Source organism: Mauremys reevesii, linkage group 13 (assembly GCF_016161935.1).
Source record: "Mauremys reevesii isolate NIE-2019 linkage group 13, ASM1616193v1, whole genome shotgun sequence".
NCBI classification, from domain to species: domain Eukaryota; kingdom Metazoa; phylum Chordata; order Testudines; family Geoemydidae; genus Mauremys; species Mauremys reevesii.
Window position 1 is genome coordinate 16,618,739 of NC_052635.1, and position 143,851 is coordinate 16,762,589.

At 46.1% G+C, this 143,851-nt stretch overlaps 6 protein-coding genes across 7 annotated transcripts in view; all 6 read left to right on the plus strand.

The window, feature by feature from the left end:
- The first annotated feature begins 9,247 nt into the window (after positions 1–9,247).
- Positions 9,248–10,207, plus strand: LOC120380148 (olfactory receptor 1020-like). The gene has a single exon (XM_039497641.1). It carries the CDS (start codon positions 9,248–9,250, stop codon positions 10,205–10,207), a length of 960 nt encoding a protein of 319 aa, XP_039353575.1.
- Positions 10,208–36,971: 26,764 nt separating this feature from the next.
- On the plus strand, positions 36,972–63,672 carry LOC120381294 (olfactory receptor 11A1-like). 2 transcript variants are annotated; one of them, XM_039499490.1, is made up of 4 exons: positions 36,972–37,005; positions 37,596–37,740; positions 57,496–57,810; positions 62,662–63,672. In XM_039499490.1, the coding sequence occupies exons 3-4, from the start codon at positions 57,722–57,724 to the stop codon at positions 63,626–63,628; spliced, it is 1,056 nt and encodes a 351-aa protein (XP_039355424.1). In that variant the 5' UTR covers positions 36,972–37,005; positions 37,596–37,740; positions 57,496–57,721; the 3' UTR covers positions 63,629–63,672. The 2 variants fall into 2 exon arrangements, with proteins under 2 accessions (XP_039355424.1, XP_039355423.1); XM_039499489.1 differs by lacking the exon at positions 36,972–37,005 and having other exon boundaries at positions 37,300–37,715.
- A 15,308-nt stretch (positions 63,673–78,980) lies between these two features.
- Positions 78,981–87,923, plus strand: LOC120380150 (olfactory receptor 6N1-like). Its single transcript, XM_039497642.1, has 4 exons — positions 78,981–79,038; positions 83,432–83,577; positions 86,376–87,319; positions 87,842–87,923. The coding sequence occupies exons 2-4, from the start codon at positions 83,521–83,523 to the stop codon at positions 87,921–87,923; spliced, it is 1,083 nt and encodes a 360-aa protein (XP_039353576.1). The 5' UTR covers positions 78,981–79,038; positions 83,432–83,520.
- A 10,139-nt stretch (positions 87,924–98,062) lies between these two features.
- Positions 98,063–99,013, plus strand: LOC120380151 (olfactory receptor 11A1-like). The gene has a single exon (XM_039497643.1). It carries the CDS (start codon positions 98,063–98,065, stop codon positions 99,011–99,013), a length of 951 nt encoding a protein of 316 aa, XP_039353577.1.
- A 30,489-nt stretch (positions 99,014–129,502) lies between these two features.
- The window catches only part of LOC120380153 (olfactory receptor 11A1-like), a 14,731-nt gene continuing 382 nt past the window's right edge, over positions 129,503–143,851 (plus strand). The window contains exons 1-2 of the mRNA XM_039497645.1: positions 129,503–129,540; positions 143,267–143,851. The exon at positions 143,267–143,851 is cut by the window's right edge and continues 382 nt beyond it. Of these exons, the coding sequence (XP_039353579.1) occupies positions 143,283–143,851 (569 nt within the window). The 5' untranslated portion in view covers positions 129,503–129,540; positions 143,267–143,282. The remainder of the gene's footprint in view (positions 129,541–143,266) is intronic.
- On the plus strand, positions 137,018–137,968 carry LOC120380152 (olfactory receptor 1020-like). The gene has a single exon (XM_039497644.1). The coding sequence runs from the start codon at positions 137,018–137,020 to the stop codon at positions 137,966–137,968; it is 951 nt and encodes a 316-aa protein (XP_039353578.1).

Consider the following 143,851-nt stretch of genomic DNA (forward strand, 5'->3'; position numbering starts at 1 on the left):
CACACATATGCAGCACACACATATACACTCACATATACATGCATACATACATGCACACATGCATAGGTACATTCACACATATGCACAGGCACACTTACCCAGACACACGTACGCATGTGCACACACACACACACACACGCATATGCGTGGACAAGATACGCATACCAACTCGCACCCATATGCAAAAAAAGCACACACGCACACATATATGCATGCACATGCACACACACACACACATGATGCACACATACTTACGTGCATGCATGCACACATGCACACATATGCACACATATGCACATGCATGCATATGCTTGCACACACACATACGCATGCACACACACATGCACACATGGATAAATTGGATTTAGATCTTACTGTGGAATTTAGATTTAGGATTTAGATTGTGCTTGCAGAGCCATCGGCCATTATCTTTGAAAACTCATGGCGATCGGGGGAGGTCCCAGACTATTGGAAAAAGGCTAATGTAGTGCCCATCTTTTAAAAAGTGTAACCCCTTTGGGGTTTAGAGAGCATGGCCCCTTTAAATCTTTTTCCTTGGGGGAGGGGGAGCAGTGAGAGAAAGGAGGGAAACTCGGGGGTGTGGCTCTGGAGCTCCCCGGGAGAGAGGGGCAGCAGCCCGCAGGCCCTTGCAAAGTGAAGCAGCAGAGAACCTGCCTGAAGCCTGGGAAGGACAGGGTGGCCAATCGGGTACACCCCAGGACAGGAGCCAGGAGCAGCACTGTGCCAGGGAGGAATCGCCCGAGAAGGACAGGCTGGAGCTGGACCCAGTATCACGCTGCCCAGAGCTGCATGGAGCTGTGATGTGAGTACTGGGGCTCGTGACTCTGCACTGGGAATAAGGAGGGAGGCTGCTAGCTAGTTAAGTTGGGAGGTAGTCACCCTGTGTGGCTGTGCACAGAGCGGCAGAAGAGGGCACCGGAGGGGTTTGTTGGGGAAAGTTCACTGGCACCGAAGATGACCAAGAGCACCCAAGACTCACCACAGGACTGGAACTTGGCTCAGGACTCCCGAACTCTATGCGCAGACACACTGCTCAATGTCTGCCCTTCCAGACTGTGCTACCACTGGGCCTGTGGGGCCTTGGTTTGGATGAAACCCTGTTTTACTGCTCCCCCTATATTTCCCCTTGTTTTTCTCCTCTCATCCCTCTGTAAATAAATATTTCCCTTTCTTATATCCACTATACTTTTCCTGTGGGGGTGTGTGTTCACTCTGGGGGAGTTGGAACAGATGCCCATGGGGTGGAAGGGATTTTCCCTGCTGCATTCCTGCACTTGCTGTCTCTTGGCCAGAGCTGCCTGCAGAGCAGACTCCATCTTGGTCACGAGGGTGCTAAAGTTAGAAAAGGGAAGAAAGAGAACCCGGGGACCGGTCAGCCTCACCTCAGTCCCCGGCAAAATCATGGAGCGGGTCCTCAAGTAATCCATTTTGAAGCACTTGGAGGAGAAGAAGTTGATCAGGTTCCGTCAACATGGATTCACCAAGGGCAAGTCTTGCCTGACCGACCTGATTGCCTTCTATGATAAGATAACTGGCTCTGTGGATATAGGGAAAGTGGTGGACATGATATACCTTGACTTTAGCAAAGCTTTTGATACAGTCTCACAGTATTCTTGCCAGCAAGTTAAAAAAGTATGGTCTGGATGAATGGACTATAAGGTGGATAGAAAGCTGGCTAGATCATCAGGCTCAATGGGTAGTGATCAATGGCTCCGTATCTAGTTGCAGGCAGTATGAAGCGGAGTGCCCCAGGGGTCGGTTTTGTTCAACATCTTTATTAATGATCTGGATGATGGGATGGATTGCACCCTCAGCAAGTTCGTGGATGACACTAAGCTGGGAGAGATAGATACGCTGAGGGTAGGGATAGGGTCCAGATGACCTAGACAAATTGGAGGATTGGGCCAAAAGAAATCTGATGAGGTTCAACAAGGACAAGTGCAGAGTCCTGCAATTAGGAAGGAAGAATCCCATGCACTGCTACAGGCTGGGGACCGACTGGCTAAGCAGCAGTTCTGTAGAAAAGAAGCTGGGGCTTACAGTGGATGGGAAATGAGTTAACAGTGTGCCCTTGTTGTCAAGAAGGCTAAAAGCATATTGGGCTGCATTAGCAGGAGCATTGCCAGCAGATGGAGGGAAGTGATTATTCCCCTGTATTTGTCACTGGTGAGGCTATATCTGGAGTACTGTGTCCAGTTTTGGGCTCCCCACTACAGAAAGGATGTGGACAAATAGGAGAAAGTCCAGCAGAGAGCAACGAAAATGATCAGGGGACTGGGGCACATGACTTACGAGGAGAGGCTGAGGGAACTGGGCTTGTTTAGTCTGCAGAAGAGAAGAGTGAGGGGGGATTTGATAGCAGCCTTCAACTACCTGAAGGGGGGTTCCAAAGAGGATGGAGCTCAGCTGTTCTCAGTGATGGCAGATGACAGAACAAGGAGCAATGGTCTCAAGTGGCAGTGTGGATGGTCTAGGTTGGATACTAGGAAACACTATTTCACTAGGAGGGTGGTGAAGCACTGGAATAGGTTACCTAGGGACCTTCTTTAGAAGTTTTTAAGGCCCGGCTTGACAAAGCTCTGGCTGGGATGATTTAGTTGGTGTTGGTCCTGCTTTGAGCAGGGGGTTGTACTAGATGACCTCCTGAGGTGTCTTCCAACCCTAATCTTCTATGATTCTATGATCTAGTCCAGTCCTCTGAACTCAAGGCAGGACTATGCCATTACCAAACCGTTCCTCACAGGTGTTTGAACTGTTCTTTAAAACCTCCAATGGTGCAGATCCCACAGTCTTTTCCTAATGTCCAATCTACAGTGCCCTTGCTGCACTTTAAGCCCATTGCATTTTGTCCTATCCTAAGAGGTTACGGAGAATAACTTTTCCCCATGCTTCTTGTAACGAGTTTTTATGTACTTGAAAACACTTGTCATGTCCCCTCAGTCTTCTGTTCTCCAGACTAAACAAACCCAATCTTCCCTCATAGGTCATGTTTTCTGGACTTTTAATCATTTTTGTTGCTCTTCTCTGGACTTTTTCCAATTTGTCCCCATCTTTCCTGAACAGGACACAATACTTCAGTTGAGGCCTTATCAGCATGGTATCAAGTGAAAGAATTGCTTCTCTTACCTTGCTTACAACACTCCTGCTAATACATCCCAGAATGGTGTTTGGGGTTGTTTTTTTTGTTTCCACCAGTGTACTGTTGTATGTACTGCTCTGTTTTTGTACAGTGCCAGCTGCACATGCAAGAATATACCTGGGGCAAAGGGGCATTGGGGACAGCAGAGGGTGAGGAATGGGAAAGGGGCAGCTCTGCTCTAGCATGGGGGCACTAGGGATAGCAGAGGAGGAAGGCTGGGAAAGGGGTGGCTATACTGTGCACTGGGCATTAGGGGAAGCAAAGGTTAATTTGGCCGATGTTCTATGTCTCCTTCCTAATGATCGCTACACGGCAGCTGATCACAGGGAATGGCAAATAAAATAATTATTTTTATCTGAAATCACAGGTTTTATATTCCTTAAAGTGATGAAGAGTCAGTCAACTTGGAATTAAAAATTTAAGCTGCAGTGTGAGAAGATTCAGCTCTCGCCTTGTATTCCAGCCAATATGCAGATTAGACGTGTTTCCCTTGAAGAGTTAAGCAATGGGATTTCATCCCTGTCGGCATGGGTGATGCGTGAGAGGCTCCTGGGTGAGCCAAGCCCTCAGCCCCGTCCCATCTGCCTGAGGCCCTGGCCACCTCCGCCCCTTCCTCCACCCCTTCTGCCCCCCTACCCTGCTGGAGCCCTGAGCCCCTTTCTTCTCCCTGCATCTGCTGGTCCCACCGCCCCAGCCCCAGGCTGCCCCATTCCAGTGCCCTCAGCCCTCCCGAACACTGGGTGGCGTGACCCCACCGCCCAGGGGCCCGAAGCGCTAGGCAGCCCCACCTGCCTCAAATCCCAGCCACAGGCTCTAAACCTAGCCCAACCCTGGTGCACTTCCCAGAAGAGGAGCAGCCTGCCAGGGCTGGAGGAGTCAAGGGGAAAGCAGCAACCAGGAGGGGCCCTCGGGGTGGAGCATGGGTGGGGCCATACTGGAGTGTTTGGGGGGGGTAGCTTCCCCCAGCCTACAATATGCACCACCTAGGCCTGACAGCAATGTTTTGTCCCAGAGATCAATTAAAAAAACAAAGAAAGAAACAAACCCCTTTTTCCAAAATACAATTATGCGAGCCACAAATGTTCACCATTTGGACATGTTAAACAGCAAAGCTTTACACAAAATTTTTCACACAGGGGATGAATTGGAATGAGACCTTGCTGCATGGATAGGGGGCAAATTATGGAAGGAGAGAACTGGAAATCATAACAATCTAGTTGGTTTTCCTTTCAGAAATAAGTGAATATTTGTATCCTTTGCAATACACACAACTCAAATGATTATATTGACTGTACCCAAACTGGCCCATGAACTGGCTAGTGCAAATGTAGAACACTCTCCTTTACGGGATGGAATCAGTGCTATTCCTTGGTTCTCAAACTCTAACAAACCAATTAGAGACCTACAGTTCTGGAACAAGATTATATTTTTGTATTATGTGCTATGGCACTGAAGATGCTTGTGACCCTGAAACTTTTTTGGGAATGGGAAGAAATTATTTCTATTTTATAATCTCAGGTCTCTGACTTCCATGCTTCCATGGTATGGGCCTTTCCAAAAAGCCTAAGGGAGTTAGGTGCCAAATTCTCATAGTAATGTCATAGGAGTTTGGTCTTTACTGTGTACATTACCCACTACTGCCATGGGTACCCACATGGCCCCACAGTATGCCAACATTTTTATGGCTGACTTAGAACAACGCTTCCTCAGCTCTCGTCCCCTAGCGCCCCTACTATACTTGTGCTACATTGATGATATCTTCATCATCTGGACCCATGGAAAAGAAGCACTTGAGGAATTCCACCATGATTTCAACAATTTCAATCCCACCATCAACCTCAGCCTGGACCAGTCCACACAAGAGATCCACTTCCAGTGCTAATAAGCGATGGTCACATAAACACCACCCTATACCGGAAACCTACTGACAGCTATACTTACCTACATGCCTTCAGCTTTCATCCAGACCACACCACACGATCCATTGTCTACAGCCAAGCTCTGAAATACAACCACATTTGCTCCAGCCCTTCAGACAGAGACAAACATCTACTGAAGTGAAGAAACAGATTGACAGAGCCAGAAGAGTACCCAGAAGTCACGTACTACAGGACAGGCCCAACAAAGAAAGCAACAGAACGCCACTAGCCGTCACCTTCAGCCCCCAACTAAAACCTCTCCAGTGTATCATCAAGGATCTACAACCGATCCTGAAGGACAATCCCTCACTCTCACAGATCTTGGGAGACAGGCCAGTCCTCACTTACAGACAGCGCCCTAACCTGAAGCAAATACTCACCAGCAACCACACACCAAAAACACTAACCCAGGAACCTATCCTTGCTACAAAGACCATTGCCAACTCTGTCCACTTATCTATTTAGGGGACACCATCATAGGACCTAATCACATCAGCCACACTATCAGAGGCCCGTTCACCTGCACATCTACCAATGTGATATATGCCATCATGTGCCAGCAATGCCCCTTTGCCTTGTACACTGGCCAAACCGGACAGTCTCTACGCAAAAGAATAAATGGACACAAAACAGCTGTCAAGAATTATAACAATCAAAAACCGGTCAGAGAACACTTCAGCCTCCCTGGTCACTCAATTACAGACCGCAAAGTCACAATACTCCAACAAAAAAACTTCAAAGACAGACTCCAACGAGAAACTTCAGAATTAGAATTAATTTTCAAACTGCACACCATTAAATTAGGCTTGAATAAAGACTGGGAGTGGATGGGTCATTACACAAAGTAAAAACTATTTCCCCATGCTAATTTTTCCCCTACTGTTACTCACACCTTCTTGTCAATTGTTGGAAATGGGCCATCCTGATTATCACTACAAAAGGTTTTTTTTCTCCTACTGTTAATAGCCCATCTTAATTGACTACTATCGTTATAGTTAGTATGGCAATACCCATTTTTTCATGTCCTCTGTGTATATATATCTTCCTAATGTATTTCCACGGCTTGCATCCTATGAAGTGAGTTTTAGCCCATGAAAGCTTATGCTCACATACATTTGTAAGTCTCTAAGGTGCCACAAGTACTCCTGTTCTTTTTGCCGATACAGACTAACACGGCTACCACTCTGAAACCTAAATATGTGAAGCACCCTCTTGCAGCTGGATTTTACCTGAGCAGCAGCCTGCACTTCCTTGTTTCAGAAATGTCTGACCAGGAGGCATTGAGCTACGGTTCACATTTTCAAAAACACTTAAGCAAACTTCACAAGTGACATTGGAGGCTAAGTCCCATTGCCTTTCAGTGAGATTTAGGTTGCTAAGATTTAGCAACTGAGAAACTTTTGAAAATGGGATGTAGGCTTCTATATCACTTAGACTCTTTTTAAAAAATTACCTGAATTAATTGAATGAGCTCATTGGATGGGGACTGGGTACATGTTTGCTGGCTATAGAGGGCAACAGGGGGGCGTAGTTGGAGAAAATGTAAGATCAGCTAACGCTGCTGACAGTCTCAAACCTTTCTAAGGGAATTGGATGGAAAATCAGCGTCTAAATCACTGAGGCAGCTGTAAAATCTAGAATTAGTGTGTTATTTCTTAACAGTCACCATAGCATTCATGCAATAGAGAGATTTGTTTCAGGAGTAGAAGTTTCTTCCCTCTCCAGGACTCTCCCTTTCAAATTAGAAGTTTGATGCTGGTTTAGTTTTAGAAAATGTCAGTAAATACCAACTTACCCTTGCCTGTTGCTTTCCCCACAGCATACGGGCCTCAGGAGACTGCCTCTCCCCGCAGAAGGATATATAATGAATCAGAAAAGACCTTCTCCATTTGACAGAGGGTATGAGGCACAGGGTCACATTACCAGACTTGGAACGGAGCCTCAGTAGCTTTACTAGGTTGTCATTCTAGACACTGGAAATGCGGAAGTAGGTGAATGCAGTGGGGAGAGAAAATGAGCTGAATAAACTGGATCCTGGTCCCTGAAATGCTGCGTGAGGAGGTGACAATCGAGACTCCAGCTGCTGACAGACCCACCTTAGAGGTAAATCAACCCTTTCCTCCCTGATCCATGAATCTTAAGCAGTTTGAAGCAATGTTGGTTTGTTCGGTAACTAATTCCACTGAAATCCAAGGTGAACTGGGCACTGATCTCTCTTAAACTCCCAACCCAAAGCAAAATTACAGAATTTGGAAAAAGGAAAGACTTGTCAGATCACGTCTATCCTAGCTCCTTACCTGGCCTCCATCACCCTGGTATCTTGGCACCTCAATGCCCTGAATGCATCTATCCTCCCATGATCCCTATGTGATGCAATTACCCCTGCTTTACAGACAAGGCCTAACACCCAGAGGGGTAGATTTATGGAGGTTTCTTGGCACCTCAAGACACAGACCCCCCAGTGGGATTGGAAATCGATGGGTGTTAGGTATGGTCCCTACTCAGGCACCCTTGTACATTGTTAGGTATGTACCGGCCTTTGAAAATCTGGCCTGAAAGTCACACAAAGAGCTGGTGAAGAAGCAGGGAACTGAACCAACATCTGCCAAGTCCAAGGCTTCAAACAGGGGAGCAGCCTTCATTCCTCTCTGACCTCCCCTCCTGACCCCAACAGAGTTGTGCCCTCCATGGCAGCTCCCTCCTCACGGGACGTTGAGAGATCTGCCGTGGTGAAAGCAGAGCTGCTTTTGGCCTGCTGTGCTCGGTGCTCAGGGGGCAGACGCCGGCTATAAGTAGACTAGGCACAAATTGCTTTTGTTTCTCCCGTTAGAGGGTTAATATTGGGATTATTTTATCTTTTTCCCCCAATTTTTAACTATTAATTTTTACAGTCACGGGAAGCTCAGTGAGGGCTATGGTGCGTGTCAGGGTGAGGGCAGCACTGCCAGCGGGGAAGTGGGGGGTTCCTAACCCACCAAGAGGTCCAAGAGACCAGGGAGCAAGGGGCAGGGAAGGCGGCTGCTCTGGCCCAGTGGAGCAGAGATCCATGACCAGGGCTGGGAGCAGGAGGAGGATGGCGGGGAGCCCCCGGCCATGGGAGTGGTCACCTCATTGTTGAACTGCTCCATCGATGGGCAGAAACCATTCAGCAGCGGGGTGGCCTCCCCCACAGCCAAGGACTCACCCTCCTTCTCACAGCCCAGGCCTGCCAGCCTTCCCCGCACCCTGTGCCTGCAGGAATGGGTGTCGCCAGCCGTGGGGCTGTGCAGGGAGCCTTCTGCAGCTCAGCTGTCCCAGTCCCACTCATTCACTCCTGGGACAGATGGGTGCAGAGGGGTCCCTGCCCGGCCATGGGGCCGGTCACACCGTCCCTGCAGCTGCAAGGTGCAGGGAGAGGCTGCACTAACGCCCATTCTTCCTGATAGTTTCTGTTGTTGATTTGGTTGTATCAGCTGATATCGACCTTTACCAATGTCTGTCAATGGGAATCAAATCCAGACGAGCTGTACATTTAAAGAAAGCTCAAGGCGTTCACTGTCCAAATCCCACTGAAATCAAAGAGGCCCCATCCATTAAGTCAGTAGAACTTTTATCGTAAATGTCAGCGGAAAAGTCTCAAATGGAACAGAATTATTCCCGGTGTGTAAAATTAACCTTGTGCATCACTCTGTGCAGGATCAGGGCCTTACTGAGCAGTTAATAAAGATTAGTAAATCAGTCTGGGAAAAGATATGATCTCACCCAACTTGTCTCTCTAGGATCAGTAATGGGGAAAGAGACAGTAATGGCAGACGAGAGAGAGAGAGAAAGAGAGAGAGGTTTAATACTACTTTTAACCAAAGATAGATATGAAAATGCAAAGCTGATAAAAAATTCTGATAGGCATTTCTTATGGAAAAATGTTTTGTTGATAGAGATCAAAATGTTCTAGGGGAAAAGATCAATTTCTATACAGTTCTGTTTAGGAAAAGAATTATTGTATAGAGCTTTATGAAATAAAATAATATACAGATGAATAGAAATAAATGTAAATAACTATAATATGCAATGTAATGTAAAATAAAAATATCCTAGAAATAAAATTAAAAATAGATAAATACATTTTAAAAAAGGAAAATTGGAATGAATGTTCTTCATTTATGTCACAGAGTTCATTTGTTTCGCAAAGATGTACCCCATGGCAAACCCAGAACAGGGAAACCAAACGTCCATCCAAGAATTCATCCTCCTAGGATTCGGGGACCTCCCAGAACTGCAGATTCTTCTCTTCCTGCTGTTCCTAGTGATCTACATCGCGACTGTGACCGGGAACATCCTCATCATGGCACTAGTTGTGGCTGATCGACACCTTCACACCCCCATGTACTTCTTCCTGGGGAATTTGTCCTGCTTGGAGACCTGCTACAGCTCCACCATCCTGCCCAGGATGCTGGCCGGTCCCCTGACTGGGGAAAGGACTATTTCATTCAATGGGTGTGTCACACAATATTATTTATTTGGTTCGCTTCTTGCTACAGAATGCCTTCTCCTCTCGGTGATGTCTTACGATCGGTATTTAGCCATATGCAATCCACTGCACTATGCAGCCTGTATGAGTGGCAGGGCCTGCCTCCAGCTTGCAGGTGGCTCTTGGCTAGGTGGCTTCCTAGGTAATAGCATAACAACATTGTCGATATCACAGTTAACGTTCTGTGGCCCCAATGGTATTGACCATTTTTTTAGTGATTTCATCCCCCTTGTAAAGCTTTCCTGCAATGACCCTCACCTGATGGAAACGTTGGCTTTCATACTCAGCTTCCTTTTCTCTCTTGTCCCGTTCCTGCTTACCTTGATGTCCTACATCTACATTATCACCACAATCCTGAGAATCCCATCCATCACTGGGAGGCAGAAGGCCTTTTCCACCTGCTCCTCCCACCTCATTGTAGTAAGCATTTATTATGCAACTCTGCTGATTGTCTACATGTTCCCAACCACAGACATCTTGAATGACTTCAAGAAAATTCTCTCTGTCGTCTACGCTGTCCTGACTCCCCTGGTCAATCCCCTCATCTACAGCCTGAGAAACAAAGAGGTCCAGGAGGCCCTGAGGAAAGCTTGCAGGAAATTCATGCTTGGACTTCGCTAACCGGTCAATTTCCTTATGTTAAAATAGATATAACATGGGCTGGGGTAGGGCCTGAAGCGAAGCCTGGTGTACTCCCAGGTCGTGTTTCCCTGAGCTTCATTGGGCTTCGTGTCCTGCTCTTACACAGTGTCTCTCATCCTTTCCAGACTACTGTACCCCTCTCAGGAGTCTGATTTGTCTTGCGTATCCCCAAGCTTCACCTCACTTAAAAACTACTTGCTTACAAAATCAGACATAAAAATACAAAACTGTCACAGTGCACTGCTACTGAAAAACTGCAGATTTTCTCATTTTTACCATATAATTATGAAATAAATCAGTTGATATATAAAGATTGTACTTACATTTCAGTGTATAGTCTATAGAGCAGTATACACAAGTCTGTATGAAATTTTAGTTTGTACAGACTTTGATAGTGCTTTTTATGCAGCTTGCTATAAAACTAGGCAAATCTCTAGACCTCTGTGTACCCCTAGGCTGCACGTACCCCTGGTTGAGTACCACTGCTCTTACAGCCCTGGGAGAAAGTGGAGCTGGAGAGACCTCTCAAAACCTTGGACCACAGTCTTTTAGGGACTTTAAAAAAATTTCACATGTGGGTATCACTGGGCTGCTGGGAGACTTGAACGCGTGGCTGCTCAGAGTTCAGACAAAGACCCGTGATTGTGCTCAGTGAGATGGTGCAGGCGAAATGGACTCAGTCGGAATGCTGAGTATGCGTTCATTGTAGGATGGGAGACTTCTAGATACACAGACACTAACACACACAAATGTATGATACCTACATTATAAAAACATAGGCTTGCAATGTCCACTGGAACTCCAGTGTTAGGGGATTGTACAATTAATGTTTGTTTCCTAGTGTGTATTTCATCCCCTAGCTGCTTTCCAAAGGTAGAAAAAAGCCAAAGGAAATCCTCTGGCCTAGGCCACAAGACACAGGCACAGATTTCTGTATGTGCACATTTTTCAGCAATGATTTAGGGTCAGTTGTTTCCAGATACTTGAAGGCCCAGTGGGATTTTCCAAAGCCTCTGGGCCTTGCAGGTGAATCAGGCAGCGGATCACCTACCTTCCCCAGGTTTGTGCATCGTTCAGGAGCCTCGGCGTCCAGATGTCTGGTGTGGGGCTGCAGAGGGTATGTCCAGAGGCACCTATGGCCCATTTACTGCTAACACTTCGGTGCCTGCAGCGTTAGCCAGCAGCCGAGCTGGGTTTGTGAATCCTGGGGGGGGGGGCATATTCTGGGATTTGGGTGCCTAAAGTGGGAGCTTTATGTTCTAGCCCTAGCTCCACACCCTTTTCCTCACATTATAGCTGGGGAAAGTCAGGCAGAACAAGGTGATGTTACCTGCCCAGAGTCACTCAGCAGGCTCATGGCAGGCAACCAACTCAGCGGGATAGTAGGCCAGAGTCCCAGTCTGGTGCCCTGTCTGCTCTACCACGTCCAGTTGTAATTGACAATGGCACCTAAGGGTGTGAGGTGCCCAACTCCCATTCACTGCCCACAGGATTTGGGTGCATAACATCGGCTTCTAATGGGAAAACCCAGCCTGTACATTTACAGACAAACCAGTATCCTGAGAAATCCTTCCACTCCCAGGGGATGTTTTCCATCAGTTCTTTCTCCTGTTTTACCATTTTCTATGAGCCCCTAATTATTGTGGATCTCACACCAAAATCATCATGCAATAAAAAAACTAAACTAAGTCTTCTCTTTCTGTTGTCTTTGTTGTCAGATCTCCTGTTATCAGTCCCCTTCGTGTCCAGTGTCTGGAATAAATGTGCCAGGCTTGTCTACAAATCGCTGTTACACCACTTTACCTATATCTGCTTATCACTGCCTGTGACAGGGCTGCATGCCCAGGCACTAGAGAGCCGGGGGCCAGCCAGCCCTGGTTAGAGACAGGTCCCCACCTGAGGGGAATCAAGCCATTTCCAATAAAGGGCAGAAGGAGGGCTAGGGAATGAGGCAAACCAGGGAGGCTGTAGTGAGATTTCAGAGAGTGAGAGAGGCTCCTGCAGGGAAAACCCTGAGACCAGGGAAATTCCTCCATTATATGGGGAACAAAGAAGGGAAACTGAGGTGAAGGGCTGTATTCTGGGATGCCCTGAGTCCTCCATGGGGCATCGTGAGGTGTCCACTCATCTACACCGAGTAGATGCAATGATACTTCTGGCGGGATAGTTCATTGCCACATGGGAAGGGGAATAAGCAAATTATTGGTACACTCTGTGCACACTAGAGGTTGTAGTGGTATAACTATTTCCATAACACATGCACATCACTAACCAAAATAGTTATCCTGGTGCAAAATCTGGATGGGGACCTCTTGTGAGTCCCTGTGAAAATATGTCCGTATGTTCCTGCCTTTGAAACAAACTCTGATAATCCAAGGGAAATGTCTTTTCCATTAACAGAATCATAGAAGAGTAGAACCGAAAGGGACCTCAGCTGGACATCTCATCCAGTCCCCTGCACTCAAGGCAGGAGTCATTATGGGGTCATTCCTGGCAGGTGTTTGTCTGACCTGTTCTCAAAAATCTCCAATAATGGAGATTCCACAATCTTGCGAAGCAATTTATTCCAGTGCTTAACCACACTAGGTGTTAGGAAGTATTTCCTAATGTCCAGCCTAAACCGCTCTTGCTACAATTTAACCCCATTGCTACTTGTCCTATCCTATGAGGTAAAAAAGAAAAACTTTTCACCCTCCTTCTTTAAACAATCTTTTATGTACTTGAAAACTGTTATCATGTCCCCTCTCAGTCTTCTCTTCTCCAGACTAAACAAACCCATTTTTTTTCAATCCTCCATCATAGGTCCTGTTTTCTAGACCCTTAATCATTTTTGTTGCTCTTCTCTGGACTTTCTCCAATTTGCCCATTTTCAGCAACAATTTAGAGCCAGTTGTTTCCAGATACTTAGGGACTGATTGGGATTTTTCAAAGCCTCTGGCCACCTGACCTGCTGGAAGGGGCCCTGGAGGAGAATCAGGCTGAGAAACATGCAACTTCCCCAGGTTTGTGTGTCGCTGTGGGGCCTCGGTGTCCAGATGCCTGGTGTGGGGCCTCACAGGGCACGTCCAGGAGCATCAACGACCCATTTACTGCAAACACTTGGGTGCCTACAGGGTTTGCCAGCAGCCAAATTGAGTTTGTGAATCCCAGAGGCTGGAATCACTCAGTGTGCTCGTGGCAGGAAACCAATTAGCCAGAGTCCCAGTCCAGTGCCCTATCTGCTCCACCATGTCCAACTGTATTTTGCAATGGGACTGAAGTGTGTGAGGTGCCCAACTCCCATTCACTGCCCACAGGATTTGGGTGCCTAACATCAGCCTTTTATGGGAAAATCCAGCGTGTATATTTACAGCCAAACCTCTGTTCTGAGAATACCTTCACTCCCAGGGGATGTTTTTCACCAGTTACTTCTTGTGTTTTTCCATTTTCTCAGTGACCCTAATAACTGTGTCTCTGTCACGAAAAGCATTGTGCAATAGAAGAACTAAACTGCGTCTTCTCTTTCTGTCGTCTCTCTTGTCAGACCTCCCCTTATCTCTCCCCTTCGTGTCCGGTGTGAGGAATAAATGCTTCAAGGCTTGTCCACACATAGAAATGGCACCACTTAAACTATATTGGCCTATCCCTGCCTGTGACAGGGCCGTGGGCTGGAGAGCTGGGGCCAAGCCAGCCCTGGTTAGAGAAGGGTCCCCACCTGAGGGGAATCAGGCCATTTCCAATAAAGGGCAGAAGGGGGGTGGGGGAAGAGGGAAACTCAGGAGGCTGAAGTGAAAGTTCGGAGAGTGAATGAGGGAAAACCCTGTGATTGGGGGAATTGCTCCAGCTAGGTAGAGGTAGGAGCGGCCTGCTAAAGTGGGCAGGACTCAGACCAGACCGGGGGAGTTTGGGGTGCAGGCAACGGGGGGGAGACGGTTGGGAGAGGTCCTAGTGCTCTCCACGCCAAATTTTCACATTGGGAGTGAGGACAACAAGATAACAACAGATATAGCCAGAGGGGGGCGGTTACGTGTAAGGAAGAGGGGGGGGACAGATACTAGATCTACAAGTCATACTGGAAGTACTGTGTCCCTACCGAGTTGGGTGAAAAGAGTGAGAGGAGCCCAACAGGAAAAATTAGGATGTTTGTTCACCAATGCGAGAAGCTTAGGTAACAAAATGGAGGAACTGGAGCTCCTGGTCCGGGAATTGAAACCGGATATCGTAGGAATAACAGAAACATGGTGGAACGGTAGCCATGACTGGAGTACAGGTATGGAAGGTTATGTGCTGTTTAGGAAAGACCGATGCAAAGGTAAAGGTGGGGGAGTAGCACTGTATATCAATAATGAGGTGAAATGTAATGAGATAACTAGCACTGCAATGGACAATACAGAGTCTGTTTGGGCAATGGTCACATTGGGGAAGAAAACTACCAGAGCCTCACCCGGGATAGTGATTGGGGTGTGCTATAGACCGCCAGGATCTAGCTTAGAGATGGATAGAGAGCTCTTTAATGTTTTTAAGGAGGTAAACACTAATAGGAACTGCTTGATCATGGGGGACTTTAACTTCCCGGATATAGATTGGGAAACAAATGCCAGTAATAATAATAGGGCTCAGCTTTTCCTAGACGTGATAGCTAATGAATTCCTTCATCAAGTGGTTGCTGAACCGACGAGGGGGGATGCCATTTTAGATTTGATTTTGGTGAGTAACGAGGACCTTGTTGAGGACATTGTTGTAGGGGACAACCTTGGCTCGAGTGATCATGAGCTAATTCGTTTCCAAATAAATGGGAGGATAATCAATAGTGCATCTGAGACTAGGGTGTATGATTTCAAAAGGGCTAATTTTACTAAATTAAGGCGACTAGTTAGGAAGTGGACTGGGCTAACATATTTAGGGATCTAAGGGCAGATGACGCCTGGGGTTACTTCAGGTTGAAGTTGCAGGAGTTGTCAGAGGCATGTATCCGAGAAGGGGAAACGGCTCATAGGTAGCAGTTTTAGACCGAGCTGGATGAGCAAGCATCTTAGAGGGTCATTAAGAAAAACAGAAAGCGTACCAGGAGTGGAAAATGGGAGGGATCAGCAAAGAAACCTACCTTATTGAGGTCAGAGGGTGCAGGAAGCTGTGAGAAAGGCAAAGCGACGAGTGGAGATGGACCTAGCGAAGGGATTAAAACCAATAGCAAACGGTTTTTAGCCATATAAATAGGAAGAAAACCAAGAAAGAAGAAGTGGGACCGCTTAAAACTTTAAACGGAGTGGAGATTAGGATAATCTTGGAATGGCACAATATCTGAACGAATACTTTGCCTCGGTCTTTAATGAGGCTAATGAAGGGCTAAGGAATAGTGATAGGGACCGATGGGAATGAAGATATGGGGGTAGACATTACGGTATCTGAGGTAGAAGCCAAACTTGAACAGCTTAACGGAAGTAATTCGGGGCCCGGATAATCTTCATCCTAGAATATTAAGGAATTGGCGAGGGATATTGCTAGCCCGTTAGCGATAATCTTTAATAAATCCCTAAATTCGGGGATTGTACCGACTGACTGGAGATTAGCTAATGTAGTTCCTATATTCAAGAAGGGGAAAAAAAGTGACCCGGGGAATTATAGGCCTGTTAGTCTAACATCTGTAGTATGCAAAGTCATGGAAAAATCTTAATAGAGAGTGGTTCCGGAGCATGAGGCCGATGGCAACTGGGATAGATTACAGCATGGATTTACGAAAGGTAGATCGTGCCAAACCAACTTGATCTCCTTCTTTGAGAAAGTAACAGATTTTTTAGACAAGGGAAATGCGGTGGATCTAATATATCTGGATTTCAGTAAGGCGTTTGATACGGTACCGCATGAAGAATTACTGGTTAAATTGGAAAAGATGGGGATCGAAATGAAAATCCAGAGGTGGATAAGGAGCTGGTTAAAGGGAGACTGCAGAGGGTAGTATTGAAGGGGAACTGTCCGGTTGGAGGGTTACCAGTGGAGTTCCTCAAGGCTCGGTTTTGGGTCCGATTTTATTCAATCTATTTATTGCTGACCTGGGAACCAAGAGTAGGAGTGGGCTGATAAAGTTTGCGGATGACACCAAGTTGGGGTATTGCCAATTCGGAAGAGGATCGGGATATTCTCCAGGGAGATTTAGATGACCTTGTAAACTGGAGTATTAGTAACAGGATGAAATTCAATAGTGAGAAGTGTAAGGTTATGCATTTAGGGATGTCTAACAAGAACTTTAGTTATAAGCTGGGGACGCACCAGTTGGAAGTAACGGAGGAGGAGAAGGACCTAGGAGTCCTGGTTGATCGCAGGATGACTATGAGTAGGCAATGTGATGTGGCCGTTAAAAAGCTAATGCGGTCTTGGGTTGCATTAGGCGAGGTATTTCTAGTAGGGATAAGGAGGTGCTAGTCCCGTTATATAAGGCGTTGGTGAGACCTCATTTGGAGTATTGTGTGCAGTTTTGGTCTCCCATGTTTAAGAAGGATGAATTCAAACTAGAACGGGTACAAAGAAGGGCCACTAGAATGATCCGAGGAATGGAAGGCCTTTCGTATGAAAGGAGACTTGAGGAGCTCGGTTTGTTTTCCTTAACCAAAAGAAGGATAAGAGGAGATATGATTACACTCTTTAAATATATCAGAGGATAAATACCAGGAAGGAGAAGAATTATTTCAGCTCAGTGCTAATGTGGACACGAGGACAAACTGATATAAACTGTCAGTCAGGAAATTAAGGCTTTAAATTAGACGAATGTTTAAAACCATCAGTCGAGTGCAATACTGGAACAGCCTACCGAGGAAACAGTGGGGCGAAGGACCTCCATGACTTTAAGATTAAGCTAGATAAGTTTATGGAGGATGGTATGATAGGATAACGGGCTTAGTCAATAGGTCAATTAAGTGCCACACTGGTAAATAGTACAATGGGTCAATGGTATGATATAACCTTTTCCAGAGGGTTTGGCTGGAGAGTCTTGCCCGCATGCTCGGGGTTCAGCTGACCGCCATATTTGGGGTCGGGAAGGAATTTTCCTCCAGGGAAGATTGGCAATGGCCCTGGAGGTTTTTCGCCTTCCTCCGAAGCATGGGGCAGGGGTCGCTTGCTAAGGAGTGGGTGGATCGGCTTATGTGGCCTGCATCTTGCAGGAGGTCAGACTAGATGATCATAATGGTCCCTTCTGATCTTGAATTCTATGATTCTATGATTCTATGAACTGGAGGGAAGGTGTCATCTGCATTTTAGTTTTGAACATTAAGTTAATAAATGAAACCTAAATTTGGGGCTGTTGTGATGGGACTAGAAAAAAACTTGTGTGGAGTTTCGGGAAACTGAGGTGAGGGGCTGCATTCTGTGCTCCCCTGAGGCCTCCAAGTGGGCGCCATGAGGGGGCCACTCAACTAATCTTACGGGATGCAATTACATAGAATCATAGAATCATAGAATATCAGGGTTGGAAGGGACCTCAGGAATCATCTAGTCCGACCCCCTGCTCAAAGCAGGACCAATCCCCAACTAAATCATCCCAGCCAGGGCTTTGTCAAGCCTGACCTTAAAAATCTCCCGCTGCTGGGTGAGGAAAGTGGCCCGTGGAAGCATGTGACTATGAGAACCAGGTGGAGGACAAGATCTGTGGATGAGGGGAAAGCAGTGGACATGTTATTCCTTGACTTTAGCAAAGCTTTTGATACAGTCTCCCACAGTATTCTTGCCAGCAAGTTAAAGAAGTATGGGCTGGATGAATGGACTATAAGGTGGCTAGAAAGCTGGCTAGATTGTCGGGCTCAACACGTAGTGATCAATGTCTCCATGTCTAGTTGGCAGCTGGTATCAAGCGGAGTGCCCCAAGGGTCGGTCCTGCGGCCGGTTTTGTTCAAGAAGCTGGATATGAGTCAACAGTGTGAACCTTGTAGCCAAGACTAATGGCATTTTGGGCTGTATAAGCAGGGGCATTGCCAGCATATCGAGGGACGTGAAAAAATTTGAAAGAGTCCAGCGGAGGGAAACAAAAATGATTAGGGGCCTGGAGCACATGACTTATGAGGAGAGGCTGAGGGAACTGGGATTGTATAGTCTGCAGAAGAGAAGAATGAGGGGTCCCTGCTGTGCTCAGTGGGGTTTGGGCTGGGGTACGGTGCTGTGTTCCTTCGCAAAGGGCAGGTGTTTGCTACTTTACTCAGTAAGGCCTAGGTGATAACAAGATGAAAAATTCCAGCTCTTTTTCTTGGATATTGTTTCTCTTCTTCTTGCACATTCAGGGTTATAGCTGAGAACGTTCACTGACCCTGAAGTTGCATAAAATGTGTTTTGTCTTAATACAGTTTAATTTCATTCCTTTCAATTCTCTGATCAGCACAGCCCTGAGTGGTAAAAGTGGGGTTTTCACAAAGATAACCATGTCAATAAAATATAGACTGAACCAACGCATGAGTAAGAGCTTCACAGTTTAACAGCTTGTAGAGGTGCGGACTCACCCCCATGGCACCTCCTGCTGGTGACTTCTGGGAATCAGCTCGTTCCAGCTCTGGAGCGCCCTTTGCAGGCCGGTGATCCGCCTGGCCCCTGGCCCCCGTGCCCCTCCCTGGACCCGGTGCCCCTTTAGCTGAGGTGCTGCCCCCTGGCAGTAACCCCTTTCTCTCAGGGTCTACTCTGCCCAGGGAACCCCCCACCCACTATCCCCACCTCACCTCAGTATACGGCTACTGCCACTCATCGTCTCACCCCCGTGCCCTGGGGCAGACTGCAGTATCAGCCATTCAGCACTGGCAAGGAGGGTTTCGACCTGCTGCCTTGGCCTACCCCTGGGCTGCCCTCTGCAACTCCCAGGACCTCTTGGCCTTCTGCTAGGCCCTGCTCCAGTCAGGTACCCTGTCTCTAGCTCCCTGCAGCCAGGCCCATCTCCCGCTACAAACAGAGAGAGACTGATTCTTCTGGCTTCCCTGGCCTTCTTAGAAGACCCTGTTGCTCAGTTTCGGGCGTGGCCCCAGCTGCAGCCACTTCCTCCAATCAGCCAGGGTTTTACTTTGCCCAGCCCCAGCCCTCCGCAGGGCTTTTCCAACCCCTTCCAGGCTGGAGCGGGGCGGTCACCCCGTTGCACAGCACAGAGATAAAAAATGTTCTTTCTATTACAAAAAAACCAACGGAAATTAACAAACAAAAACCCTTCATTTAACCTTACTTACGTTTGCTTTCATCAATAAAATCATTAGGAAATACGTCAAGGTTTCTAAACAGGATGGAAAGGTTACAAAGTGAAGCATTCTCAGGTTAGCAAATGTCCAAAGAAGTGTTGCCCTGGCACCCTCAATTCAGTCCTCTTCTGCATTTGCAGGATGATGCTCACTTTTATGACATGATCCCATAGTATTTTTTTCCCAAGGGACCCCTTCCTCATTCAGTGCACAGGGTTTTCTGCTCTGGGGCTGTGTATTGAAGGAGTTTGTTGCCTGTAGCGTCCCTGCCTCATTTCTTGCAGAGTTAACATTGCACAGGCAATGCTCATTCTGGTATTTCCTAACTTGAGAGTGCTTCACTTTGCAGCCTTTTAGTCCTCTGTGCATTTCCTAATGTTTATAGCTTGCTTTACTGAGGAGAACAGTCTTTATGACAAAGGGTTGGGGGTTTTTTTTGGTAATGTCTCCATTATTTATCCGGTCAGTGTCAATAGTGTGCGCTTTACAAGACAGAGAAAGTAAGGACACGCCCTGATACAAAGCCCCTCTGATCTAAGGGAGACTGACACATACAAAGAAAGCAGGAGATTTAAGAACTAGGACGTTCTTTCTTTCTTTTGATGAATAGTCATTTGTTTATTATGAATTATGATTATGATTAAAGAAAGGGTTGTGGATTGGAGAACTTGTGCGGTGAGGATGTTCTATGCAGAAGTTTCCATTGTTTGGCACATGCAGCTGATCTGAAGTGCCACGCAGTGCTAGGTTTTGAGTAGCAAGCCCTCTCACAATGGCAAAGAGCCTTTTCAGAACTCTGATGCAATCTTCTCTTCATGCTGATCATCTATGGTGACCTTTAATCTTAGGCTCCTCTCAAGTTCTTTCCACCTATGGAATGCTCTCTGGTGATTTGCTGCCCTCTCATGGCATGCCACATTTCTAGCCAGATTTTTCCAGTCCTTTGTTCCTGTAGAACACAATGTGGCTGGAACATTAGACTGGAGGAGGTTGCAACAAAACCAGTATGCAGCATTCTGGGGTTTTGAGTACCTAAGCCATGGCCTCTCCACTTTGTCACCATTGGGGATTTCACACCAGGAATGTGTTGGATGGAAACTTCTATTTTCATTGTCTTTGGGGAACGTGAAGTTTTTCACCTGCTGTGGCCTATGCAGTACAAGGAAGTCCTTCAGGCTATTGCTCAAGTGGGTCCACAGTCCTGGATCATGTAGATTTAAGGAACTAAACTCAGCAGCAGCTGTTTCTTGTGCCTCCACCACACTCTTCTCTGAGCTACACTTTTCTTCAGGAATGTGCATGGTTACATCCATTTGAGATGGAGATATGGATGCTGCAGTAGCTTTCAGGTCACCTGCACTCTGACTAACTGGAAGATCAGGCATTTCCTCACCACTCACATCCTCATTGGGTCCGTAAGGCTCAGCGTGAACATGTGTGTCTCTGTATCTCAGGAGAGCGCCTTCCTGTTTAGATAGAAAAGCTTCCTTTGCTTTCTTTCATTTTCTGAATGTTGCCCCAGGGGGGCGTTTTCTTCTTTCACTCATGACTGCTGTTCTGTGCCAGCTAGAGTGGCTCTCAACACTCACTTGAAGGGGACAAATAAGCAGGCTGGTAGCAGGGCCTGAGTGAGGGAAGATCTCAGCCTCTTAAGGGCCTAACCGGCTCCTACTACTTCAGTTGACTGTCTGTTCTCCTCAAGTGGGTTCAGGGAAGCAGCAGGAAATAGGAAACTCCCTGATAAGCTGGTGTTAATCAGTCCAGGCACCAGCGGCTGCTCGGGAGGTACATAAGAGGCTCCTCCTCTCTCTCGTGGACCATTGAGTAGCCTCATGAAAACATCCCAGCTGTCGACATAGGCACCAGCAACCGATTCCCCAAGCTAAAGTCCCCTTTGCAATCCAGGGAAACAGCCTGGGATGTCTGGAGTGCAGGGTTTGGCCCATGGTGACTGCAGACCCTGCCCCTGCTGCACAGTGACTCCTGGGACCCCTCTAGCCCATCAGCACTCGACTCTCCCGCATTCTGCTGAGCGGTTGAGATCTGGGGGAACAGAAACCCTTTGTTAGAGATGGAAAATCTCCTCCCAGGAACACTCTGTCAATGGCTGCCAGACACCGTCCCTGTGAAACCCCAAATGTGCAGCCCCTCGGATTCCCACAGGGGAGATCTCAGCTCATTCACTTGTCACCCGTGGCCGCAGTCTCTCACAGGGGGAATGTAGAGGGTTTTTTTGCCAATGGTCCCTTCTACAGAGCCCAGAATGGGAGGAGGTTTGGCCTTGTGATGTGAGGCCTGGGTCTGAGAATCAGGGCTCCTGGGGTCTGGGGCTCTGCAATGGGGTGTGGTCTCGTGAGTGGAGCTGGATTTGTTGACAGTGAGTGAGAGGGGCTTGTGGTGAAAGACCCTGGGTCAATCCCCACCAATTCCTGGGATGTCTACATGTGGCCACGATTTTACTTACCTCTCAATGTAGGTTATTTAGCCCATTCCTGGACACACGTGTTACATCTGCTGCTGGCCATCCCTGAGATGGAGATCTTTCATCCACACAAGGACATGGAACATCAAGGTCAATCCAGCAGCTCTCCTCCGGTCTTCACCTCCGCAATGGACGGTGAGCTCTAACCTGACCAGAGAAAGACAGGGTGGTATTCTTCAGGGGAATCTGCTGGTGCTCCTGCATCCCCTGCTCCACCTCACACCCCGACACGCTAAGGGTTTTCCAAAGATACCACTAATCTCGGATAAACAAAGCAGCTGAGATGAGGTCAGTGTGGGTGGATTTACTGAGCAGACTGGTTCTAATGGAAGAACAGATTTCTCCCCTGCTCTAGGGAGATTCCCATAGCAAAAGTCTCTGATGGTTGGGGTGGGGACAATGCAAACCCTCAGCCCTTTGAATGGCAGGAAATCAGGACTCGGGGAGTTAAGGGGTGTCTCTGTCTTGCTGGAGGGAGCAGACCTGGAGAGCAGGAAGAGCACTAGTGGCATTGTAAGAAAGCCAGTGACTTCTACCTGTGAAGGTGGCTGAAGCTTCTGGCAGACACTGGAGTCCCGGATCCTTACACCTCCTTTGGGGATCCTTTTCCTAGGAATAAAATAAGGACACCACACAGAGAATGACATTTGAATCCCAGGGAAAAGGGATGATCTCAGCCAGGCTACATACCAGGAACCCAATTTTTGTCCCAAGAGCCACAATTACCCAGATGAGATTTTCTTCCCCATTTGCTTTCAGGTTAGTTACTCACAGGATTCATTTGTTTGCTTTGCCGGGTCTCCACTCTCTGCAGCTCTTCATTGGTTTTAGTAACAATCTTTCAGTTTTTGATTCTGTTGCCTCTTCTTACAGTGTAGCATCTGCTTAGCACTATTTTTAAAAAAAATCAATTCAAACCAAAATCCTGATCCTACATTGAAGATCTAACCCCGTCCTGTCCCGGCCCCAGCTGAGGGTCCCCAGCTTTGGCCCCACGGCTCCAGCCTGGCCCCCGCAACGCTAGTGCTGGTCCCGGCCCCGGCCCCGCACCTCTGGCCCAGCCCCCGCGGCGCCGGTGCTGGTCCCGGCCTGTCCCCACGGCTCCGGCTCCACCACACCTGTGCCGTCCCGGGGCCACAGTTGTGGCTCCGCGGCACCGGCGCCGTTCCCAGCCCCGGTCCGCAGTTGCGGCTGCGGCTCTGGCACCGGTGCCGGCCAAGTCCCGCGGTCGCGACGCCGGTGCCGGGCCCGCAGTTGTGGCGAAGGCGCTGGTGCCGCGGTTGCGGCACTGGCGCCACAGCACCAGTGCCAGCCCAGGCCCGTCCCTGCGCTTGCGGCTCCGGCCCTGCAGTTGCAGCTCCAGCCCTGCAGCACTGGTGTCGGTGCCGGTCCCAGTTCCAGTCCCGTTCCCGGCCCCGACCCCACGGTTGTATCATTTCAGTTCACTAACCACACATCAAATTGCCTTTGTTTAAGAAATCAGTTTGTTTGAAATGCAAAACATTTTGATATAACTTGTTTCTTATGCTTCTCTTTCTAGCTCTGGCATGACCTTGCTGTGTGACCAAAGAGAGGTCACTTCTTTTCTCTTTCCCTTGGTATCATGGGGGAGGGAGAAAATTCTCTCAGTCCTAGCAGAAGACAGATTTGAGCGAGTCAGGCGTGTTAGGGACATCGTGCTCTAAAGGACAATGGGTGATTGTTGTTTGGGGTAAGAATCCCAACATATTTGTTACTTGTCCCCCAACCAAAGCCAATAACACCTCTCTGTATTTTCAGTCATGAGTTAGACAGTCTCAGCACCCCTCTGTCTCCCGCAGCCCTCAGGTGTTCCTTGGATTAGGGAGGCTTGGATGCTAAGAGAACTGGAATTATTTTACTGGCTTCCTGCGTGTTACAAGCCCATGAGGGTCTCAGTCTGGTCCCCGAGGCCCACACTCCCAGACACGAAAGATCAGGACGGATTGATTTCACTCAAAGTTTTTTGTATTTGTATTTTTGAATTATTGTCCTCATGAAAGATTGTCATGAAATCTTAGAGCTGGTAGATGACAGAACAAGGAGCAATGATCTCAAGTTGCAGTGTGGAAGGCTTTGATATTAGCAAAAACTTTTTCACTAGGAGGTTGGTGATGCCTTTGAATCTCCTAGGATAGAGTCCCCTATCTTGTACTTAGAGCCTATATTTTTTCTTACCTTCTACACAGATGACAATATCTTTGATACAAATCCACATCGAAATGAAAAACACACGCACAGAATCTCCTCTACAGCAACTGTCTCTTGGTCCTCAGCGAGAGACCGCAAGATGGAGGCTTGCTGCAGCAAGGCTACAGGGCTCTCCTAGGTTCCCCCTGCCCCGCATCCCTGTCCTGCCCGGCTGTTGGCAAGGGAGCTCTGTGAGGTCACAGACGCCTCATCATCTTTGCCCAGTAGGCTGAGTTCCTGCCAAAGGCCTTTGTGAAGTCACTGCCACACCCACCTTTCCCTGGCAGGCCTGATGTCTGCCCCTGGCCAGCTCAGCTGGTTGTTTAAGCTGCAGCCCGGATCACCCCACTTGCTCATTATTGATTCTGGGGAGCAAGCAGGCCACCCAGTAAAACAGCAGAGTCTGTTCCGCACCCCACACTGAGCTTTTCATAGAGGTTATGAAACTATTCCATCTCCTAATCTGGCCTCTATTTCACAGGCTATGAAATTTCACACACTTTGCACCATGTGAAGCCCAATTGCTTGTAAGTCACTAAAAGGCACCTTCCAGAATGACAGGCAGTTGTGACATGAGGACACCAGGAAACAGAGACTCCACCTCTCCCCTGGGTAATTTGTTCCAGTGGCTAGTTTCCCTCACTGTCAAAAATGTGTGCCTACGTCTCATTTGAATTTCTCTGGCTTCAGCTGGTAGCTCTTGGTTCTTGTTGTGCCTTTTTTGGCTAGATCGAATTAGCCCTGCCCCGTGAAATCCGATCTCCCCATCCTGCTGGACCCCCCAGCCAGGAGAACCCAGTAGGGGCCTCCTCGCTGTTTCTCTGCCCGGCTGGGGACAGGACTTCCACTCCGTGGGGATATCAGACGCACCTGCAGAGGCAATGCAGAAGTGAGTGTGCTGCATCAGCTCAGTGTTGGGCTCAGAGCTTTGGCCTTGGCCTGCTCCAGTCACGTCTCTGGGTGCCCGGACTCAGAGCTTCTGGCTCCCTGTGGCTGCAGCCAGTGCTGGGGCACTGGGCTCAGGACTTTCATGCCCCTCCCAACTCCTGCCGGCACTCTGGGTGCCTGGGCTCGGGGCTTCTGCCTGGCATCTGAAGTGAGAGCTCTGGGCTTCCCTTGCAGTTCCTTCTGGGGCTCAGGGGTCCATTTCTCTGGATGTCCCAAAAATGGTTGGAGCCGAGGTGTTCCCAAGTAATAGGTAGGAGCTGAGGTGCTCCCAACATCAGGGACCCACCTGCACACCTGGGAACCTCCTCTAGCTTCAGAAAGGTTGCTGGCTGCTGCCCTTGGAGCCCAGGTCTGAAGGCAGCACACAAGTGAGGTGTGGGAATTTGGCAGATGGGTATGTTAGAAGCTGAGTTGTTTAGGCTTCAAGGATGCTGACCTTGGGCTGGTTCTCATCTGCCAAGTAGGCAGTAAACAGGATAATAAATCAGAAAGTTGTACAGGATGATAATTACCCTATGAAGTTATAGCTGTGCCTGTGTGTATTTTATTAACCAATTAGCAATTGCCGGCCTTAATTGTATATAAGAGCATGCTGGAGAGAAATAAAGAACTTTGCTACCAATCACATTGATTGTTGGGCTCTGTCTGTGCCCGCCTGAGAGGTACTGCGACGCAACAAATGGTGACCCCGACGTGATTCGAATCGAATGATGATAGTGTCGGTGGCATAGAGTCGGTGGCCTGTTCCAGGCGGAGGAGCTGCGGTGGGGAGAGCTGGAGAAGCCCCCGGGCGTCCGAAAAGAGAGGCGCACCTGAGCCCAGAGGAGAGCGGCTATAAGTCACGGAGGAGAAGGGCGGCTATAAGTCACGGAGAAAAGCGGCGGCTATAAGTCACGGTGGAGAAGGGCAGAGCGGCTAACATGGGAACCGCTGCATCAGCGGAAGAAAAGATAACACAGAAGCCTTTATTGCACATTATGAAGCGGCAGGGAGAAAAGCTCCCCTCTGATACGTTATCCCGCCTGCTGCGGTGGGGATAGAGAAGGGAACTTTTTGTTAAGCCGAGTACAATTTTTAATAAAACTGTGTGGGAGCGGCTAGGCTCCAAGCTTTGGAAGTCGGTGGCTCAGGGCGATGAGGAAGCCTTTTCCCTGAGTCCAGTATGGAATAAGACAAAGAAGATAGTAAAAACTCTCACGGCCGAGGCAGGAGTGCAGGCGGCCCTTTCTAAGCTTTTCCGCCCAATGCCCGAAATGCCTTCTGTGTTGCCGGTTGGAGCCAGGGAGTTTTTTGGTGGCGAGGACACGGTGATACCTTTGGCTTCCGACCTGGATAATGTTGCCCCTGTTATGGTTCCATTACCCTCCAATGTGGCCCTCGGCCCCGATATAACTATCCTGCTACGGTCCCGCTACCCCCCGATACGCCCGAGCCTATGAAAACAGCTTTGCCGTACGCACCCCCTCCCAAGCCATGCTGTGTCCACGGGACCTGGGGGTGTTACGAATGCAGGGAAACAAAGGAGGCTCGGGTAAGACACATGCCATCACAGGTCTATCCCAATTTGACTACGCCTATTCAGTTTACCCAGTTTAATGCCTTTTATAAGAAAATGGAGCGCCGGGGTCAACAGCTGCAGGCCATTTATAATAAGTTAAATCAAATGCAAGGTCTTCCAGCTGGATCATCGTGGAAAGAGGGGGAGCTGGAGAGGCTCCGGACCGCCCTTCGGGCACACGACGAGGAGGTGCTCCGCTGGAAGCGAGCCCTGGACGGGAAAACTTTGGAGTGCACGGCGCAGGCAGAGGCTCGTGAGGAGGTGCTCCGCTGGAAGCGAGCCCTGGACGGGAAGACTTTGGAGTGCACGGCGCAGGCAGAGGCTCGTGCCGTGGCCCCGGAGGTCGTTCGGACCTACAAGCAAGTAAGTTGTTTTGGCAGGAGCCTGGAGAAGGCGTCCTACGCTGGCTGGTCTAAGCCTGGGACAATGCCGGGAAAACCGTTATGCTTCTCCGGTATGAGCAGCAACAGCTGGGTGTTCTGACACAGGATTCACAGATTAAAAGAAGCCAAGCAGGGAAGGAAAAAAGAACAGAATGAGTTAGCCGAAGACAGCTCATTCTTTTCTGGCCCCAGTCAAGGACGCGGCACAGCTAAGACTTGGCGGACAGCCTAGACAAAGGGGCTTGACTGGGCCCAAAAAAGCTAATGAGAGCTGCAAAACCCTGCCAGGCACTAACGGAATGTGTTAGCTGTCCCTCCTCCAGGTAATGGAAGAGCTGCCCAAAGATCCTAGCAGCCCTGGAACCAGGAGTCTTGGAACCAGGAGACTGACTGCTTGGACCCATGATTTTTACTGCAAAAAGACCCCTTTACATCAGGAGGATTCTACTACTGATGATTGGCCTATTTTTTCTTATTTAGCTCCATTGTGCTTCTAAACAGCAGGAAAAAAGGACAAGGTGATGTACTGGCTAACCTCTCCCTTGTCCGCTGCAGCCCCCATTGTGTTATTGGATTTTTTTTTTTGAAAGAAGCAAAACCAACTCCAAGAAGCAAAACCACTACAGAATAATGTTTTGGTAATTTTCCCCGTAGAAGCTGAACCACGACGGTGGTGGAAAAGAAGAAAAAACGCTCACATTATTGATATTACCAAAGTCCAGAAATTCCTGACTAAAAGGACATTGAGAACTGACCCTGGTAAAGAAATAAAGAATTGTACACTGGCAGGAAGAAATTTGGGACTCCTGCTGAGGAATGTGGTATTACTTGGATTTTAGGGTTTATTTTACAGGCTGCACCCTGTGTTGTGGAATTTTTTTTTTAGCATATATTGCCCTCCCTAATTGGATTGTAAATGATATTACCCCCCCCCCATTACTAACCCCGATTTTCTAGAGCTTAATTGTTTTTGTTTTTAAAGTTTGAGAAAACTCAGCCAAAAGGTTTGTTGAGTATTCTCACAGGGGGGGAGTTGATGGTGTTATTGGGTATAAATTTAGGTAATTTAGGAGGATGGCTTTGGGCCTATGTGACCCAAAGTACCTTTTGTAAAGTGCTTTGGTTAGCCTTATTAGATTTTTGTAAATTTTGTATTATGTGCTGATTATTGGCAGTTGTACGATTGTTTGATACTAGATGTAGCCAATATTATATAGATAGGCTGAATGCAGATGTTGTAATTAAAGTTATATGCATGATAATGTAGCCCCCACGGTGGGAAAGTACAGATAATTGTTCATAGAAGAGACCAGAAGGGTAGGGGCTAGTTAAGAAGTACACCCTCCTAGCTAAATTGATAGTGGGATAAGTTAGTGTTCATGAAAGGAACGGTTTAGCAAGAGGAAATACGGATCGGGCCCAGGCAGGCAGGCAATAGACAGAGAACTTGGAAAGGAAAAAAGGATCGGGCCCAGACGGGCAGGCAATAAATATAAAGAGATTGGAAAGCTGGTTGGAAACCTTTAAGGGTATAGTGGATAGAAAAGGTAATTGAGCATGAACATGGGGATTTCAAATATTCAGGAGCATATTTGGAATGGTGATTTGGATTAGTAAGTGGCTGTTGGAAGACTAGCTAGTAATTTTTAAGGAGAGTAAAAAGTTAATTCTGTGGTTGCTAGAGGGAACAGCAGTTGAATTTTGGCAGTTGAATAAGATGCTAAAGAGTAAAGCTTTCGTGTTTTTGAAATGTTTGTAAATAAATTTAGGCAAAGAAATTAGTTTGCAATTGTCTGGTTATGAACAATTTTGTTGTATTAGCTAAAGAATGTATATAGTGCTATGTAATTGAAATTGTATTAGGCTTAAGGGCACATAAGTGGTGATGGTTTTTTTTTTTAGTGTTTAATAGCAGAATTTAAAAGTCAGAAATTTTAAGCTGTCAATAGCTTTGAATTTAGAAGCAAGTCAAGATGCAATTGTATTATTGTAAATGATTTAATTGATGAAGTAATTCCCCTGTTTTGCCTGAAATTGATAAGGGTATTTGTGTATTTTAAGTAATGATTGATTGCCCAGTAGGGGTATATTTTGTTTTTGTTTTTTAGCTATTACAGATAATTGATGTTAGTTGTATAGCACTTAATGTACCATGCATTTACTAATAGAGTTAAGATTTATGTTTTGTGTTTTCTGTTCTGTCTTGTGGTGTTTGTTTTCTGGCCAGAATTGTTGTGTTGTTTTATGGAAGATTTTATGTGGTTATATGGTGTGTTTTTTCTAGGACCCCCCCCCCCCCCCCAGTGTCAGTTTGATCACCTGACATATGAGGGATGATTTGGTAACGGAAATTTGTCACAATTTGGTGTGCAATAGAGACTGGGGGAACCCTGCAGAATTTACACCATTTCTTTGTTTTATTCTTGTTAATTTATGTTTGTTTTGTTTGATGTTGTTGGTGTTGTATGTTATGAATTGCATGGTTATAGATGAGCTCTATAGATTAGGAAGCATTATTTGGTTTTGGTTTTGTTTTGTTTAACCCCTTTTTTGTGTGTGTTTTGGAATAGAGGGGGAGATGTGGATGTGGGGTTGCATTTTCCCTATGCTGCTTTGGTGGAAAGTTACAGTTGCGTGGTCACGAGAACAGAGGGATGAGATAAAGTTGTTATGAGAAAGTAGGGAACTGCCAGAGCGAGGCAAATGCCAGGTGGCCTAACTGGGATCAGATAAGTTGCATGGGAAATGGGAAATTAGTAAGCAAGGTGGATTCCGGCGCAGTGGGTCCGGCCTTGGCTGCGTCCTCGGGCGCGACAGCAGGCAGATACGGAAGAGCCCACGAGACGCGCCCAGACGCCGCGGAACCCGAGCCCCTGGAGAACAACTGCTCGGTGGCTGCGCCAGGACCTTTGGCTGCTTTGTTTGATTTTGTGTGATTGCATATTAAGTGTGTTGCCCCCGCCCCCTCTTTTTTTTGTTACCCATAGGTTTGGAGACGCGCGCTCCAGGCAGTGCAGCATGGCCAGTTCCCCAATGTGCTCCACAAGCCTCCGTGACTTTGGGCTGGGCTCCTATTCCGTTGGACACGAAGATTTATCCTCGCCTGGTTTTGCCTTTTTGCTTGCTGTGGCGCTCCTTGTGAGGGGAGGTGCCACGTATGATCTTATACCCCCAGTAAATGCTTGGCTGATTTTGGCGCAGAGTGCCATAAATACTACGGCCTTTTGCTTGCCCCATGTTCCTGCAGTGGGAGCCCTTATGGAAACCTGCTTTGTGGGTGTTTGTACCGAATTGGAGGTGTTGCAGCGGCACACCTGGCTGTTTCACTGGCTGTTTCGTATTTCCAAGGATATACCTTATGAAGAGTTGTATGCTTTGGGGCCTGGAGCCTTTTCATATAAGCTAGATGCCAGTATGTTTTCCTTTCGTTTGGCTAATGTGACAGTTGCCGTTACCTGTCTGAATTTTGTTAATACTAAGCATGTAGCTATAAATCATAATAATGTGGAACTTACTTGTCGCCATAAGAGGAATGTGACCTTTGCTTATGCACATATGAAGTTGCCCCTGGGGTGGTTTCTGTTATGCGGCCGCACAGCCTTTACCTACATTCCAGCTAATAGTTCAGGTGGCCCCTGTGCTATTGGCCATGTGGCCCCTTTGTTGTTTCCCCATCCCATAGTGAAGGGGCATCACCAGCGGCGGGAGAGCATTTCCTTAAGCCCTACCTGCAAGGCAGATGTTACCTTGTTTTCAGAACAAGAGGCAGCAGCCCTTGCCTTTACCCTGGTGGGCCTCCCCGGTCTGGTGGTGCATAACTACCATGCCGTAGCACATCTTGCCTGTACTGTGGCGAAGGCTTTGAATTTAACCTCTACTGTTCTTGCCTTGTTAACTCAAGAGATGGGAGAAGTTCGCCGAGGAGTTTTGCAGAATCGCTTGGCCATTGATTATTTATTGCTGCGACATGGTCATCCCTGTTCTGATTTTGTGGGTATGTGCTGCTTTAATATTACAGATGCGAGTGCGGCTATTGACGCTGATTTGGATCGTTTGCGCCATCTAGCGGAGGGCATCCGCCAGCAACAGGGAGATTTCTGGCTGTGGTCATGGATGTCGTCGCTACGTGGCTGGGCTGCACATTTACTGCAAGGTTTTATGCTAGGGATGCTGTGTATTTTTGCTGCTTGCCTTTTGTATTTTTGTTATTTGTGTGGCCGCCGTTGCTGTTGTGTGGCACGCACATTGGCAGAACCCTCCTGGCCCCTTGGGCCACTTCCATTACCTGGAGGAGGGATGTATTAGGTCAAAGCAGGGCATTGCGGAAGATATTGTTACGGTTTAGTTAGGCAGTTGGTGTTTTTATTTGCCTTTTAGCTTTGGTTTGTGTAGATTGTAGTATTGATTTTATAAGCTGGGAATGTACTGCTAATGCCTTCTCTCCTTTTCTTTTTTATTTTAAGAAAAGGGGGGAATTGTGGGAATTTGGCAGATGGGTATGTTAGAAGCTGAGTTGTTTAGGCTTCAAGGACGCTGACCTTGGGCTGGTTCTCATCTGCCAAGTAGGCAGTAAACAGGATAATAAATCAGAAAGTTGTACAGGATGATAATTACCCTATGAAGTTATAGCTGTGCCTGTGTGTATTTTATTAACCAATTAGCAATTGCCGGCCTTAATTGTATATAAGAGCATGCTGGAGAGAAATAAAGAACTTTGCTACCAATCACATTGATTGTTGGGCTCTGTCTGTGCCCGCCTGAGAGGCACTGCGACGCAACAGTGAGGGTGACAATGCTGTGACCCCCCCACAACAACCTCTGAACTCCCCCATTCTCCCAGTGTGGTCGGGACCCCCATGGTTACAATACCAGGAAATATCAGGTGGAAACATCTGAAATGGTGACATTGGTCAATTTCAAGGCCAGAGGGTTTGTAAATTAGTCAAAGTGAGACCTGAATTTGGTAGGGACCTGGCTATTATGGAGGCCCGAGCAGGTTTGCACTCCCAGTTCTCCTGAAAGACCATGGAGAATTCCTGCTGCCTGAGAAACTTTCCAGAATAAGCTACCAGGACTGGGGGAGAAATGAAGGAAACCAACCAAAGCCTGAGCTAGGATGGAGAGCATTGATCCAAGCGGTGTTTGAACCCCTCCACCCCCACCTGCCTGCCTGTGGTGAAAAGGACAGAGGGGCACTGATTTCTAGTTTTGAACTTGATAAAGACCGTGGGCTTCAGCACAAGCCCTACAGCCCATACTCTGAACTCTTGGATAAACAGCAAAGCTGGCTTTTCCCAAACCTTTCCTCCCAGTGCTCTGCATCCACTTGGGATTGTGCCCAGCAGAGGCTGGTGGAGGGGAGGGAAAGGGAGAGGAGGCCATGAAAATGTTGTGGCGTCTGCACTACCCCACAGACACACACACACACAGCAATGCAGGGCATAATATCCAGGACAGTAAATTATTTGGCCATAACCTTCAAAATCCTACAAAAAGTGTTGAAAGGACAATTTTTCTAGAAAACAATGGGAGGGAGGGGTTAGAGAGTTGCAGTAACCACCTGGACTTCCAGAGTCTGGCCAGGCACATCCCCCTCTCCAGAGTTTTCACTGCTATCATCTCCAAACTGGTCCTCCTGATCTGATGTGAGGTCACATCCTGGCATTTAGGGACATTGGCAGGATCTTCCCTGTTCCCAGCTGCAGCATCACCCTCGTTCTCCTGCCTGATAAGGATCCCACCAGGGCTCAGCTAAATGGCATGTGGCATGACAGGCTCTTTGCTGAGGGCCCTTGACAGCACCCAATCGAGATCTGAATCGGACAGGCACGTGCAGGTGCATTTCCTGACTTTTTACTGGACTCCTGGACCCTCTCATGCTTCTGCTGCAAATGTTCCTTCTCGCTCAGCGCTGAGCAGCAGAATGCTCATTGCCCTTTGGCTGTGCGACATCCAGACGTCTAGTCCTGCTGCTCTGAAAGAAACCGTCTTCAGAGCTCTAATCCTGGCAGATATTGATTAAAATCTTCCCGTGCTCCTCTAAGTGTATTTGTGATTGGACGTGCTTCTTGCTAGGGGGGATTCTCAGATTCATGAACTGCATAAAACAGAGGGAAAGACAAAGAGAAGCATCAACATGTCTAAGAACTTGAACAATATTTGAAGACCATATGCTGCCGGGAGACGCAACTGGTATTTTAACGACACACTCACTCCGCTTGTGCCTGACCTGAGATTCAGGAGGGCTAGCTCAGTGGTTTGAGCATTGGCCTGCTAAACCTAGTATTGTGAGTTCAATCTTTGAAGAGGCTATCTAGGGAATGGAGGTCAAATTCTGTCTGGGGATGGGTCCTGCTTTGAGCAGGAGGTTGGACTAGAGCCCTCCTGAGTTCCCTTCCAACTCTGCTATTCTATGAATTCTGTCCTCTCGTGTTGGCAGAACAAAGAAACCTCACCTCCAATTACCCCTTACACAATCCATTTGAGTTCAAGAACGAGAGATCTGTCTTGCAACAAGTTTTATCATTACGGGGCAAAGACTAAGGTGAGTGGTCTCTTTTTCTTTCAGTTCTAATACCTGAGGAAAGCTTCAAAATCCATTCTGTCTACCAAGAGAAGTGATTGCTTTGCTGTCCTCAAAGTGCTGATGCATTTGACCCCAAAATGTTGTCTTCATTTTTTCCTCACAAAATAACTTGCAGTAAAATGGGACCAACTGCCTAAACTATCCTGAACGCTGCATGTCAGAGTTTGGGAATATCATGATAGATCATCACCTGGCGTCAGTTGTCACAGATCCATCAGCATCAGCAGAGCTACGGTGATGTATACCAACCAAGTGTCTGGTCCATTGTGCTGTACTGAGTTAAAAGGTGTCATATGCTGTGCAAATCAAGAGGAAAATAGTCGGTTTAAAATTACCCCTTGGTTTCACAGAATCTTATTTAATGGAGGGTTTTTTTCTTTTTTTTCTAAAAATGTGTTTCATTTCTTTGAATATCAAACATTTTCATTTAAAATGTCCCAGAGTAAGTTTTGTGCTGGTGAAATATTCCCATTCGACAGCCCTGGAGAGAGGAGAGTGTTAATAAAGAGAGTACAGTATGGAATGAGCTTCCTCAGGGCACCATTCTCTGCCCCCATGTAAGGTCTCATGGGTTCAGGGTGGATACACACCAATAAGGGAATGAAATCTCTTTTGCATAGTTGAGTTTTCTTCTTAGTTTGAGGCGGGAGAAGGAACAGGAACATCTGGACTCACCTAGCTTCCAAGGGAACCATCTTTCTTGATGCTGTTTGACCTGCAAGTCATTGTGGCCCTTTAGATGGAGATCAGTGGGTATTCTCTAGGAAGCTGCTTTATGACTCTGCTAACGAACTATCTTCTGAGAAGGACAGGCTGGTCCTCCCACTCTCTCCATTCACTCGTGGTAAATTAGAGAGATTTGTAGCCGTAGGTCGTACAGGATGAGAAGATACTGCGTGTGAGCACGGCAAAGAGAGGGAGATGTTTTACTTTGTATTCATTAGGGTCCTTTCTTTTGGAGAGGGAAGCTTTTGCAAACTCACTTGTTGCCTCTGCTTCCCCACTGCAGAACTCCAGTTTTAGGCTGTGCAAGAAGCCAGAGCAGGCATGAGGGTTTCACCCATAGTTTTAATTCAGCTCCCGCTGCTTAACTTTGCTCTTCATTCATATCTCCTCAGTTAATATACAGTGAACCAGTGTGAACATAATCTTACTGATTTCAACAAGAATGCTGGTTCTTGAACGTAATCAGAGTTTATTCCTAGTTTGTGGTTTTAATTGACTTCTTATAAATACCCTAGCTCCTGGCTTAGTTATGGAAAAGTAGGTAGACAGGTAGACACTAGACAGACAGATGTTTTTCTATGTGGCTAGCTAGACAGAGACATGGTTATGTCTGGGGTTAGATAGACAGAAGCACGTCATTAGACAGACACAGGAGAAAGGAAGGATGGTGCAGAGGTTATCGCACTTGACTAAGACGTGAGGGGTCTGAGTTTAAGTTCTGCCTTCACTGCAGACTTCCTTTGCGACCTTGAGCAAATCACTTAGGGCCAGATTTTTTAAAGGGATTTCAGTTCCTAATTCCCATTGAAATCAATGGGATTTATGTGGCCTAAATACCTTTAAAAAACCTGGGTTTAGTCTCCCTTTGCCTCAGTTTGTCACTTGTAATATGGAGATAAGAGAAGGAGTGTTGTAAGCAAGAGACAAGAAGTGATTCGTCTGCCCTACTCCGCGCTGATTAGGCCTCAACTGGAGTCCAGTTCTGGGCACCACTTTTCAGGAAAGATGTGGACCAATTGCAGAGAGTCCAGATAAGAGCGACAAAAACGCGAGTGCCATGTCTCCATGTGGCTCCCAGAAGCAGCAGCACATCCCCTATCTGCCTTCTATTCATAGGGAAAGCAAGGAGGCTCCACACGCTCTCCTTGCCCCAAGCACCGCCCCTGCAGCTCCCATTGGCTGGGAACCACAGCAAATGGGAGCTTCAGAGGCAGTGTCTGCAGATGGGGCAGTTTGCCCACCCCTGGGCTAAGGGCACACAGTGTTCGCAGTTACATGGTCCATGATGCTAACCACCATCACTCCCTTGTTAAATCTTCAAACAAGCCTCTTCGTGCTTTCTGCCATTCTTCCCCCCACACTCAGGAGGAGCTCCCTGTAAACATCAGCAAAACAACCTCCTCATCCCAGGGACTGTTTGACTCTTTCATTATTCCCTGTCCAGCAGGCTTGTCATCTCCATATGAACTTGCTGCCGCAATGTACCAGTTCTGTGGGATGCTTTGCTGGGTGCAGGTTGTGATCCCACACTGTTCATCTTAGGCAACTTTTGTGAGTCAGGCCTGGCGTGCTTGATAATACCTGCCAGTGACTTTGCAGCACAGCCATGACCACTGTCTTTTCAGTTAAATTCTTCACACATCTCAATGCTCTCGAGTGGGATATCCCTATGGCATTCAGGCCTCAGATCAGGAACAGGGGCTGTCTTACAGTCCTCTGCACAGAATAGCATCTTGACAACGGCTTCACTGTTGTGATGCACTTTTAACCTGTTTCTATGCACAGTCCGAGGTGCGTCCCTGCTGTGGGGCCTGTGTACATTGCAGGTAACAGCGTGACCCCTCCCTACCACCTCAGAAGGCCCCTCCCATCAGTTTTGCAATTTGTACTTTTCCACAAGGAATAACACCAGCAGAAGATCCCCTGCATCAAACGATCGCTCACAAGGAGAGCGGAACCGCCTTTTTCCCATCAAATTGGGACCAGGGCCAGATTGGTTAACCAAAATGTCGGATCATCACATGAATGGGAAAGCGCCAGGCTGCATTGCCATCTAGTGACCATAGGAGAGATTGCCCACATCTGGACCTGTGTGCGCTGGTTGTAGGGTTAATACGGAGAACCAGATAATTCCGGAATGTGTTTGCCACAAAAGAAGCTATTGTGTCATACAGGAGGCCTGTGATATGCAGGGAGTCAGATTAGATGCTCTAATGATCTCTTCTGGCCATCAAGATGACTAATTTCTGAAAAACTGAGTGGCGCATTGGGAGCAGCGTCTGATGTTTTACTGTCTAGCTGGCTTGCTTCCTAGAATGAACACTCCTTGAGTGGGGTGATCCACAGGAAGTAGCTCAAACCTCCAAAGTGCCTGGCCAGGGGCAGGACATTAGCACAGCAAGGGAGGGGTGTGGCAGTGACATCACAAAGACCTTTTGCAGGACCTCAGGCTATTGGTCAAAGGTGGTGGGGAGGTGGTGACCTCACAGAGAGATGCTGACATCAGCCAGGCAGGACAGGGGCGAGGGGCCAGGGAAACCTCAGAGACTCCCGTGGCTTTGCTTCAGCAAGTCTCCTTCTCAAGGTGTTTCTTTGAGGACTAAGAGAGTATTCGGGTTCACGTACGGGAGCGCCAGGAGGAACCTCTTTCGAGTTTTCTCCTTCCTTTTAGTGATTTTACTAGAAAACAGATGTCCCTGTTTAGAAGGTAAGAGCCTCCTCGAGGTTTGAAACCTGTTCAGTCTGATCCATCTGGTGACAGTTGAATTCTAGGCAAGGAAAACATGAGATGAAGGAGGCAGAATTTTATTCCGCACCTGAGATTTTGTCCCTTAGTATCACTGGGGACATTAAGGTTTGTCCTTTTTGTTTCACCTTTTCCTCCGTCCATCCCTCCCTCCCCCCCTCCCTTCTTTCTCTTCGTCTCTTGCTTCGTTTGTCCTTTCTCCTGTTACCCTCCCAACACCAGGAGAGTGGTGTGTGTGTGTGTGTGTGTGTGTGTGTGTGTGTGTGTGTGTGTGTGTGTGTGTGTGTGTGTGTGTGTGTGTTAGTTTGCAGGGACTGGTAGGGGCCAGTGTGCTCTGAGAATAGCCATGCCTTTGATGACAGCAGAGCCCTGATTATGGGGCCTATAAAGGCAGACGAGGAGTCAGCCAGCAGGACAGCAGTCCAGGAGTCACAAACATAGGTGGGCACCGGGGAGTTTGAGTGGGAGTTTGTCAGGGGAGTGTGGGGAAGGGAGTATGTGGTGTTCTGGTTTTGTTTTGTGTGTGTGTTTTCCCTTTTTCTCCTTGACAGGCATTTAGGTGGGAGGCTGTGACAGCTACAGAGGCAGCAGTGGTAGAGACCCCAGGAAGGAAAGCGACAACGAAGCTGATTGGATGTGGAAGCTGTGGAATGTACCTTATCCTGGAACAGGTACCTGAAACGAGCTTCAAAGCAAGTGAGAAAGGCCAAAAGCTGGGTAGAGATGTACCTTGCGAAGGGAATTAAAACCAATAGTAAAAGGTTTTTTAGCCATATAAATAGGAAGAAAACCAAGAAAGAAGAAGTGGGACCGCTTAAAACTGTAAACGGAGTGGAGATTAAGGATAAGCTAGGCATGGCACAAAATCTAAACGAATATTTTGCCTCGGTCTTTAATGAGGCTAATGAAGGGCTTAGGAATAGTGGCAGAGTGACTGATGGGAATGAAGGTGCGGGGTTGGAAATTACAGTATACAAGGTAGAAGCCAAACTTGAACAGCTTAACGGTAGTAAATCCGGCGGCCCGGATAATCTTCATCCTAGAATATTAAAGGAATTGGCGAGTGAAATTGCAAGCCCGTTAGCAATAATTTTTAATGAATCTCTAAACTCGGGGGTTGTACCGTTTGACTGGAGATTAGCTAATATAGTTCCTATTTTCAAGAAGGGGAAAAAAAGTGACCCGCTTAATTACAGGCCTGTTAGTTTAACATCTGTAGTATGTAAAGTCATGGAAAAAATATTAAAGGAGAGAGTAGTTACGGACCTTGAGGTCAATGGCAATTGGGACAAATTACAACATGGATTTACGAAAGGTAGATCATGCCAAACCAACCTGATCTCCTTTTTTGAGAAAGTAACAGATTTTTTGGACAAGGGAAATGCGGTGGATCGAATATATCTTGATTTCAGTAAGGCGTTTGATACGGTACCGCATGAAGAATTACTGGTTAAATTGGAAAAGATGGGGATCGAAATGAAAATCCAGAGGTGGATAAGGAACTGGTTAAAGGGGAGACTGCAGCGGGTCGTATTGAAAGGTGATCTGTCGGGTTGGAGGGAGGTTACCAGTGGAGTTCCTCAAGGTTCGGTTTTGGGTCCGATCTTATTCAATCTATTTATCACTGACCTCAGAACCAAAAGTAGGAGTGGGCTGATAAAGTTTGCGGATGACACGAAGTTGGGAGGTATTGCCATTTCGGAGAAGGATCGGGATATCCTCCAGGGAGATTTGGATGACCTTGTAAACTGGAGTATTAGTAATAGGATGAAATTCAACAGTGAGAAGTGTACGGTTATGCATTTAGGGATGACTAACAGGAATTTTAGTTATAAGCTGGGGACGCACCAGTTGGAAGTAATGGAAGAGGAGAAGAACCTCGGAGTCCTGGTTGATCGCAGGATGACTATGAGTCGGCAATGTGATGTGGCCGTTAAAAAAGCTAATGCGGTCTTGGGATGCATTAGGCGAGGTATTTCTAGTAGAGATAAGGAGGTGCTAGTCCCGTTATACAAGGTGTTGGTGAGACCTCATTTGGAGTACTGTGTGCAGTTTTGGTCTCCCATGTTTAAGAAGGACGAATTCAAACCGGAACGGGTACAAAGAAGGGCCACTAGAATGATCCGAGGAATGGAAAGCCTGTCGTATGAAAGGAGACTTGAGGAGCTCGGTTTGTTTTCCTTAACCAAAAGAAGGTTGAGAGGAGATATGATTGCTCTCTTTAAATATATCACAGGGATAAATACCAGGGAGGGAGAGGAATTATTTCAGCTCAGTACTAACGTGGACACAAGAACAAATGGATATAAATTGGCAGTCAGGAAGTTTAGGCTTGAAATTAGACGAAGGTTTCTAACCATCAGGGGAGTGAAATTCTGGAACAGCCTACCGAGGAAAACAGTGGGGGCAAAGGACCTCTCTGGCTTTAAGATTAAGCTTGATAAATTTATGGAGGGAATTGTTTGATAGGATAACGTGATTTAGTCAATAGGTCAATAACGTGCGACCACAGGTAATTAGTACCGAGGGTCAATGTTGGGATATTGAAAGTCTTTTTCCTGAGTGTCTGGCTGGAGAGTCTTGCCCGCATGCTCGGGGTTCAGCTGATCGCCATATTTGGGGTCGGGAAAGAATTTTCCTCCAGGGTAGATTGGCAGTGGCCCTGGAGGTTTTTCGCCTTCCTCCGCAGCATGGGGCAGGGGTCGCTTGCTGGAGGATTATCTGCTACTTGAAGTCTTTAAATCAGAATTTGGGGACTTCAACAGCTGAGTCAAGGGAGACAATTATTTCAGGAGTGGGTGGGTCAGTTTTTGTGGCCTGCATCTTGCGGGAGGTCAGACTAGATGATCATAATGGTCCCTTCTGATCTTAAGTTCTATGATTCTATGTATAAAGTGCCAACTGATAAGGCTGATGGAAGATCCAAGGTTTGGAGATGCAGGTGGAAACTATGGTTGAGGTTTGAAGGGGATTTGACCAGATGGCTCGGGGGAAGGAGAGAGGAGGCTGAAGGGAAAAGTGAAGAGTCGCAGATACAAGCCGGACTGGAGAACTCTGAGGGGAGGCTGCTGGGTGAGGAAAGTGGCCCGTGGAAGCATGTGACTATGAGAACCAGGTGGAGGACAAGATCTGTGGATGAGGGGAAAGCAGTGGACATGTTATTCCTTGACTTTAGCAAAGCTTTTGATACAGTCTCCCACAGTATTCTTGCCAGCAAGTTAAAGAAGTATGGGCTGGATGAATGGACTATAAGGTGTCTAGAAAGCTGGCTAGATTGTCTTGCTCAACACGTAGTGATCAATGTCTCCATGTCTAGTTGGCAGCTGGTATCAAGCGGAGTGCCCCAAGGGTCGGTCCTGGGGCTGGTTTTGTTCAATATCTTCATTAATGATCTGGAGGTTGGCGTGGATTGCACCCTCAGCAAGTTTGAAGATGACACTAAACTAGGAGGAGTGGTATATACACTGGAGGGTAGGGGTAGGATACAGAGTGACCTAGACAAATTGGAGGATTGGGCCAAAAGAAATCTGATGAGCTTCAACAAGGACAAGTGCAGAGTCCTGCACTTAGGACAGAATAATGCCATGCATTGATACAGACTAGGGACCGAATGGCTAGACAGCAGTTCTGCAGAAAAGCACCTAGGGGTTACAGTGGACAAGAAGTTAGATATGAGTCAAGAGTGTGAACCTTGTTGCCAAGGCTAATGGCATTTTGGGCTGTATAAGCAGGGGCATTGCCAGCAGATCGAGGGACGTGAAAAAATTGGAAAGAGTCCAGCGGAGGGCAACAAAAATGATTAGGGGGCTGGAGCACATGACTTATGAGGAGAGGCTGAGGGAACTGGGATTGTTTAGTCTGCAGAAGAGAAGAATGAGGGGGGATTTGATAGCTGCTTTCAACTACCTGAAAGGGGGTTCCAAAGAGGATGGATCTAGACTGTTCTCAGTGGTAGCAGATGAGAGAACAAGGAGCAATGGTCTCAAGTTGCAGTGGGGGAGGTTTAGGTTGGATATTAGGAAAGACTATTTCACTAGGAGGATAGTGAAGCACTGGAATGGGTTACCTAGGGAGGTGGTGGAATCTCCATCCTTAGAGGTTTTTAAGGCCCAGCTTGACAAAGCCCTGGCTGGGATGATTTAGTTGGGGTTGGTCCTACCTGAGCAGGGAGTTGGACTAGATACCTCCTGAGGACTCTTCCAACCCTAATCTTCTATGGTTCTAAGTAGAAATTACCACATCCAATGCAGAAGTCAAACTCAAGCAGCTTAAAGGGACTAAATCAGGGGGCCCAGATAATCTTCATCCAAGAATATTAAAGGAACTTGCATATGAAATTGCAAGCCCAATAGCACAGAATTTTTAATGAATCCGTAAACTCGGGGGTAGCACCCTATGACTGGAGAATTGCTAATATAGTTCCTATTTTTAAGAAATGGGGGGAAAGGTGATGCAGGAAACTGCAGGCCCATTAGTTTGATCACAGTCTATGCAAGGCCTTGGAACAAATTTGGAAAGAGAAAGTAGTTAAGGACACAGAGGTTAATGATAATTGGGATAAAATACAATATGGTTTTACAAAAGGTAGATTGCGCCAGACCAACCTGATCTCTTTCTTTGAGAAGATAATTGATTTTTTAGACATAGGAAATGCAGCAGATCTAATTTACCTGGATTTCAGTAAAGCATTTTATACAGTTCCACATGGGAAATTATTAGTTAAATTCAGTGATGAGCTTCCAAAATCTTAACAACCGGTTCCCTACTGGGTCTTGGGCAGCACTTCGGCGGCGGGTCCTTCACTCTCTCCGGGTCTTTGGAGGCACTTCGGCAACAGGTCCTTCAGTGCCAGCGAAGACCCGGAGCAAGTGAAGGACCCACCGCCGAAGTGCTGCCGAAGACTCAGAGCGCCGCCCGGTGAGTGCAAGCCCCATGTGGTTTTTTTACGTGTTTTTTTTTTAGTCATCCCTGCCAGGGCCCCGTCGAAACTGTTCGAATTGGGCCCCGCACTTCCTAAAGCCGGCCATGCCTGTACCATCACTCCCTGCAGCTCCACTGGTGCTGTATCTGGCCGTGGCAAGCAGTACAGCTCACTGGACATGTACCCACGATTCGTAGCGCCACCACTCGCTGCGTTGCTCAATGCTTGGTAGCAGACATTGTTCTGCTGCTTCAAACCCTACAGGTGGCTGAAGTGGGCGAAACTGCAAACAGGACACTGAGCAGACTCCTTAGTGGGCCATCAAGCAGGCTAGACAGAACTGACACCAACTTGTCTGGGGTGTTCCCTGGAAGCATAACACAAGTTTGAAATACAGACAGTAAAGCCAATATTCATAACATCAACGACAAAAATGAGACACATAAACAGATAGCATAATTCTAATCAGCCAATCATAACCTCTCCATAGACCCCTTACACGACAACCTTTATACAATATTGGCTGCAAATCTAGAATAGTGGTCGCAACAGTGATCTATACAGTTACAGTTTATGTCAATAACATCACAGGAGGTAACACGGCATCAGTGAGCCTGATATTGGAATACAGCCTCCAGTTTTGGTGTCCTCGTTTGAAAAAGATGTTGTGAAATTGGAGCTGGGGCAGCAAGAGCCACCAAATCTTCTGAGGGCTGGAGAAAAATGCTTTCTAGTGAGCTATTGAAAGAGCTCAACCTGTTTAAATTATCAAAAGAGGAATGAAAGGTGACTTCATTGAAGTGTTGAAGTGCCTTAATGGAGAGAACATATGGGGTATTAAAGGGCTCTTTAATGTAGCAGAGAAAGGCATAACAAGACCCAATGGCTGGAAGGTGAAAAGAGAAAAATTCATATTACAAAGAAGGCACAAATATTCAACAGCGAGGATGATTCAGCACAGGAACAAGCTACCAAGGAAATTGGTGGATTCACCATCTCCTGATATCATTTCATGAAGACTAGATGCCTTTCTGGAATGTGTTTGCCCCAAAAGAAGCTATTGTGTCATACAGGAGGCCTGTGATATGCAGGGGGTCAGATTAGATGCTCTAATGATCTCTTCTGGCCATCAAGTTGACCAATTTCTGAAAAAGTGAGTGGCGCATTGGGAGCAGCGTCTGATGTTTTACTGTCTAGCTGGCTTGCTTCCTAGAATGAACACTCCTTGAGTGGGGTGATCCACAGGAAGTAGCTCAAACCTCCAAAGTGCCTGGCCAGGGGCAGGACATTAGCACAGCAAGGGAGGGGTGTGGCAGTGACATCACAAAAACCTTTTGCAGGACCTCAGGCTATTGGTCAAAGGTGGTGGGGAGGTGGTGACCTCACAGAGAGATGCTGACATCAGCCAGGCAGGACAGGGGCGAGGGGCCAGGGAAACCTCAGAGACTCCCGTGGCTTTGCTTCAGCAAGTCTCCTTCTCAAGGTGTTTCTTTGAGGACTAAGAGAGTATTCGGGTTCACGTACGGGAGCGCCAGGAGGAACCTCTTTCGAGTTTTCTCCTTCCTTTTAGTGATTTTACTAGAAAACAGATGTCCCTGTTTAGAAGGTAAGAGCCTCCTCGAGGTTTGAAACCTGTTCAGTCTGATCCATCTGGTGACAGTTGAATTCTAGGCAAGGAAAACATGAGATGAAGGAGGCAGAATTTTATTCCGCACCTGAGATTTTGTCCCTTAGAATCACTGGGGACATTAAGGTTTGTCCTTTTTGTTTCACCTTTTCCTCGGTCCATCCCTCCCTCCCTTCTTTCTCTTCATCTCTTGCTTCGTTTGTCCTTTCTCCTGTTCCCCTCCCAACACCAGGAGAGTGGTGGGTGTGTGTGTGTGTGTGTGTGTGTGTGTGTGTGTGTGTGTGTGTGAGTTTGCAGGGACTGGTAGGGGGCAGTGTGCTCTGAGAATAGCCAAGCCTTTCATGACGCCAGAGCCCTGATTATGGGGCCTATAAAGGCAGACGAGGAGTCAGCCAGCAGGACAGCAGTCCAGGAGTCACAAACATAGGTGGGCACCGGGGAGTTTGAGTGGGAGTTTGTCAGGGGAGTGTGGGGAAGGGAGTATGTGGTGTTCTGGTTTTGTTTTGTGTGTGTGTTTTCCCTTTTTCTCCTTGACAGGCATTTAGGTGGGAGGCTGTGACAGCGACAGAGGCAGCAGTGGTAGAGACCCCAGGAAGGTAAGCGACAATGAAGCTGATTGGATGTGGAAGCTGTGGAGTGTACCTTATCCTGGTACCTGAAAAGAGCTTCATTTGTATGAAGTGCCACCTGATAAGGCTGATGGAAGATCCAAGGTTTGGAGATGCAGGTGGCAACTATGGTTGATGTTTGAAGGGGATTTGAGCAGATGGCTCGGGGGAAGGAGAGAGGAGGCTGAAGGGAAAAGTGAAGAGTCGCAGATACAAGCCGGACTGGAGAACTCAGAGGGGAGGCTGCTGGGTGAGGAAAATGGCCCGTGGAAGCATGTGACTATGAGAACCAGGTGGAGGACAAGATCTGTGGATGAGGGGAAAGCAGTGGACATGTTATTCCTTGACTTTAGCAAAGCTTTTGATACAGTCTCCCACAGTATTCTTGCCAGCAAGTTAAAGAAGTATGGGCTGGATGAATGGAATATAAGGTGGCTAGAAAGCTGGCTAGATTGTCTTGCTCAACACGTAGTGATCAATGTCTCCATGTCTAGTTGGCAGCTGGTATCAAGCGGAGTGCCCCAAGGGTCGGTCCTGGGGCCGATTTTGTTCAATATCTTCATTAATGATCTGGAGGATGGCGTGGATTGCACCCTCAGCAAGTTTGAAGATGACACTAAACTAGGAGGAGTGGTATATACACTGGAGGGTAGATACAGAGTGACCTAGACAAATTGGAGGATTGGGCCAAAAGAAATCTGATGAGCTTCAACAAGGACAAGTGCAGAATCCTGCACTTAGGACAGAATAATGCCATGCATTGATACAGACTAGGGACTGTATGGCTGGACAGCAGTTCTGCAGAAAAGCACCTAGGGGTTACAGTGGACAAGAAGCTGGATATGAGTCAACAGTGTGAACCTTGTTGCCAAGGCTAATGGCATTTTGGACTGTATAAGCAGGGGAATTGCCAGCAGATCGAGGGACGTGAAAAAATTGGAAAGAGTCCAGCGGAGGGCAACAAAAATGATTAGTGGGCTGGAGCACATGACTTATGAGGAGAAGCTGAGGGAACTGGGATTGTTTAGTCTGCAGAAGAGAAGAATGAGGGGTCCCTGCTGTGCTCAGTGGGGTTTGGGCTGGGGTACGGTGCTGTGTTCCTTCGCAAAGGGCAGGTGTTTGCTACTTTACTCAGTAAGGCCTAGGTGATAACAAGATGAAAAATTCCAGCTCTTTTTCTTGGATATTGTTTCTCTTCTTCTTGCACATTCAGGGTTATAGCTGAGAACGTTCACTGACCCTGAAGTTGCATAAAATGTGTTTTGTCTTCATACAGTTTAATTTCATTCCTTTCAATTCTCTGATCAACACAGCTCTGAGTGGTAAAAGTGGGGTTTTCACAAAGATAACCCTGGCAATAAAATATAGACTGAACCAACGCATGAGTAAGAGCTTCACTGTTTAACAGCTTGTAGAGGTGCGGACTCACCCCCACGGCACCTCCTGTTGGTGACTTCTGGGAATCAGCTCGTTCCAGCTCCAGAGCGCCCTTTGCAGGCCGGTGATCCGCCTGGCCCCTGGCCCCCGTGCCCCTCCCTGGACCCGGTGCCCCTTTAGCTGAGGTTCTGCCCCCTGGCAGTAACCCCTTTCTCTCAGGGTCTACCCTGCCCAGGGAACCCCCCACCTACTATCCCCACCTCACCTCAGTATACAGCTACTGCCAGTCATTGTCTCACCTTCGTGCCCTGGGGCAGACTGCAATATCAGCCATTCAGCACTGGCAAGGAGGGTTTCGACCTGCTGCCTTGGCCTACCCCTGGGCTGCCCTCTGCAACTCCCAGGACCTCTTGGCCTTCTGCTAGGCCCTGCTCCAGTCAGGTACCCTGTCTCTAGCTCCCTGCAGCCAGGCCCATCTCCCGCTACAAACAGAGAGAGACTGATCCTTCTGGCTTCCCTGGCCTTCTAAGAAGGCCCTGTTGCTCAGGTTGGGGCGTGGCCCCAGCTGCAGCCACTTCCTGCAATCAGCCAGGGTTTTACCTTGCCCAGCCCCAGCCCTCTGCAGGGCTTTTCCAACCCCTTTAAGGCTGGAGCAGGGGGTCACCCCGTTACACAGCACAGAGTTAAAAGATTTTCTTTCTATTACAAAAAAACCAACGGAAATTAACAAACAAAAACCCTTCATTTAACCTTACTTATGTTTGCTTTCATCAATAAAATCATTAGGAAATACAAAGTCAAGGTTTTTAAACAGGATGGAAAGGTTACAAAGTGAAGCATTCTCAGGTTAGCAAATGTCCAAAGAAGTGTTGCCCTGGCACCCTCAATTCAGTCCTCTTCTGCATTTGCAGGATGATGCAGTCTTTGATGACATGATCCCATAGTATTTTTTCCCACGGGACCCCTTCCTCATTCAGTGCACAGGGTTTTCTGCTGTGGGGCTGTGTATTGAAGGAGTCTGTTGCCTGTAGGGTCCCTGCCTCATTTCTTGCGGAGTTAACGTTGCACAGGCAATGCTCATTCTGGTATTTCCTAACCTGAGAGTGCTTCACTTTGCAGCCTTTTAGTCCTCTGTGCATTTCCTAATGTTTATAGCTTGCTTTACTGAGGAGAACAGTCTTTATGACAAAGGGTTGGGGGTTTTTTTTGGTAATGTCTCCATTATTTATCCGGTCAGTGTCAATAGTGTGCGCTTTACAAGACAGAGAAAGTAAGGACACGCCCTGATACAAAGCCCCTCTGCTCTAAGGGAGACTGACACATACAAAGAAAGCAGGAGATTTAAGAACTAGGACGTTCTTTCTTTCTTTTGATGAATAGTCATTTGTTTATTATGAATTATGATTATGATTAAAGAAAGGGTTGTGGATTGGAGAACTTGTGCGGTGAGGATGTTCTATGCAGAAGTTTCCATTGTTTGGCACATGCAGCTGATCTGAAGTGCCACGCAGTGCTAGGTTTTGAGTAGCAAGCCCTCTCACAATGGCAAAGAGCCTTTTCAGAACTCTGATGCAATCTTCTCTTCATGCTGATCATCTATGGTGACCTTTAATCTTAGGCTCCTCTCAAGTTCTTTCCACCTATGGAATGCTCTCTGGTGATTTGCTGCCCTCTCATGGCATGCCACATTTCTAGCCAGATTTTTCCAGTCCTTTGTTCCTGTAGAACACAATGTGGCTGGAACATTAGACTGGAGGAGGTTGCAACAAAACCAGTATGCAGCATTCTGGGGTTTTGAGTACCTAAGCCATGGCCTCTCCACTTTGTCACCATTGGGGATTTCACACCAGGAATGTGTTGGATGGAAACTTCTATTTTCATTGTCTTTGGGGAACGTGAAGTTTTTCACCTGCTGTGGCCCATGCAGTACAAGGAAGTCCTTCAGGCTATTGCTCAAGTGGGTCCACAGTCCTGGATCATGTAGATTTAAGGAACTAAACTCAGCAGCAGCTGTTTCTTGTGCCTCCACCACACTCTTCTCTGAGCTACACTTTTCTTCAGGAATGTGCATGGTTACATCCATTTGAGATGGAGATATGGATGCTGCAGTAGCTGCCAGGTCACCTGCACTCTGACTAACTGGAAGATCAGGCATCTCCTCACCACTCACATCCTCATTGGGTCCGTAAGGCTCAGTGTGAACATGTGTGTCTCTGTATCTCAGGAGAGCTCCTTCCTGCTTAGATAGAAAAGCTTCCTTTGCTTTCTTTCATTTTCTGAATGTTGCCCCAGGGGGGCGTTTTCTTCTTTCACTCATGACTGCTGTTCTGTGCCAGCTATAGTGGCTCTCAACACTCACTTGAAGGGGACAAATAAGCAGGCTGGTAGCAGGGCCTGAGTGAGGGAAGATCTCAGCCTCTTAAGGGCCTAACCGGCTCCTACTACTTCAGTTGATTGTCTGTTCTCCTCAAGTGGGTTCAGGGAAGCAGCAGGAAATAGGAAGCTCCCTGATAAGCTGGTGTTAATCAGTCCAGGCACCAGCGGGTGCTCTGGAGGTACATAAGAGGCTCCTCCTCTCTCTCGTGGACCATTGAGTAGCCTCATGAAAACATCCCAGCTGTCGACATAGGCACCAGCAACCGATTCCCCAAGCTAAAGTCCCCTTTGCAATCCAGGGAAACAGCCTGGGTTGTCTGGAGTGCAGGGTTTGGCCCATGGTGACTGCAGACCCTGCCCCTGCTGCACAGTGACTCCTGGGACCCCTCTAGCCCATCAGCACTCGGCTCTCCCGCATTCTGCTGAGCGGCTGAGATCTGGGGGAACAGAAACCCTTTGTTAGAGACGGAAAATCTCCTCCCAGGAACACTCTGTCAATGGCTGCCATACGCTGTCCCTGTGAAACCCCAAATGTGCAGCTCCTCGGATTCCCACAGGGGAGATCTCAGCTCATTCACTTGTCACCCGTGGCCACAGTCTCTGACAGGGGGAATGTAGAGGGTTTTTTTGCCAATGGTCCCTTCTACAGCGCCCAGAATGGGAGTAGGTTTGGCCTTGTGATGTGAGGCCTGGGTCTGAGAATCAGGGCTCCTGGGATCTGGGGCTCTGCAATGGGGTGTGGTCTAGTGAGTGGAGCTGGATTTGTTGACAGTGAGTGAGAGGGGCTTGTGCTGAAGGACCCTGGGTCAATCCCCATCAATTCTTGGGATGTCTACATGTGGCCACGATTTTACTTACCTCTCAATGTAGGTTATTTAGCCCATTCCTGGACACACATGTTACATCTGCTGCTGGCCATCCCTGAGATGGAGGTCCTTCATCCACACAAGGACATGGCACATCAAGGTCAATCCAGCAGCTCTCATCCGGTCTTCACCTCCACAATGGAGGGCGAGCTCTAACCTGACCAGAGAAAGACAGGGTGGTATTCTTCAGGGGAATCTGCTGGTGCTCCTGCATCCCCTGCTCCACCTCACACCCCGACACGCTAAGGGTTTTCCAAAGATACCACTAGTGGCATTGTAGGAAAGCCAGTGACTTCTACCTGTGAAGGTGGCTGAAGCTTCTGGCAGACACTGGAGTCCTGGATCCTTACACCTCCTTTGGGGATCCTTTTCCTAGGAATAAAATAAGGATACCACACAGAGAATGACATTTGAATCCCAGGGAAAAGGGATGATCTCAGCGAGGCTACGTACCAGGAACCCAATTTTTGTCCCAAGAGCCACAATTACCCAGATGAGATTTTCTTCCTGTAAATGGGCTACTCACCGCCGCGGCGCCTCCTGCTGTTTTTTCTGGGGAATTCGCTTTCTTTCAGCCCGGAGCGCCCTCTGCAGGCCGGTGATCCCCCCTTTTTCCTATCAGCCCCGTGTCCCTCCCAGGACCCAGTGCCCCTTTCACTATAATTGGGTCTCTCCCTCCCAGGGGAACCCCCACACTACTGTCCCCATTTTGCCTCAGTAGTGGCCACTGACAGTCATGGTCTAGCCCCACACCCTGGGGCAGACTGCAGTATCAGCCCACTCATCACAGGCAAAAGGGGTTTGGACCTGCTGCTTTGTCCTACCCCTGGGCTGCCCTCTGCAACTCCCAGTACCTTTGGCCCTTTGCTAGGCCGCAGCCTCGGGCTTTCCAGGCTGGAGCTTCCCTAGCTCCTCAGCCTGTTCCCAGCCCTGCTTCACCCAGGTACTTTACCTCTGGTCATAAGCAGCCAGGCCCATCCCTCTCTGAAACCAGAGAGAGACTGTCTGGGCTCTGGCTTCCCTGCCCTCTTATAAGCCCCAGGGCTTCAGTTTGGGGCGTGGCCCCAGCTGTGGCCACTTTGCAGAGCCACGCCTCTCAAGCCCTGGCAGGCAGCATTTCAAGCCCCTCCGGGCAGGAGCCAGGTCCACCCTGCTACACACCCTCCCCCTCAAGAACCCCTCCGGGGGGAGGCAGGCGGGGTGTTCTATCGGCCCAGCATTCTTCTCAGCTGGGCCCGCAGGGAATCTCTTTCCTGTCGCAGGCCCTCCATTGCGTGGAGCAGCCTGCTGACTTCCCCCTGGCTCCGGGTCCCCACCATACACCTCCCTGGTCCTCTGTGGGTTCTCCCCTCAGTTTGGGTTCCCTGGTTACAGCGAGGCCATTTTGCCCCAGCCCCTTTCTGTTTAGGGGCCTCGGTCCGGACTACCCCTTCCTGGCGGGGGGTCCCAGACCGAGCCTCAGTTACAGGCACGCCCCCTTTCTGCCCTAGGGGGTATTGTCTCATGATGTGGCCCTCGGGGAGGCAGTGGAAGCACGCTCGAGGCCTCCCCCCTGCCTCGGCCCCATTTTTGTGGGCCTCAGCCCTTCTTTCTGGGCTTGGCTGGGCCCTGCGAGTTCCGTGGGGGCACTCCCGCTTCAAGTGCCCCGGTTTCCCACAGGCCCAACAGTTCCTTGGCCTGGGCACCGTCCTCCTCTGCTGCCGCTGAAACAGCCCCGCTTGCTGCTTGGCGAGCCGGGCTCGACAGGCCCTCCAATAGTAGTCTCTGTCCCGTCTCTCCCCCATTTTGGGATCCGCTAGTCTCTGAGTGCCCGGTCCCGGACTCGGGGCCCGGGCGGCCGGTCCTATAGGGGCCTCGGCCTCGAGAAAGTCCTCCATAAGCCTAACGGCCGTGCTCAGCGTTTGCAGGTGGTGCCGCAACACCCACGCCCTCCCGGGAGTCGGGAGGATGTGCACAAACTGTTCGAGGACTATTTGCTCCGTGATGTCAGCGGAGGCTCTCTGCTCTGGCTGTAGCCATCGGGTCGCTGCATCCCTTAACTCCTGGGCCACAGCCCGGGGCCGGACGCCCGGAGGGTAAAACTTTCCCTGAAACCGCCGTCGAAAGGTCTCCGGGGTGACCTCGAAGGCATCCAATATGGCCGCCTTCACTCGGGCGTAAACCCGGTCCTCATCGTCGGGGAGGCCCCGATAGGCCCTCTGAGTGGCCCCCGTCAGATAGGGGGCAAGAAGGATCACCCACTGGTCTGGTGCCCACCCGGCTACTGCCACCACCCTTTCGAAAGTTACGAGATACGCCTCGGGGTCATCCTCGGGCCCCATCTTGGCCAGACGCACGGGTGGCGCAGGGGGTGCAGGTGAAGCAGCCCCCCCTGGTGCGACGCCACCAGGGCTCGGCCACAGGGTGGCGAGCTGCTGGAGACATTGGGTCTGTTGCTCCCGATGCTGGACCGCCAAGAACTGAAGTAGCTGCTGCTGGTGGGCCCCCAGCTGCTCCACGAGCTGCTGCTGCTGCTGCTGCTGCTGCTGGCTTTTGGCCAGGAGTTTAATAAGAGTCTCTGTCTCCATTCTTTATCTAAGGCCGTCGTCCTCTGGGCAACTGTCCCACAGTTCTTGCCCAGGCCTCTTGTATCAGGGGCGGACCGCTATGCCCGCATTCTCCACCACGTGTAAACGGGTCACTCACCGCCGCGGCGCCTCCTGCTGGTTTTTCTGGGGAATTCGCTTTCTTTCAGCCCAGAGCGCCCTCTGCAGGCCGGTGATCCCCCCTTTTTCCTATCGGCCCCGTGTCCCTCCCAGGACCCGGTGCCCCTTTCACTATAATTGGGTCTCCCCCTCCCAGGGGAACCCCCACACTACTGTCCCCACTTTGCCTCAGTAGTGGCCACTGACAGTCATGGTCTAGCCCCACACCCTGGGGCAGACTGCAGTATCAGCCCACTCATCACAGGCAAAAGGGGTTTGGACCTGCTGCTTTGTCCTACCCCTGGGCTGCCCTCTGCAATTCCCAGTACCTTTGGCCCTTTGCTAGGCCGCAGCCTGGGGCTTTCCAGGCTGGAGCTTCCCTAGCTCCTCAGCCTGTTCCCAGCCCTGCTTCACCCAGGTACTTTACCTCTGGTCATAAGCAGCCAGGCCCATCCCTCTCTGAAACCAGAGAGAGACTGTCTGGGTTCTGGCTTCCCTGCCCTCTTATAAACCCCAGGGCTTCAGTTTGGGGCGTGGCCCCAGCTGTGGCCACTTTGCAGAGCCACGCCTCTCAAGCCCTGGCAGGCAGCATTTCAAGCCCCTCCGGGCAGGAGCCAGGTCCACCCTGCTACACTTCCCCATTTGCTTTCAGCTTATTTACTCACAGGATTCATTTGTTTGCTTTGCTGGGTCTCCGCTCTCTGCAGCTCTTCATTGGTTTTAGTAACAACCTTTCAGTTTTTGATTCTGTTGCCTCTTCTTACAGTGTAGCATCTGCTTAGCACTTTTAAAAAAAAATCAATTCAAACCAAAATCCTGATCCTACATTGAAGATCTAGCCCCGTCCTGTCCCGGCCCCAGCTGAGGGTCCCCAGCTTTGGCCCCACGGCTCCAGCCTGGGCCCCGCAACGCTAGTGCTGGTCCCGGCCCCGGCCCCGCACCTCTGGCCCAGCCCCCGCGGCGCCGGTGCTGGTCCCGGCCTGTCCCCACGGCTCAGGCTCCACCACGCTTGTGCCGGCCCGGGGCCACAGTTGTGGCTCCGCGGCACCGGCGCCGTTCCCAGCCCGGGTCCGCAGTTGCGGCTGCGGCTCTGGCTCTGGTGCCGGCCAAGTCCCATGGTCTCGACGCCGGTGCCGGGCCTGCGGTTGTGGTGACGGCGCTGGTGCCGCGGTTGCGGCTCCGGCGCCAGTCCCACGGTTGTGGCACCGGCGCCGCGGCACCAGTGCCAGTCCAAGCCCGGCACCGCGCTTGCGGCTCCAGCCTTGCGGTTGCAGCTCCGGCCCTGCAGCACTGGTGTCGGTGCTGGTCCCAGTCCCAGTCCCGGTCCCGGCCCCAGCCCCGACCCCACAGTTGTATCATTTCAGTTCACTAACCACACATCAAATTGCCTTTGTTTAAGAAATCAGTTCGTTTGAAATGCAAAACATTTTGATACAACTTGTTTCTTATGCTTCTCTTTCTAGCTCTGGCATGACCTTGCTGTGTGACCAAAGAGAGGTCACTTCTTTTCTCTTTCCCTCGGTATCATGGGAGATGGAGAAAATTCTCTCAGTCCTAGCAGAAGACAGATTTGAGCGAGTCAGGCGTGTTAGGGACATCGTGCTCTAAAGGAGAATGGGCGATTGTTGTTTGGGGTAAGAATCCCAACAGATTTGTTACTTGTCCCCCAACCAAAGCCAATATCACCTTTCTGTATTTTCAGTCATGAGTTAGACAGTCTCAGCACCCCTCTGTCTCCCGCAGCCCTCACGTGTTCCTTGGATTAGGGAGGCTTGGATGCTAAGAGAACTGGAATAATTTTACTGGCTTCCTGGGTGTTACTAGCCCATGAGGGTCTCAGTCTGGTCCCCGAGGCCCACACTCCCAGACACAAAAGATCAGGACGGATTGATTTCACTCAAAGTTTTTTGTATTTGTATTTTTGAATTATTGTCCTCATGAAAGATTGTCATGAAATCTTAGAGCTGGTAGATGACAGAACAAGGAGCAATGATCTCAAGTTGCAGTGTGGAAGGCTTTGATATTAGCAAAAACTTTTTCACTAGGAGGGTGGTGATGTCTTTGAATCTCCTAGGATAGAGTCTCCTATCTTGTACTTACAGCCTATTTTTTCCTTACCTTCAACACAGATGACAATATCTTTGAAACAAATCCACATCAAAATGAAAAACACACGCACAGAATCTCCTCTACAGCAACTGTCTCTTGGTCCTCAGCGAGAGACCGCGAGGTGGAGGCTTGCTGCAGCAAGGCTACAGGGCACTCCGAGGTTCCCCCTGCCCGCATCCCTGTCCTGCCCGGCTGTTGGCAAGGGAGCTCTGTGAGGTCACAGACGCCTCATCATCTTTGCCCAATAGGTTGAGTTCCTGCCAAAGGCCTTTGTGAAGTCACTGCCACACCCACCTTTCCCTGGCAGGCCTGATGTCTGCCCCTGGCCAGCTCAGCTGGATGTTTAAGCTGCAGCCCGGATCACCCCACTTGCTCATTATTGATTCTGGGGAGCAAGCAGGCCACCCAGTAAAACAGCAGAGTCTGTTCCGCACCCCACACTGAGCTTTTCATAGAGGTTATGAAACAATTCCATCTCCTAATCTGGCCTCTATTTCACAGGCTATGAAATTTCACACACTTTGCACCATATGAAGCCCAATTGCTTGTAAGTCACTAAAAGGCACCTTCCAGAATGACAGGCAGTTGTGATATGAGGACACCAGGAAACAAAGACTCCACCTCTCCCCTGGGTAATTTGTTCCAGTGGCTAGTTTCCCTCACCGTCAAAAATGTGTGCCTACGTCTCATTTGAATTTCCCTGGCTTCAGCTGGCAGCTCTTGGTTCTTGTTGTGCCTTTTTTGGCTAGATCGAATTAGCCCTGCCCCGTGAAATCCGATCTCCCCGTACTGCTGGACCCCCCAGCCAGGAGAACCCAGTAGGGGCCTCCTAGCTTTTTCTCTGCCCGGCTGGGGACAGGACTTCCTCTCCGTGGGGATATCAGACGCACCTGCAGAGGCAATACAGAAGTGAGTGTGCTGCATCAGGTCGGTGTTGGGCTCAGGGCTTTGGCCTTGGCAGCTTCTGCTCCAGTCACGTCTCTGGGTACCCGGACTGAGAGCTTCTGGCTCCCTGTGGCTGCAGCCAGTGCTGGGGCACTGGGCCCAGGACTTTCATGCCCCTCCCAACTCCTGCCGGCACTCTGGGTGCCTGGGCTCGGGGCTTCTGCCTGGCATCTGAAGTGAGAGCTCTGGGCTTCCGTTGCAGTGTTCTGTCATTGGGTACCACTGAGAACACTGCTGTAAAGCTGCCTGATTTGGGATAGCTCATTCCAAAGGGGAAGAAGGTATACCAGTCCAAGGGAGCTTGATATTGGTTCGCTGTGAACACGTTAGAGGTTGTACTGGTAGAACGATTTCCATGTGTAGCAAGGTCAAGATTCACCTGTGCAGCGCCTCCTGCTGGTCATCTTGGGACTTAGCTCTTCTCCAGCCCAGAGCGCCCTCTGCAGGCCGGGGTCTCGCCTACCTCTGGCCCCCATATCCCTCCCGGATGCCGGTTTCCCTTTACTTCGGGGTTCTGCCCCCAGCAGTAATCCACAGCCTGGGTCTCCCCTCCCAGGGGAACCCTCAGCCCTATATCCCCACTTTGCCTCAGTGGTTATCATCTAGCCCCGCTCACTGCGGGAGACTGAAGTCTGTACTGGCCACGCATCATTGGCAAGGGGGTAGGACCTGCTGCCTTTGCCTATCCCTGGGCTGCCCCTCTGCAGCCACAGTACCTTTCCGAGGCCTTCAGCAAGGCCTGCAGCCTGGGGGATTACCAGGCTGGAGTTCCCCAGCTCCCTTTGCCCTTTCCCAGCACTGCTCCACCTCTGGTATCCTGCTTCCAGGCCACTAGGTCCTTCTCTCTCCACTGCTAGAGAAAGACTGACCCAGTTCCTCTCTGAGCCCTTATAACAGCGCCGGCTGCACAAGCAAAAATGTACCCAGGGCCAAGGGCCATTGTGGGCTGCAGAGATGGGAAAGGGGCAATCGTACTGTATCATGTAGACTAGGGAAAGCAGAGGGTAAAGTTTGGTAAAGGCGTGGCCATTTTGTACAATGAGCATTAGGAGGAAGCCAAGGGTGATATGGACAATGTTTTCTGTATCCTTCCTATTGATCTCTACATGGCGGCAGATCACAGTGAATCGTAAAGAGCCAGTAATAATGATTAAACCCCTGATTTCAGTTACAAAATATTCCTTATGTTATGGAGTCAATCAACTTGGAATTTAAAATTTAAGACATGGTCCAAGAAGATTTTGGTCTGTCTCTGTATTCTAGCCAGTTTTAGATTATATGTGCATCCTTCGAAGAGTTAAGCTATGGGATTTCATCCCTGACTGCAATATGAAATGAAAATTCTGATCCTGCATAGCTCTAATAATGAGAAAATCACCACCACATTTCTTAGAAATTTCACACAGAATTTATTTCCGCCTAACGGAGTAAATTTCCAGCTAAAATAATATTTGCAGCTTTTTTGGTTTGTGTTTTGAATGAAGGTGGGATAATTGTGTGACCAGTAATACTCTTTCTACCCCTGGGAGCTAACCACAGGGATTTTCAAACTTTTTTACTTTTGGTGTAAGATGCTCCCCTGGCTGGGTCTCTTTATGTAGTGAGGCCTACTGTGGAGTAAGGAAACCTGGTTAAAGAGAAGGACAGAAGTGTTTATGTAGTGCCGTACCCACTTCTCTGTGGTTATGCCATGAGCGCTTGGAGGAAACTGGACAACAAATTATTTTAGGCATCAGTTCTGCTGTACCCAAAAGCTCCTGCCCATCGAGCTCAGTTCTGGGATCTACTTCTGGCACAATTTTGTCCAAAGTGTTGGTGCCAGGGACCTGGACCTAATGGGGAATCCTGCACTTGATCAATGAGTTATTTCAAAGGTTATTTCAAGGGCACTTACAGACAGATTATGCCAAGTGGGTTTTTCCAAAGCACCGAGGCTCCTCAAACTCACTGATTGCAAAAGGTGTTCGCAACTTCAATGCTTTTTAAAGTCCCACCCAGGGCTGGATTCACAAAGGGTCTGTGATAATTGGCCTACAAACTTACCCTCAGTGTGAGTTCAACTGGGAGAAGTGAGTGACAGTTCATACAGCATCATGGTGACCAAGAACAACAACTGGGGATGGAAAAAAGATGCAAAGAAGAGACAAAAGACTGAATTAGTCCAGACAAAAGCTTTTGCTAGAACTAAAGGACGGTGTTATGGTTGTGCCTAGTAAATGAGAGCAGCGTGAGAGCACAAGTCAATGAACCAAAACTGGTGCGTGGGAAATTTGAGCTAATTGACAGACAAGATAGTAAGGGGATGGGCTATTGCCCCATCGCTCCCTTTGGGGTTCTCAGAGAAAGAGACTTTGGAAGGAAAGTTGGTCATTGCCACACTGGTTGACCAAAGGACAAGAGAAGGGGAAGGTGCAAACTTCACCAGCCTGGACTCCCACCCCCACTGTCTCCTGGCATCCTGGACTTTCTTCCTAATGAGGAGGTGCTGGGTAAAGCTACATGCCAGTGCTACCAAAACTCTGCGCTCCTTGAGCAAGGACCCGACCTGCCATAACCCACATGCTCACTCTGCCTTGGCAGCGCACTCAGGCACTAGGGCACAGGACAGCTTTAGGGCACAGACGTATTTCACACCCACCTTCAACAGGACGGAGTGAGAGAGGCCTGGGGCAGGGACCATCTCTTTCTTCTGTGTTTGTACAGCACCAAGCAGAGTGGGGCCGTGGTCCGTGTCTCGGACTTCATATAATAAAGACTTTTTAGTTCTGAAGCTTTTCCTTCTCTGGTCCATTCCCTGAGTGGCCAAAAGAAGTTTGAGTCTATTAACACACTGTCTACCTCAAGAATCTAAACAACATGTTATTCACTTTTTCTTCCCTGTAATTTAATGTGCCCACTAGCAAAGTCTCAAGGGAAAATTCACCTGTTGTGTTTGCAGGGTAAACAATGACTCAGGAGAGACATTTATTTTCTGGTGAGAGATACAAGGCAAAGCAAACCAAGGGTCTCAGCACAACTACGGTGTCCAGCCAGGAACATGCAGGTTTCGTTACTGCGCTTCACTGCGCTTGTACCTATTCGGACCCTACAAGCCTCTGCCAATACTGCGCAGGGTAGATGTACCTTGAGACAACTAAAATAGGTGAAGAGGGTGCAGATCAGAGATGGGTGGCAGAACCAGTATTCTGCTCTCTGAAATTCCAAGTGAAGAGGTCAAGTTACAGATTCCAGCTTCTTCTATGCCAACTTTAAGGTAAACAAACCTTTCACACTCATCTTTGTTAAAAATAGATCATTGAGGACAGGGAAAAAAATGTCACAGCATCCATCACCTGCACAAAGGTATCATTTCCTTTTGGATGACACCAAGTCTTTTCCCCGGGCCATGGACACAATTAATGGGTTCATGCTGTAAAGAATTTTGGTGATGGAAAACTCTCAGTGATAAGAATGAGAACATTTCTGAGGACTTTCCATCTTCAATACTGAATAATGTTACCAATACTTTACCACATGCAATTCTGGGTTTGTACAGCTCCGAGTGCAATGGGTCTTGGTCCATGAGTAGGTCTCCTAGGGACCATTGCAATATTAATAATCAATAATAATCTCTATCAAGAATTGACTCATAATAATTCCCATAATCATTAATATAGTGTTGTGACTGATACTGTTGAGGAAAATAGTTGTCTGTGCAAAAAAGTGCTTTGTATGTGAATGAAGTTTCTGAATGTCTGGCTAATGGCTCAGAAGTGAATCTGGAATTAGATAAAATACAGAGAGAAGTCTTAATCAGGAGCATGTTTCTGTAGAGCAGATTAAAGGTGATAGTCAGATTAAAGCTTTAATTGAGGAAGAAAAGGGTAGGTTTTTGATAGGTAGCGGATTGTTGGCAAGTGAAGCTTGTGAAAATGAGCCTGAATAAGGTAGAAGTAATTTGCTTAAAGCAGCTCAGTGCAATGAGACACTATCTGTGGAGAGTAGCAATTTATCTGTTGGGAGTGACAACTTGCCTGTTAAGAAAGCTGTCGCCCACTTTCCAAGTATATGTCTGAAATCAGCCATGGATGCTGGGACAAAGGAAAGGATACCTCCAATTGTTTGTTAAGAATGGCAGTGTGTCTGCTGCAAAAGTGTGTGTGTGTGTAGCTCTTTGTCTGTGGAGCAGATGTAAAGTGCTTCTCAGTTTATGCTACCTGAAAGTTTATCAGGCCTGGTCTACACTAAGCGTTTAAACCGGTTTTAGGAGCGTAAAACCGATTTAATGCCACACCCGTCCACACTGAGAGGCCCTTTATATCGATATAAAGGGCTCTTTAAACCGGTTTCTGTACTCCTCCCTAACGAGAGCAGTAGCGCTAGTATCGGAATTACCATATCGGATTAGGGTTAGTGTGGCCGCAGATCGACGGTATTGGCCTCCGGGAGCTATCCCACAGTGCACCACTGACCGCTCTGGACAGCAATCTGAACTCGGATGCAGTGGCCAGGTAGACAGGAAAAGCCCCGCGAACTTTTGAATATTTCCTGTTTGCCCAGCATGGAGCTCCGATCAGCACGTGTGGCGATGCAATTAAAAATCAAAATAAAGAAAGAGCTCCAGCATGGACCATGCGGATGTGATCGCAGTAAGGGCAGGCAAATCTGTTCTATCAGCGCTCCGTTACAGAAGACGAAATTCAATATCATTTTTTTAAAATCTCCAGACAGACGCCATAGCAGGGACTCAGCGCACTGCTGCGTGACAAGTGTAACGGAAAGCCAAAGAATCAAATGGACGCTCATGGACTGGAGGACTCAAGCTATCCCACAGTTCCTGCAGTCTCCGAAAAGCATTTGCATTCTTGGCGGAGTTCCAAATGCTTCTAGGGTCAAACACAGTGTCCGCGGTGGGTCAGGGCATAGCTCGGCAATTTACGCACCCCCCCACCCACCCCCAGAAGTGAAAGGGAAAACAATCCTCTCTTGACTCTTTTACATGTCACCCTATCTTTACTGAATGCTGCAGATAGACGTGATGCTGCAGCACTCAACACCAACATCCTTGCTCCCCCCCCCCGCCATGGGTGGCTGATGGTGCAATATGGCTGATATCCATCGTCATCATCAGCCTATTGGCACATGGGGCAGTGCAAAAGGACTGGTAACCATGCCGACTAACATCAGTGAGGTCAATCAAGGGTGCCTGCTCCTAATTTTTCCTGGTAGATGGTGCAGTATGGCTGGTAACTGTCTTCATCATAGCAACAGGGGGCTGAGCTCCATCAGCCCCCACCCTTCGTGTGTAAAGAAAAGATTCAATTGCCTCTGGACTAGCAGCGGGATGCTGGGCTCCTCTCCTCCACACTGCTTAATGTCCTGTCTGGACTATCATAGCAGCTGGAGGCTGCCTTCCACTCATTTCTCACTAACAAGTCACTGTGTCTTATTCCTGCATTCTTTATTACTTCATCACACAAGTGGGGGGACAACGCTACGGTAGCCCAGGAAGGCTGGGGGAAGAACGGAATCAACAGGTGGGGTTGTTGCAGGAGCACCCCCTGTGAATAGAATACAGCTCATAATTTCTGCGGGATCTGACACAGAGCAGCTGTGCTCTCTGGTTCTATGATACAGTGGTTCTCTAGTACACTTGCCAGTATTCTAGGCAGGACTGATTCTATTTTTAGATACCAAAAAGGAGGGATTGACTCAGGGAGTCATTCCCATTTTTGGCTTTTGCGCCCCTGGCTGATCTCAGCCAGGGGCACTTATGACAGCAGCAAATGGTGCAGTGCAAAAGGACTGGTAACTATGATCATCTTATTACCAATTTATGGTATGGTAGATGGTACAGTATGGCTGATAACCATCTCTGCTGTCATGCAAAAGCAAAAGCATGCTGCTGTGTAGCGCTGCTGAATCGCCTCTGTCAGCGGCATCTAGTACACATACAGTGACAGTCACAAAAGGCAAAACAGGCGCCATGATTGCCATGCTATGGCATCTGCCAGGGCAATCCAGGGGAAAAAGGCGCGAAATGCTTGTCTGCCGTTGCTTTCCCAGAGGAAGGAGTGACTGACAACATTTACCCAGAACCACCCGCGACAATGATTTTTGCCCCATCAGGCACTGGGATCTCAACCCGGAAATTCCAAGGGGCGGGGGAGGCTGCGGGAACTATGGGATAGCTATGGAATAGCTACCCACAGTGCAACGCTCCAGAAATCGACGCTAGCATCGGACCGTGGACGCACACCACCGATTTAATGTGTTTAGTGTGGCCGTGCGCACTCAATTTTATACAATCTGTTTTGCTAAACCGGTTTATGTAAATTTGGAATAATCCCGTAGTGTAGACGTACCCTCAGTTGTACCAGAGTTGGTTCTGGATTTAACAAAAGCCCAGGAAGGAAAAGTCCCTAAGTTTGCGTCTGCTAGGGACACTGGCATTGTAACTAGGTTGCATTCAGTTACTGTCATAGCAAAGTTCCAAGAACCTCTGGTGCTTCTATTTTGCCTGTTGCTAGTGTGTTGCTGAGTAAGGTTATGACAACTCTGTTTAACCTGGTTGATAGCATGACCAGGCACAAGGAGAGCATGAAGGTGATTTAACTCTGTTACCCACTGACAGTGTGGAAACTTGTAACAAGGACGGAATGGTCCCTAAATCTGTGTGTGTGGAGCCTGGTAACCTGCATGTTGTTTTCTGTGTTAATCAGCGTGAACCTGAAAAAAATTACATGCCTTCTGAGAAAAAAGAATCAGTCCACACTTACTGGAAAAAAAAATTCCTTCCAACTGGTGTTCAGAAGAGTGCTACACGACACATACATAACCTCATGAGCAGAGGGCGGCGAGGATACCCTCCCACATTATGACCAGCAAATAATAATAATAATAACTTTTCCTTCCTGGGCTTTTGTTAACCTGAATGTGTGCCAGCCAGGATGCCCTCACTGACTAAAGGTAACTGCTTTTTACCTTTCAGAAGGGATCTGCCTCCTTGAGCTGTTGGGAAATGTAGTGCTAGATAGATGTTAACAATGGTTATCTGTATAGGCTGAGCTTTGCATAGCGTCTTTACTGTGCACACCACTCCCCAAGGCACTTTCGGAAATCTCAGCCTGAAGAATATAGTTTGGAACCATAGGGATGGCTAGATCAGATGAGATCATTGATCTACCCAGTGCAGTATCCTATCTCCAACTATTATATGCACACGCTGCTTTCTTTTAACCCACTCATTTAATTAGCTATTAAATTGTCCTATACGCTAAGGCGGGGTAATTTTCCTTTTCAAACCTCTGAATTTTTATCTTTGGTTTGTTTTTGAGTTCTTGATAATGTAACTCTGGCCATTCCAGTTCACCATGTAAATGCTCGGTCCTTTAAAATCACGGTTTGCTGCTCGTGGCTTGCCTTCCGCAGACCAGGGCAGCATGGGGTGGGATCAAACAAAACGCCCTTGCAGAGAATACATTGAATGGACTTTCCAAACATTTTAATGTTCTGGTTCTCAAATGTTTGTATTGGTGAGCCCTTTCACACAGCAAGCCTCTGAGTGCAATCCCCCTTATAAATTAAAATCATATTTAAAAAAAAATTAACACTATTATAAATGTTGGAGGCAAAGCAGAGTTTGGGGGTGGAGGCTGACAGCTCGCAATCGCTGACATAATACCCTTGTGACCCCTTCAGGGGCCACGACCCCCAGTTTGAGGACCCTTGTTCTAGAACATGACAAATTCATGCAACTTTATGCAGCTCCAATTTTTTTTAAGCCAACACAAAAATAAAATAAAAGATTGTTGTTGTGCATTGCACAGGACTTCCAGTGCTTTCCATGCAGTTCTCAACACTGATATAACCTGTACGTCTATACCGTATGAATACCTAGCCTGATATTTCATGTCATAAATTCAGTGTCCATATAGAACAACAGTGTCTTTACACTGCTGTTAGTGGAGATCAAAAATCTGTTACAGAGATTGACTTGTCTGCCAGTTTACAGCTCAGGTTGCATTCCTCTAGTGACAAGCAGAAGACACTAAAAAAAGAAACTTATGGCATTATTTGCTGATGGTGTATTAATCTTGAAATATATTGTTATGTTCTCTTTCAGGAGAGAGCCACTACCTATGGCCAGTGCAGACTGGCGCAATAAAACAGCTACAGATTTCATCCTCCTGGGATTTGGGGATCTCCCTGAGCTGCAAATTCTTCTCTTTCTTCTTTTTTCAGTGATCTACATTGTGACCATGGTAGGGAACATCCTAATCATTACACTCATTGTAACTGATCAGCACCTGCACACCCCCATGTACTTCTTCCTGGGGAACTTGTCCTGCTTGGAGACCTGCTACACCTGCACCATCCTGCCCAGGCTGCTGGCCAGTCTCCTAACAGGGGACAGAACCATTTCTGTGCAGGGCTGCCTTACACAGTATTATTTGTTTGGTTTATTTGGAGCCACAGAATGTTATCTCTTAGCTGCAATGTCTTATGATCGGTATTTAGCAATATGCAAACCACTGTACTATGGAGCCCGTATGAATGGCAGATTCTGTGTCCTGCTGGCAGCTGGGTCTTGGATAAATGGGTTTTTGCCTACTACCATAACAACATCTTTGATGTCACAACTGCCTTTCTGTGGCCCTGGCAAGATTGATCACTTCTTTTGTGACTTCACCCCAGTGATAGACCTCTCCTGCAGCGACATCCGCTTGTTAGAACTTTTGGGTGTTGTCCTGTCAGGTGTATGTTCACTGCCCCCATCTCTATTAACTGTAACATCTTATATTTGTATCATCACCTCCATCCTGAGAATGCCTTCCACCACCGGGCGGCAAAAGGCCTTTTCCACCTGCTCCTCTCACCTCATAGTGGTTACAACTTTCTATGGGACCCTGATCATTGTTTATCTCCTCCCCAAAACTAAGATACTGCGAGACCTGAACAAAGTGTTCTCCATCTTCTACACCATCCTGACACCCCTTGTCAATCCACTCATCTACAGCCTGAGGAACAAAGAGGTAAAAAAGGCCCTAAAAAAAGCAGTCAGTAAATTTACAGCTTTCACAAGAATTTAGAGACAGTTAGGTCACTGTTTTAGCTGTCAATGAAATGGCAATAAACTGAGGAGATTTACTGAATATGGGAAACAGATCTTTCTGTTTGGTGTTGTGTGGTTATTTCTTCACAATAGCTAGTGATGACTTGTGGCAAAGAAGAATGAAGTTACTAACTAAATAATCAAGACTTCTCCAGGGTCAAAAAAAATGGGTGATATCCTGACCCTGCTGAAATGAATGGCAAAACTTCCTTTGATTTTAATGGAGCAGGGTTTCACCTAGTAAAATAACACACCTGTGATGCTGTACCCCATAATGCAACACCATTCAAATGTAATTTACCCATTGTACCCACTTTATATAACAATTGTTATGCACAGTACAAATAGGCTTGAAAGCATTAGATTTTAATCTGTAAATATCAGTACATGTTGATTTCACCGTGCACACTCAAACTGTCGAAAAAATATTTCCATAGAAAATTATAGAAAGCTATAGACCGGCAAAGAAAGAAAAATGCAGCTTGAGAACATAGTAGAGTTTGATTTAAGGCTATTTACTTTGTGTGTTTTTCCATGTGCTGGAGACAATTTGTGTTTTAGCAGTTATGAAGCTTTAACTTTTTCAGTCTCATTTTTTAGAGTCATTCAATAATTATTGTCTGGTTTTGTTCAGGCTAAAACTCGTCATGAATATGAAGTGAATTCACTGAGTAGTTTCAGCCCCAGATGTGTTTGTTTTTTTGTTTTTGTTTTCTCCAGTCTGGATTCAAAAAGGGACTTAGGCACCATTCACAAAACAGCTGAAGGAGCCGGTGTTCTCTCTAACATTTATCCTGTTGGTTAGATCAGTGGCTCTCAACCTGTCCAGACTATTGTACCCCTTTCAAGAGTCTGATTTGTCTCACAAACCCCCTATTTTAACCTCACTCAAAAAATACTTGCTTGCAAAAATCAGACATAAAAATACAAAAGTGTGACAGCACTCTTACTAAAAAAATCTTTACTTTCTGATTTCACTGGTCTACAATATTTGAGAAGTCATCTGCTTCAGAGATAAAATGTGCTATTTATTATGTATTTTGATGTGCTGAATTCAAATATGACAATTAAAACAACTGATTGGCTACTGTTTCTAAGTTATTTAAGTTTTTACATTTTATGTCTATGTATATTGTGTAGATAGTAGAGTTTTAATCATAAATTGTAAACCTAGGTCTTTTCATGTGTTTATGGTTGCTTTACATGATAATATTTCACCTGTCCTGTTTATGTAACACTTTAAAAATCAGCAAAAGGGTTATCTAACTAAAATTTATTATGAAACAAAAGGCAAAAAATTATTATGTACATAGTTTAGTCCTATTCAGTGTCTACTCGGCGCTTCTTGGCTTGTCTCTTGTTTTCATTAAATGGAGCATCTCTTGTCACTGTCCAGCAATAGTCTGCAAGCATTGATGGGCTCCATTTGCCCTGATAGTGTTTCTCCATTGTTGCAATGTCCTGGTGAAATCGCTCGCCGTGCTCGTCGCTCACTGCTCCACAGTTCGGTGGAAAAAAATCTAGATGAGAGTGCAAAAAATGTATCTTTAGTGACATGTTGCAACCAAGGCTTTTGTATGCCTTGAGGAGGTTTTCCACCAACAACCTGTAGTTGTCTGCCTTGTTGTTTCCGAGAAAATTTATTGCCACTAACTGGAAGGCTTTCCGTGCCGTCTTTTCCTTGCCACGTACTGCATGGTCAAATGCATCATCTCGAAGAAGTTCACGAATCTGAGGACCAACAAAGACACCTTCCTTTATCTTAGCTTCACTTAACCTTGGAAATTTTCCACGGAGGTACTTGAAAGTTGCTTGTGTTTTGTCAATGGCCTTGACAAAGTTCTTCATCAGACCCAGCTTGATGTGTAAGGGTGGTAACAAAATCTTCTTTGATTCAAGAAGTGGTGGATGCTGAACACTTTTCTCCCCAGGCTTCAATGACTGTCGGAGTGGCCAATCTTTCTTGATGTAGTGGGAATCTGTTGCACGACTATCCCATTCGCAGAGAAAACAGCAGTACTTTGTGTATCCAGTCTGCAGACCAAGCAAGAGAGCAACGACCTTCAAATTGCCACAAAGCTGCCACTGATGTTGGTCATCATTTATGTACCTCAAAAGTTGTTTCATGTTGTCATAGGTTTCCTTCATATGGACTGCATGACCAACTGGAATTGATGGCAAAACATTGCCATTATGCAGTAAAACAGCTTTAAGACTCGTCTTCGATGAATCAATGAACAGTCTCCACTCATCTGGATCGTGAACGATGTTGAGGGCTGTCATCACACCATCGATGTTGTTGCAGGCTACAAGATCACCTTCCACGAAGAAGAATGGGACAAGATCCTTTTGACGGTCACGGAACATGGAAACCCTAACATCACCTGCAAGGAGATTCCACTGCTGTAGTCTGGAGCCCAACAGCTCTGCCTTACTCTTGGGTAGTTCCAAATCCCTGACAAGGTCATTCAGTTCACCTTGTGTTATGAGGTGTGGTTCAGAGGAGGAAGATGGGAGAAAATGTGGGTCCTGTGACATTGATGTTTCAGGACCAGAAGTTTCATCCTCTTCCTCTTCCTTGTCTGACTCAAGTGAGAATGATTCTGGTGCATCAGGAACCTGCAGTCCTTCTCCGTGGGGTTCTGGGGGTATAGCTGATGGAATGTTTGGATAATGCACAGTCCACTTTTTCTTCTTTGACACACCTTTCCCAACTGGAGGCACCATGCAGAATTGTTACAATTGCTGGTATGATCTGTTGGCTCTCTCCAAATCATTGGCACTGCAAAAGGCATAGATTTCCTTTTCCTGTTCAACCACTGGCGAAGATTTGTTGCACAAGTGTTGCAGCATATGTGTGGGGCCCACCTCTTGTCCTGATCTCCAATTTTGCAGCCAAAATAAAGGTGATAGGCTTTCTTAACCATAGTGGTCATACTGCGCTTTTGTGATGCAAAAGTCACTTCACCACAAACATAGCAGAAGTTATCTGCACTGCTCACACAAGTGCGAGGCATCTCTGCTCATTTTGGCTAAACAGAAATGTGTCCCTTTGCAAAATCAAACACTGACAAATAAGAGAGCACGACACTGTATGATTTCTAGAGCTGATATAGGGCAATTTGTTCAGCAGAGTGATGTAAGCTTCGTTATGATTGCATCATCCATGACTTCTAGGAATAACATGATGCAATTCATATCATGTATGACGCAATACCAGCTTCAGATTGCATCTTTCATTGTTTTGCCTAAAAAGCAAGTACTGTCCAAACCCAGTCATAGATTTATTCATAGATCCAGTCAAAGATGTATTTTAGTCATTTCTGGTTTAAATTGAGATCCCTTCCCTTTATAACTCACTTATCCTCCACCATTCCCAAGTGAAGGTTCGTATCTACTGACCCAATAGCATATCTTGAAAACTAGAGCCAATCAACAATTTTAAGCATCATTTTCGTTCTCAATGACCCAGAATTAGTAAAGTTTGACTGCATTTATTTCAGAAGCATTTTGGCTGTAGAGCAGTGTAATGGATTGTTGGCAAGTGAAGCTTGTGAAAGTGAGCCTGAACAAGGTAGAAGTGATTTGCTTAAAGCAGCTCAGTGAGATGAGACACTATCTGTGGAGAGTAGCAATTTATCTGTTGGGAGTGACAACTTGCCTGTTAAGAAAGCTGCCGCCCACTTTCCAAGTATATGTCTGAAATCAGCCATGGGTGCTGGGACAAAGGAAAGGATACCTCCAATTGTTTGTTAAGAACAGCAGTGTGTCTGCTGCAAAAGTGTTTGTGTGTGTGTGTAGCTCTTTGTCTGTGGAGCAGGCATAAAGTGCTTCTCAGTTTATGCTACTTGAAAGTTTATCAGTTGTACCAGAGTTGGTTCTGGATTTAACAAAAGCCCAGGAAGGAAAAGTCCCTAAGTTTGTGTCTGCTAGGGACACTGGCATTGTAACTAGGTTGCATCCAGTTACTGTCATCGCAAAGTTCCAAGAACCTCTGGTGCTTCTATTTTGCCTGTTGCTAGTGTGTTGCTGAGTAAGGTTATGACAACTCTGTTTAACGAGGTTGATAGCATGACCAGGCACAAGGAGAGCATGAAGGTGGTTTAACTCTGTTACCCACTGACAGTGTGGAAACTTGTAACAAGGAGGGAATGGTCCCTAAACCTGTGTATGTTGAGCCTGGTAACCTGCATGTTGTTTTCTGTGTTAATCAGTGTGAACCTGAAAAAAATTACATGCCTTCTGAGAAAAAAGAATCAGTCCACACTTACTGGAAAAAAAAATTCCTTCTAACTAGTGTTCAGAAGAGTGCTACACGACACATACATAACCTCATGAGCAGAGGGCGGCAAGGATACTCTCCCACATTATGACCAGCAAATAATAATAATAATAATTAATTAATTTTTAAAAATCTCAGAGAGAGAGAGGTTCACAGATTTGCAAACCTAAAAACCTGTGTTATGCTTTAAACCACCTCAGCACATACCAGGTTTATGAACAGTAAAAAGTTAACTGCAAGGGAACACTGAAGCCCGTTATCCTGAATGTGTGTCAGCCAGGATACCCTCACTGACTAAAGGTGCAGTCACACCTGCACAGCTGAAAGTTAACCTGGCCCTTTTAGGATAAACGGAGTCATGTCACTGGCTCCATCTCTGTTATTACATAACAAATAACAAAAACTCCAGTGGGGCATGGTGCTGACACAAGGGCTCAGTTATGTGGTATGTGATTTTTCTGAATCTCTTTTGGGAATAGTCATGTGTGCGAAATAGCTGGTACATATGATTCGGCTATTTCTATGCATGGATCATCTTGGTCTCTCAGGTTATGAATATAAGCTCTGCTCACTACACGTTTTCTCCCTCGGTAACGTTCACAAAGTATTTAGCCAGCACATGAAGGGACAAGTCAAGTTGAGTGGCCCATTAAGAAACACTTAGCTCACAATGGCAGAAGTTAAAGGACCCTGGTCTGGAAACATCTCCATTTTGCCTCTTTCCTGCTCCAGCCCTGGACTATGAACATACACTAATGGGAGCATTCTAACCAATTGACTGAGGACTTTAAGGAAATCTGGAACCTTCATATTGCCTTGATCCTTTGCAGATGGAGTTATGAGTTGGATATGGTACAGAGACTGTTCTAGCCTCATTGGTTGCTGAGTTTTCCCTTGCAATGGACAAAGATCAGATGTCTGCTGACTTTCTCACATGAGCCAGCAGCCTTTCATACCTGTGGTATAAGCAACATAGCCCTTGCTTGAGTGGTTTTGTTCTTTCCTCTCCAATTGTCAAAGCCTGATCCCATTGAACTCAATAGCAAAATTCCTTTTGATCTCAATGGGAACAGGATTTGCCCCAAGAGATCAGAGAATGTGATTTTGATCAATTGGTTATCTGTCCAGAGACTGATTTTCATTGCCCCTCCTGTATGTCATGCTGGGGAAAATAATAAAACAATTTGGGCTGCAGTTCTATCAAGATGGACCTGGCACACACAGTTCTATGCCTCTTTTCCATCAAACCCAGGTGATGCAGCATCTTTGCTTTCCTAGTGCCTGGCGAGAGCAATACCTAGATAAAGGCAAGCTGGCAGAAGCTTAGTTTGGCCATAAGGGAGGCACTAATAGTGTGTTAAGAGAAAGTGGGACGATTGTCCTTCCTATTCTTCTTTCATTTAAGAAGTTTTCAGTTTGGGGTGCTGCTGGATCCTCAATGACACCTGGAAGTACAGGTGGCACCAGGGACCCAAAGCATCATTTTACAATTGCAATTGCATCTGTTTAACAGTGCAGTACTAGCTGTAGACTGATCTAGGGTGTATTAAAATAATATTGATTTAATTTACCAATTTAAGCTTATCTTAATTAATTGTAATGAATTAATAATATTAATAATGATTAATTATTCATATTAATTAGTATGGGGTTTAGATTCGCCAGTCTGTTTGATCAGAAGATAAAAGTTCTTCTCCCAAATCAGGCTTCACAGAATTTACAAAGGACCCTCGGGGGGATGTCAGGAAACTCACACTGAGACAGATATAGTCATAAACACTTTTTATTCAAATCAATGAAACAGTAAGTAAATGGTAAAATAGTCAGAGTTACAAAGTTACAGTTGTATTATGGTTATTCAAAAAATACATATGGTAATACAATACTATGTGCTGCAAAACTTTGGTTAATATACTCACCCCCTGTCTTGATAACCTGGTGTTGAAAGGCAAAGGACCTCGCCTCTGGCGGTTCCAGTTTCTTACCTCTTACAGAGGTGTGCCGAGGAAACTAATGGAAAGAGCTGGCAAAGCTGCCTTAGAGTTTACTTATGTGACTTAACTTAAAATTAAAACCTAATAAACAAAACTAAGAACAAAAGTTTAGGGAAACCAAGCTTAGCCTAGTCCCCTTGGAACTTAAAGTTTGAAAAGAAAATAAATACGGCTTATTAATAGTTAATAGCCATCATGGATGGATAGCATCGATAGTTAGTTGAATATGAAGATAAGATAGTGTTGGGTGGGTTACCTCTTTTATAGGGCACAAGTGCCAAAAATCCTTCCTCTTATGCCCAAATTTCATTCCTCACCCACAGAAATGTTAGGGTACACTTACCCCATAGGCTAGTATGTACATATTCATGACATGTACATACGCACATAAATTTATTGTGGTGTACTTGTTAAGTCTGTGGGAACAACTTTGAAAAAACCCCTATGCCATTCTCCATTGCCTATTGGTCTAGGTAAAAGGTATTAGACATAGGTGTGGGTACTTATCTATTTAGGTAACAAGATGAAATTCAACTTTACTTTCTGGGTAAAAGGTGTTAATATAGATATACTAACATTGCCTTAGCTTAACATGCAGGTTTTGGGCCTGTAGGTCTCTTGCATTACAGCCAAACTGATTTTTAATATAAATCTATAAACTATTACAATACATCAAATACTTAAACTTATAAGAAAAGATATATCTATGCAAGCAAGCAGATTAATCCTTTAGGCTACACGGCAAGAAATGATTTCTACTTGCCCCACTGGTTGTGTCTCTTTAAGGCGTGGTGTCCATGCAAACTAGCTAGCTGGCAAGGGAGGAACAAAGTTGCCCATAGCTGCTAGCAATAAGAACATAGCCAGACCCTAACCCTAACCCTAATCCTAACTAAAAGCCTATGTTAAGGAAAACCCTGAGGTAAAGAAAAAGCTACAAAGGTTCTAAAGGGATATTGAACAAGCTAACTAAAAATGGTCTATCTAAACAAGAGGCTTGGCATGATCGAAATGTCCGTAAATGTACAATTGTCATCAATGTGATGTTAATATTCATGTTAATGTTAACTCTTGTGACTGGTTTGTTGCTAATACCAAAATCTGTAAAAATGTACAGTATGCATGAGCTTTTGGAAAAACCCTTGAACATGTTGGGAGTGAGACATAAGAACTCACTATTGTGCTAGAAGCCTTTAGGATTATACTGTTTCATTTCATGACCACACACTTCACATTAAAAGGCCTTGTGATACTGATGTTACACAGTTAGTGCCTGTAACCAGTGTTACCACTGGAGAAAAGACATTACCCAGCTAATGTGCTGTATGGAAAAGGGAAACTGAGGCACACTACCATCTTGCTTTCATGGCTAAATGCCAAAATTCCTACATTATAAAGAACATTAATATCTACATTGACTTGATGTTAATTGGGTTCCAAACATTTGTCAGTGCTTGGATGGATAAAACAGCTATTTTCATTAGCTCATGGCAAGTTTGCATGAGAGCTACAGGAATTATGCTGCAATAGGAAATCCAATCCACCATTGGTCTAACCAAGTTTGACCTTGGGTTTATAAAGGGATTAAATGATATTATTACTTCCATAATGAACCTTACAAAGATAAAGCCTCTTTCGATCAAACATAATTTTGATAAACCATTTCTGTTATACACTGATACTTCTAATATTGTTTTTGAAGCTGTAGTAATACAGAAACAAGAATGGGAAGTTCCTATGATGCATTCAGCAATGTCTGGGACACCCCTTCCAGCGTTAATTTTGCGTGGGCGATGTGACATTACCTGATTAAAATATGACCATGTAGATTATTGTTGCTGCAGGGATGGGTGCCACTAGCCCCATGGCCGTGCAGGGAGCCCTCAGCAGCTCACTCCCAGGACAGCTGGGTGCAGAAGGCTCCGTGCCCGACCACTGGGCTGGTGACACCATCTCTGCAGGCACAAGGTGCGGGGAAGGCTGCACTAACGCCGACTGTTGCTGATATAGTTTCTTGTTGGTTTCAGGGTGTCGGCTGATATCGGCGTTTACCAACGTCCATCAGTGGAAATCAAATCCTGCTGAGCTGAGCTATAAGTTTCAAAGAAGGTTAAAGGCATTAGCTGTCCAAATCCCATTGCAATCAAAGGGCTCCATCCTTGAAGTCAGTGGAAATTTGATCTCTGACTTCAATGGGAGAAGGCTTGGACAGAATAGAATTATTCCCAGGGTGTCAAAATAACCTTGTGCATATCTCTGTGCAGGATCAGGGCCTTACTGAGCAGTTAATAAGGATTAGTAAATCATTCTAATAAAAGATATGACCTCACCCACCTATTCTCTCTAAGGATCAGCAATGACAAGAGAGAAGGCCATGGCAGCCAAGACAGCCACAAACAGAGAAAGAATTAATTTTGTTTTAACCAAAGATAAAGGAGAAAATGTAGAGTTGATAAAAACTTCTGATGGAAAATGTGTCAATCAAGATCAAACTGTTTCCCGGGAACATGTCAATTTCTAGAAAACATTGTTCAGGAAGTTATTGTACAGAGCCTTATGAAATAATATAAAAATGACATGATATAAATAAATTTAAATAACTATAAAATACAATGTAATATAAAATAAAAAATAACCCAGAAATGCAATTAAAAATAGATAAATAAATTTTTAAAAAGTGAAAACTGGAATGAAAACCAACATTTGAAATCACAGAATTGACAATGAAATGGAAGTTTGGGTTCTACATCCCTGTGACAATAAGAAAATAGCACATTTCTTATAAATTTCAAATTTTATCCAGAATTTTTTTCTTGCAAGAGAGAATCCATTTCTAGCTAACATGGTGTTGTTGTTTTGTTTGTTTGTTTTTAATGAAGATCGCGTCTCTATCTGTAGAGTGTCCGACTGCAGGACAATGAAATCTTGGCCCAGGGAAGGAGAAGCATTTGTCTGAGGATGAAAACTTTCAAATGGCTCTAATACAGTTAGACGGTCCATTTCCACTGCAATTCACTTGGAGTTGGCTGCCCACAAACTGCAAATCCAACCCATAGTTGCTTGGTTTGTTTCTTTGTTACGGCTTGCTCTAAAATGTCAAATCTTGACCTGTTTGGCCCATGGATCTCCAATCTATATTGAACATTGTTCTGCTTTCATACACCATGTGTGACTTTTCAAGCAATGACAGGTTTCAGAATAGCAGCTGTGTTAGTCTGTATCCACAAAAAGAACAGGAGTACTTGTGTCACCTTAGAGACTAACAAATTTATTTCAGCATAAGCTTTCATGAGCTACAGCTCACTTCTTCGGATGCATAGAATGGAATACACAGACAGGAGATATTTATACATACAGAGAACATGAAAAGGTGAAAAGGTGGAAATATGCATACCAACAGGAGGAGTCTAATCAATTGAGATCAGCTGTCATCAGCAGGAGAAAAAAAATTCGAGTTCAGCAGTCTCTCTTTGGAGTCTGTTTTTGAAGTTTCTTTGTTGCAAAATTGCCACTTTCAAGTGGTTAGAGAGGTTGATGTGCAGGTGAACGAGCCCCTGATGGCGTGGCTGATGTGATTAGGTCCTATGATGGTGTCACTTGAATAGATATGTGGACAGAGCTGGCATTGGGCTTCGTTGCAAGGATAGGTTCCTGGGTTACTGTTTATGTTGTATGGTGTGCGGTTGCTGGTGAGTATTTGCTTCACAAATCCCGATGCCAGCTCTGTGCACATATCTATTCAAGTGACACCATCATAGGACCTAATCACATCAGCCACGCCATCAGGGGCTCATTCACCTGCACATCTACCAACGTGATATATGCCATCATGTGCCAGCAATGCCCTTCTGCCATGTACATTGGTCAAACCGGACAATCTCTACGCAAAAGAATAAATGGACAAAAAACCAGTGGGAGAACACTTCAACCTTTCTAACCACTCAGTGACAGACTTGAAGGTGGCAATTTTGCAACAAAAAAACTTCAAAAACAGACTCCAAAGAGAGACTGCTGAACTGGAATTAATATGCAAATTAGATACAATTAACTTAGGTTTAAACAGAGACTGGGAATGGTTGGGTCATTACACTAATTGAATCTATTTCCCTATGTTAAGTTCTCCTCATACCTTCTATGGGTCATCTCAATTCTCATTTCAAAAGTTTTTTTTCTCCTGCTGATGATAGCTCATCTCAATTGATTAGACTCTTCCTGTTGGTATGCATACTTCCACCTTTTCATGTTCTCTGCATGTATAAATATCTCCTGTCTATGTGTTCCATTCTATGCATCCGAAGAAGTGAGCTGTAGCTTACAAAAGGTGCCACAAATACTCCTGTTCTTTTTTCAAGCAATATGTTTTTGTACTGTCGTAGCTAAGCCCCATCACCATAGTGTGAGAGTGGTTGGTGCCACCGGTCAAGTTACTACATGAGTTTCGAGAGATTAAAGTTTTGTTGAACCTGCAGGATGCTCAGATATGAAACCTGCCCCAGGGATCACGAGATGGCATTTCCCCTCCCCTGCCTCCATTCTCCACTCAACCATCGTTCAAGTAGCCAGCAGAGGGGGACAATGAAAACAGTGCTGATGATTTATTGAGTGAACATTGCTTTTCATTTATGTTGCAGTTAATTTCTTTCTCATACACAAACCCAATGGCAAATCCAGAAAAGGGAATCAAACATCTAACACAGAATTCATCCTCCTGGGATTCGGGGATCTCCCTGAACTGCAGCTCCTTCTCTTCCTGCTGTTCCTAGTGATCTACATTGCGACCGTGACCGGGAACATCCTCATCATGGTGCTAATTGTGACTGATCAGCACCATCACACCCCCATGTACTTCTTCCTGGGGAACTTGTCCTGCTTGGAGACCTGCTACAGCTCCACCATCCTGCCCAGGGTTCTGTCTGGTCTCCTGACTGAACAGGACTATTTCATTTCATGGGTGTATTACACAATATTATTTCTTTGCTTCTATGCTTGCTACAGAACGTCTTCTCCTGTCGATGATGTCTTATGATCAGTATTTAGCGATATGCAATCCACTGCACTATGCAGCCCGTATGAGTGACAGGTCTTGCCTACAGCTTGCAGGTAGCTCTTGGATAGGTGGCTTCCTTCTTAGTAGCATAACAACATTGTTTAACATTCTGTGGCCCCAATGGTATTGACCATTTTTTTTGTGATTTCATCCCCCTTGTAAAACTCTCCTGCAACGACCCTCTCCTGATGGAAACGTTAGCTTTCACAGTGAGCTTCCTTTTCTCACTGGCCCCATTGCTCCTTACCTTGATGTCCTACATCTGCATCATCATCACCATCCTGAGAATCCCGTCCACCACCGGGAGGCAAAAGGCCTTTTCCACCTGCTCCTCCCACCTCATTGTGGTGAGCATTTATTATGCTACTCTGCTGATTGTCTATATGTTCCCTACCACCGACGTGCTGAGCGACTTCAAGAATGTTCTCTCTGTCATCTACACAGTCCTGACTCCACTGATCAATCCCCTCATCTACAGCCTGAGAAACAAAGAGGTCCAGGAGGCCCTGAGGAAAGCTTGCAGGAAATTCATGTTTGGACCATGCTAACTGGTCAATTTCCTTGGGTTTAAAAAAAAAAGTAGACCTAACATGGTCTGCTTAGGTCCTGAAGCGAAGCCTGCTGTAGTCCCAGGTCGTATTTCCCTGAGCATCATTGGTCTTCGAGTCCTGCTCTAACAGATTCACAACTGGGATAAAGTGGAGATGGAAAGACCCCTTAAAACCTGTGACCCCCATCTTTTTAGGACCTATATAAGAATTCACAAGTGGGAGACTTGAACTTGTGGCAGCTCAAAGTTCAGAGAATGAGTGGAGATTGTGCTCAGCGAGAGAGTGCAGGCAAAATGAGCTCAGCTGAAACGCTGGGCATCTATTCCAGGTAGGGTGAGACAATTACAGATATACACACACCCTAAAAAATATAAGATGCCTGCATTCTAATAATATAGGGTTACAATGTCAGCATGGAACTCCAACATTAGAAAATTAAATAATTAACTTTTGTTTCTTAGAGTGTATTTCATCCACAGGGTCCCTTCAAAGGAAGAGAAAAGCCAAAGGAAACCCCAGAACACAGGACACCAGCACAGGCCTCGTATTTGCCCATTATTCTGCAATGATTTTTGGCCAGTTGTTTCCAGATAATTGGGGGCCCAGTGGGATTCTCCAATGCTTCTGAGCACCTGGCCTCCGCGATGGGGCCCTGCAGGTGAGTCAGGCAGGGGATCGCCCACCTTGCGCATATTTGTAAATCACTCCAGAGCCTCAGCCTCTGGATACCTCCATGGTCACCCACAACCCGTTTGCTGCAAACACTTGGGTGCCTGCAGAGTTTGCCAGCAGCTGAGCTGGGTTTGTGAATCCCCGGGGCCAGATTCTGGGATTCGGGTGCCTAAATTGAGAGATTTGTGATTGTAGCCCTAGCTCCACACCCTTGTCCTCATGTTATAGCTGGGGAAACTCAGGCAGAATGAGGCGACGTTACCTGCCCAGAGTCACTCAGTGGGCTCATGGCAGGAAACCAACTCTCCAGAGTCCCAGTCCAGTGCTCTGTCTGCTCCACCATGGCCAGTTGTAATTGACATTGAGACCGAAAGGTGTTAGGTGCCCAACCTCTGTTCACTTTCCACAGGATCTTAGTGCCTAACATTGGCCTCTTATCAGAAAACCCAGACTGTACTTTTACAGCCAAACCAATTTGCTTCTCATGTTTTACCTTTTCTAGGAGCCCCTAATTGTTGTGGGTCTTACACCAAAAGCACTGTGCAATAAACTAAGTCTTCTCTTTCTGTCGTCTCTGCTGTCAGAACTCTCATTATCTGTCCCCTTCTTGTCTGATGTGTGGAATAAATGTGCAAGGCTTGTCTACCCGTAGAAGGTGCACCATGTTACCTATATCTGCCCATCCCTGCCTGTGACAGGGCTGTGTGCCCTGGGGCTGGAGAGCCAAGGCCACGCCAGCCCTGGTTAGAGAAGGGTCCACACCTGAGGGGAATCAGGCCATTTCCAATAAAGAGCAGAAGGGGGCTAGGGAAAAGGGCAAACTCAGGAGGCTGGAGTGAGACTTCAGAGAGTGAGAGAGGCTGCTGCAGGGAAAACCCTGAGACCAGCAAAATTCCGCCATTATATGGCAAATGAAGAAGGGGAACTGAGATGAGGGGCTGTGTTGTTGGCTTCCCTGAGTCCTCCGGGGAGCAACATGGGGTGTCCACTCGTCTACACCAAGTAGTTGCAATGATATTGATTTGATGATGCTTCTGGCGGGATAGTTCCTTCCCACATGGGAAGGGAAGTAAGTGATCAACTGGTAAACTGTCCTCATGAGAGGGTGTAGCGGTATAACTATTTCCATAACACATTCGCACCACTAACCAGAATAGTTATCCTAGTGCAAAATCTCTGTGGAGACCACATGTGAGTCCCAGTGAAAATACATCCGTACGTTCCTGGCTTTGAAACAAACTCAGATAATCCACAGAAGCTGGATATAAGTCAGCAGTGTGTCCTTGTTGTCAAGAAGGCTAACGACATATTGGGCTGTATTAGTAGGAACATTGCCAGCAGATCGAGGGAAGTGATTATTCCCCTCTATTCGACACTGGTGAGGCCACATATAGAGTATTGTGTCCAGGTTTGCGTCCACTACAGAAAGAATGTGGACACATTGGAGACAGTCCAATGGAAGGGAATGAAAATGATTAGGAGGCTGGAGCACATGACTTGCGAGGAGAAGCTGAGGGAACTAGGCTTGTTTGGTCTGCGGAAGAAAAGAGTGAGGAGGGATTTGATAGCTACCTGAAGGGGGGTTCCAAAGAGGATGGAGCTAGACTGTTCTCAGAGGTGGCGGATGACAGAACAAGAAGCAATGGTCTCAAGTTGTAGTGAGGGAGGTCTATGTTGGATATTAGGAAATGCTATTTCCTAATGAAGTACTGGAATTGGTTACCTAGGGAGGTGGTGCAATCTCCATCATTAGAGATTTTTTAAGCCCGGCTTGACAAAGCACTGGCTGGAACAATTTTGTCAGTGTTGGCCCTGCTTTGAGCAGAGGTTGAATTAGATGACCTCCTGAGGTATCTTCCAACCCTAATGTTCTATGATTGTATGATCTAGTCCAGTCCTCTGAACTCAAGGCAGAACTATGTCATTACCAGACCATTCCTCACAGGTGTTTGAACTGTTCTTAAAAACTTTCAATGGTGGAGGTCCCAGAATTTTTTTCCTAATGTCCAATCTACAGAACCCTTGCTGCACTGTAAGCCCATTGCATTTTGTCCTGTCCTAAGAGGTTAAGGGGAATAACTTTTCTCCCTGCTTTTGTAACAACCTTTTATGTACTTGAAAACTCTTATCATTTCCCCTCTCAGTCTTCTCTTCTCCAGATTAAACAAACCCATTTTTTTCAATCTTCCCTCATAGATCATGTTTTCTGGACCTTTAATCATTTTTGTTGCTCTTCTCTGGACTTTTTCTAATTTGTCCCCATCTTTCCTGAACAGGACACAATACTTCAATTGAGGCCTTATCAGTATGTATCGAGTGAAAGAATTGCATCTCTATATTGCTTACAACACTCCTGCTAATACATCGCAGAACGGTGTTCAGGGTTGGTTGGTTTGTTTCCAACAGTGAACTGTTGTACATCCTGTTTTTGTACAGTGCCAGGTGCACATGCAAAATGTATCTGGGGCAAAGGGGTGCTGGGGGAGCAAATGGGGAGGAATGGGAAAGGGGCAGCTCGACTATATCATGGGGGCACTAGGGATAGCAGAGGAGGAAGTCTGGGAAAGGGGCAGCTATACTGTGCCTTGGGCATCAGGGGAAGCAAAGGTTAATGTGGCCAGTGTTTTATGTAACCTTCCTAATGATCTCTACATGGCAGCTGATCACAGTGAATGACCAAATAAAATAATTATTTTTAACTGAAATCACAGGTTTAATATTTCTTAAAGTGATGAAGAGTCAATCAACTTGGAATTAAAAATTTAAGCCGCAATGTTGGAAGATTCAGCTCTCTCCTTGTATTCCAGCCAACGTGCAGATTAGACGTGTTTCCCTTGAAGAGTTAAGCAACGGGATTTCATCCCTGTCAGCATGGGTGATGCGTGAGACGCTCCTTGTGGGACCCAAGCCCTCAGCCCTGTCCCATCTGCCTGAGGCCCTGGCTACCTCTGCCCCTTCCTCCACTCTTTCTTCCCCCCTACCCTGCTGGATCCCTGAGCCCCTCTCTTCTCCCCGCAGCTGCTGACCCCACCGCCCCAGCCAGGCCTGCCCAGCTCCAGTGCTCTAAGCCCTCCCAAGCACTCTGGGTGGCGTGGCCCACTGCCCGGGGGCCCCAGCACTAGGTAGCCCCAGCTGTCTCGAGTCCCGGAAGCAGGCTATAAACCTAGCCCAACCCTGGCACACTTCCCGGAAGAGGCGCAGTCTGCCAGGGCTCAGGGAGCCAAGGGAAAGTGGCAAGCAGGAGGGGGCTTGGGGAGGAGTACGGGCAGGGCCATGCTGGGCTGTTTGGGGAGGTTTAGCCTCCCCCAGCCTATGATACCCCCGCATCCCAGGCCTGACAGCAAGGTTTTTGCCAGAGATCAATTAAAAAAACAAAGAAAGGAAGAAACCCCTTTTGCAAAAATACAATTATGCTAAACACAAATATTCAGTGTTTGAACATTATGAACAACAAAGTTTAGACACAAAATTATTCACACTGGGCATGAATTGGATTAAGACCTTACTGCATGGATGGGGGAAATTATGGTAGGAGGGGACCGGGAATTATAATTACCTCCTAGTTGGTTTTGCATTCAGAAATAAGTGGATATTTGTATCCTTCTGTAAATGCTGGAAGAAACTTTCCCTTCAGGGGAAGAAGTGACAGTAGGTCAAAAACTTCATGCTGAAAAATGACAGTGTTGGAGTAAAGTTGTAGAATATATTGCAATACACACACCTAACATGATTGTATTGACTGTACCCAGACTTTTCCACGAACTGGATAGTGTGAATGTAAAACACTCTTCTTTACGGGATGGACTCAGTGCTATCCTTTGGTTCTCAAACTCTAACAGACCAATTTCAGACCTACAGTTCTGCACAAGGCTGGATTAATGCAGGGGCTTTAGGGGAGGCAACCCAGTGGCTCGGGCTAAGGGGAACCCCACAAAAATAAATCCATAATTATATACAATTCAGTGGTCACCAACCCATTGATTGCGATTGACTGGTTGATCCTGCAGCCTCTGCCACTCGATCATGATCTCTGGGCCACTAAAAGTGCAGCGGCACAGCAGGGCTCAGGCAGGCTGCCTGCATGCCGTGGTGCCACGTTGCTTCCGGAAGCGTCCGGCTGCTGGCACATCTCTGCAGCTCCTGGCGGGGAGTGCAAGACAAATCCCCATGCGCTGATCGCGCTCCCAGCACCGTACTTGCAGGTCCCATTGGCTGGGAACCGCCCCAGGCCAGAATCCCCTCCTGTACCCAAACTCCCTAACGTACCCCGCACCTCCTCCTGCACCCCAATGCCCTGCCCCAGATCAGAATCCCCTTCTGCATCAAACTCTCTCCCAGAGTCTGCACCCTTCACCCTCTCCTACACCCCAACACTCTCCCCCAGCCTGGAGCCCCCTCCTGCACCCAAACTCCCTCCCAGAAAGAAACTTATATAACAGCAGTTCCAAGGCAAGAACTAGGCTATTTTGAATTAACTTAACCATATTCTACATGTTTTAAGACAGAAATGTAACCACAGAACGGCTTTATGTTAATTAAAAAGTAAGTTTAGTGTAGTGTTAATAGCCTCGATGCCATAATTGTGATCCTTTTCCTTTTCAGTCATGATTTTATAGACCTCAATCATATCTACCCTTAGCCATCTCTTTTCCAAGCTGAAAAATCCCAGTTTATTAATCTCTCCTCATATGGCATACCCCTAATCATTTTTGTTGCCCTTTTCTGAACCTTATCAAATTCCAATATATCTTTTTTGAGATGGGGCAACCACATGTACACACAGTATTCAAGATGTGGGTGTACCATGAATTTATATAGAGGCAATATGATGTTTTCTGTCCTATTATCTATCCCTTTTGTAATTATTCCCAGCATTCTGTTTGGTTTTTGACTGCCCCTGCACATTGAGTGGATGTTTTCAGAGAACTATCCACAATGACTCCAAGATCTCTTTCTTGAGTGGTAATAGCTAATTTAGACCCTATCATTTTATATTTATAGTTGGGAGTATGCTTTCCAATGTGTATTACTTTGCATTTATCAATAATAAATTTCATCTGCCATTTTCTTGCCCAGTCACCTAATTTTGAGAGACCCTTTTTTTAGCTCTTCGCAGTTTACCTGGGACTTAACTAGCTTTAGTAATTTTGTATCATTTGCAAATTTGCCACCTCACTGTTTACCCATTTTTCCAGATCATTTATGAATATGATGAATAGGATTCCTCCCAGATCAGACCCCTGGGGGACATCACTGTTTGCCTCTCTCCATTCTGAAAACTTACCATTTATACATACCCTTTGTTTCCTATCTTTTAACCAGTTACCAATCCATGAGAGCACTTTCCCTCTTATCCTATGGCAGCTTACTTTGTGTAAGAGCCTTTAGTTGGGGACCTTGTCAAAGGCTTTCTGAAAATCTAAGTATATTATATCCACTGGATCTCCCATGTCCACATGCTTGTTGAACTCTTCAAAGAATTCGAATAGATTGGTGAGGCATGATTTCCCTTTACAAAAACCATGTTGACTCTTCCTCAACAAATTATGTTCATCTATGTGTCTGACAATATAATTCTGTATTCTAGTTTCAACTAGTTTGTCCGGTACTGAAGTCAGGCTTACAGGCCTGTAGTTGTAGTTGTAGTTGGAGCCCTTTTTAAAAATTGGCATCACATTAGTTATCCACCCTGTTGTACCTGCCTTTTATCTGAGCAGCAGGCTGCACTTCCTCATTTCGGAAAAGACTGGCCAGGTGGCATTGAGCTAAGGGTAACATTTTCAAAAACACTTAAGCAAACTTCAAAAGTGACATAGGAGGCTAAGCCCCATTGCCTTTCAGTTAGACTTAGGTTGCTAAGCCTCAGTGTCATAGGTTTATGCCCCACTTTGAAGTTTAGCGTCCACAAGATGGGGACCTGCATGAACTCCTCTAAACTAAAATCCTAGTTTAGATCTGGTAAAGCTGCCACCAACTAGAGATTCCAGTGTCTAGTACACTCCCTTTTCCCCCAAAACTTTCCCAGGGAACACAGATCCAAACTCCTTGAATCACAACACAAACGGAATTAAACCATTCCCCCACCTTCCTCCCCCTCCTGTAGTCGTTGGGAGAGATACCTTGATTCAAACTTCTTGAATCAAAACAAAGAGGGATTCACTTTTCCCCCCTCCCCTTCCCCTGAAAATCCAAACAAGGGAAGAAATCAATCAGTTTCTAAAAAGCAAAGGATTTTATTAAAAGAAAGAAAGAAAGTACACTAGCTCTGTAACACCAGGATGAAAAATATACAGGGTCTAGCTTATAAACCTGGAGAGGCTTTCCCCCCCTCCTTTCTCAGAATAATCAAAGTAACAGCAAACAGAAATAAAGATATTTCTCCAGCAAATTCACAATTGCAAATGTAGAAATTAATTATAAAACTAATCCGCCTTTCTAATACTCACTATACTGGATAGAAGAAAATACTTCAGGAAACTTGGATAGCCTGGAAATGTGTCTGGCCTCTCTTAGATCCAAAGAGAGAACAAAGACCCAACAAAGAACACAGACAAAGACTTCCCTCCCATAGATTTGAAATTATCTTGTCCCTTGATTGGTCCTCTGGTCAGGTGTTCGTCAGGTTACTGAGCTTGTTAACCCTTTACAGGTAAAAGAGACCTTAACCCTTAACTATCTGTTTATGACACTCAGTAAGTGAGAAACTTTTGAAAATGGGACTTAGGCTTCTAAATCACTTAGACTCTTTTAAGTATTTTACCTGAACTAATTGAGTGAGCTCATTGTATGGTGACTGGGTACATGTGCACTTGCTACAAAGGACAACAGAGGGGTTAATTGGAGAAAATGTAAGATCAGCTAACTGCTGATATTATCAAATCTTTCTAAGGGAATTGGATGGGAACTCAGTGTCTAAATCACTGAGGCAGCGGTAAAATCAAGAATTAGTGCATTATTTCTTGACAGTTACCATAGTGTTCATGCAATAGAGAGATTTGTTTCAGGATTAGAAGTTTCTTCCCTCTCCAGGACTCTCCCTTTGAGATTAGAAAATTGACGCTGGTTTAGTTTTCGAGAATGTCAGTAAATACCAACTTGCCCTTGCCTGTTGCTTTCCCCACAGCAGATGGGCTCTCCCCGCAGAAGGATATATAATGAGTTAGACAAGATGTTCCCCATTTGACAGAGGGTATGAGGCACGGGGTCATGTTACCAGCCTCGGTAGCTTTTCTAGGTTGTCGTTCTAGTTACTGGGCATGTGGAAGTAGGTGAATGCAGTGAGGAGAGAAAATGGACTGAACAACCTGGATCCTGGTCCCTGAAATGTTGTGTGAGGAGGTGACAACAGAGACTCCAGCTGCTCACAGATCCGGCTTAGAGGTAAATCACCCTTTTCCTCCCTACTCCTTGAATCTTGAAGAGTTTGAAGCAATGTAGGTTTCCTAGGTTACTAACCCCACAGGAATCTTTGGGGAACTGGGCACTGATCTCTCTCAAACTCCCAACCAAAATGACTGAATTTGGAAAAAGGAAAGATCTGTCAGGTCACGTCTATCATAGGTCCATACCTGGCCTCCATCACCCTGGTATCTGGGCACCTCACTGTCTTGAATAAGTCTATCCTCCCAGCACCCCTATATTGTGCTATTACCCCTGCTTTACAGATGGGACCTGGTGCACAGAGGGATGGATTTATGGAGGTTTATTGGCGCCTCAAGACCCAGACCCCACAGTGGGATTGGAAATCGATGGGCGTTAGGTATGGCCCCTACTCAGGCACCAGTGGGCATTGTTTGATACCTAGCAGCCTTTGGAAATCTGCCCTGAAAGTCACACAAAGAGCTGGTGAAGAAGCAGGGAAACAAACCAACATCTGCCGAGTCCAAGGTAGGCACTTCATACATAGGAGCAGCCTTCGTTCCTCCCTAACCTCCCATCCTGACCCCTTCCATGGCAACTTCCCCATCATGGGGCACGGAGTGAACTGCCGGGGGGGGGGGGGAGGGGAGAGCAGAACTGCTGTTCAGACATTGGCTATAAGTAGACTTGTCACAAATCGGTTTTCTTTCTCCCCTAAAAGGGTTAATATTGAGATTATTTTTCCTTTATGATTCCCCCCCCACCCGCCCAATTTTAGCTATTTATTTTTACAGTCACAGGAATCTCAGTGGTGGTTAAGGTGCAGGTCAGGGCGAGGTCAGCGCTGCCAGTGGAGTGGGGGGGGCTTCTGACCGGCTGAGGGATCCAGGGTGTAAATAGCAGGGAAGGCGGCTGCTCTGGCCCAGTGGAACAAAGATCCATGGCCAGGGCTGAGAGCAGGAAGAGGATGGCAGGGAGTCCCCGGCCCCTGGAGTGGCCACCTCATAGTTGAACTGCACCGTAGGTGGGCAGAAACCATTCGGCAGCGGGGTGGCCTCCCCCACTGCCAGGGACTCACCCTCTTCCTCACAGCACAGGCCCACCATGGCTGCAGCCTTCCCCGCACCTTGCGCCTGCAGGGATGGGTGTCTCCAGCCATGCGACCATGCAAAGAGCCCTCTGCAGCTCTGCTGTCCCAGCCCCGCTCATTAACTTCTGTGACAGCTGGGTGCAGAGGGCTCCCTGCACAGCCGCAGGGCCGGTGACACCATCCCTGGAGGTGCAGGCGCAAGGTGAGGCCGCACTAACGCCCACTCTTCCTGCTATTTTCTGTTGTTGGTTTGGATGTACCAGCTGATATTGACCTTTACCAATGTCTGTCGATGGAAATTTAATCCAGTTGAGCTGTACATTTAAACAAAGCTCAAGGCATTCACTGGCCAAATCCCACTCAAATCAAAGGAGCCCATCCTTGAATTCAGTAGAACTTTTATCTTAGCTGTCAGAGGCGAAGTCTTGGATGGAACAGAATTATACCCTGGGTGTAAAATTAACCTTCTGCATCACTCTATGCAGGATCAGGGCCTTACTGAGCAGTTAATAAATATTAGTAAATCGGTCTGGGAAAAGATATGACCTCACCCACCCTCTCTCTTTAAGGATCAGTAATGGGGAGAGAGAGAGAAGTAGCAGACAATAGAGAGCGCGAGAGAGAGAGAGAGGGTTACTATTACTTTTAACCAAACATAAAGAAGAAAACGTACAGGTGACAAAAATTTCTGATTGGCATTTCTGATGAAAAAAATTTTTCTTGATAGACCTCAAAATGTTTCTGGGGAACATATCAATTTCTATGCAATTTTGTTTAGGAAAAGAGTTACTGTAGAGAGCATGATGAAATAAAATTATATAAAAATAAATAGAAATAAATGTAAATAAGTATAAAACTCAGTGTAATATAAAATAAAAATATCATAGAAATTAAATTTAAAATGGGTAAATACATTTTTAAAAATAAAGTGGAATGAAATTCAACATTTGAAATCATGGATTTGCAGATGAAATGGAAATTCGGATTCTATACAACTCTCATCATACGAAAACTGCAAATTTCTTATAAATTTTATCCAGAAATTTTTCTTGCAAGAGAGGATCAATTTCTAGCTACCGCAGTCATTTCTAGCAGGATTTTTTTGTTTCTTTGTTTTGGTTTTTAATGAAGGTCCCATCTCTATATGTAGTGTCCGACAGCAGGACAATGACATATTGTCCTAGGGAAGGAGAGGCATTTGTCTGATGATAAAAACTTTCAAATGGCTCTGGTAGAGTTAGACAGCCCATTTCCACTGCAATTCACTTGGAGTTGGCTGCCCACACACTGCAAATCCAACCCTTAGTTGCTTAGTTTGTTTCTTTGTTACAGCTTCCGCTAAAATATCAAATTGTGGCCTGTTTGGCCCATGGATCTCCAATCTAGAAAGGACATTGTTCTGCTTTCATACACCAGGCAGTGAAATGTGTGACTATTTCAAGCGGTATGTTTTTGAACTGTTGTACCATCACCATAGTGTTAGAGTGGTTGGTGCCACCAGTCTACATGAGTTTCAAGAGATTAAAGATTAAAGTTTTGTTGGACCTGCAGGATGCTCAGACATGAAACCTGCCCAGGGATCACGAGATGGCATTTCCCTTCCCCTGAACTCCATTCTCCACTCACCCATCGTTCCAGTAGCCAGCAGAGGGAGACAATGAAATAAAAGGTTATGTTTTATTGAGTGAATGTTCTTCATTTATGTGGCAGTTTCATTTCTTTCCCACAGACAAACCCCATGGCGAACCCAGAGAAGGGAAACCAAACGTCCATCACAGAATTCATCCTCCTGGGATTTGGAGCTCTCCAGGAACTGCAGCTCCTTCTCTTCCTGCTGTTCCTAGTGATCTACATCATGACCGTGGCAGGGAACATCCTCATCATAGCGCTAGTTGTGACTGATCAGCACCTTCACACCCCCATGTACTTCTTCCTGGGGAACTTGTCCTGTTTGGAGACCTGCTACACCTCGACCATCCTGCCCAGGATGCTGGTCGGTCTCCTGACAGGGGACAGGACTATTTCATTCAATGAATGTGTCACACAATTTTATTTTGTTGGTTCTCTGGTTGCTACAGAATGTCTTCTCTTATCGGTGATGTCTTATGATCGGTATTTAGCTATATGCAATCCACTGCACTATGCAACCCGTATGAGTCACAGGTCTTACCTGAAGCTCGCAGGTGGCTGTTGGATAGGTGGCTTCCTAGGTAATACCATAAATATGTTCTCAATATCACAGTTAACGTTCTGTGGCCCCAATGGTATTGACCTTTTTTTTTGTGATCTCATCCCCCTTGTAAAACTCTCCTGCAATGACTCTCACCTCATGGAAATGGTGACTTTTACACTCACCTTGCTTTTCTCACTGGTCCCATTCATGCTTACCTTGATGTCCTACATCTGCATCATCACCACAATCCTGAGAATCCCGTCCACCATCGGAAGGCAAAAGGCCTTTTCCACCTGCTCCTCCCACCTCATTGTGGTGAGCATTTATTATGCAACTCTGCTGATTGTCTACATGTTCCCTACCACCGACATCCTGAGGAACTTCAAGAAAGTTCTCTCTGTCGTCTACACAGTCCTGACTCCCCTGGTCAATCCCCTCATCTACAGCCTGAGAAACAAAGTGGTCCAGGAGGCCCTGAGGAAAGCTTGCAGGAAATTGATGTTTGGACCATGCTACCCGGTCAGTTTCCTTTGGTTAAAATAGATATAACATTGCCTGAGTTAGGGCCTGAACCAAAGCCTGCTGTAGTCCCAGGTCGTGTTTCCCTGAACTCCACTGGGCTTCGTGTCCTGCTCTTACACAGTGTCACTCAACCTTTCCAGACTTTTGTACCCCTCTCAGGAGTCTGATTTGTCTTGCGTATCCCAAAGTTTCACCTCACTTAAAAACGATTTGCTCACAAAATCAGCCATGAAAAGACAAAACTAGCACAGCGCCCTACTACTGAAAAATTGCTGACTTTCTCATTTTTAGCATATAATTATGAAAGAAATAAATTAGAATACAAATATTGTTCTTATGTTTCAGTGTATAGTCTATAGAGTAGTGTACACAAGTCATTGTCTGTATGAAATTTTAGTTTGTACAGACTTTGCTTGTGTTTTTTATGTAACCTGTTGTAAAACTAGGCAAATCTCTAGATGAGTTGATGTGCCCCCGGGAAAACCTATGTGTACCCCCAGGCTACACGTGCCCCTGGCTGAGAGCCACTGCTCTGACAGCTCGCTGATTGATGCCCATACTCCACCTCAGCAGGAGGAGTAAGCGGAGTGGGCGGGGGAGCCGCGGCGGTCGACTCATCGCCATGAGGACGGCCAGGTAAGTCGAACTAAGATACTTCAACTTCAGTTGTGTATCTTAGTTCAACCCCCACCCGCTAGTGTAGCCCAGGCCGGAGAGACCTCTCAAAACCTGGGACCACAGTCTTGTTAGGGCCGGTATCAGATTCCACAGGTGGGTTTTACTGGGCTGGTGGGAGATTTGAACTAGTGGCGGCTCAGAGTTCAGACAATGACGGGCGATTGTGCTCAGTGAGAGGGTGCAGGCAAAATGGACTCAACTGGAACGCTGAGTATACATTCATTGTAGGGTGAGAGACTTCTAGATACACACACACACATACGCAGGCATGCACACATACATGCACCCATATATACACACACACATATGTGCACACATGCATACACACAAACGCTTATGCACATGCACACTTACACAGACACACCCATACACACGCACGCATGTATGAACATACGCAGGCATATGCACAGGCAGATATTCGCACACCCACACGCACACATACACAAATGCAAGCACATATACACATATGCACGCACACACATGCACAACCATGCAGATGTACACACACACACACACAAAAACATATATACGCACACGTATATGCAAACACACAGAGACGCAAATATGCATGCGCACACACAAGCTCACATGGACACACACACACACAAAACACACTCATATGCACACACATACACACATACAGGCACACACACACATACACGCATGCACACACATATATACGCACAGGCATATATAGGCACAAGCACACATACGCACATGCACACATAGCCACACACACATGCACAAGCACATGTACGCGCACACATACGTACCCACACACACATATGCATATGCACCCTTACACAAAAATATATGATACCTGCTGTCAAAGGTTTCTCCCACACTTGGAGCTTTTGGGTTCACAAGATGGGGACCTGCATGGACTCCCCTAAACTAAAATCCTAGTTTAGATCTGATACGCTGCCACCAGTCAGTTTTCTAAGTGTCTGACACACTGCCTGTTCCCCCAACTTTCCCTGGGGAACACAGATTCAATCTCCCTGACTCTCTACACACAGGGAAGCAGCCCACTTCCCCCCTCCCTCTCTCCTAGCCACTCTAGAGAGATACACACCATTTCAACTCTGTGAATCAACCTCAGGAGGAACTCACTCTTCCCCCCTCCCCTTCCCTTGAATCTCCACAAGAGAAGGAATTAACCAAGTCCAAAGAAAAGAAAAGAATTTATTAAAAAGAACAACAAAAGAAAGTACACTATCTCTGTCATACCAGGATGGAACAATACACAGAGTCTAATCTATAAACCTGGAGAGAACTCCCCCTCCCCCTTTCTTTCTCAGTAAAAGCAAAGTACAGCAATAGAAATAAAGAGATTACTTCAGCAAAACACACAATTGCCAATGCAGAAATAAAAGTAAAAAAAATACTAGTTCGCCTTTCTAATACTCACTAGATTGAATAGAAGAACAATACTGCAGAAACCTGGGAGGACTTGATTAAGATGTCTGGACTCCCTTAACTCCCAAGAGAGACTCAACTCAAAACAAAGAACACAGAAAAAAACTTCCCTCCACAGAGATTTGAAAATATCTTGTCCCTGATTGGTCCTCTAGTCAGGTGGTCATCAGGTACTGCTTGTTAACCCAGTACAGGTAAAAGAGACCTTAACCCTTAACTAACTGTTTATGACACCTGCATTATAAAAACATAGGCTTGCAACGTCCGCCTGGAACTCCAGTGTTAGGCGATTATACTGTTAACCTTTGTTTCCTAGTATCTATTTCATCCCCAGGCTGTTTCCCAAAGGAAGAGAAAAGCCAAAGGAAACCCTCTGGCCTTGGCCACAGGACACCAGCACAGAACTCGTATTTGCCCACTTTTCAGCAATGATTTAGGGCGAGTTGTTTCTAGATACTTGGGGGCCTAGTGGGATTTTCCAAAGCCTCTGGGCACCTGGCCTGTGGGATGCGGCCCTGGAGGAGAGTCAGGCAGAGGAACGTGCACCTTCCCCAGGTTTGTGCATCACTCCAGAGCCTCAGCATCTGGATGCCTGGTGTGGGGCTGCAGAGGATATGTCCAGGGGCACCTACAGCCTATTTACTGCAAACACTTGGGTGCCTGCAGGTTTTGCCAGCAGCCGAGCTGGCTTTGTGAATCCTGGGGGGATTCTGATTCTGGGATTCGGGTGCCTAAAGTGGGAGTTTTGTGATTCTAGCCCTAGCTCCACATCCTTGTCCTCATGTTATAGCTGAGGAAAGTCAGGCAGAACGAGGTGACATTACCTGCCCAGAGTTACTCAGCAGGCTCGTGGCAGAAAACCAACTCTCCAGAGTCCCAGTCCAGTGCCCTGTCTGCTCCACCACATCCAGTTGTAATTAATAATGGGACCGAAGGGTATTAGGTGTCCATCTCCCTTTCACGGCCCATAGGATTTGGGAGCCTAACATTGCCCCTTATGGGAAAGCCCAGCCTGTACATTTAGAGTCAAACCACTAGCGTGAGAATTACTTCGACTCCCAGGGGATGTTTTCCACCAGTTACTTCTCCTGTTTTACTTTTTTCTAGGAGACCTTAATAACCGTGTGTGTTGCACCAAAAGCATTGTGTAAAAAAAGAACTAAACGAAGTCTTCTCTTTATGTCGTCTCTGTTGTCAGACCTCCCGTTATCTGTCCCCTTCGTCTCCAGTGTGAGGAATAAATGCGTCAAGGATTGTCTACACATAAATGTTGCATCATGTTACCTATATCTGCCTATCCCTGCCTGTGACAGGCCGTGTGCCCTTGGGCTGGAGAGCCAAGGCCAAGCCAGCCCTGGTTAGAGAAGGGTCCCCACCTGAGGGGAATCAGGCCATTTCCAATAAAGGGTAGAAGGAGGCCAGAGAAAGACACAAACTCAGGAGGCTGGAGTGAGACTTCAGAGAGTGAGAGAGGTTCCTGCAGGGAAAATCCTGAGCCCAGGGAAAGTCCTCCATTATATGGGGAATGAAGAGGCGAAGGGCTATGAGGTGAGGGGCTGCATTCTGGGCTGCCCTGAGTCCTCTAAGGGGCGCCAGGAGGTGTCCACTTGTGTACACCAAGTAAATGCAATGATACTGATGTGACAGTGCTTCTGGTGGGATAGTTCATTCCCACATGGGAAGAGGAATAAGCGATCTATTGGTAAACCGTGTCCACATGAGACGGTGTAGCACTGCAACTAGTTCCATAACACATTCGCACCACTAACCAAAATAGTTATCCTGGTGCAAAATCTGGGTGGAGACCTCGTGTGACTCCCAGTGAAAATACCTGCCTACGTTCCTGGCTTTGAAATAAACTCCGACAATCCAAGGAAAATGCAAAAGCCATTTCTTGCAGTGCTTAACCACATTGGCAGTTAGGAAGTTTCTCCTAATGTCCAAGCTGTAGCGCCCTTGCCCTAATTTAAGACTATTGCTTCTTGTCCTATCCTAAAAGGTTAAGGAGAACAACTTTTCACTCTCCTTCTTATAACAGTCTATTATGTACTTGAAAACTCTTATCATGTCCCCTCCCAGTCTTCTCTTCTCCAGACTAAACAAAATCATTTTTTTCAATCTTTCCTCATAGGTCATGTTTTCTAGACCAGGAACTTGGTGGAGAAGTCTCTCAAGTCTCTCAAGCCTACCCAGGGAAGGATTATAGTACTTGAGAGGGAGATATTCTGGTGGGAGGTAGACAGAGTTTCCCAAATGACATAAATAATTTGGGTGGTGGCAGCAAAACCAGATCTAAGCTGGTAGCTAACCTTAGAGGTTCTCATGCAGGTCCCCACATCTGTACCCTAGAGTTCAGAGTGGGGAAGGAACCTTGACACCTTTCACTTAACTCAGGATGGGAGGATACAAGGAACAGAAGGCTCCCATCCACAGACCTTTGAAGGTCTGGAATGCGCTGTTATGTTACACAGCTGAAAATGTTTCTCCTGTTCCAACTTTACAACCCCTTATCCACAAGGTTACCTTTTCTTTCTGTTTTCCCTCTTTACTTACCTTTGTTAAATAAAGTAAATGGATTCAAGAAATAAATGTTCTTTATTGAGTAGACGCAGTGGGCTTAGGTGGGGGGTTGGCTTTACAGGGACAGTGATACAAGTCAGGGAAGGTTTGGGAAAGCACAATGCGGACAAGCAACTCACATTACTGTGACTCAATACTGAAATGGGTTTTCAAAGCCTTGGAGATATGCCGCGCCCCTTGCTGTGCTTGTCTTCTTGCCCTGGTATCTGGCTGCTCAAAAATGGCTACCATGCAATCAGTCTCAACTGCCCACCCTGGCGGAAAATTTCCCCCCTTTTTTCCACAGATATTATGGAACACACAGCAGACAGCTATATCCATAGGGATGTTCGCCTCACTAAGGTCCAATCTTGTTAGGAAACTTCTCCAGTGCCCTTTCAAGAGACCAAAGGCACATCCAACCACCATTCTGCACTTGCTGAGCCTATAGTTGAACCGTTCCTTACGGCTTTCCAGACAGCCCATGTATGCCTTCATGAGCCCTGGGAGCCAGGGGTAGGCTGGGTCCCCCAGGATAACTGTAGGCATCTCAATGTCATCAATGTTAATTTTGTGGTCTGGAAAGAAACTCCTGGACTGCAGCTTTTTGAGTAGACCCGAGTTCCTAAAGATGCACATCATAAACCTTTCCCAACCATCCTACGTTGATATCGGTGAAATGCCCCCTTATGATCCACCAGCGCTTGCAACACCATTGAAAAGTATCCCTTTCAGTTTATGTACTCTTTGGCAAGGTGATCTGGTGCCACGATGGAGATATGTAAGCCATCTGTCGCCCCCCGCAATTAGGGAATCCCATCGTGGCAAAACCATCCACTATGTCCTGCACATTTCCCAGACTCGCTACCCTTCGTAGCAGAAGTCAATTAATGCCCCTGCACACTTGGAGCACAGCAGCTCCCACGGTTGGTTTACCTACTCCGAATTGATTCCCCACTGACCGGTAACTGTCTGGTGTTGCAAGCTTCCAAATATCAATCACCACTTGCTTCTCCACTGTCAGAGCAGCTCTCATTTTTGTGTTGCTGAACTGCAGGGCAGGGGAAACCTCTGCACAAAGGTCCCGGAAGTTGGCTTTCTGCATTCAAAAGTTCTGGAGCCACTGATCATCATCCCATACCTGCAAAAAGATGCATTTCCACCAGTCAACGCTTGTTTCACAGGACCAGAAATGGCGCTCGAGGGAGGCGAACAGGCGTTCTGGGGCTGAACCCCACACATGCCGGTTCTACAATGAGCTGCATGCGATTCTTGAGAGTGACCCTACCAGCACCCTCACAAGCAATGTGCAGCTGCTCTGTGACTGCCCTTAGTAACTGAAGTGTTTTTTTCAATGATTTGCAGCAGGGCTGCTGGCAGGACATCGCTATGTTCTATGCAAAGGACCCTACTTCAGCTCTGGAAATACTGCAGGAGAAAGTGCGAGGTGTTTGAGATGCTCACAGCAAGAGAGCACAGCTGAGCAGGCTCCATGCTTCTGGGGTTGTGGCGTACGTGTGGAGGTTTAAAGGTGCAAAAACCACTGCACTATTTGCCATTTATGTCAGGGAGGGAGCACAGTGCATCATGGGATGTCAACGCAATGTTCTCATTCTCCCCTGCAACAATGTTTTGGTCCCATGAGGCACTGCACAAATGTCCCAAAGCACAATGTGCCAAGTTGCACTTTGGGATAGCTACCAACAATGCTTTGTGCATTGATGCAGGGGCTGCTAGTGAGAATGCAATCCATTGAGACAGCAAGCATGGTGTGGCCACACACAATCGACTTCATTAATACAGGGGCTCGAGGTCAAATAAGATAAAAATTACATAATTTTGTAGTGTAGACAAGCCCATAGTTGGTTTTTCATTCAGATATAAGTGGATATTTGTATCCTTCTGCAAATACTGGAAGAAACCTTCCCTTCAGGGCAAAAAGTGACAGTAGATCAAAAACTTCCCTCTGAAAACGGACAGTGTTGGAGTCAAGTTGTGGACTATATTGCAATACACACATCTGAAAAGATTATATTGACTGTACCTGAACTGGCCCACAAACTGGCTAGTGTGAATGTAGAACACAGTCCGTTACAGGATGGACTCAGTGCTATTCTTTGGTTCTCAAACTCTAACACACCAGTTCTGGAACAAGATACATAATTTGTATTATTAGCGTGTGACCCTGAAACTTTTCTGGGATGTTTCATGGTATGGGCCTTCCCAAGAACCCTGTGGGAGTTAGGTGCCAAATTCTCATAGCAAGTTGGAAGTTGGGTCCTTATTGGGTCCTTATTCCGTACATTAACCCCCTTTGAAATTCCCAACCTAAACTTATAAAGCACCCTGTTACAACCGCATTTTATCTGAGCAGCAGGCTGCACTTTTTCATTTCAGAAAAGACCAGCAGGCATTGAGCTAAGGGTAACATTTTCAAAAACACTTAAGCAAACTTCAAAAGTAACATAGGAGGCTAAATCCCATTGCCTTTCAGTGAGATTTAGGTTGCTAAGCCTGAGTAATTGAGAAACGTTTGAAAATGGGATTTAGGCTTTTAAATCACTTACACTTTTTTTAAAATGTTACCTGAACTAATTGAGTGAGTTCATTGCACTAGAACTGGGTACATGGGCACTTTCTATGGATGGCAACAAGGAGACTGGTTGGAGAAAATGTAAGATCAGCTAACTGCTGACATCTTCCAACCTTTCTAAAGGAATTGGATGGGAACTCAGTGCCTAAATCACTGCAGCAGCAGTAAAATCTAGAATTAGTGCGTTATTTCTTGACAGTCACTATGGCGTTCATGCAATAAAGAGAGAGATTTGTTCAGGATTATAAATTTCTTCCCTCTCCAGGACTCTCCCTCTGAGATTAGAAGCTTGACTCTGGTTTAGTTTTAGAGAATATCAGTAAACACCAACTTGCCCTTGCCTGTTGCCTTCCCCACAGCAGACGTGACTCGGGAGACTGCCTCTCCCTGCAGAAGGATATATAATGAACCAGAAAAGACGTTCCCCATTTGACAGAGGGTATGAGGCCACATTATGAGACATGGAATGGAGACTCGGTAGCTTTTATAGGTTGTCATTCTAGTTACTGGGAATGTGGAAGTAGGTGAATGCAGTTGGGGGAGAAAATGGACTGAATAACCTGGATCCCGGTGCCAGAAATGCTGCGTGAGGAGAAGACAACAGAGACTCCAGCTGCTGACAGACCAGCCTTAGAGGTAAATCATCCTTTTCCTCCCTCCCTGCTCCATGAATCTTGAGGAATTTGAAGCAACGTAGGTTTGTTTGGTGATTAACACCATGAGAATCCAAGGGGATTTGGGCACTGATCTCTCTTAAACTCCTCACCCAAAGGAAAATGACAGAATTTGGAAAAAGAAAAGACTCTCAAGTCACATCTATTTTAGGTGCTTACCTGGCCCCCATCACCCTAGTATCTGGGCACCTTGCTGCCTTGAATATATCTATCCTCCCAGCAGCCCTATGCCATGCTATTACCCCTGCATTGCAGACAGGACCTGGCGCACAGAGGAGCAGATATATAAAGGTATTTTGGAACCTCAACACACAGCCTCCCCAGTGAGATGGGAAATTGATGGGCATTAGGTATGGCCCCTACTCAGGCACCTGGCTGCATTGTTTGGTACCTTCCAGCATTTGGAAATCTGGCCTGAAAGTCACACAAGGAGCTGGTGAAAAAGCAGGGAAATGAACCAACATCTGTGAAGTCCAAGGCCAGCACTTCAAACACTGGAGCAGCCTTCCTTCCTCTCTAACCTCCCCTCCTGACCCCTACTTAATGGGGTGTTGAGAGCTTTAATAAAGTGCCAGGGGGAAAGCAGAGCTGCTGTGGCTGCTGCGCTCGGTGCTCGGCGGGCAGGCACTGGCTATAAGTAGACTTGGCACAAATCAGTTTTGTTTCTCCCCTTAGAGGGTTAATATTGGATTATTTTTCTCCTAATTTTTAAGTATTAATTTTTACAGTCTCAGGAAGCTCAGTGGGGGTTAAGTTGTGGGTCATGGTGAGGGCAGTGCTGCCAGCAGGATGTGAGGGGCTCCCGACCGGCCAAGGGATCCAAGACACCAGGGGGCAAGGGGCAGGGAAGGCGGCTGCTCTGGCCCAGTGGAGCGGAGATCCATGGCCGGGGATGGGAGCAGGAGGAGGATGGCGGGGAGCCCCTGGCCATGGGAGTGGTCACCTCATTGTTGAACTGCTCCATCGATGGGCAGAAACCATTTGGCAGCGGGGTGGCCTCCCCCACCGCCAGGGACTCACCCTCCTCCTCACAGCCCAGGCCCACCACGGCCACAGCCCAGGCCCACCACGGCCGCAGCCTTCCCTGCACCTTGCGCCTGCAGGGATGGGTGTTGCCAGCCATGCAGCCGTGCCGAGAGCCCTCTGCAGCTCTGCTGTCGCAGCCCCACCCATTGTCTCCCAGGACAGACGGGTGCAGAGGGCTCCCTGCACAGTCACGGGGCCGGTGACACCATCCCTGCAGGTGCAAGGCGCTGGGAGAGGCCGCACTAACGCCCACTCTTCCTGATAGTTTCTGATGTTGGTTTGGTTGTATCAGCTGATATCGACCTTTACCAATGTCTGTCAATGGAAATCAAATCCAGCTGAGCTGTACGTTTAATGAAAGCTCAAGGCGTTCGCTGTCCAAATCCCATTGAAATCAGAGGGGCTCCATCCTTGAAGTCAGTGGAAATTTTATCTTAGATGTCAGCATGGAAGTCTTGGATGGAACAGAGTTATTCCTGGGGTGTAAAATTAACCTTGTGCATCACTCTGTGCATGATCAGGGCCTTACTGAACAGTTAATAAAGATCAGTAAGTCAGTCCAGGAAAAGAAATGACCTCACCCACCCACTTTCTTTAAGGATCAGTAATGGGGAGAAAGACAGTAGTGGCAGACTAGAGAGAGAGAGAGAGAGTGAGAGAAAGAGGGTTACTGTTACTTTTAACCAAAGATAAGGAAGAAAATGTAGAGCTGATAATTTCTGATTGGCATTTTTGATGGAAAAATGTTTTCTTGATAGAGATCAAAATGTTCCAGGGGAACAGATCAATTTCTACACACTTTTATTTAGGAAAAGAATTACTGTAGAGCTTAATTATATAATATAAAATTAAATTAAATAATATAGAAAGAAATGTAAATAACTATGAAACACAATGTAATATAACATAAAAATATCCTAGAAATGAATTTAAAATAGGTAAATATTTTTTAAAAAGTAAAATTGGAAGGAAATCCAGCATTTGAAATCATGGATTTGCAGATGAAATGGAAATTTGGGTTCTACACCACTCTCATAATATGAAAATTGCACATTTCATACAAATTTCAAATTTTATACAGAATTTTATCTTACAAGAGAGGATCAATTTCCAGCTAATGTGGTGCTTTCTTGCAGGAGTTGTTTTGGTTTTGTATTTTAATGATGGTCCGATTTCTATATGTAGAGAGTCTGACCGCAGGACAATTAAAGGAGAGGCATTGGTCTGATAAGAAAAAATTTCAAATAGCTCTGATAGACTTAGGCACCGTATTTCCACTGCAATTCACTTGAAGTTGGCTGCCCACACACTGCAAATCCCAGCCTTAATTGTCTGGTTTGTTTCTCTGTTGTGGCTTCATTTCAAATATCAAATCCTGGCCCGTTTCTCCCATGGATCTCCAATCTATAAAGGACACTGTTCTGCTTTGATACAACAGGCAGTGAAACACGTGACTATTTCAACCAACATGTTTTTGTACTGTGGTACCTAAGCCCCATCACCTTAATATTTGAGCACTTCGTGCCACCTGTCAAGTTACTACATGAGTTTCCAGAGAGATTAATGTTTTGTTGAAGCTGCAGCCTCCTCAGATACAAAATCTGCCCCAGGGATCACGAGATGTCATTACCCCTCCCCTGGTCTCAATTCTCCAATAACCCATCATTCCAGTAGCCAGCAGAGGGGGACAATGAAAACAGTGCTGACATTTTATTGAGTGAATGTTCTTCATTTATGTGGCAGATTTCATTTCTTTCCAGTAGACACACCCCATGGCGAACCCAGAACAGGGAAATGGAACATCTGTCACAGATTTTATCCTCCTGGGATTCGGGGACCTCCCAGAACTGCAGCTCCTTCTCTTCCTGCTGTTCCTAGTGATCTACATCATGACTGTGGCTGGGAACGTCCTCATCATTGTGCTAGTTGTGGCTGATCAGCACCTTCACACCCCCATGTACTTCTTCCTGGGGAACTTGTCCTGCTTGGAGACCTGCTACAGCTCCACCATCCTGCCAAGAGTGTTGGCCGGTCTCCTGACTGGGGACAGGATTATTTCATTCAGTGGGTGTGTCACACAATATTATTTCTTTTGTTCTCTGAGTGCTTCAGAATGTCTTCTCCTCTCAGTGATGTCTTATGATCGATATTTAGCCATATGCAATCCACTGCACTATGCAGCCCGTATGAGTCACAGGTCTTACCTGCAGCTCGTGGGAGGCTCTTGGCTAGGTGGATTCTTAGGTAGTAACATAACAACATTGTTGATATCACAGTTAACATTCTGTGGCCCCAATAGTATTGACCATTTTTTTTGTGATTTTATCCCCCTTGTAAAACTCTCCTGCAATGACCCTCATCTGATGGAAACATTGGCTTTCACACTCAGCTTGATTTTCTTACTGGTCCCATTCCTGCTTACCTTGATGTCCTACATCTGCATCATCACCACCATCCTGAGAATCCCGTCCACGACTGGAAGGCAAAAGGCCTTTTCCACCTGCTCCTCCCACCTCATTGTGGTGAGCATTTATTATGCAACCCTGCTGATTGTTTATATGTTCCCAACGACAGACATCCTGAGTGACTTCAAGAAATTTCTCTCTGTCGTCTACACAGTCCTGACTCCCCTGGTCAATCCCCTCATCTACAGCCTGAGAAACAAAGTGGTCCAGGAGGCCTTGAGGAAAGCTTGCAGGAAATTCAAGTTTGGAGCATGCTAATTGGTCAATTTCTTTGGGTTAAAATAGCTATAACATGGGCTGGGGTAGGGCCTGCACCAAAGTCTGCTGTAATCCCAGGTCGTGTTTCCCTGAACTTCACTGGTCTTGTAGTCATGGTCTTACAGAGTCACAGCTTTTACAGAAAGGAGAAAGTGAGATGGAAAGTCCTCTTCAAACCTGTGACCCAGCCTTTTTAGGACCTATATAAGATGCCACAGGTGGGTACTACTGGGCTGGTACTACTACAGCAGGAAGAGAAGGAGACTTGGGTAGAGACTTATAGGACCTATATAAGATGCCACAGGTGGGTATCACTGGGCTTGTGGGAGACGTGAACTTGTGGCTCCTCAAAGTTTAGAGAATGAGGGGAGATTGTGCTCAGTGAGAGGCTGCAGGTGAAATGAACTCAGCTGGAACACTGGGTATCTATTCCGGGTAGGGTGAGAGACATCTAGATATACACACAAACCCCTGAAAAATCAGACACCTGCATTCTAAAATTACTGGGTTGCAATATCAGCATGAAAATCCAGCATTAGAAAATTGAATAATTAACTTTCCTTTCATGGAGTGTATTTCATCCCCAGGCATCATTCAAAGGAAGAGAAAAGCCAAAGGAAACTCTTTGACCTGTGCCCCAGAACACAGGACACCAGCACAGGCCTCTTATTTGCCCATTTTCAACAACAATTTTGGGCCAGTTTTTTCCAGGTAGTTGGAGTCCGAGTGGAATTTCTCAAAGCCCCTGGGCACCTGACCTGCCCTGGAAGAGACTCAGGCAGGGGAACATGCAACTTCCCCAGGTTTGTGCGTCACTCTGGGGACTTGGCATCCGGGTGCCTGGTGTGAGGCTCCACAGGGCATGGCCAGTAGCACCTGCAGCCCATTTTCTGCAAACACTTGGGTGCCTGCAGGGTTTGCCATCAGCCAAGCTGGGTTGGTGAATCCCAGAGGGCCGGAATCATTCACTGTGCTCATACCAGGAAACCAACTATCCAGAGTCTCAGTCCACTGCCCTATCTTCTCCACCATTTCCAAATGAGACAAAAGGGTGTGAGGTACCCAACTCCCATTCACTGCCCATAGGATTTGGGTGCCTAACATCGGCCTTTTATGGGAAAACCCAGCCTGTACATATACAGCCAAATCTCTGTCCTGAGAATACTTTCACTCCCAGGGGATGTTTTCCACCAGTTCCTTCTCATTTTTCTTAATTTTCTTAGTGACCCTAATAACTGTGTCTGTGTCACAAAAAGCATTGTGCAATAAAAGAACTAAACTGAGTCTTCTCTTTCTGTCGTCTCTCTTGTCAGACCTCCACTTATCTCTCCCCTTCGTGTCCAGTGTGAGGAATAAATGTGTCAAGACTTGTCTACACATAGAAATGGCACCATTTAAACTATATTTGCCTATCTCTGCCTGTGACAGGGCCTAGTTAGAGAAGGGTCCACACCTGAGGGGACTCAGGTCATTTCCAATAAAGGGCAGAAGGGGGATGGGGGAAGAGGAAAACTCAGGAGGCTGAAGTGAAAGTTCAGAGAGTGAATGAGGGAAAACCCTGAGACTGGGAGAATTGCTCCAGCTAGGAAGAGCTGGGAGTGGCCTGCAAAGGCAGGCAGAACTCAGGCTGGACAGGGGGAGTTTGGGGTGTAGGTAACTGGTGGGAAGGTGTCATCTGTCCTTTAGTTTTGAATGTTAAGTTAATAAATGAAACCTAAATGGGGATCTGTTGCTATTGGACCGGAAAAAAAATGCATGTGAATTTTATTTGGGGAACGAACAAGGGAAACTGAGGTGAAGGGCTGTGTTCTGGGCTGCCCTGAGGCCTCCAGTGGGAGCCGTGAGGAGGACACTCATCTAATGTGACTGGATGCAACTACACTGATATAAAGCTGCTTGTATTAGGATAGTTCATTCCAAAGGGGGATAAGCTATACCAGTCCAAGGGACCTCGATATTTACGCTAATTTGCCAAGTGAAAAACAGGTGACTGATGGAAAGAGGCCTGACTCAATAATTCAGTTTACATATGTGGGGTGCATCTACACTGCAGCCAGGGGTGTGAATGGAATCTCCTGTAGCCGCTCTAGCTGTACTGTAGCTAGCTCACTAAAAATAGAAACCACGGTACCAGCTTCAGCGCCGGCTGCACAAGCAAGAATGTACCCAGGGCCAAAGGGCATTGGGGGCTGCAGAGATGAGAAAGGGGCAGTCGTACTGTATCATGGAGACTAGGAAGAGTAGAAGGTGAAGTTTGGTAAAGGCGAGGCCAGGGTGTAGAATGGGCATTAAGAGGAAGCCAAGGGTAATATGGACAATGTTTTCTGTATCCTTCCTATTGATCTCTACATGTCAGCTGATCACAGTGAATGGTAAATAGCCAGTAATAATTATTAAGCCCCTGATTTTAGTTTAAAAATATTCCTTAAATTATTATAGAATCATAGAATATCAAGATTGGAAGGGACCTCAGGTGGTCATCTAGTCCAACCCCCTGCTCAAAGCAGGACCAATCACCAACTAAATCATCCCAGCCAGGGCTTTGTCAAGCCTGACCTTAAAAACCTCTAAGGAAGGAGATTCCACCACCTCCCTAGGTGACCCATTCCAGTGCTTCACCACCCTCCTAGTGAAAAAGTTTTTCCTAATATCCGACTTAAACCTCCCCCACTGCAACTTGAGACAACTCCTCCTTGTTCTGTCAATTATGGAGTCAAACAACTTGGAATTTAAAATTTAAGCCACGGTCTGACAAGATTCTGGTCTGTGTCTGTATTCTAGCCTGTTTCAGATTAGATGTGCATTCTTCGAAGATTTAAGGAATGGGATTTCATCCCTGTCTGCAATATTTTTGCCAGAGATTAATTTTTAAAAAAACTCTTTTTTCCAAAGTACAGTTGTGTAAGCCACATATAGTCAACATTTGGGCACTATGAGCCACAAAGCTTTGGTGACAGAAAATTGTTCACTCTGGTGATAAATTGGATGAGACCTTACTGCATGATTAGAGAGCACATTATGCTAGGAAAGGACTGGGAATAAAAATGGTCTAGTTTATTTTGCATTGAGAAATAACTGGTTATCTGTGTTCCTCTGTAAATGCTGGAACACACATTCTGATGGTTTTCATGCACTCCAGTAGACCAACAAGGGGCCTATAGTTCTGGTACAGGATTCTCTAATCAGTTCACCGCCCCAAGAACGGCGGCATGCCGCAGGGGGCGCTCTGCTGGTCGCCGGTCCTGCGGCTCAGGTGGACCTCACGCAGGCGTGCCTGCGGAGGGTCCGCTGGTCCCGCGGCTCCGGTGGACCTCCCGCAGGTGTGCCTGCGGATGCTCTACCGGAGCAATGGGACCAGCGGACCCTCCGTAGGCACGCCTGCGTGAGGTCCACCTGAGCCGCCGGACCAGCGGACCCTCCGCAGGAATGCCGCCAAAGGCGGCCTGCCTGCTGCCCTCCCGGCAACCGGCAGAGTGCCCCCCGTGGCATGCCGCCCCAAGCACGCGCTTGGTGTGCTGGGGCCTGGAGCCTCCCCTGTCTCTAATATGTGCTAATGAAGATCAATAATTTTCTGATGGAAGGTTTTTATCATCAGAAAATGCTAAATTGTCAAGATCCCAATGTTCCAGGGGAAATTTCTAAAAAACAATAATTGTATAAAATAGTTCACAATTAAATATAACATAAAAAGGAAACAGTAGAATAGAATAGAAAATAAAATAAATGACAAAATATAATAACAAAATCTCAAAATAAAATTTAAAATAAAGAAAGTCAGAACTCATGGAATTTCTCATGAAATGAAAATTCTAGTCCTGAATAGCTCTAATAATGAGAAAATCATCACCACAAATTTGATACAGAATTTATTCATCCCTAAGTGGGTAAATTTCCAGCTAAAATAATATTTGCAGCTTTTTTGGTTTATGTTTTTAATGAAGACAGGACAGTTGTGTGACCAGTAATACTGTTTCTACCCCTGGGAGATTTTCAAACTTTGTTACTTTTGGCATAAGATGCTCCCCTGGCTGGTCTCTGTATGTAGTGAGCCCTACTGTGGAATAAGGAAACCCGGTTAAAGAGAAGGACAGAAGTGTGTATGTAGTGCCGTACCCACTTGTCTGTGTATATGCCATCAGCGTCCGGAGAAAACTGGAAAACCATGATTTTAGACCTCTGTTCTGTCGTACTCATGTCTCCATCAAGAACACCTGCCCATCAAGCTCAGTTCTGGGACCTACCTCTGGCACAATTTGGTCCATAGTGTTGGTGACAGGGACCTAAAACAACGGATTTGTGTTTTTAACACTGATGGAAGAGGGGAGAGATTGGCGCTTTAGTTATGCCAGTTACTTGTGATGGGTTTTTAAGTTATCTCAAGGACACATACAGACATATTTTTAAAGGTATTTAGGTAACTAGTGGGTTTTTCCAAAGCACTCAGGCTCCTCAAACTCGTTGGTTTCAAAGGGTGTTTTCAACTTCACTGCTTTTAAAAGTCCCAGCCAGGGCTGGATTTATAAAGGGTCTGTGATAATTGGCCTACAAACTTACTTACCCTCAGTGCGAGCTCAACTGGGAGAAGTGAGTGAAAGGTCATAGAGCGTCACTGTGATGAAGAACAACAAATAGGGATGGAAAAAAGATGCAAAGAAGAGACAAAAGACTGAATTAGTCCAAACAAAAAGTTTTTGCTAGAACTCAAGGACAGTCTTATGGTCATGCCCGGTAAACAAGAACAGCATGAGAGCACAAGTCAATGAACCAAACTGGTGTGTGGGAAATTAGAGCTAATTGACGGACAAGATAGTGAGAGGATGGGCTATTGCCCCATCACTCCCTTTGGGGTTCTCAGAGAAAGAGACTTTGAGAGTTGGCCATCTCCACGCTGGCTGACCAAAGGACAAGAGAAGTGGAAGATGCAAACTTCACCAGTGTGGGCTCCCACCCCCACTGTCTCCTGGCACCCTGGACTTTCTTCTTAATGAGGAGGTGCGGATTAAAAGTACATGCCAATGCTACTGTAACTCTGCACTCCTTGAGCAATGACCCGACCTGCCATAATCCACACACGCTCACTCTGCCTTGGCAGTACACTCAGGTGCCAGGGCACAGGACAGGTCTAGGGCACAGACAGGACATGAAGGAGGTGTATGAAATATCTAACTTTTCATTGCAGCAAGGGGACTGGAGTTTGGGTCTCCCAGCTCCTACGCAAGTGCCCCAACCAGTGGGCTGCAGCGTAATTCTCAGTTTGTCTCTTTGGCCCAATCAATATCTAAATATTTCACACATACCTTGAACAGGACGCAGTGAGAGAGGCCTGGGGCAGGGACCATCTCTTTGTTCTCTGTTTGTACAGCACCAAGCACAGAGGGGCCCTGGACCTTGTCTCCAGCTTCAAATAATAAAGACTTTTTAGTTCTGAAGCTTTAGCTTCTCTGGTCCATTCTCTGAGTGACCGGAAGAAGTTTGAGTCTATTCGCATACTGTCAACCTCAAAAACCTAAACAAAACACGCTGTTCACTTTTCTTTCCCGGTAATTTAATGTGCCCATTAGCAAAGTCTCAAGGGAAAATTCACCTGTTGTGTTTGCAGGGTAAACAATGACTCAGGAGAGACATTTATTTTCTGGTGAGAGATACAAGGCAAAGCAAACCAAGGGTCTCAGCACAACTACGGTGTCCAGGCGGGAACATGCAGGTCTCGTTACTGCTCTGCTCTGTGGTCTGTTGCTGTACAGACCCTACACGCCTCCGCCAGTGGTGTGCAGGGTAGATGTACCTTGAGACAACTAAAATAAGTGAAGGGGGTGCAGATCGGAGATGTATCCTGCTCTCTCAAACACCAAGTGAATAGGTCACGTTACAGATTCCAGCTTCTTCTATGCCAGCTTGAAGGTAAACAAACCTGTCACCTCATCTTCATAAAAAATAGATCATTGAGGACAGGGAAGAAAATGTCACCGTATCCATCACCTTCACAAAGGCATCATTTCCTTTTCGATGATGCCAAGTCTTTTCCCCAGGCCATGGAAAGAATTCATGTTGTAAAGCATTTTGGTGATGGAAAACTCTCAGTGATAAGAATGAGAACATTGCTGAGGGCTTTCCATCTTTAGTACTGAGCATTTCTCAGAAATGCTTCCAGTTCCACGCATAGGGCCAGGTAGGCAGGCAGAGCTTCAGAGTCTCAATGCGTGGATGAGATGATGGTGTGGAGAGGAGGGGTTTAGATTTATTAGATACTGGGGAAACTTTTGGGATGGGGGACCCTATACAGGAGGGATGGGCTCCACCTAAACCAAAGTGGAACCAAACTGCAACATTAAAAGGTTGCAGAGCAGTTTTTAAACTAAGAGATGGGGGAAAGCCGACTGCTGCAGAGGAGCACGTCGATCAGACAGAGACTTCTCTTAGAGGAGAGTTTATTGATAGAGATTCTCTAGGTTTTAGTCAGGAGGAGAGGATGGAAGAGGATAAAGTATGGGCCAGATCAGACAAGAAACATTCACATAAAAAAGAATCTGATAAATCAGAAAAGGGCAGACAAATTGTCATAGGTTTATTCCCCACTTTGAACTTTAGCGTCCACAAGATGGGGACCTGCATGGACTCCTCTAAACTAAAATCCTGGTTTAGATCTGGTAAAGCTGCCACCAACTAGAGATTCCAGTGTCTAGTACACTCCCTGTTCCCCCAAAACTTTCCCTGGGAACACAGATCCAAACTCCTTGAATCACAACACAAAGGGAATTAAACCATTCCCCCACCTTCCTCCCCCTCCCCTAGTCGTTGGGAGAGATACCTTGATTCAAACTATTTGAATCAAAACAAAGAGGGATTCACTTTTCCCCCCTCCCCTTCCCCTGAAAATCCAAACAAGGGAAGAAATCAATCAGTTTCTAAAAAGCAAAGGATTTTATTAAAAGAAAGAAAGAAAGTACACTAGCTCTGTAACACCAGGATGAAAAATATACAGGGTCTAGCTTATAAACCTGGAGAGGCTTCCCCCACCCCCCTTTCTCAGAATAATCAAAGTAACAGCAAACAGAAATAAAGATATTTCTCCAGCAAATTCACAATTGCAAATGTAGAAATTAATTATTACACTAATCCGCCTTTCTAATACTCACTATACTGAATAGAAGAAAATACTTCAGGAAACTTGGATAGCCTGGAAATGCATCTGGCCTCTCTTAGATCCAAAGAGAGAACAAAGACCCAACAAAGAACACAGACAAAGACTTCCCTCCCATAGATTTGAAATTATCTTGTCCCTTGATTGGTCCTCTGGTCAGGTGTTCGTCAGGTTACTGAGCTTGTTAACCCTTTACAAGTAAAAGAGACCTTAACTCTTAACTATCTGTTTATGACACAAATAAACAGTGACATGTTTTTATAGTGCTTGTACACAAATGCTAGAAGTCTAAATAATAAGATGGGTGAACAAGAGTGCCTCGTGATAAAGGAAGATATTGATATAATAGGCATCACAGAAACCTGGTGGAGTGAGGACAATCAATGAGACACAATCATTCCAGGGTACAAAATATATCGGAAGGACAGAGCAGGTCGTGTGAGGGTGGGGGGAGTGGTACTATATGTGAAAGAAATGTAAAATCAAATGAAGTTAAAATCTTAAATGAATCCACATGTTCCATAGAATCTCTATGGATAGTAATTCCACGCTCTAATAAGAATATAACAATAGGGATCTATTACCGACCACCTGACCAGGACAGTGATAGTGATGATGAAATGCTAAGGGAGATTAGAGAAGCTATCAAAATAAAGAACTCAATAATAGTGGGGGATTTAATTATCCCCATATTGACTGGGAACATGTTACCTCAGGACGAAATGCAGAGACAAAATTTCCTGATACTTTAAATGACTGCTTCTTGGAGCAGCTGGTACGGGAACCCACAGGGGGAAAGGTAATTCTCGATTTAGTCCTGAGTGGAGCGCAGGATCTGGTCCTAGAGGTAACTATAACAGGACCGCTTGGAAATAGTGACCATAATATAATAACATTTAACATCCCTGTGGTGGGAAGAACACCTCAACAGCCCAACACTGTGGCATTTAACTTCAGAAAGGGGAACTATGCAAAAATGAGGAGGTTAGTTAAACAGAAATTTAAAGGTACAGTGACTAGAGTGCAGTCTCATATTTATCATCTGCAAAGGGAAAAGTGTAAAATATCCACAGCCCTTCTGCTCCAATGCAGTGGATTAGCAAAGCACGGTTTCTTACTTCATAAATCTCTGCAAGCCGATAAGTCTCAAATATATGGATCCAGACAGTAAAAGCAATTAGAGACTCACCTGGGCTTTGCAGAAAGGGTGTAGGTGGGTTCAAAGGCAGAAGATCCATCCTCATCGCCAAAATGTTATATCAACCAGGCAAGGTACTAACAAACATCAAAGGACTTTATTTTTACAGTGGAAACGTCTTTACCAAGCTGCAGCTGAGCCCTCTGTAACTCTCACTCAGCCTCCTCAACTCCTCCCCCATCCTTCCTGTTTCCTGTCCTTTCAGACTCCCAACAGCCAGTACTCCCAGTTCTAATAATTACAAGCAACATCTAAACACCACACATGTCTCTCTCCCTCTCTCTCTGGAGAGGTCCAGGAGAATGTCAAAAATGGAAAAAGAATAAAAGCCGGAAAGGGCTGGACCTTGTCTCATGGCGACTAACGTAACCTGCTTTGATACCATGTTGGTCGCTGTCCCCGCTATTGGCTGAGTCCACTAGAGCCTGCTGGCCATTAGCTGAACTGATAATATGTTTGCAGTGCAAGAAGTCACAGTCCACCCTGATGAGCCATGGGGACCACTTGTCGAAGTTACAAACGACTAATGCAAAACAGCTTTGCCAGTTTTGATATAAATATGCACAGCTCTGTGTGTGGTTTTCTGTCTGCATCGATCTCTTAACTGACTGGAGGGAGATGATAATGGAATCTTAAAGATCTAAACAGGAAATTTGCCTCCAGAGTCTTGGTTCTTCACTGTCCCACAGGATGAGGGGCCTTATGGAATATTTATGCAACTAAATTGATGCTAAAGCATGATGAAAATGTATCCTCTTCAGATTCCATTGTAAATGTTGGTTTCTTTCCCCTAGTTGGACCTCATGGCGAACCCAGAGCGGGGGAATCAAACAGTTCTCACGGAATTCATCCTGGCAGGATTTGGGAATCTCCCTGAGCTACAAACTCTTCTCTTCCTGCTGTTTCTCGTCATCTACATTTCAACCGGGAACGTCCTGATCTTTGCACTGGTTGTGGCTGATCAGTACCTTCACACACCCATGTACTTCTTCCTGGAGAACCTGTCCTGCTTGGAAACCTGCTACACCTCCACCATGCTGCCCAGGATGCTGGACAGTCTCCTGACTGGGGACAGGACTATTTCATTCAATGGGTGTGTCACACAATATTATTTCTTTGCTTCTATGGTGTTTACAGAATGCCTTCTCCTGTCAGCGATGTCCTGTGATCGGTATTTAGCGATACGCAATCCACTGCACTATGCAGCCCGTATGAGTGGCAGGGCCTGTCTCCAGCTTGCAGGTGGCTCTTGGATAGGTGGCTTCCAATGCAGTGGCATATTAACATTGTCAATATCACAATTAACATTCTGTGGCCCCAACGTTATTGATCATTTCTTTTGCGATTTTATACCCCTTGTAAAACTCTCCTGCAATGACCCACACTTGATGGAAACGCTGGCTTTCACACTCAGTTTCCTTTTCTCACTGGTCTCATTCCTGCTTATCATAATGTCCTACATTTGCATCATCGCCACCATCCTGAGAATCCCGTCCACCACCAGAAGGGAAAATGCCTTTTCCACCTGCTCCTCCCACCTCATCGTGGTGAGCATTTATTACACAACTCTGCTGATTGTCTACATGTTCCCAACAACCGACATCCTGAGCGACTTCAAGAAAGTTCTCTCTGTTGCCTACAGCGTCCTGACTCCCTGGTCAATCCCCTCGTCTACAGCCTGAAAAACAAAGAGGTCCAGGAGGCCCTGATGAAAGCTTGCAGGAAATTCATGCTTGGACCATGTGAACCGGTCAATTTCTTTGGGTTAAAATAGATATAACATGGGTTGGAGTAGAGACTGAAGCAAAGCCTGCTATAGTCCCAGGTTGTGTTTCCCTGAGCTTCACTGGGCTTCATGTCCTGCTTTTACACAGTGTCACTCAACCTTTCCAGAGTACTGTACCCCTTTCAGGAGTCTGATTTGTCTTGCGTATCCCCAAGTTTCACCTCACTTAAAAACTACTTGATCACAAAATCAGACATAAAAATACAAAACTGTCACAGCGCACTGCTACTGGGAAACTGCAGATTTTCTCATTTTTACCATATAATTATGAAATAAATCAATTGGTATATAAAGATTGTACTTACATTTCAGTTTATAGTCTATACATCAGAATATACAAGTCATTGCATGAAATTTTAGTTTGTATGAATTTTGCTTGTGCTTTTACTGTAACCTGTTGTAAAACGATGCAAATCCCTAGATGAGCTGATGTACCCCCTGGAAAACCCCTGCGTACACCCAGGCTACACGTGCCCCTGGTTGAGAACCACTGCTCTGACAGCCCTGGGAAAGACCTCTCAAAACCTGGGACCACAGTCTTTTTAGGGCCTGTATCAGATTCCACAGGTGGGTATCACTGGGCTGGTGGGAGACTTGAACTTGTGGCTGCTCAGAGTTGAGACAAAGACCCGCGATTGTGCTTAGTGAGAAGGTGCAGGCAAAATGGACTCAGCTGGAACACTGGGTATCCATTTATTGTAGGGTGAGAGACTTCTAGATACACACACACATACATTTATACACACACACATATGCACATGCACGCATATGCAAACACACACACACACACATGCAGGCACACACATATACACTCACATATACATGCACACATACATGCATACATACATGCACACATGCATAGGTACATTCACACATATGCACAGGCACACTTACCCAGACACACGTACGCATGTGCACACACACAAGGATGCACACACACACACACACGCATACGTGTGGACAAGATACGCATACCAACTCGTATCCATATGCCAAAAAAGCACACACACACACACACACACACACACACACACATATGTGTGTATGCACATGCACACATACACACACATGATGCACACATACTTACGTGCATGCATGCACACATGTGCACATGCATGCATACGCATACACACACACATACGCATGCACACATGGATAAATTGAATCCCACAATCTTTTCCTAATGTCCAATCTACAGCGCCCTTGCTGCACTTTAAGCCCACTGCATTTTGTCCTATCCTAAGAGGTTACGGAGAATAACTTTTCCCCATGCTTCTTGTAACGAGTTTTTATGTACTTGAAAACATTTGTCGTATTCCCTCAGTCTTCTGTTCTCCGGACTAAACAAACCCAATCTTCCAATCTTCCCTCACAGGTCATGTTTTCTGGACTTTTAATCATTTTTGTTGCTCTTCTCTGGACTTTTTCCAATTTGTCCCCATCTTTCCTGAACAGGACACAATACTTCAGTTGAGGCCTTATCAGCATGGTATCGAGTGAAAGAATTGCTTCTCTTACCTTGCTTACCACACTCCTGCTAATACATCCCAGAATGGTGTTTGGGGTTGTTTTTTTTGTTTCCACCAGTGTACTGTTGTATGTACTGTTCTGTTTTTGTACAGTGCCAGCTGCACATGCAAGAATATACCTGGGGCAAAGGGGCATTGGGGACAGCAGAGGGTGAGGAATGGGAAAGGGGCAGCTCTGCTCTAGCATGGGGGCACTAGGGATAGCAGAGGAGGAAGGCTGGGAAAGGGGCGGCTATACTGTGCATTGGGCGTTAGGGGAAGCAAAGGTTAATTTGGTCAATGTTCTATGTCTCCTTCCTCATGATCGCTACACGGCAGCTGGTCACAGGGAATGGCAAATAAAATAATTATTTTTATCTGAAATCACAGGTTTTATATTCCTTAAAGTGATGAAGAGTCAGTCAACTTGGAATTAAAAATTTAAGCTGTAGTGTGAGAAGATTCAGCTCTCGCCTTGTATTCCAGCCAATATGCAGATTAGACGTGTTTGCCTTGAAGAGTTAAGCAATGGGATTTCATCCCTGTCGGCATGGGTGATGCGTGAGAGGCTCCTGGGTGAGCCAAGCCCTCAGCCCCGTCCCATCTGCCTGAGGCCCTGGCCACCTCCGCCCCTTCCTCCACCCCTTCGCCCCCCCCTACCCTGCTGGAGCCCTGAGCCCCTCTCTTCTCCCTGCATCTGCTGGTCCCACCGCCCCAGCCCCAGGCTGCCCCATTCCAGTGCCCTCAGCCCTCCCGAACACTGGGTGGCGTGACCCCACCACCCAGGGGTCCGAAGCGCTAGGCAGCCCCACCTGCCTCAAATCCCATCCACAAGCTCTAAACCTGGCCCAACCCTGGTGCACTTCCCAGAAGAGGAGCAGCCTGCCAGGGCTGGAGGAGTCAAGGGGAAAGCAGCAACCAGGAGGGGCCCTCGGGGTGGAGCATGGGTGGGGCCATACTGGAGTGTTTGGGGGGGTAGCTTCCCCCAGCCTACAATATGCGCCACCCAGGCCTGACAGAATGTTTTTTCCCAGAAATCAATTACAAAAACAAAGAAAGAAACAAACCCCTTTTTCCAAAATACAATTATGCGAGCCACAAATGTTCACCATTTGGACATTTTAAACAACAAAGCTTTACACAAAATTTTTCACACTGGGGATAAAATGGAATGAGACCTTGCTGCATGGATAGAGGGCAAATTATGGAAGGAGAGAACTGGAAATCATAACAATCTAGTTGGTTTTGCTTTCAGAAATAAGTGAATATTTGTATCCTTTGCAATACACACAACTTAAATGATTATATTGACTGTACCCAAACTGGCCCATGAACTGGCTAGTGCGAATGTAGAACACTCTCCTTTACGGGATGGAATCAGTGCTATTCCTTCGTTCTCAAACTCTAACAAACCAATTAGAGACCTACAGTTCTGGAACAAGATTATATTTTTGTATTATGTGCTATGGCACTGAAGATGCTTGTGACCCTGAAACTTTTCTGGGAATGGGAAGAAATTATTTGTATTTTATAATCTCAGGTCTCTGACTTCCATGCTGCCATGGTACGGGCCTTTCGAAGAAGCCTAAGGGAGTTAGATGCCAAATTCTCATAGTAATGTCATGGGATTTTGGTCTTTATTGTGTACATTACCCACCACTGCCATGGGTACCCACATGGCCCCACAGTATGCCAACATTTTTATGGCTGACTTAGAACAATGCTTCCTCAGCTCTCGTCCCCTATCGCCCCTACTATACTTGCGCTACATTGATGATATCTTCATCATCTGGACCCATGGAAAAGAAGCACTTGAGGAATTCCACCATGATTTCAACAATTTCAATCCCACCATCAACGTCAGCCTGGACCAGTCCACACAAGAGATCCACTTTCAGTGCTAATAAGCGATGGTCACATAAACACCACCTACCTACAACCGATCCTGAAGGACAATCCCTCACTCTCACAGATCTTGGGAGACAGGCCAGTCCTCACTTACAGACAGCGCCCCAACCTGAAGCAAATACTCACCAACAACCACACACCAAAAACACTAACCCAGGAACCTATCCTTGCTACAAAGACTATTGCCAACTCTGTCCACTTATCTATTTAGGGGACACCATCATAGGACCTAATCACATCAGCCACACTATCAGAGGCTCGTTCACCTGCACATCTACCAATGTGATATATGCCATCATGTGCCAGCAATGCCCCTTTGCCTTGTACACTGGCCAAACCGGACAGTCTCTACGCAAAAGAATAAATGGACACAAAACAGCTGTCAAGAATTATAACAATCAAAAACCGGTCAGAGAACACTTCAGCCTCCCTGGTCACTCAATTACAGACCGCAAAGTCACAATACTCCAACAAAAAAACTTCAAAGACAGACTCCAACGAGAAACTTCAGAATTAGAATTAATTTTCAAACTGCACACCATTAAATTAGGCTTGAATAAAGACTGGGAGTGGATGGGTCATTACACAAAGTAAAAACTATTTCCCCATGCTAATTTTTCCCTTACTGTTACTCACACCTTCTTGTCAATTGTTGGAAATGCGCCATCCTGATTATCACTACAAAAGTTTTTTTTTCTCTTACTGATAATAGCCCACCTTAATTGACTACTATCGTTATAGTTAGTATGGCAATACCCATTTTTTCATGTCCTCTGTGTATACCTGAATTAATTGAATGAGCTCATTGGATGGGGACTGGGTACATGTTTGCTGGCTATAGAGAGCAACAGGGGGGCGTAGTTGGAGAAAATGTAAGATCAGCTAACTCTGCTGACAGTCTCAAACCTTTCTAAGGGAATTGGATGGAAAATCAGCATCTAAATCACTGAGGCAGCTGTAAAATCTAGAATTAGTGTGTTATTTCTTAACAGTCACCATAGCATTCATGCAATAGAGAGATTTGTTTCAGGAGTAGAAGTTTCTTCCCTCTCCAGGACTCTCCCTTTCAAATTAGAAGTTTGATGCTGGTTTAGTTTTAGACAATGTCAGTAAATACCAACTTCCCCTTGCCTGTTGCTTTCCCACAGCAAACGGGCCTCGGGAGACCGCCTCTCCCCACAGAAGGATATATAATGAATCAGAAAAGACATTCTCCATTTGACAGAGGGTATGAGGCACAGGGTCACATTACCAGACATGGAACGGAGCCTCAGTAGCTTTTCTAGGTTGTCATTCTAGACACTGGAAATGCGGAAGTAGGTGAATGCAGTGGGGAGAGAAAATGAGCTGAATAAACTGGATCCTGGTCCCTGAAATGCTGCGTGAGGAGGTGACAATCGAGACTCCAGCTGCTGACAGACCCACCTTAGAGGTAAATGAACCCTTTCCTCCCTGATCCATGAATCTTAAGCAGTTTGAAGCAATGTTGGTTTGTTCAGTAACTAATTCCACTGAAATCCAAGGTGAACTGGGCACTGATCTCTCTTAAACTCCCAACCCAGAGCAAAATTACAGAATTTGGAAAAAGGAAAGACTTGTCAGATCATGTCTATCCTAGCTCCTTATCTGGCCTCCATCACCCTGGTATCTTGGCACCTCAATGCCCTGAATGCATCTATCCTCCCACGATCACTATGTGATGTTTTACAGACAAGACCTGACACCCAGAGGGGTAGATTTATGAAGGTTTCTTGGCACCTCAAGACACAGACCCCCCAGTGGGATTGGAAATCGATGGGTGTTAGGTATGGTCCCTACTCAGGCACCCGTGTACATTGTTAGGTATGTACCGGCCTTTGAAAATCTGGCCTGAAAGTCACACAAAGAGCTGGTGAAGAAGCAGGGAACTGAACCAACATCTGCCAAGTCCAAGGCTTCAAACAAGGGAGCAGCCTTCATTCCTCCTGACCCCAACAGAGTTGTGCCCTCCATGGCAGCTCCCTCCTCATGGGACGTTGCGAGATCTGCCGTGGGGAAAGCGGAGCTGCTTTTGGCCTGCTGTGCTCGGTGCTCAGGGGGCAGACGCCGGCTATAAGTAGATTAGGCACAAATTGCTTTTGTTTCTCCCGTTAGAGGGTTAATATTGGGATTATTTTATCTTTTTCCCCCAATTTTTAACTATTAATTTTTACAGTCGCAGGAAACTCAGTGGGGGCTAAGGTGCATGTCAGGGTGAGGGCAGCGCTGCCAGCGGGGAAGTGGGGGGTTCCTAACCCACCAAGAGATCCAAGACACCAGGGGGCAAGGGGCAGGGAAGGCGGCTGCTCTGGCCCAGTGGAGCAGAGACCCATGACCAGGGCTGGGAGCAGGAGGAGGATGGCGGGGAGCCCCCGGCCATGGGAGTGGTCACCTCATTGTTGAACTGCTCCATCGATGGGCAGAAACCATTCAGCAGCGGGGTGGCCTCCCCTGCAGCCAAGGACTCCTTCTCACAGCCCAGGCCTGCCAGCCTTCCCCGCACCCTGTGCCTGCAGGAATGGGTGTCGCCAAATAATAATAAAATATTATTTATTTGGTTCTCTTCTTGCTACAGAATGCCTTCTCCTCTCGGTGATGTCTTACGATCGGTATTTAGCCATATGCAATCCACTGCACTATGCAGCCCGTATGAGTGGCAGGGCCTGCCTCCAGCTTGCAGGTGGCTCTTGGCTAGGTGGCTTCCTAGGTAATAGCATAACAACATTGTCAATATCACAGTTAACGTTCTGTGGCCCCAATGGTATTGACCATTTTTTTTGTGATTTCATCCCCCTTGTAAAGCTTTCCTGCAATGACCCTCACCTGATGGAAACGTTGGCTTTCATACTCACCTTCCTTTTCTCTCTTGTCCCGTTCCTGCTTACCTTGATGTCCTACATCTGCATCATCACCACAATCCTGAGAATCCCGTCCACCACTGGGAAGCAAAAGGCCTTTTCCACCTGCTCCTCCCACCTCATTGTGGTGAACATTTATTATGGAACTCTGCTGATTGTCTACATGTTCCCAACCACAGACATCTTGAATGATTTCAAGAAGGTTCTCTGTGTCGTCTATGTTGTCCTCACTCCCCTGGTCAATCCTCTCATCTACAGCCTGAGAAACAAAGAGGTCCAGGAGGCCTTGAGGAAAACTTGTGGGAAAATCATGCTTGGGCTACGCTAGCCGGTTAATTTCCTTATGTTAAAATAGAAATAACATGGGCTGGGGTAGGGCCTGCAGCGAAGCCTGGTGTAGTCCCAGTTCGTGTTTCCCTGAGTTTCACTGTGCTTCGTGTCCTGCTCTTACACAGTGTCTCTCATCCTTTCCAGACTACTGTACCCCTCTGAGGAGTCTGATTTGTCTTGCTTGTCCCTAAGTTTCACCTCACTTAAAAACTATTTGCTTACAAAATCAGACATAAAAATACAAAACTGTCACAGCACACTGCTACTGAAAAACTGCAGATTTTCTCATTTTTACCATATAATTATGAAATAAATCAATTGGTATATAAAGGTTGTACTTACATTTCAGTGTATAGTCTATAGAGCAGTATACACAAGTCTGTATGAAATTTTAGTTTGTACGGACTTTGATAGTGCTTTTTATGCAGCTTGCTGTAAAACTAGGCAAATCTCTAGATGAGTTGGTGGAAGACCTCTGTGTACCCCTAGGCTACATGTACCCCTGGTTGAGAACCACTGCGCTTACAGCCTTGGGAGAAAGTGGAGCTGGAGAGACCTCTCAAAACCTGGGACCAGAGCCTTTTTAGGGACTTTAAAAAATTTCACATGTGGGTATCACTGGGCTGGTGGGAGACTTGAACTCATGGCTGCTCAGAGTTCAGACAAAGACCCGTGATTGTGCTCAGTGAGATGGTGCAGGCGAAATGGACTCAGTCGGAATGCTGAGTATACGTTCATTGTAGGATGGGAGACTTCTAGATACAGATACACTAACACACACCAATGTATGATACCTACATTATAAAAACATAGGCTTGCAATGTCCACTGGAACTCCAGTGTTAGGGGATTGTACAGTTAATGTTTGTTTCCTAGTGTGTATTTCTTCCCCAGGCTGCTTTCCAAAGGTAGAAAAAAGCCAAAGGAAACCCTCTGGCCAAGGCCACAAGCACAGATTTCCTTATGTGCCCATTTTTCAGCAATGATTTAGGGTCTGTTGTTTCCGGATACTTGAAGGCCCAGTGGGATTTTCCAAAGCCTCTGGGCCTTGCAGGTGAATCAGGCAGCGGATCACCTACCTTCCCCAGGTTTGTGCATCGCTCAGGAGCCTCGGCGTCCAGATGCCTGGTGTGGGGCTGCAGAGGGTATGTCCAGAGGCACCTATGGCCCATTTACTGCTAACACTTGGGTGCCTGCAGCGTTAGCCAGCAGCCGAGCTGGGTTTGTGAATCCTGGAGCGGGGGGCGGATTCTGGGATTCGGGTGCCTAAAGTGGGAGCTTTGTGACTCTAGCCCTAGCTCCACACCCTTTTCCTCACATTATAGCTGGGGAAAGTCAGGCAGAACAAGGTGATGTTACCTGCCCAGAGTCACTCAGCAGGCTCATGGCAGGCAACCAACTCAGCAGGATAGTGGGCCAGAGTCCCAGTCCGGTGCCCTGTCTGCTCCACCACGTCCAGTTGTAATTGACAATGGGACCTAAGGGTGTGAGGTGCCCAACTCCCATTCACTGTCCATGGGATTTGGGTGCATAACATCGGCTTCTAATGGGAAAACCCAGCCTGTACATTTACAGACAAACCAGTATCCTGAGAAATCCTTCCACTCCCAGGGGATGTTTTCCATCAGTTCTTTCTCCTATTTTACCATTTTCTATGAGCCCCTAATTATTGTGGATCTCACACCAAAATCATCATGCAATAAAAAAACTAAACTAAGTCTTCCCTTTCTGTTGTCTTTGTTGTCAGAACTCCTGTTATTAGTCCCCTTCGTGTCCAGTGTGTGGAATAAATGTGCCAGGCTTGTCTACAAATTGATGTTACACCACTTTACCTATATCTGCTTATCCCTGCCTGTGACAGGGCTGCATGCCCAGGCACTAGAGAGCCGGGGGCCAGCCAGCCCTGGTTAGAGACGGGTCCCCAGGTGAGGGGAATCAGGCCATTTCCAATAAAGGGCGGAAGGAGGGCTAGGGAATGAGGCAAACCAGGGAGGCTGTAGTGAGATTTCAGAGAGTGAGAGAGGCTCCTGCAGGGAAAACCCTGAGACCAGGGAAATTCCTCCATTATATAGGGAACAAAGAAGGGAAATTGAGGTGAAGGGCTGTATTCTGGGATGCCCTGAGTCCTCCATGGGGCATCATGAGGTGTCCACTCATCTACACCGAGTAGATGCAATGATAATGATGTGACAGTGCTTCTGGCAGGATAGTTCATTGCCACATGGGAAGGGGAATAAGCAAATTATTGGTAAACTCTGTGCACACTAGAGGTTGTAGTGGTATAACTATTTCCATAACATAAGAACATAAGAACATAAGAAAGGCCGTACCGGGTCAGACCAAAGGTCCATCTAGCCCAGTATCTGTCTACCGACAGTGGCCAATGCCAGGTGCCCCTGAGGGAGTGAACCTAACAGGCAATGATCAAGTGATCTCTCTCCTGCCATCCATCTCCATCCTCTGACGAACAGAGGCTAGGGACACCATTCTTACCCATCCTGGCTAATAGCCATTTATGGACTTAGCCACCATGAATTTATCCAGTCCCCTTTTAAACATTGTTATAGTCCTAGCCTTCACAACCTCCTCAGGTAAGGAGTTCCACGAGTTGACTGTGCGCTGCGTGAAGAAGAACTTCCTTTTATTTGTTTTAAACCTGCTGCCTATTAATTTCATTTGGTGACCCCTAGTTCTTGTATTATGGGAATAAGTAAATAACTTTTCCTTATCCACTTTCTCAACATCACTCATGATTTTATATACCTCTATCATCTCCCCCCTTAGTCTTCTCTTTTCCAAACTGAAGAGTCCTAGCCTCTTTAATCTTTCCTCATATGGGACCCTCTCTAAACCCCTAATCATTTTAGTTGCTCTTTTCTGAACCTTTTCTAGTGCTAGAATATCTTTTTTGAGGTGAGAGGACCACATCTGTACACAGTATTCGAGATGTGGGCGTACCATGGATTTATATAAGGGCAATAATATATTCTCAGTCTTATTCTCTATCCCCTTTTTAATGATTCCTAACATCCTGTTTGCTTTTTTGACCACCTCTGCACACTGCGTGGACATCTTCAGAGAACTATCCACGATAACTCCAAGATCTTTTTCCTGACTCGTTGTAGCTAAATTAGCCCCCATCATGTTGTATGTATAGTTGGGGTTATTTTTTCCAATGTGCATTACTTTACATTTATCCACATTAAATTTCATTTGCCATTTTGTTGCCCAATCACTTAGTTTTGTGAGATCTTTTTGAAGTTCTTCACAATCTGCTTTGGTCTTAACTATCTTGAGTAGTTTAGTATCATCTGCAAACTTTGCCACCTCACTGCTTACCCCTTTCTCCAGATCATTTATGAATAAATTGAATAGGATTGGTCCGAGGACTGACCCTTGGGGAACACCACTAGTTACCCCTCTCCATTCTGAGAATTTACCATTAATTCCTACCCTTTGTTCCCTGTCCTTTAACCAGTTCTCAGTCCATGAAAGGACCTTTCCTTTTATCCCATGACAGCTTAATTTACGTAAGAGCCTTTGGTGAGGGACCTTGTCAAAGGCTTTCTGGAAATCTAAGTACACTATGTCCACCGGATCCCCCTTGTCCACATGTTTGTTGACCCCTTCAAAGAACTCTAATAGATTAGTAAGACACGATTTCCCTTTACAGAAACCATGTTGACTATTGCTCAAGAGTTTATGTTTTTCTATGTGTCTGACAATTTTATTCTTTACTATTGTTTCAACTAATTTGCCCGGTACCGACGTTAGACTTACCGGTCTGTAACTGCCGGGATCACCCCTAGAGCCCTTTTTAAATATTGGCGTTACATTAGCTAACTTCCAGTCATTGGGTACCGAAGCCGATTTAAAGGACAGGTTACAAACCTTAGTTAATAGTTCCGCAACTTCACATTTGAGTTCTTTCAGAACTCTTGGGTGAATGCCATCTGGTCCCGGTGACTTGTTAATGTTGAGTTTATCAATTAATTCCAAAACCTCCTCTAGTGACACTTCAATCTGTGACAGTTCCTCAGATTTGTCACCTACAAAAGCCAGCTCAGGTTTGGGAATCTCCCTAACATCCTCAGCCGTGAAGACTGAAGCAAAGAATCCATTTAGTTTCTCCGCAATGACTTTAAGCGCTCCTTTTGAATTTTGATCATCAAGGGGCCCCACTGGTTGTTTAGCAGGCTTCCTGCTTCTGATGTACTTAAAAAACATTTTGTTATTACCTTTGGAGTTTTTGGCTAGCACATGCACATCACTAACCAAAATAGTTATCCTGGTGCAAAATCTGGACTGGGACCTCATGTGAGTCCCTGTGTGAGACCTCGTCTGTATGTTCCTGCCTTTGAAACAAACTCTGATAATCCAAGGGAAATGTCTTTTCCATTAACAGAATCATAGACGAGTAGGACTGAAAGGGACCTCAGCTGGACATCTCATCCAGTCCCTTGCACTCAAGGCAGGAATACGTCATTATGGGATCATTCCTGGCAGGTATTTGTCTGACCTGTTCTCAAAAATCTCCAATGATGGAGATTCCACAATCTTGTGAAGCAATTTATTCCAGTGCTTAACCATACTAGGTGTTAGGAAGTATTTCCTAATGTCCAGCCTAAACCGCTCTTGCTGCAATTTAAGCCCATTGCTACTTGTCCTATCCTATGAGGTTAAAGAGAACAACTTTTCACCCTCCTTCTTTAAACAATCTTTTATGTACTTGAAAACTGTTATCATGTCCCCTCTCAGTCTTCTCTTCTCCAGACTAAACAAACCCATTTTTTTCAATCTTCCATCATAGGTCCTGTTTTCTAGACCCTTAATCATTTTTGTTGCTCTTCTCTGGACTTTCTCCAATTTGCCCATTTTCAGCAACAATTTAGAGCGAGTTGTTTCCAGATACTTAGGGACTGATTGGGATCTTTCAAAGCCTCTGGCCACCTGACCTGCTGGAAGGGGCCCTGGAGGAGAATCAGGCTGAGAAACATGCAACTTCCCCAGGTTTGTGTGTCGCTGTGGGGCCTCGGTGTCCAGATGCCTGTTGTGGGGCTCCACAGGCCACGTCCAGGGGCATCAACGACCCATTTACTGCAAACACGTGGGTGCCTACAGGGTTTGCCAGCAGCCAAATTGAGTTTGTGAATCCCAGAGGCTGGAATCACTCAGTGTGCTCGTGGCAGGAAACCAATTAGCCAGAGTCCCGGTCCAGTGCCCTGTCTGCTCCACAATGTCCAACTGTATCTTGCAATGGGACTGAAGTGTGTGAGGTGCCCAACTCCCATTCACTGCCCACAGGATTTGGGTGCCTAACATCAGCCTTTTATGCGAAAATCCAGCGCGTATATTTACAGCCAAACCTCTGTTCTGAGAATACTTTCACTCCCAGGGGATGTTTTTCACCAGTTACTTCTTGTGTTTTTCCATTTTCTCAGTGACCCTAATAACTGTGTCTCTGTCACAAAAAGCATCGTGCAATAGAAGAACTAAACTGCATCTTCTCTTTCTGTTGTCTCTCTTGTCAAACCTCCCCTTACCTCGCCCCTTTGTGTCCGGTGTGAGGAATAAATGCTTCAAGGCTTGTCTATACATAGAAATGGCACCCTTAAACTATATTGGCCTATCCCTGCCTGTGACAGGGCCGCGTGCCCATGGGCTGGAGATCTGGGGCGAAGCCAGCCCTGATTAGAGAAGGGTCCCCACCTGAGGGGAATCAGACCATTTCCAATAAAAGGCAGAAGGGGGATGGGGGAAGAGGGAAACTCAGGAGGCTGAAGTGAAAGTTCAGAGAGTGAATGAGGTAAAACCCTGTGATTGGGGGAATTGCTCCAGCTAGGAAGAGCTGGGAGTGGCCTGCTAAAGTGGGCAGGACTCAGACCAGACGGGGGGAGTTTGGGGTGCAGGCAACTGGAGGGAAGGTGTCATCTGAATTTTAGTTTTGAACATTAAGTTAATAAATGAAACCTAAATTTGGGGCTGTTGTGATGGGACTAGAAAAAAACCTGTGTGGAGTTTAGGGAAACTGAGGTGAGGGGCTGCGTTCTGGGCTCCCCTGAGGCCTTCAGTGGGTGCCATGAGGGGGCCAACTCATCTAATCTTACTGGATGCAATTACATAGAATCATAGAATATCAGGGTTGGAAGGGACCTCAGGAAGTCATCTAGTCCAACCTCCTGCTCAAAGCAGGACCAATTCCCAACTAAATCATCCCAGCCAGGGCTTTGTCAAGCCTGACCTTAAAAACCTCTAAGGAGATTCCACCACCTCCCTAGGTAACCCATTCCAGTGTTTCACCACCCTCCTAGTGAAATAATGTTTCCTAATATCCAACCTAGACCTCCCCCTCTGCAACTTGAGACCATTACTCCTTGTTCTGTCATCGGGTACTACTGAGAACACTGATGTAAAGCTGCCTGTATTGGGATCGTTCATTCTGAAGGGGAAGACGCTATACCAGTCCAAGGGAGCTTGATATTGGTTCACTGTTGTTAGGTCTGAATAAAGATATAGCAGACAAAACAGGTATGCCAACCTGACTAAAGTCAGGCTAACAGAGGTTTCTGGGTAATCCCAGAGTGGAAAATACTGAGAAGCAGAATTGTCTCACAAAGCCCTGAAAAGAGAGTGAGATAAGCCAGAAGTTGCATTCCTGGCATAGTACCAGCAGTGCAGTGTTAAGAACAGTGTTTGAAGAACTGATAAGAAACTTTAGCATCTCACAGTTCAGATTCTAACTCCCTGGTTGAGTTATAGGTTTGTTTAAGACTCCCCTGTATTTCTAACTTTTGGTGCTTGTTAAGATATTATTAAATAATCTGTAGTTGTAGACATAAAGTCTAGGCATGTGTGTATATTAAAAGTGTCTAGTTTCAAGTTGTTAAACAAAGGGGGGTGGGTTGCTCAAGTGAATGATGTATGACGTAATAAAACTGTCTATATAGGCTAATACTAAGCGGTAAAGGGGAGCTGGTTCTGGCTGGAGATGAGCTGCTCTCTATTGCTGAGTGCACTTGTCAATAAAGAGCTTCTGATCAGACCTTGCTGGTGTTGCCTGTTTCTCTGTGGTCAGACAATGAACTTCGCTGTCGGGGTTAGAGTCCCTGACATCTTTGGCGACTCCGCCGGGACTTTGTCTGACTCTCCGGCGGGGGATCAGACTCTGAGGCAACGCAGCGCGCATCCTCTGGTTTAGAGGAGCCTTGCCTGGTAATCTGATCTCTGCGTCGGCGATAAGGCAAGTTCTGTGAACCAGCTGAAGCTCGTAGAAATCCAGCAACATCCACCTACCCGTTGAGTAGGGTCAACGTTGCCTGCGTTAGAGTCCCAGTGCAGATTGTCGGGGTTCGAGTCCCTGACACTGTGAACACGTTAGAGGTTGTACTGGTAGAACGATTTCCATGTGTAGCAAGGTTGAGATTCACCTGTGCGGCGCCTCCTGCTGGTCGTCTTGGGAATTAGCTCTTCTCCAGCCCGGAGTGCCCTCTGCAGGCCGGTGTCTTGCCTACCTCGGGCCCCCATGTCCCTCCTGGACCCCGGTTCCTCTTTACTTTGGGGTTCTGCCCCCAGCAGTAATCCACAGCCTGGGTCTCCCCTCCCAGGGGAACCCTCAAACCTCTATCCCCACTTTGCCTCAGTGGTTATCATCTAGCCCCGCTCACTGGGGCAGACTGAAGTCTGTACTGGCCACTCATCACTGGCAAGGGGGTAGGACCTGCTGCCTTTGCCTATCCCTGGGCTGCCCCTCTGCAGCCACAGTACCTTTCCGAGGCCTTCAGCAAGGCCTGCAGCCTGGGGGATTACCAGGCTGGAGTTCCCCAGCTCCCTTTGCCCTTTCCCAGCACTGCTGCACCTCTGGTACCCTTCTCCCAGGCCGCTAGGTCCTTCTCTCTCCACTGCTAGAGAGAGACTGACCCAGCTCCTCTCTGAGCCCTTATAACAGCGCCGACTGTGGCAGGAAAAGGCCAGGGTAGAGACCGTCGAATCGTGGAAATCAACGAATGGCTACGCAGATGGTGTCGGAGAGAGGGGTTTGGATTCTTTGACCATGGGATGGTCTTCCAAGAAGAAGGGTTGCTAGGCAGAGATGGGCGCCACCTCACGAAGAGAGGGAAGAGCATCTTTGCAAGTAGGCTGGCTAACCTAGTGAGGAGGGCTTTAAACTAGGTCCACCGGGGGAAGGAGACCAAAGCCCCGAGGTAAGTGGGGAAGTGGGATTCCGGGAGGAAGCACAAGCAGGAGACTGCAAGAGGGGAGGACTCCTGTCTCAGACCGAGAAAGCGGGACAATCAGCGAGTTATCTTAAGTGCCTATACACAAATGCAAGAAGCCTGGGGAACAAGCAGGGAGAACTAGAAGTCCTGGCACAGTCAAGGAATTATGATGTAATTGGAATAACAGAGACTTGGTGGGATAACTCACATGATTGGAGTACTGTCATGGATGGATATAAACTGTTCAGGAAGGATAGGCAGGGCAGAAAAGGTGGGGGAGTTGCGTTGTATGTAAGAGAGCAGTATGACTGCTCAGAGCTCCAGTATGAAACTGCAGAAACACCTGAGAGTCTCTGGATTAAATTTAGAAGTATGAACAACAAGGGTGATGTCGTGGTGGGAGTCTGCTACAGACCACCGGACCAGGCGGATGAGGTGGACGAGGCTTTCTTCCAGCAACTAACAGAAGTTGCTAGATCACAGGCCCTGGTTCTCATGGGTGACTTTAATCACCCTGATATTTGCTGGGAGAGCAATACAGCGGTGCACAGACAATCCAGGAAGTTTCTGGAAAGTGTAGGGGACAATTTCCTGGTGCAAATGCTGGAGGAACCAACTAGGGGAAAAGCTCTTCTTGACCTGCTGCTCACAAACAGGGAAGAAATAGTAGAGGAAGAAATCGTGAATGGGAACCTGGGAGACAGTGACCATGAGATGGTCGAGTCCAGGATCCTGATACAAGGAAGAAAGGAGAGCAGTAGAACAGAGACCCTGGACTTCAGAAAAGCAGACTTTGACTCCCTCAGGGAACTGATGGGCAAGGTCCCCTGGGAGAATAACATGACGGGGAAAGGAGTCGAGGAAAGCTGGCTGTATTTTAAAGAAACCTTATTGAGGTTGCAGGAACAAACCATCCCAATGTGTAGGAAGAAAAGTAAATATGGCAGGCGACCAGCTTGGCTCAACAGTGAAATCCTTGCTCGTCTTAAACACAAAAAAACAGCTTATAAGAAGTGGAAGATTGGACAAATAACCAGGGAGGAGTATAAAATATTGCTCAGGCATGCAGGAGTGAAATTAGGAAGGCCAAATCACACTTGGAGTTGCAGCTAGCCAGAGATGTTAGGAGTAACAAGAAGGGTTTCTTCAGGTATGTTAGCAACAAGAAGAAAGTCAAGGAAAGTGTGGGCCCCTTGCTGAATGAGGGAGGGAACCTAGTGATGGAGGATGTGGAGAAAGCTAGTGTACTCAATGCTTTTTTTGCCTCTGTCTTCACAGACAAGGTCAGCTCCCAGACAGCTGCACTCTGCAGCTCGGTATGGGGAGGAGGTGACTAGCTCTCTGTGGGGAAAGAAGTAGTTCGGAACTATTTAGAAAAGCTGGACGAGCACAAGTCCATGGGGCCGGATGCGCTGCATCCGAGGGTGCTAAAGGAGTTGGCCGATGAGATTGCAGAGCCATTGGCCATTATCTTTGAAAAATCGTGGCGATCGGGGGAGGTCCCTGATGACTGGAAAAAGGCTAATGTAGTGCCCATCTTTAAAAAAGGGAAGAAGGAAGATCCAGGGAACTACAGGCCAGTCAGTCTCACCTCAGTCCCTGGAAAAATCATGGAACAGGTCCTCAAGGAATCAATTCTGAACCACTTAAAGGAGGGGAAAGTGATCAGGAACAGTCACCATGGATTCACCAAAGGCAAGTCATGCCTGACTAACCTAATTGCCTTCTATGATGAGATAACTGGCTCTGTGGATGAGGGGAAAGCAGTGGATGTGCTATTTCTGGACTTTAGCAAAGCTTTTGATACAGTTTCCCACAGTATTCTTGCCAGCAAGTTAAAGAAGTCTGGGCTGGATGAATGGACGTAAGGTGGATAGAAAACTGGCTAGACGGTCGGGCTCAACGGGTAGTGATCAATGGTTCCATGTCTAGTTGGCAGCCGGTATCAAGTGGAGTGCCCCAAGGATCGGTGCTGGGGCCGATTTTGTTCAATATCTTCATTAACGATCTGGAGGATGGTGTGGACTGCACCCTTAGCAAGTTTGCAGATGACACTAAACTGGGAGGAGTGGTTGATACACTGGAGGGTAGGGATAGGATACAGAGGGACCTAGACAAATTAGAGGATTGGGCCAAAAGAAATATGATGAGGTTCAACAAGGACAAGTGCAGAGTCCTGCACTTAGGACGGAAGAATCCCATGCACTGCTACAGACTAGGGACCGAATGGCTGGGCAGCAGTTCTGCAGAAAAGGACCTAGGGGTTACAGTGGACGAAAAGCTGAATATGAGTCAACAGTGTGCCCTTGTTGCCAAGAAGGCTAATGGCATTTTGGGTTGTATAAGTAGGGGCATTTCCAGCAGATCGAGGGATGTGATCATTCCCCTCTACTCAGCACTGGTGAGGCCTCATTTGGAGTACTGTGTCCAGTTTTGGGCCCCACACTACAAGAAGGATGTGGATAAATTGGAGAGAGTCCAGCGGAGGGCAACAAAAATGATTAGGGGGCTGGAGCACATGACTTATGAGGAGAGGCTGAGGGAACTGGGATTGTTTAGCCTGCAGAAGAGAAGAATGAGGGGGGATTTGATAGCTGCTTTCAACTACCTGAAAGGGGGTTCCAAAGAGGATGGATCTAGACTGTTCTCAGTGGTAGAAGATGACAGAACAAGGAGTAATGGTCTCAAGTTGCAGAGGGGGAGGTTTAGGTTGGATATTAGGAAAAATTTTTTCACTAGTAGGGTGGTGAAGAACTGGAATGGGTTACCTAGGGAGGTGGTGGAATCTCCTTCCTTAGAGGTTTTTAAGGTCAGGCTTGACAAAGCCCTGGCTGGATGATTTAGTTGGGGTTGGTCCTGCTTTGAGCAGGGGGTTGGACTAGATGACCTCCTGAGGTCCCTTCCAACCCTGATATTCTATGATTCTATGATTCTATGATCTCTACATGGCGGCAGATCACAGTGAATCGTAAATAGCCAGTAATAATTATTAAACCCCTGATTTCAGTTAAAAAATATTCCTTACGTTATGGAGTCAATCAATCAAGGGTCTGTGATAATTGGCCTACAAACGTACCCTCAGTGTGAGCTCAACTGGGAGAAGTGAGTGACAGTTCATAGAGTGTCATGGTGACCAAGAACAACAAATGGGGATGGAAAAAAAGATGCAAAGCATAGACCCAAAAGACTGAATTAGTCCAGACAAAAGCTTTTGCCAGAACTCAAGGACGGTGTTACAGAACCAAAACTGGTGTGTGGGAAATTTGAGCTAATTGACAGACAAGATAGTGAGAGGATGGGCTATTGCCCCATCGATCCCTTTGGGGTTCTCGGAGAAAGAGACTTTGGGAGGAAAGTTGGCCATCGCCACGCTGGCTGACCAAAGGACAAGAGAAGGGGCAGGTGCAAACTTCACCAGTGTGGACTCCCACCCTGGCCCCACCATCTCCTGGCATCCTGGACTTTCTTCCTAATGAGAAGGTGCTGGGTAAAGCTACATGCCAATGCTACCAAAACTCTGCGCTCCTTGAGCAAGGACCCGACCTGCCATAACCCACATGCTCACTCTGCCTTGGCAGCGCACTCAGGCACTAGACAGCACTAGGGCACAGACGGGCTGTGATGGAGGAGTATGAAATATTTAACTATTCATTGCAGCAAGGGGACTGGAGCTTCGGTCTCCCATCTCCTACGTGAGTGCCCCAACCAGTGGGCTGGAGCGCAATTCTCAGTCTGTCTCTTTGGTCCAATTAATATTTAAGTATTTCACAGACACCTTCAACAGGACGGAGTGAGAGAGGCCTGGGGCAGGAACCATCTCTTTCATCTGTGTTTGTACAGAACCAAGCACAGAGGTGTCCTGGTCCTTGTCTCCAGCTTCAAATAATAAAGACTTTTTAGTACTGAAGCTTTTCCTTTTCCGTTCCATCCCGAGTGGCTGGAAGAAGTTTGAGTCTGTTAACATACTGTCTACCTCCAGTACCTAAACAAAACATGCTATTCACTTTTCCTTCCTGGTAATTTAATGTGCCATTAGCAAAGTCTCAAGGGAAAATTCACCTGTGGTGTTTTCAGGGAAAACAAAGACTCAAGAGAGACATTTATTTTCTGGTGAGAGATACAAGGCAAAGCAAACCAAGGGTCTCAGCACAACTACGGTGTCCAGCCAGGAACATGCAGGTTTCGTTACTGCGCTTCACTGCGCTTGTACCTACTCAGACCCTACAAGCCTCCACCAGTAGTGTGCAGGGTAGACATAACTTGAGACAACTAAAATAAGTGAAGGAGATGCAGATCAGAGACGGATTCTGCTCTCTGTAACACCAAGTGAAGAGGTTACGTTACAGATTCCAGCTTCTTCTATGCCAACTTGAAGGTAAGCAAACCTTTTACGCTCATCTTCGTTAAAAATAGATCATTCAGAACAGGGAAGAAAATGTCACCGCATCCATCACCTGCTCAAAGGCATCATTTCCTTTTGGATGACGCCAAGTCTTTTCCCCAGGCCATGGACAGAATTAATGGGTTCATGTTGTAAAGCATTTTGGTGATGGAAAACTCTCAGTGATAAGAAGGAGAACATTGCTGAGGACTTTCCATGTTTAGTGCTGAGTAACATTACCGATATTTTACCACATGCAATTCTGGGTTTGTACAGCTCCAAGCGCAATGGGTCTTGGTCCATGAGTAGGTCTCCTAGGGACCATTGCAATATTAATAATCAATAATACTCTCCATCAAGATTTGAGTCTTATAATAATTCCCATAATCATCAATATAGTGTTGTGACTGATACTGTTGAAAATAGCTTTTTGTGCAAAAAAGTGCTTTGTATGTGAATGAAGTTTCTGAATGTCTGTCTAATATCTCAGAGGTGAATCTAGAATTAGATAAAACACAGAGAGAACTGGGAGCATGTTTCTCTAGAGCAGATTAAAGCTGATGGTCAGGTTAAAGCCTTAATTGAGGAAGAAAAGGGTCGATTTTTTGATATGTAGTGGATTGTTGGCAAGTGAAGCTTGTGAAAGTGAGCCTGAACAAGGTAGAAGTGATTTGCTTAAAGCAGCTCAGTGAGATGAGACACTATCTGTGGAGAGTAGCAATTTATCTGTTGGGAGTGACAACTTGCCTGTTAAGAAAGCTGCCGCCCACTTTCCAAGTATATGTCTGAAATCAGCCATGGGTGCTGGGACGAAGGAAAGGATACCTCCAATTGTTTGTTAAGAACAGCAGTGTGTCTGCTGCAAAAGTGTTTGTGTGTGTGTGTGTAGCTCTTTGTCTGTGGAGAGACATAAAGTGCTTCTCAGTTTATGCTACTTGAAAGTTTATCCAGAGTTGGTTCTGGATTTAACAAAAGCCCAGGACGGAAATGTCCCTAAGTTTGTGTCTGCTAGGGACACTGGCATTGTAACTAGGTTGCATCCAGTTACTGTCATAGCAAAGTCCCAGGGACCAGGCGATTCTGGTGCTTCTATTTTGCCTGTTGCTAGTGTGTTGCTGAGTAAGGTTATGACAACTCTGTTTAACGAGGTTGATAGCATGACCAGGCACAAGGAGAGCATGAAGGTGATTTAACTCTGTTATCCATTGGCAGTGTGGAAACTTGTAACAAGGAGGGAATGGTCCCTAAACCTGTGTATGTTGAGCCTGGTAACCTGCATGTTGTTTTCTGTGTTAATCAGTGTGAACCTGAAAAAAATTACATGCCTTCTGAGAAAAAAGAATCAGTCCACGCTTACTGGAAAAAAAAATTCCTTCTAACTAGTGTTCAGAAGAGTGCTACACGACACATACATAACCTCATGAGCAGAGGGCAGCGAGGATACCCTCCCACATTATGACCAGCAAATAATAATAATAATAATTAATTAATTTTTTAAAATCTCAGAGAGAGAGAGGTTCACAGATTTGCAAACCTAAAAACCTGTGTTATGCTTTAAACCACCTCAGCACATACCAGGTTTATGAACAGTAAAAAGTTAACTGCAAGGGAACACTGAAGCCCGTTAACCTGAATGTGTGCCGGCCAGGATGCCCTCACTGACTAAAGGTGCAGTCACACCTGCACAGCTGAAAATTAACCTGGCCCTTGTAGGATAAACGGAGTCATGTCACTGGCTCCATCTCTGTTATTACATAACAAATAACAGCAAAGAATCCTGTGGCACCTTATAGACTAACAGATGTTTTGCAGCATGAGCTTTCGTGGGTGAATACCCACTTCTTCGGATGCAAGCAGTGGAAATTTCCAGGGGCAGGTGTGTATATATAAGCAAGCAAGAAGCAGGCTAGAGATAACGAGGTTAGATCAATCAGGGAGGATGGGGCCCTGTTCCAGCAGCTGAGGTGTGAAAACCAAGGGAGGAGAAACTGGTTCTGTAATTGGCAAGCCAGTCACAGTCTTTGTTTAGTCCTAAACTGATGGTGTTAAATTTGCAAATGAATTGGAGCTCAGCAGTTTCTCTCTGGAGTCTGGTCCTAAAGTTTTTTTGCTGGAGGATGGCCACCTTAAAATCTGCTATTGTGTGGCCAGGGAGGTTGAAGTGTTCTCCTACAGGTTTTTGTATATTGCCATTCCTAATGTCTGATTTGTGTCCATTTATCCTTTTCCTTAGAGACTGTCCAGTTTGGCCGATGTACATAGCAGAGGGGCATTGCTGGCATATGATGGCATATATTACATTGGTGGACGTGCAGGTGAATGAACCGGTGATGGTGTGGCTGATCTGGTTAGGTCCTGTGATGGTGTTGCTGGTGTAGATCAGATGTCTGCTGACTTTCTCACATGAGCCAGCAGCCTTTCATACCTGTGGTATAAGCAACATAGCCCTTGCTTGAGTGGTTTTGTTCTTTCCTCTCCAATTGTCAAAGCCTGATCCCATTGAACTCAATAGCAAAATTCCTTTTGATCTCAATGGGAACAGGATTTGCCCCAAGAGATCAGAGAATGTGATTTTGACCAATTGGTTATCTGTCCAGAGACAGTTCTTATGTATGTTCTGCCAGGCTGATTTTCATTGCCCCTCCTGTATGTCATGCTGGGGAAAATAATAAAACAATTTGGGCTGCAGTTCTATCAAGATGGACATGGCACACACAGTTCTATGCCTCTTTTCCATCAAACCCAGGTGATGCAGCATCTTTGCTTTCCTAGTGCCTGGCAGAGAGCAATACCTAGATAAAGGCAAGCTGGCAGAAGCTTAGTTTGGCCATAAGGGAGGCACTAATAGTGTGTTAAGAGAAAGTGGGACGATTGTCCTTCCTATTCTTCTTTCATTTAAGAAGTTTTCAATTTGGGGTGCTGCTGGATCCTCAATGACACCTGGAAGTACAGGTGGCACCAGGGGCCCAAAGCATCATTTTACAATTGCATCTGTTTAACAGTGCTGTACTAGCTGTAGACTGATCTAGGGTGTATTAAAATAATATTGATTTAATTTACCAATTTAAGTTTATCTTATTTAATTGTAATGAATTAATAATATTAATAATGATTAATTATTCATATTAATTAGTATGGGGTTTAGATTCGCCAATCTGTTTGATCAGAAGATAAAAGTTCTTCTCCCAAATCAGGCTTCACAGAATTTACAAAGGACCCTCAGGGGGATGACAGGAAACTCACACTGAGACAGATATATTCAAATCAATGAAACAGTAAGTAAATGGTAAAATAGTCAGAGTTACAAAGTTACAGTTGTATTATGGTTATTCAAAAAATACATATGGTAATACAATACTATGTGCTGCAAAACTTTGGTTAATATACTCACCCCCTGTCTTGATAACCTGGTGTTGAAAGGCAAAGGACCTCGCCTCTGGCGGTTCCAGTTTCTTACCTCTTACAGAGGTGTGCCGAGGAAACTAATGGAAAGAGCTGGCAAAGCTGCCTTAGAGTTTACTTATGTAACTTAACTTAAAATTAAAACCTAATAAACAAAACTAAGAACAAAAGTTTAGGGAAACCAAGCTTAGCCTAGTCCCCTTGGAACTTAAAGTTTGAAAAGAAAATAAATACGGCTTATTAATAGTTAATAGCCATCATGGATGGATAGCATCAATAGTTAGTTGAATATGAAGATAAGATAGTGTTGGGTGGGTTACCTCTTTTATAGGGCACAAGTGCCAAAAATCCTTCCTCTTATGCCCAAATTTCATTCCTCACCCACAGAAATGTTAGGGTACACTTACCCCATAGGCTAGTATGTACATATTCATGACATGTACATACGCACATAAATTTCTTGTGGTGTACTTGTTAAGTCTGTGGGAACAACTTTGAAAAAACCCCTATGCCATTCTCCATTGCCTATTGGTCTAGGTAAAAGGTCTTAGACATAGTTGTGGGTACTTATCTATTTAGGTAACAAGATGAAATTCAACTTTACTTTCTGGGTAAAAGGTCTTAATATAGATATACTAACTTTGCCTTAGCTTAACATACAGGTTTTTGGCCTGTAGGTCTCTTGCATTACAGCCAAACTGATTTTTAATATAAATCTATAAACTATTACAATACATCAAATACTTAAACTTATAAGAAAAGATATATCTATGCAAGCAAGCAGATTAATCCTTTAGGCTACACGGCAAGAAATGATTTCTACTTGCCCCACTGGTTGTGTCTCTTTAAGGCGTGGTGTCCATGCAAACTAGCTAGCTGGCAAGGGAGGAACAAAGTTGCCCATAGCTGCTAGCAATAAGAACATAGCCAGACCCTAACCCTAACCCTAATCCTAACTAAAAGCCTATGTTAAGGAAAACCCTGAGGTAAAGAAAAAGCTACAAAGGTTCGAAAGGGATATTGAACAAGCTAACTAAAAATGGTCTATCTAAACAAGAGGCTTGGCATGATCAAAATGTGTGTAAATGTACAATTGTCATCAATGTGATGTTAATATTCATGTTAATGTTAACTCTTGTGACTGGTTTGTTGCTAATACCAAAATCTGTAAAAATGTACAATATGCATGAGCTTTTGGAAAAACCCTTGAACATGTTGGGAGTGAGACATAAGAACTCACTATTGTGCTAGAAGCCTTTAGGATTATACTGTTTCTTTTCATGACCACACACTTTACATTAAAAGGCCTCGTGATACTGATGTTACACAGTTAGTGCCTGTAACCAGTGTTGAAACTGTACACTGGAGAAAAGAAATTACCCAGCTAATGTGCTGTATAAAAAAGGGAAACTGAGGCACACTACCATCTTGCTTTCATGGCTAAATGCCAAAATTCCTACATTATAAAGAACATTAATATCTACATTGACTTGATGTTAATTGGGTTCCAAACATTTGTCAGTGCTTGGATGGATAAAACAGCTATTTTCATTAGTTCATGGCAAATTTGCATGAGAGGTACAGGAATTATGCTGCAACAGGAAATCCAATCCACCATTGGTCTAACCAAGTTTGACCTTGGGTTTATAAAGGGATTAAATGATATTATTACTTCCATAATGAACCTTACAAAGATAAAGCCTCTTTTGATCAAACATAATTTTGATAAACCATTTCTGGTATACACTGATACTTCTGATATTGTTTTTAAAGCTGTAGTAATAGAGAAACAAGAATGGGAAGTTCCTATGATGCATTCAGCAATGTCCGGGACACCCCTTCCAGCATTAATTTTGTGTGGGCGATGTGACATTACCTGATTAAAATATGACCATGTAGATTATTGTTGCTACCACTGTTATACAATTGCAACAAATCTTATACAGTGTGTATCAAGTAACGTGTCAATACGAAAGTTATGATTTTCTAAATATGATTATGTCATTTGTATGTGTCTCATTTTTGTATCTGACATTATGAGTATTGGCCTCTTTCCTGCTCCAACTCTGGACTATGATGAACTTGTACTAATGGGAGCATTCTAACCAAGGGACTGAGGACCTTCCAATGATTCGGAAGCAGCCAGAGACTTAACAAGACAGCAGTTTATTCCATCACTGCTACAAACCTGAACCAAGAACTTTGCCATTACTGTGTGTAATTGATTCTTTTATTCATTTTTAACTCTCAGCAGTCTTCCTTTCTTTTTATAAATAAATCTTTAGATTTTAGATACTAAAGGATTAGCCGCAGCGTGATTATTGGGTAAGATCTGAGTTATATTTGACCTGGGTGTGTGGCTGGTCCTTTGGGATCAGAAGAAACCTTTTGTTTGATTAAATTGGTTTAAATAACCCCTCCTCATTACGTCTAGTGTTTTGGTGGTGGTAGAAGGACTGGAATGCCTAAGGAGGTTGCTTTTCTAACTTCTTATTAGTCAGTGTGGTTAGACAGAAGTTTATTTTGTTGGTGGGTTGGTATATCTTGTGGGAGAATAAGCACCAGTTTGGGGTGCGTCTGCCCTATTTCTCAGCAGTTTGTCCTGCATTTGGTATTCTCAGTTGTGACCCACAGAGACACAGTGACACTCGGTCAAGAAGAATTGTATCCTCAACCTAGTGGTGTCTACTGTTTGGTGAGGGAGGTCAACTTGACTACATTGCAGAAGGTGTAAAATTGTCCTTATCCCTGACTGATGTAGCTAAATTGATGTAAGTTTTAAGTGTAGACCAGCCCTAGGAAACACAGAAATGAACAGGATCTCTGTCCACGACAGGGGGGGCAAAGAAGACTTTGCCCCACTCAGGACCCATAGGGCTGCTGGGTGACTCCTGGTTTGTTTGATGTTTATTTTAAATCTGTTTGTTGTCTTTTAATGATCTGTTCCTCGGTAATTGTCATAGGTTTCACCCCCACTCTGAACCTTAGAGTATAGATGTGGGAACCGGCATGAGAAGCCCTAAGCTTAATTACCAGCTTAGATCAATATGCTGCCACCATCCAAATATATGAGTCATTTGGAAAACTCTGTCTTCCCCACCAAAACCTTCCCCTCCCTGGGTAGCCTTGAGAGACTCCTCCACCAATTCCCTAGTGAACGCCGATCCAAACTCCTTGGAGCTTAACACAAGGAAGAATTACTCCTCCCCCCGACACACACCAATCCTGGTGAGTCCAGATCCAATCCCCTTGGATTCTAACACAAGGAAAAATCAATCAGGTTCTTAAAAATAAGACTTTTTATTAAAGAAAAGAAAGGTAAAAGAAAAAAACCTCTGGGAGAGATTAGCATACCAGCTGCTCTCACAGACAACAGATTCAAAACACAGAGGATGTTCCCCTGGGCAAAACTTAGTACACAAAAGAATTCCCAAATTGATTATTCCTCTAATTGCACAAAGACAAAGTCACAAAGGAAAACAAACATAAACCTATTTATTCTTTTCTAAAACTTACTACTCTGATAAGAGGCTGGTTCCTTGATCTTTTCCATTTCGGCTGAAACTGAAACTGACTCTAAACAAAGGAAACTTCTCTCCTTCCTTTTGAACCATCTTGTTCTTCCATTGGTTCCTCTGGTCAGGTGTCAGCTAGGCTAGGTGAACTTCTTAACCCTTTTACAGGTAAAAGAGGCTTTAACCCTTAACTATCTGTTTATGACAGTAATGCTTTCACCTTGAAAATAAATGTGCTGTGGAGTAACTCGTAAGTGTTAGCAATACCTGTTTGTGGCCCTTGCAGAGAAGGCAATGCAGTGGTGCTGGGCACTAGGCAGACTGGCTTCCTGGGGACCTCCCTGTACAAGACAGGGAGTTGTGCAGTCTTAAAACCCCCTGTCAGATGGGACTGGGAAAATGGTCTCTGCCCACAGACAGGTGATGGCTGGAGACCTGACTAGGAACTCCCAGAGTGGACCATGGAGGTGGAAAAGAGGTGCCATTATCCTGAAATGGTGACAATAATTCCACCAATTCTACACATTGTTCCATTGTTTTCCTAACGTTGCCTATTTTATTATTATTGTTTGATTATTAAGAGAGAAATTGATAATTGCCTAGAAGGCCTGGGGAAAATGAGCCACACAGAGGACTGAGCAGCTGTAAAAATAAATCTTATCACACGCGTGTCATTATTGTCAGTGGAATTATACATCGCTAAGAGGGTTGCACTGATGTGACATGTTTGGGTGTTACACGGTGTTGGACACTTTGTATCACTAGGACAATGTTTGAAAATATCCGATTGCCTTCACTAATGGCACTACCGTGTGGCTGGCTGAGTGGCTCAGTTTCCAAAACCAGTGGGATTCTGTAACAGAGAGAGAAGCCATGAGCTGGGGGATCAGAGAGTGGGGGGCAGCCAGATTGGGGAGTGAGCTCATTGGGTTGTGGGTCCTGTGCGAGTTCATAATACCCCTTCACCCGGAACATGAAGTTAATCACGGTGGCAGACAACACCAGTGGGGAGTGGAAGCAAACGCACAGCAGGACTGAGGAATGATTCAATTGCAGACAGAAACAAAATGAGATTCACTTGGTGAGTGTTTCTGAGGGAAAGTGACCAAAACACCACTGTGGTTGTGATGCTTCAAAGGATACTGTAAGGAGACTGAAGTGTAAATTTGGCATCAGTTTGTGATGCAACAGCTCAGTGATGTCTCTCTCTTTCCCTCTCTCTGGACAGGTCCAAGATGAATGTGAAAAAATGGAAAAAGAATAAAAGCAGGAAAGGGCTGGACCTTGCCTCATGAAAACTAACGTAACCTGCTTTGATACCGTGTTGATCACAGTCCCCTCCTCTTGGCTGAGTCCACTAGAGCCTACTAGCCATTAGATGAACCTATAATATGTTTGCAGTGCAAGGAGTCACAGTCCACTATGCTGAACCATGGGAACCACATGCCGAAATTACAAATGACTAATACAAAATGGCTTTGCCAATTTTGATATAAATATGCACAGTGATGTGTGCGGTTTTCTACCTGCATTGATCTCTTAACTGATCGGAGGGTGGGTGATAATGGAATAAAAAAGATCTAAATAGAAAATTTGCCTCCAGAGTCTTGGTTCTTCACTGACCCCACAGTATGAGGGGCCTTATGGAATATTTATTGGACTAAATTGATGCTAAAGCATGATGAAAATGTATCCTCTACAGATTCCATTGTGAATATTGGTTTATTTCCCCTAGTTGGACCTCATGGAGAACCCAGAATGGGGGAATCAAACGGTTCTCACACAATTCATCCTGGCAGGATTTGGAAATCTCCCTGAGCTACAGACTCTTCTCTTCCTGCTGTTTCTCATCATCTACATCGCGACCTTGGCTGGGAATGTCCTAATCTTTGTGCTAGTTGTGGCTGATCAGCACCTTCGCACGCCCATGTACTTCTTCCTTGGGAACTTGTCCTGCTTGGAGACCTGCTACAGCTCCACCATCCTGCCCAGGATGCTGGCTGGTCTCCTGACTGGGGACAACACCATTTCATACAATGGGTGTCTCACACAATTTTATTTCTTTGGTTCTCTTCTTGCTACAGAATGTCTTCTCCTGTCGGTGATGTCTTATGATCGGTATTTAGCGATATGCAATCCACTGCACTATGCAGCCCATATGAGTGGCAGGGCCTGCCTCCAGCTTGCAGGTGGCTCTTGGCTAGGTGGCTTCCTAGGTAATAGCATAACAACATTGTTGATATCACAGTTAACATTCTGTGGCCCCAATGGTATTGACCATTTTTTTTGTGATTTCATCCCCCTTGTAAAGCTTTCCTGCAATGACCCTCACCTGATGGAAATGTTGGCTTTCATATTCTGCTTCCTTTTCTCTCTTGTCCCGTTCCTGCTTATCTTGATGTCCTACATCTGCATCATCGGCACCATCCTGAGAATCCCGTCCACCACTGGGAGGCAAAAGGCATTTTCCACCTGCTCCTCCCACCTCATTGTGGTGAACATTTATTATGGAACTCTGCTGGTTGTCTACACGTTCCCAACCACCGACATCCTAAGTGACTTCAAGAAAGTTCTGTCTGTTATCTACACAGTCCTCACTCCCCTGGTCAATCCCCTCATCTACAGCCTGAGAAACAAAGTTTTCCAGGAGGCCCTGAGGAAAGCTTGCAGGAAATTCATGTCTGGGCCATGCTAACCAGTCAGTTTCCTTGGGTTAAAATAGATAAAATATGGGCTGGGGTAGGGCCTGAACCAAAGCCGGCTGTAGTCCCAAGTCATATTTCTCTGAGCTTCAAGTCTTGCTCTTAAAGAATTGCAGCTGTGGGAGAAAGTCGAGATGGGGAAACCTCTTAAATCCTGTGACTCCAGCCTTTTTAGGACCTATATAAGATGCCACAGGTGGGTATCACTGGTCTTGTGGGAGATGTGAACTTCTGGCTGCTCAAAGTTCAGAGAATGAGGGGAGATTGTGCTCAGTGAGAAGGTGCAGGTGAAATGGACTCAGCTGGAACACTGGGCATCTATTCCGGGTAGGGTGAGAGACATCTAGATATACACACAAACCCCTGAAAAATCAGATGCCTGCATTCTAAAAATACAGGGTTGCAATGTCAGCATGGAACTCCAATGTTAGAAAATTGAATAATTAACTTTCTTTTCATAGAGTTATAGTCTGTTAGTCTATAAGGTGCCACAGGATTCTTTGTTGCTTTTACAGATCCAGACTAACACGGCTCCCCCTCTGATACTTTTCATAGAGTGTATTTCATCCCCAGGCTTCCTTCAAAGGAAGACAAAAGCCAAAGGAAACCTTCTGACCTGTTCCCCAGAACACAGGACACTAGCACAGGCCTCGTATTTGTCCATTTTTCAGCAATAGTTCAGGGCCAATTGTTTCCAGATACTTAGGGTCCGAATGGGACTTTTCAGAGCCTCTGGGCACCTGACCAGCGAGATGGGGCCCTGGAGGAGAGTCAGGCAGGGGAATGTGCACTTTCCCTAGGATTGTGCGTCACTCTGGGGCCTCGGCGTCCAGATGTCTGGTGTGGGGCTCCACAGGGCATGGCCAGTGGCACCCGAGGCCCATTTACTTGGGTGCCTGCAGGTTTTGCCATCAGCCAAGCTGGGTTTGTGAATCCCAGAGGGCTGGAATCCCTCAGTGTGTTCATGGCAGGAAACCAAGTATCCAGAGTCCCAGTCCAGTGCCCTATCTGCTCCACCATGTCCCATTGTATTTGACAATGGGACCGAAGAGTGTGAGGTGCCCAACTCTCATTCACTGTCCATGGGATTTGGGTGCCTAACATCAGCCTTTTATGGGAAAATCCAGCCTGTTCATTTACAGCCAAACCACTATCCTGAGAACTTTCCCAGGGGATGTTTTCCTCCAGTTCTCATGTTTCTCCATTTTCTCAGTGACCCCAATAACTGTGTCTCTGTCACCAAAAGTATCATGCAATAAAAGAACTAAACTGAGTCTGCTCTTTCTGCTGTCTCTCTCAGACCTCCTCTTATCTCTGCCCTTCATGTCCAGTGTGAGGAATAAATGCGTCAAGATTGGTCTACACATAGAAATTGCACCACTTAAACTATATTGGCCTATCCCTGCCTGTGACTGGCCACGTGCCCGTGGGCTGTGGAGCCAGGGCCAAGCCACCCTGCTTAGAGGGGACTCAGGCCATTTCCAATAAAGGGCAGAAGCGGGATAGGGGAAGAGGGAAACTCAGGAGGCTGAAGTGAAAATTCAGAGTGAATGAGGGAAAACCCTGTGACCGGGTGAATTGCTCCACCTAGGAAGAGCTGGGAGTGGCCTGCTAAGGCAGGCAGGACTCAGACCGGATGAGAGGAGTTTGGGGTATAGGCAACTGGAGGGAAGATGTCATCTGCATTTTAGTTTTGAACTTTAACTTAATAAATGAAACCCAATATTCCCCCAAGCCCTTACACTCCCTTTCCTGGGGAGGCTTGAGAATAGTATCCTAACCAATTGGTTACAAAGTGATCAAAGACTCAAACCCCTGGGTCTTTGGACAATGGAAAAATCAGTCAGGTTCTTAAAAGAAGGATTTTATTAAAAAGAAAATGTAAAAATCATCTCTGTAAAATCAGGATGGAAAATAACTTTACAGGGTAATCAGATTCAAAGAGCCCAGAGGAACCCCCTCTAGCCTTAATTTTAAAGTTACGACAAAAGAGGGATACCTCCCTCTAGCAAAGGTAAAATTCACAAGTTGAGAAAACAAAGATACTGTAACACGCCTTGCCTGGCTGTTACTTACAAGTTTGAAATATGAGAGACTGGTTCAGAAAGGTTTGGAGAGCCTGGATTGATGTCTGGTCCCTCTCAGTCCCAAGAGCGAACAATCCCCAAAACAAAGAGCACCAACAAAAGGATCCCCTCCCCCGCAACAAGATTTGAAAGTGTCTTGTCCCCTTATTGGTTCTTTGGGTCAGGTGTCAGCCAGGTTACCTGAGCTTCTTATCCCTTTACAGGTAAAAGGATTTTGGTGCCTCTGGCCAGGAGGGATTTTATAGTATTGTACACAGGAAGGTTGTTACCCTTCTCTTTATAGTTATGACACCATTGGAACAAACCAATGGTGGGTTCTCCATCTCTTGATATCTTCGGACCCAGACTAGCCATTCTGGAAGATGCTTTAGCCAAACAGGAGTTATTGGGTCCAAAACATGGGTAGCCAGGTGACATGCAAAGGCCATTGCTATATGGGAGGCAGACTAGAGCTCCTAATGGTCCCTATGGTCCATTCTGGCCTTGAACTCTATGACTCATGGATAAATGGAGATGGGAGAGGATTGATGGTGGGGGAGGGTGTGTCGGGGAGAGGGTTGATGGTAGGGGAGGGTGTGTCGGGCCAGGGGAGGGGAGAAACGCTGGAAGGGGGACATGGGCGTGGATGGCAGGGGGAGGGGCTTGTCAGCTCCACATTCCCCTATCCAGTGTGAAGCTGCCACCCTTTTCCCCTCCCCTTCCCTGCTCCTGTCCAGCTGGGTGGTATGGGGGTGGGGGAAGTAAGGAGAGACACCTCTTATTCGCAGCGCCATCGCTTAGGGCAACGGCCAGGAGACAGAGAGAGACACGCCTCAGACAAAGGGGGGAATAGGGCAGCAGCTTCCCCAGCCCCAGCTTGGATCTGGGGGGCCCTGCTTCTCTGGAGGTGTTTGATCAACTATTCCTCTCCCCCTTGCATGAGCCTGCTCCGCACAGTTCCATTGACACCTCCAACAGGACTCAGTTCTGCAATGAGCCGTCGATCTCTCAAAGCGCAGCCTCATATCACAGCAACAGATCTGATCACAAGCTGCTTCAGCTGATTCCTCCACAGCTCAACACAGCTACATCTCATACAGCGAACCCGCTTGGAGCACACACAGACAAAGGCTGGAATTCAAATCTGTGGGACACACCCCAACAGCACCCTATTTTCTTAGCCCTTCCTTATACCTCTCGATTATGGGTTCGTAGATTTCGAATCAGAGGGGACCAACAGATCCTGTAATCTGACGTCCTGTATAACAAGCTAGAGAATTTCTCCAGTCGCTTTTGCATTGAGTCTAGTAACTTGTGTTTGATTAAATTATATTCTGGTCTTGATCTGGAGACACCAAGAGATAGAGAATCCCCCACTTCCGTTAGTTCTTATGTTCTTATGGTTTAACCTTTACACCCCCGCTACTGACTCAGACGTGATGGCTATTGCCCACTCCAGGAATCGGAGTTAAAGTTGTGTTGCAGTGACATGGGTGTACTTTAATTCACCATTGCCTGGTTTTCAGAGGTTTTCAGAGGTTTTAATGACTTTCGTCATTCTGCTTTCACAAAGTTTGGGGGCATTTAATATATGTGGAAAGACCGAGAAAATGGAGAAGAGTTTTTCTTGGAGGTTAGAAGTTCTACCTGCTTCAACTCATTGCCTTTGAGGTTAAGAGTTTGACATTCTTAACAATGTCCCAGTTGTCCTAGACATGGATTTAAAATTCCATCTGCAGAAGTGTCCCAGGAGATTTCACCTTCTTGCAAGATGGGTAAATAATGAGACACCAGAGACGGCCACTTTTATACAAGGCACAATGTACACTAAACAGGCAGCAGAACTAGGACATCCAGACTGGAATCTACTTGTTGAAGGAAATCAGCTACATGGAGAGATGACAATAGAAGACAGACAGTAGAACCTCCATCCTGAAGAAATGAGTCCTATCAAATGATTCCAGCTTGAAATAGACCCGTTTTAGAGGTGAATCAACCTTCATTACTCTTTTCAGTTAAACCAGAATTGCAGATGGACATGAGTGAGCAGCTGATAAAGTTCATCCTCTCTGCTCACTGCTGTGTTTTACCTTTCAGAAGGGATCTGCTTCCTTGAGCTGTTGGGAAATGTAGTGCTAGATAGATGTTAACAATGGTTTAGCTGTATAGGCTGAGCTTTGCATAGCTTCTTTACTGTGCACCCCACTTCCCAAGGCACATTCGGAAATCTCAGCCTGAAGAGTATAGTTTGGAACCATAGGAATGGCTAGATCAGATGAGATCATTGATCTACCCAATGCAGTATCCTGCTATTATATGCACATGTTTCTTTCTTTTAATCCACCCATTTAATTAGCTATTAAATTGTCCTATATGCTAAGGCGGGGGAATTTTCCTTTTCAAACCTCTGAATTTTATCTTTGGTTTGTTTTTGAGTTCTTGATAATGTAACTCTGGCCATTCCAGTTCACCATGTAAATGCTCGGTCCTTTAAAATCACGGTTTGCTGCTCATGGCTTGCCTTCCGCAGACCAGGGCAGCATGGGGTGGGATCAAACAAAATGCCCTTACAGAGAATACATTGAATGGGCTTTCCAAATATTTTAATGTTCTGGTTCTCAAATGTTGTATTGGTGAGCCCTTTCACACAGCAAGCCTCTGAGTGCAATCCCCCTTATTAATTAAAATCACATTTTTAAAAAAATTAACACTATTATAAATGTTGGAGGCAAAGCGGAGTTTGGGGGTGGAGGCTGACAGCTCACAATCGCTGACATAATACCCTTGTGACCCCTTGAAGGGCCACGACCCCCAGTTTGAGGACCCCTGTTCTAGAACATGACAAATTCATGCAGCTCCATGAAGCTGACCAATTTTTTTAAAGCCAACACAAAAATAAAATAAAAGATTGTTGTTGTGCATTGCACAGGACTTCCAGTGCTTTCCATGCAGTTCTCAACACTGATATAACCTGTACGTCTATACCATATGAATACCTAACCTGATATTTCATGTCATAAATTCAGTGTCCATATAGAACAACAGTGTCTTTACACTGCTGTTAGTGGAGATCAAAAATCTGTTACTGAGATTGACTTGTCTGTCAGTTTACAGCTCAGGTTGCATTCCTCTAGTGACCAGCAGAAGACATTAGAAAAAGAAACTTATGGCATTATTTGCTGATGGTGTATTAATCTTTAAATATATTGTTATGTTCTCTTTCAGGAGCGAGCCACTACCTATGGCCAGTGCAGACTGGCTCAATAAAACAGCTACAGAATTCATCTTACTGGGATTTGGGGATCTCCCTGAGCTGCAAATTCTTCTCTTTCTTCTTTTTTCAGTGATCTACATTGTGACCATGGTAGGGAACATCCTAATCATTGCACTCATTGCAACTGATCAGCACCTGCACACCCCCATGTACTTCTTCCTGGGGAACTTGTCCTGCTTGGAGACCTGCTACACCTGCACCATCCTGCCCAGGCTGTTGGCCAGTCTCCTGACAGGGGACAGAACCATTTCTGTGCAGGGCTGCCTTACACAGTATTATTTGTTTGGTTTATTTGGAGCCACAGAATGTTATCTCTTAGCTGCAATGTCTTATGATCGGTATTTAGCAATATGCAAACCACTGTACTATGGAGCCCGTATGAATGGCAGATTCTGTGTCCTGCTGGCAGCTGGGTCTTGGATAAATGGGTTTTTGCCTATTACTATAACAACATCTTTGATGTCACAACTGCCTTTCTGTGGTCCCGGCAAGATTGATCACTTCTTTTGTGACTTCACCCCAGTGATAGACCTCTC

Excerpts from the sequence above, each read along its gene's own strand:
- LOC120380150 (XM_039497642.1), top strand. The coding sequence starts at position 83,521 with ATGTTGTGTGAGGAGGTGACAACAGAGACTCCAGCTGCTCACAGATCC. Across the intron at positions 83,578-86,375 it reads CTCACAGATCCGGCTTAGAG|ACAAACCCCATGGCGAACCC; the intron begins GTAAATCACCCT and ends TCTTTCCCACAG. Across the intron at positions 87,320-87,841 it reads AAAGCTTGCAGGAAATTGAT|GCTACACGTGCCCCTGGCTG; the intron begins GTTTGGACCATG and ends GTGTACCCCCAG.
- LOC120380152 (XM_039497644.1), top strand. The coding sequence starts at position 137,018 with ATGGAGAACCCAGAATGGGGGAATCAAACGGTTCTCACACAATTCATC.
- LOC120380151 (XM_039497643.1), top strand. The coding sequence starts at position 98,063 with ATGGCGAACCCAGAACAGGGAAATGGAACATCTGTCACAGATTTTATC.
- LOC120381294 (XM_039499490.1), top strand. The coding sequence starts at position 57,722 with ATGGGTGGCAGAACCAGTATTCTGCTCTCTGAAATTCCAAGTGAAGAG. Across the intron at positions 57,811-62,661 it reads TCTTCTATGCCAACTTTAAG|GAGAGAGCCACTACCTATGG; the intron begins GTAAACAAACCT and ends GTTCTCTTTCAG.
- LOC120380148 (XM_039497641.1), top strand. The coding sequence starts at position 9,248 with ATGTACCCCATGGCAAACCCAGAACAGGGAAACCAAACGTCCATCCAA.